This window comes from Meriones unguiculatus, chromosome 3, assembly GCF_030254825.1.
Source record: "Meriones unguiculatus strain TT.TT164.6M chromosome 3, Bangor_MerUng_6.1, whole genome shotgun sequence".
NCBI lineage: Eukaryota > Metazoa > Chordata > Mammalia > Rodentia > Muridae > Meriones > Meriones unguiculatus.
Genome location: NC_083351.1, coordinates 114,144,976 through 114,289,154, shown reverse-complemented (window position 1 = coordinate 114,289,154; position 144,179 = coordinate 114,144,976).

Below are 144,179 nucleotides of genomic sequence, written 5' to 3'. Positions count from 1 at the left end.
AGCTCACTTAAATTTCTTATTGGAAAGGCATATTGAAAATAAGATTTTCCATTAACTTCCTACCTTTGTGTATAGATTTAAAATTATATTTGTATATAATAGATTACATTTATAATATGTAAATTCACAGAACATACCAGGTAGATATTTATCAAATAGTACATAGGGTTTTCTGCATCTATGTCAATGAATAAGACGGGAACTCAATGGCAGGCTCTTTGACCTCCTCAGCCCCTAGCAGTCCTGCTAGGCCACAGAGGAGGACTTTGCAGCCAGTCCTGAAGATACCTGATAAAACAGGGTCAGATGAAAGGGGAGGAGGTCCTCCCCAATCAATGGACTTGGAAAGGGGCAGAGGGGAGATGAGAGAGGGAGGGAGGTTTTGGGAAGGAATGAGGGAGCGGGATGCAGAGTTAATAAAATGTAATTAATAATAAAAACATTTAAAAATTATGGAAATGAAAAAAGATAACTCTCCTTTTAGAACCCAGTATTATTTTTCTCTTGAGCCATCAAATCTGCTGAAAAATACAGCTACAGTAATATACTCACCACATAATACAGCTGTCGTAGGACTTGCACATTGCCCAACAAGTATACACATAAAAACAAACAGAATACACAGCATCTGTTAGAGTACTATGCCCTTTTCTCCTCTTTAATATTTTCATAGTGCTTGGCTTTTGATTACAAGGACTTTTATCATGCATACGTTATGATTTAATATATGTAATGTTGCATATGTGACTACCTTTTATGCAGATGTTTAAAAAGTCATAGATCTCCACCTATAAAAACTACTTCTGAACTACCTTATTCTTTCAAATAGGTTTCACTGCCTTCCAAAGTATGATTACTAGAGCTCAAATTATCATGAAAGTTTTCAAGCTCTCCTCCTGACTCTTTACAGAATAATTCTTGTCTGTTACATGATCTCATTTCTTCTCAGATGCCTTGCTTCTAGTTAGTATAGAGCCTGTTCTAGGAGGTGAAAGGGGCCAGTGGACAGCAATCACAACACCAAGGATGTTTCCACACCATTCTCTTCAGATTTTCAATTGATCTGTCAATCTCCACTTACAAAACTGCCAACCATACTGGTAGTCATGCAAGCGTCCTAGGTCCAAGTCGGGCCTGACAGATGCAAAGGTCACATTCTGTTTCTGTCCGCATGCTCAATTTCCTCTGAGGTCTTCTCTTTCACCAAACTGACAAACAAATAAAAAGCTGCCCTCAGATCAAACAGCTCCCAGTGCTGTAATCCTACTCAGTAGCCTTGCTATCTGGGAACCACATTGCCTTTGACTGATGCTTTGGACCTCATCCAAGAATCTTCTGATGTTTCTGCCTCAAGGGAGCAACTACCACTTGTAATGAAGCAGCCTTGCTTCACCCTGTCCTGCTCATGTGTGCTTTTTAATTAGCCCTGGTTCGCACACTTTGTTAGATAACACAGTGTGTTCCTCACATTATGTGTGTAAAGCCCCAAATTGCCGAATAAGGGAACTAATGATCTTTGAACTAAACAGGCTGGAATTTTTGTTTTGAGAGAGCTCTACCAGTAACCATCTGGGGTTATTTTAAAGCCATCATCTGTCTTCCGCGCAGCTTTAATTTAACAATATTAATGCTAGCTGGTCCTAACTTTAGTTTCTTTTCTATCAAAAACCAAGAGCAAAGGTTAATTTCTTTTTTGGCCTTTATGCTTCAGAAAGTGAATGCGCTGAATATTAAATGAATAAAAATGACTAATCATTGCTTTTCTTTATATATTTAGAGAAAGTTACCATGAGAACAAATATTATAACCCTTCTTTTCTGTTCTTATAATAGAACCATTAATAAGACTAGGTAGAAAGAAAGTATACAACAATGTAATGTTTTGCTTCATGCTAATTATGTTGTCAGCTTCTTGTCTGAGGACTTAATTGTATCTGGCAGCAACCCATAGTGTAACGTGTAAATGGTATGTATTCAGGTTTTATTTCTGGTATCAAAAAAAGAAAATATGCACTTGGTAACTGGATTCACTATTTACAGAATTTGGTGTAAAAAAAGTATCAATTGAGAATTTTATAGTATTGACTAACTTCAAAGAGAACAAATATTATTGATTCAAGGCTACAGGGAGAGTGTATACATCAAAGACAAGGATTCTTTTATTGACCTTGTTCTATATATTTTTATATTTTTAATTTTACTTTTTTCACATTTTTTTCACAATATATCTGATTGAAGCCCCCTCCCTCAAATCCCCTACTCTCATCCTCCCACTTTCTTCTCCCCATCCTTTTCCCCTAGTCCACTGAAAGTGGAAGTTCTCCAACATTGTCATCTTCCCATAGCTTGTTAAGTCTCATCAGGACTGTCTGGATCCTCTTCCTTTATGGCCTGTCAAGGCTGCATCATCAGGGCGAGTGATCAAAGAGCAGTCAACTGAGTTCATGATAGAGGCAGCCCCTGCTCCCCTAGCTCAGAAATCCACACAGATACTGAGCTGCCAATTGGCCACATCTGAGCAGGGGGTCTAAGTCTTCTCCATGCATGGTCCTCAGTTGTTGCATCAGTCTCTGCAATCAGTCTCTGCAGGACCTCCTGAACTCATTCTAAAAAAAGGGTTGAAGAATTAATACATACGTGAGACCAATGCTGGGAGACACTGCAGTAAATATCTAGGGTGTGTCCATATTTGGACACACATTGGTATTTCAAGCAAGCAGGGAACTTCAGTTTTTAACAGTACTTCATTCAACATGCACAATGAATACGTCTTTAGTTAATGCATCTCATGTGTTTGCATGTGCATTTGTGTGGGACTGCATAATTCAGAGTGTTAGAGTGATAGATCCTTTGTGTGATTCTCCCAGATAATGGCAAAGGTACACAGACACTCACAAGCATGCACAGGTATACACAGAGATACACAGGCACACACAAACTTGCAAGTCACACACAATCAGACACAGGCACACACAAGCATGCACAGGCACTCACTCATAATGGTCACTTCTTATTTTTGAGGAATCATTTAGAAATATGTGTTTGTTTAGTATGACTAAACTTTAATTTAATTTATTTTTTTTTGTGTGTATTTGAAAGTGTCTGAGTGTAGGCAGTTTGTAGAGTGTAATGTTTGTAAGAGCCAGAAGTGGGTACTGAAATTCTAACCAGGATCACCAGCAAGAGAGGCACTCATTCATACCTTTCCATCTCCCAGAAACTAAACACATTTCAGCCTGTTGTTTTCATTATACATGAGAAATTATTCTTTAAATTAAGCTTTAGACTTTTCTATTCTCCTTAAATTTCAGTCCAAAGAACAATGACTGAGAGTGAATTTGAATTCTTTTGGGTTTTAGATTAATTTTCAAGATCATATATGTGTGGTACATATATATATATGTATGTATATATGCATTTCTTTTTACTGTAATTTTTAATGTACAAATTATGAAAATATCTAGGTAGATATTCTGCTATCAGACATTAATACTTTGTTACTTTTCTGTATTATAATATGTATACCACATTATAGTTGATTATATACATATAAAGAACAACTATGTGAGTTCAAGATAATATTTTTTATTATTACTTAACATACAGAGAATCTATTTTTAAAAGATTTATTTTCTAGCATACTTTAAAACTTGGTATTTAAAAATCAATATTTAAATACGTTTATGAAATATTTTAAAACAAGTTTTATGAAATTAATCATTTGACAATTTTTTATGTGCATAATGCATTCTGATTACTGTCACCCTATCCTTCTGCAGGATGCCATGGAATTGGATTGTCCTAGCTGCCTTGAGAGGCATGTGTCAGAGGTGTTTCCGGTTAGAACCCCATGGTTCCTGGGGCACACTGTGCCTTCCTCTTTCTGAGGGACTAATGCACCACTTCAGGCTGAAAAAGTTCAAGTCACTTTGTGTTTCTCTGTATGTTCCCTTAATAGTCACAGAAGCATGGGAACTTGACAGGACTATTGGTCTCAGACATTAATCTTGTGTACTCTGTACAGCTTGCAAATGTTACTGTCTCCTGGCAACTACAACTGTATTGATCCTGGCAATTTCTGTTATATTCTATTTCTTAGAAAGGTATAAAAAGTCTCATTATGCTTAATAAAATTGTCACAGCTTCAGTTATGGTGGGGCCCTTCCAACCACTTAATCCAGGATGTACCTTAAGACCTCTACCCAACTTCTTGTCTTATAACTTCTTCTTTTTTTTTTTTTTTTTGTCTTATAACTTCTATAACAAAGTTAGGCTTAATTCTAAACTTGGATTCTTCTTGCTATATTTCAAATAAAATTATATGAAGCCACATAGAAAAAAATGTACTAGGAAGATGTGTTAAGATTGTACAACAGAGTTACATGGCGGGTTCACAAATCATGCCACACGACTGGTTCCACATGGGAGGTTTATTAAGGGAAGGGGGAGAGAGAAGGGAGAAGGGAAGCGGAAAAGGGGGAAATAGGTCAGGGCAGGAGAGAAAAAGCTTGAAGAGGAGCTTCCATTTCTCTTATAAGGTGACCCAGAGCATGCGCAGGTGGTTCCAGGTGGTCCATAGGTGGCTTCACAGATGCCTGATATCTGGTTTGTCAGGTCCTTTGGGGCTGGCCATAGAGATGCCTGCTTATGGATCCCAACAATATGGAAATTTAAAGTGTCCACATTGTTTCCACTATTTAATTTGCTTGACTGAAAATTTAATATATTCATAACATTTTTACAATTAATCTTGAAAATTCCATTAGGAATAATGTGTGTGTGAGTGTGTACTTGAGAATTACTTTAGGAAATATTTATATACAAATATAATATACATATGGGTGTGCATACATATATATTTATTTACAGATAAAAAGAGACACACAAATATATTCACACAAGTATCCTCCACAACTTTCTTTTCTTTCTTTTGTTCATTCAGTCATGGATCTCTAGGTTGTAAAACAGTGCTGATCTCAAGGGGGATCTTCTCACCATAGTCAAATGTCTTTGAAAATAGCTTCACAGACTTTGACTAGTTTGACTTCAAAATATTTTTAAAACTTTTGTCTGTAGGATGACTTTAAATACTATTAATTTGGCAATGAGCTTTAACCTAAGTATGGATATACTAATCACATTTATTCTCATAATAATTTCATTATCTATCTCTCTATCTACATATCATCTATAAAGATAGTATATTTCTACAATTTTCATGATTTCTTTGTTTTTAATTGCTTAGTATTCCATTGTGTAAATGTACCACAATTTCTGTATCTGTTCCTCAGTTGAGGGGCATCTGGGTTTTTTCCAGCTTCTGTCTATTACAAATAAAGCTGCTATGAACACGATTGAGCAAATGTCCTTTTTGTGTACTTGAGCCTCTTTTGGATATATGCCTAGGAGTGGTATGGCTGGATCTTGAGGTAGCACTATTACTAGTTGTCTGAGAAAGCGCCAGATTGATTTCCAGAGTGGTTGTACAAGTTTACATTCCCACCAGCAGTGGAGGAGGGTTCCCCTTTCTCCACATTCTCTCCAGCATGTGTTGTCACTTGAGTTTTTTATCTTAACCATTCTGATGAGTGTAAGGTGAAATCTCAGGGTCATTTTGATTTGCATTCCCCTGATGACTAAAGATGTTGAGCATTTCTTTAAGTGTTTTTTTGCCTTTCGATGTTCCTCTATGGAGAATTCTGTTTTACTCTGTACCCCATTTTTTCATTTGGTTATTTGATTTGTTGCTGTTTAACTTCTTCAGTTCTTTATATATTCTGGGAGATAACCTAAAACTCCTGAACAGGTGGAGCCCATGACAGCTCAGTCTCCAAATGGGTTCCCTAGAAAGGGGAACAGGGACTGTCTCTGACCATGAACTGAGTAGCTGGCTCTTTGATCACCTGCCCCTGCGGAGGGAGCAGCCTTATCAATCCACAAAGGAAAACAAAGAAGCCAGTCTTGATGAGATCTGTTAGCCTAGGGTCAGATGGAAGAGGAGGAGGACCTCCCTATCATTGGACTAGGGGAGGGACATAAAAGAAGATGAGGGAGGGAGGGTGGGATTGGATGAGGATGGGGGAGGGGGCTACAGCTGGCATATAAAATGAACAAACTGTAACTAATAAAAAAATGCAGCCAGTCCTGATGAGACCTGATAGACTAGGGTCTAGGGAAGGGGAGGAGGACCTCCCCTATCAGTGGACTTGGGGAGGTGTATGGGAGGAGATGGGGACAGAGGGAGCTAAACCTGGTATACAAAATGAATAAAGTATAATTAATAAAAAATGGAAAAAAAGAAGGTGATGACAAAATAAATTTATTTTAACATAATAAAAAAAATGAAAAAAGAATATTCCATAATTTAAACATGTAACTGCCATTTATTTCTCAGTGATGCTGAAAGAAAATAATTCAACAGTGTAAAACTTATGTCATAAATGAAAAATAGTGTAGTATAAAAAATATATGAGAATTTTTTCAGGTATTTTATTTATTTTTGAGAATATGCTGCATGTATGTAATGTGTTATGATAATACTGCCATCACAACATGCCTTCATTCAGTTTCATCTCTTCTGCCCCCTCCTCATCCTTCCTCTTTAATTCTTGATACACCTCCTTCCTTTACTAGATGTCATTTCAATGAATTAGTGTTTCCCACACTCCCACAGGAGTGTGCTATCACTGGAGAATGAGCCACACACCACTACCCATTTTCTTCAATATATTAATGCTTGCTTGACCTTAAGCATGAAAGCATCATGAATTTTCACTCTATGACTTTATTGTCTTCCTATTGCTGTTTGATTAAGTGGTGGTATATAATATTAAGGAATGATTTTATTTTTTTCTTTCCAATCATTTGTAATTTTATTATGGTGAAAGGTTCCCTCTAAGAAGGAAAGGTGAGAGGAAAATTACAAATAATTGAACCACAGGAGCCACAGAAGGAACAATTTTGAGAAGTGAAGACTCAGCACTATTATGTTGTAAAGAAAGGTCACACATGAAAAAGACTAATGCTACATGTCTTTGAAAACTCCACATCTCCAGGCAGGTTTCTGATGTTCTCTTTCCATGGGATGGCTCTCCCAGGATCTGGTGTTCTATTCCTGAACTCTAGCACAGTAGTTATCATAATGTTATCTGCTGGCAAGTCATGCCTTGACCTAAACTCAGCCATGTTCTCTTAAATGAGAATTTACACTCACACATTTATAACAAAATCCAATATATCCATGTTTTTATTTCCAGAATGATGACAAACATATTTACTCAGACAAGAAATATGTAAATAAGAAGAGTTATAACTAATAATATGTACACATTAATGGGAGTGGTATGAAAAAATAAACTTAGCTATAACAGATGCTATAAGGAATGTAGGAGATATCATTCAATAGTTGTCCAGAGAATAGCTACCTTTGCTTATAAAATTTAAACACAAAAAGTCGATGAAATCAGGGAGAGGAGGAAAAATATTAAGTTAAAATAAGTAAAAATAAAACCATAGTAACAAATATGAAGTTTTATAAAATATTTTGCATATGTTTTTCTTTAAGTAAAATTTTTAGGTATGAAATTTTTGCCAATTACTTTTTTGCTTTGCTTTGAGTGTCAGAAAACAACTGTTCTACAAATGTACCTAAAAATTAAGACAGTAATTTTTAGTACTCATTAATAGTTAAATATAAACTCCTTTGAAGCATCTGACAGGTGTAGTAAAGCTGTGTATCTATGCCAGACAATTAGCAAAACAGATTTAAAAGCAAACCCTTTTTCACAATGTAGTTGTATTGCTTCCTTCTTAACAAAAATAATTCATTAAAATCGTGCAGTAAAGCCTAAAATTTACTACAAAATTTAGGTAAAATTATTGGTAATGACTCTGGAAGCTTTATTTCATTGATGTATTGCACTTTCTGAATTTCAACAAAATAAAATCTGTGCGTTTGTGTGTGTGTGTGTGTGTGTGTGTGTAAGTACAAAGCCATATGGAATTTATATCAGTTCATTCAGAATATAAGAATACATATATTAATATTATCTTTCAATAAGTATGCTGAAATCAGAAATAAAAGCTATTACTTGTCTTTCAGACACTTATATTTTGCCAAATAACATGTTACAGTAATATAAACACAAAATATTTTCAGTACACAGTTTACATTTGTGACTCGTAGTATTCATTTTAGAAACTAGTACACCTTAACAAAGATATAGAACTAAATGATGGTATCTTTTCGTTATATAGTATAAAGTATTAACTTTCTTTTCATTTAGATCATCATATATGTATTTCATATTTTATAGTAGACATCATTACTAAATACAAATTAGTATATATCAATAAATCACCAAGCTAACATCTTTTAAAGCACAATTGTATTGAAAATCTAAGAATGCTTTTAACTTCTCACAGTTTGCCTTTCAAATAATTGTAAATTTAATCAGAAACAATTTGTTACAGCAGCTTATCTGAGATACATTCCATTTCATTTGACATTTTAGTTAGCAATATAATGGTAATGAAACATAAGGTATGATTTGGAGTATGAAGATAATGTTGAAAATTTCTACTACAGTGTATTTATACGCTTTTACTCAAATTTTAAATATGATATTGGAAATCTTCCAGGTAGAAGTTAAAATTACATTTGTTGTTTAATTACATATAATTTAAGGTAAAATGAGATAAATTAAAAAATTGACTGTTTATACATATAAAGAGTGCTCAGATAATTGTTCTTCATGTTTTTAATGTCTTCACACTCTAACTGTATTTTATTTACGTTGGGTTTGCAGCTTTACCATTTTTTACCTACTTCTCATCAGAGACATTGAGTCATTCTGTAATAGTTAGTGAACTCTGACCATGAATTCTAGAATGCATAGTACTTGCTGCAGGACTGGGAGGGCAGCTCCTGCAGTAAGTTACTTACCAAGCAAGCATTAGGCAGGGATTGGATTCAGTTACCCAGCACCCACATTAATAACTGGGTGCAGTAGCCTGTGTCTGCAATGCAAGAACTGGGGAAAGATGGACATAGGTGGATACCTGAGCTCACTGCTAACCCAGCCTATCCTGTCAATGAGCCTCAAACAGAGAGAAAGAACTTGGTTTATGTATTAAGAAGTTTGAGATAGAAACCTAATAGCCATGTCTGGGATTAACACTCATCTATATATGTACACACACACAAACACACAAATCCACCACCACCACCTCCAACAACAACAACAAGATGTGTAAGTTATGTAGGCATTCATATGTGTACAAAAACTTCCATGGCTGCAACCTCTTTTCCAGGTCTAAAGACTAACGCCAACAAATTGTCAGAAATAGTTTTAGCATAAAACTCTCTATTCCTTTCTCCATTTATCGGAGAAACAGTGTGAATTGTTTCAGAACTCTGAACTTGATCAGTTTCAGTGACAGTTAAAAGCAGTATCTCATTGTTCTAACTGTCTGTACTGAAGACAGGTTTTGTATCAAAACCAATTCTGGGGAAGTATGGTAGCATGTCTGTTGAGAGACAGAAAAAGGAGAATAAAAATTTGAAAGTGATCATCAGACACTTAGCTACATTGTGATTTCAAGAACAGCTTTTGCTTTATGAGATTCTGTCATACAAAAAAAGAAAAGAAATATAAAAGAAAACAACAGTTGTAAATGGAATATTTAAATCATTTAGGATAAATTTCTTTTCATTTCAAGTGAAAGTTTTCCACATGATATAAAACACTACCGGAACAAAATAACGAGGAAGGTATTTCTTGCTATTAGAGGTTCTTAGTGGTATGTGAGCATGTCCATTTCTTTTTTTATTGTTTAATTTTTATTTTTATATTAATTAGAGTTTATTCACTTTGTATCCGAGCTGTAGCTCCTGCCCTTATTCCCTTCTAATCCTACCTTCCCTCCCTCATCTCCTTCCATGCCCCTCTCTAAGTCCACTGATGGGGAGGTCCTCCTCCCTATCCATATGACCCTAGGCTATCAGGTCTCATCAGGACTGATTGCATTGTCCTCCTCTGTGGCCTGGAAAGGCTGCTCCCCCCTTAGGGTTAGGTTCTCAAAGAGCAGTCCAATCAGTTCAGGTCAGAGACAGTCCTTATTCCCCTTACTAGGGTACCCACTTGGAGACTGAGATGCTAAGGGTTACATCTGAGCAGGGGTTCTAGGTTATATCCATGAATGGTCCTTGGTTAGAGTATCAGTCTCAGAAAACACCCCTGTGCCCAGATTTTTTGGTTCTGTTGTTGTCCTCGTGGAGCTCCTGTCCCTTCCAGTTCTTACTATCTCCTCCTTCTTTCATAAGATTTCCTGCATGCTCAAGCACACAAAGACATTTTTCCAACCATGTTCATAGCAGCTTTATTCATATTAGCCAGAACCTGGAAACAACCCAGATGTCCCTCAACTAAGGAATGGATAAAGAAATTTTGTTATATTTACACAATAGAATACTACTCAGCAATTATAAACAAGGAAAACATGAAATTTGCAGGCAAATGGTGGGATCTAGAAAAGATCATTCTGCGTGAGAAATCCCAGAAGCCGAAAGATGCATATGGTATATACTCACTTATAAGTAGATATTAGACATATAAAATAGGATAAACATACTAAAATCTGTACATCTAAAGAAACTAAACAAGAAGGATGACCGAGTAAGATGATCAATCCTCACTCAGAAAGACAAAAAGGATGGACATTGCAAGAAGGAGAAAAGAGAAACAAGACAGGAGCTTACCACAGAGGGCTTCTGAAAGACTCTACCCAGCAGGGTATCAAAACAGATGCTGAGACTCATAAGCATGTCTATTTCTTTAGTTGTGTCTTTAAGATAGTGTCTGTAAAAAACCAATAGTACAATTTATGCAAATGTCTTCATATTAGTCTTCCACCTTAATAATAATACAAAAGTACAACAAGAGTGTTTATAACTAGTAATTAAAATTGAAGTTTTGTTTTTGTTTTTTTTTTTTTTTTCCCCTAGGCATGCCATGATACGTTTAAATACCTGCTTTAGATCTCAAGGGCAGGCTCTTTAACCCCCTCCCCCCCCGGGGAAGGAGCAGTCCTTTTAGGCCACAGAGGAGGACTTTGCAGCTAGTCCTGAAGACACCTGATAAAACAGGATGAGATGAATGGGGAGGAGGTCCTCCTCTATCAGTGGACTTGGAAAGGGGCAGGGTGGAGACCAGGGAGGGAATGTGGGGTTGGGGAGGGAATGAGTGTGCGGGATACAGCTGGGACACAGACTTAACAAAATGTAACTAATAAGAAAAATAAAATAATAAATACCTGCTTTAGAATCTTCTAGATACAATCATTTAAAGACCCATGTTACCATAAACTGTTGTTGCAAGTAACAAACCAGGAAGAGAATAAGCATGAAACATGGAAGACAAAACAAAACAAACAAACAAAAAAACATGCCCACGTTTCTGTAAGTGAAAAATCTGTGTTCTCCAATGTACCACTCATGAACATAAGCTCTCTTTAAATCGGAGTAGATTTTAATTCTAATTCAAGTGACAATTTAGCCTTTTTGCAGGGTGACATCTTTTTATGCAAGCAAGTTATGGTAGTATAAAAACGGCTCTGTAGTTACTGCAGACACTTAAATGGGTGCTTGGGTTGCACAAGTCTCACTACAATATTTCACAAAGAAGTGTAACTCACATGTTAATGAAAACATATTAAATTCAATTTTAAATGAAAATACAGTCACTAGATATGTTAAATAATTTTCAATAAACCATAATCTACAACCCAAAATATAATAACATGTGAGATTATTACATTACTAAGTGTAATGAGGGCCACAATTCAAGTAATTCAATAAACAGTCCACATAGTCACTGATGGATAAAGGTTGTAATTCACTAAGGAAATGAACTGTGAATAGTGGGATTACAGGCAACAGTATTACTATATTAGCTATTGAACCCTGGGATAGCACTAAACTTACAGGGATGGGGTCAAGATATTCAATGTAATGATAGGAGTGGATTGAGAATTTTGTAGCAGTAAGCATTGATGTAAAAGAAGAAAGAATTTCAATATTTTCAGAACCAGCATGGCTAAGCTCCAGCTTGTTGGCAGAATATCAGCACTGTACAAAGGATTTTACAAAAATAATATATCACAGTGTTCCATGAAGATCTGAAATTGAATCTTAGCTGACTGAATGTATTTGGTTGCTTCTTGCTGTCAGAAGCATTTTGAATCCCTAGAAAAGATCTATTTTAGAATACCATTAAACAAACTCAGGAAGTGTCTAGCTTCTTGGCTGAATGATGCAGCCAGAGCCAATACTACAGATTTCAAGAGGGAGACAAAGCCCCAGCAGCTTACCCTCACATGCCCATTCTTCTCCACTATTTGTGCTGCTTTTCATCACATGCTCTGTTAAGATTTACATTGTCCATAGGACTGTTAAAATAGAATAACCAAGAAATCTCTAGTATGGTTGGCTATGCTAATGTCTGTTTTTTCAGTTAATACTAAACAGCAAATGGTAAAATAGGCTTCTTTCTCCCCAAAGAGAAAAATGTTATTGAAATTGGTAAACTTTGCATTTATGAATTACCTCTGCAGTGAATGATTAATACTGTTTCTTCTGATTAGCGCTTCCAATTTAAGTGTTGGCACTGTTTAAATAAACACTAGAAATTCATAAAAATTCATTAGTCTGCCACACTTATGTAGTTTTTTCATCAAATTGATAGACGTATGCTTACACTTTTAAGGAAAACTATTCCATTAAGTCTATACCGTGATTCTTTGTTATCATTTAAGAGAGTTAAACAATAAATTAAATAGTACTTAGTAGTTTTTTTCTACTGAAACTTAAATAAAATAACATTATTCCAGAAAACCTCAATGATGTAAATAATAAAAATAATTTGTAAGATTTTAATGTATTAGAATGTATATTTTAAAGCAAATTTTTAAATTTATGAATTTATGTGTATTTATGTATGTAACTATATTTCTATAAGATATTATGTTAGAGTAATTGATTACATGTATAATATTAAATGAATTATCATGAATAATATATTTTAATTTAAGATAAGCTATATTTAATGACTGTCTACAACATTTTAGTTGAAAGTATGAAGAACTTATAAATGATTCATTATGTCAAACATTGCATTCTTTAAATATTTTATAACTGGAATTGTTCCTTTGCTTATATAATTTAACTCTTAGAACTTATGATTCCCTTCATAATAGATAATTAGACATAAAATTACTGGGCTTGAGGCCATTTTGTAACTTGTATATCCTGAGAAAATTCTTCAAGCTTATTTTAATGAATCATCTTTGCTGGGATTGTAATTGAACTTACGGCCTCCTGAATGCTAAGCAAGCACTTTACCAAAGAGCTGTAGCCTTTGCCCTGAACATTCATTTCAGAAATAAAAAGTCTGCCGCCTGCAGATGCTCTTTGCAAACAATTCAAATGTTCTCAATGGAGTCATTTTTAAAAGAAAGAAACCACATCCTTCATCATTCTGCAGACTTAGCCACATAAACTCAGAGAATATAGATTCTTTGAAAGTGCAGTATTTCTTTATACCAGTAATATATAGACAAATAATGTGTGTTAGAGACACATGGTTTTATATAGGTAGGCCTTATATTAAATATATTATATTTGGAATGATTTCACACACACAAACACAAGGTATTATTTTGCAATATATATAAGTAATTATATATAAGTAATATATATGAATATTATATAATAATATATATTAATACAAATATGTAGTAATATGTGTATATATGTTTCATATGAATAAAAACCAATTAATTCATTAGGAAAGAAATAAACATTCTAAGAATTAGCAAAAAATGAATATAAATTATTAAAAATTAAGCACAAATCCTTTAAGGCAGAATCATGTCAGATAAGAATATGTACCTGAAAACTGGAGGCGTTCATTTTAATTTCATCCCACAAATGGAAATAAGCTAGGGTGCTTGATGTGAGAGAATTATATGAAACCAGAGAAGTCTTAGATTTCTGGGAACCAGGAAGAGCTGCTACTTGATAAAAAGCATTATTTAAATGAATGAAACCTTTCATCTCTTACAGGTTCACTAATTTCTTTCAAATATGTCTCTGTAGAAGTCTCTGTGCCCTGATATCATGTGACGCAATGCATCAGTAGATGACTGTTTTGGGCATTCATTAACTAAAATGAGCTCATCAGAGAGCAATATAATTTAGTAGGATTGGTCTCATAAATGAAAATCATGGACATAAGTAAAAACCTGTCATTTGAACATGAAAATTTTTATCAAAGAGAGAGGCTTTGGAGCAAATTATCAACATCCATACCTCAACTGAAACTTCTATCTTCTAGAACTGTCAGAATGCACATTTTGTTATTCAGGCTACTCTTTATGTATGATTTAGATATAATATCCTCAGACAATTAATGCTCCATCTTTAATGAGGAGAGACTTTCTTTAGTGAAAGAAATCTCCAATAGCAAAGAAAACTTCAGATTATTTTTTTTTTATAAAACAAAGAGTATGAATTCAAGTCAAAATCTCAGAAACCCAAGAAACCAGGAGTCTGGCCATGTAAGGAAATTTGGATTCCTAGTGGAAATATATTCTCTCTCTTCTCTCACTAAGAAATATTCAACATTAGTCATTGAAAATTGAGACCATTTCCTTACTTAATAATAAATCAAGTCGAGTTCTGTAGAATTGTATCTCCAGATTTTATTATATTTTTGTAGTTCTCCTAATAGTATGGAGAGAAGACAGAGTTCTAACACATGCAGGTCACCTGTTCCTGCATTTGTATACGTTGGTTTTGTAAATACTTACAAATTAATTATTGAAAGAAGAATGAGAAATTAAAAAATGATTTAAGGTACAGATTCTGAATTAGTTCACATTTGTCTACACATTTTGATGATTCACTCAGTCTTTCTACTTGAGTTTAAATTATGTGTGTGGCTGCATACAAAGATCTGAAAAACCTCTGCCCAAATGTTGAACACCTACATCCCTTCCACCACTCGAGTCACAATAAACAAAACAGAACAAATGAAGCTTATCAACTATTTCTCTGCTCAAAGATACTTACTTTGTAATATAATGTCAAAAATCAAGGAAATGGTGACTTTTCTATGGAATGAGTGTTTGTTTGTTTTTTTTCTTACCTGATTTTGTATTTGTTCACTAGTGAATAACTTTTTTAATACTCACATATGAATGGGTGAAAATATTCAGGTTCCTTTATGACCATAGATTTTTTGAATATACATTTATGATTAGATAATATAATTCATAAAATTCATTGTATGTAAAAAAAAACTCCGTAATGAACAGTCACATTATAGTTTATGAATCCACTTAGGATTAAATCTATCATAAATGAAAGTCAATCTCTACAACTTAAATAAAAATCAAAATATATGATTCTAACTGTATATGAAGTAGTTTATGAGCCATGCCAAATCAGACTATATTTCAAGTTTTTTTTTTATTCCTGTGTTTCATAGTTTAGTACTAGATAACTGCATTTTATACTCAAAAGGACATGTGAATCTAGTACATTTTATTCTGTAATCATTTTGCTCAAAATAGCACTGTTGTTACTTGGAAAGTAGACACGTTTCCTTATGTATACAGGCATATACACAGGAGAGGTAAGTATTTATATTTTGAGATTTTAGAAGGTAAGGATATAGAAATCCAAGCTTTAAATACAACTTTTTAACATTGTTAAGTATGAATTAAAATATCAACATGAATCCATGAATTCTTAAATACCTTCATACATCCCTACAGTAAAAATGAAACTTCTGAAGCAACAGAATAAGAAAGTTTGAACACAGGGAACTTCCCAGAGACTCATACTCCAACCAAGGACTATTCATAGAGATAACCCAGAACCCCTGCACAGATGTAGCCCATGGCAGTTCAGTGTCCAAGTGGGTTACATAGTAATGGGAAGAGGGACTGCCTCTGACATAATCTGATTGGCCTGCTCTTTGATCACCTCCCCCTGAGGGGGGAGCAGCCTTACCAGGCCACAGAAGATGACACTGCAGCCACTTCTGATGAGAACTGATAGTCTAAGAAAGAAGGAGAGGAGGACCTCCCCTATCAGTGGACTTGGAGAGGTGCATGCATACAGAAAGGGGAGGAATGGTGGGATCGGGAGGGGAGGAGGGAGGGGCTTATGGGGGGATACAAAATGAATAAAGTGTAATTAATAATAACAATAATAAAAAAAGAAATAAAAAAAGAAATCATAATTTCCAGGTTATATCTGACCACACAGACAGAAGTAGAAGTTTCAAGACTCCGGTAAGGTGTCTGTGGAAGCACACCTTCATCTGCTGTGATTTCCCCTCACATGGCGCCTTCTGTATCATTTCTAGGATGGAATTTTGTTAGCCATCGTCACAAAGCGTCAGCTGAACCTGTTATCTTTATTTTATTATTTTATTTTATTTTATTGTATGAAAAAATTTCAAGTCTCTGAAGAAAGAACTAGAAGAAGATATGAGAAGATGGAAAGATCTCCCATGCTCATGGCTTGGCAGGATTAACATAGTAAAAATGGCCATCTTACCAAAAGCAATCTACAGATTCAATGCAATGCCCATCAAATTACCAACACAATTCTTTACAGACCTGGAAAGAAAAATTCTCAACTTCATATGGAATAACAAGAAACCCAGAATTGCTAAAACAATCCTCTACAATAAAAGATCTTCCGGAGGTATCTCCATCCCTGATCTTAAGTTGTACTATAGAGTAACAGTTTTAAAAACTGCATGGTACTGGCATTGAACCTGTTATCTTATTCTTGCTCTCCCGGTACAGGAACAACTGCATCCTCCAGGACAGGGAATGCTCATTCTGATATATATATATTGTGACGTGCCATCACCCAGCCTTACATCTACCTTCCTTCTTGGTACCAAGTGTGCAGAAGAACCATCTTAGCATCTCTAACGATTCCATTGATCGTAATACAGTGACTAATAGCCACATAAATCTCTGTTTTTATTTCCCTTCCTTATATAATATACTCTTTTTTTGAAGACCCCTCTTCTTTAACTTTCTTCTTTACTTTTCTACCAGGTACTAGGGCGATGACAACATTTTATTTTTTAAATTTAATTATTGTTATTTTTATTAACTATAATTTATTCACTTGGTATCCCCCCTGTACATCCCTCCCTCCTCCCCTCCCAATCCCACCCTCCCTCTTCCCCGCAAGTGTCCCTCCACCAGTCCACTGAAAAGGAGGTCCTCCTCCCCTTCCCTCTGATCCTAGTCTATCAGATCTCATCAGGACTGGATGCATTGTCTTCTTCTGCAGCTTGATAAGGGTGCTCCCTCTCAGGGGGAGGTGACCAAAAAGCAGGTCAATCAGTTCCTGTCAGAGACAGTCCCTGTCCCCGTTACTATGGAGGCCACTTTGATACTGAACTGCCATAGGCTACCTCTGTTCAGGGGTTCCATGCTATCTCTATGAGTCATCTTTGGCCAGAGGATCAGTTTTAGAAAAGCCCTCTGTGCCCAGACTTTTTGGATTATTTTTCTTGCTATGGCTGTTCCAGGTTGCACAAGTTCACTCCAATAGGAATGTTTCTCAATTCCTTGAAATATCCAGTTGATATTCAATCCTGTGACCTAGGAAAAGGTTTTCAGTTAAGCCAATAAATTCTTTATTTTTGTCATGTATTTGCTCTTTGTGAAGCTCCCTCAAGCTTCAATCCACTAATAATACTACAGCTAACCCAATATACACTTGCATATTTTTTATATCTTTCACCTATTATGTGGATTGTCTCTTTTCTTAGATTACACTTAGCTCACTCAAATCCTGTGTTTTCTAAGATCTATACCAATTATCTTGGCGTTCAAAAGGGAAAGCTGCTGATATAGTCTATGGAAATTTCTTGCCTTTTAAAACAAAATCAGCTAGTATAACACAGTACTAGATAGTTATGGGAAAATGGAAGGAAATGGAGGCGCCTACACTGACTAGCCCAGAGCATCCAGTAGATGCTGCATCAAGCACAATGTAGTACTGCTTTACACTGCTGATTTTAACATGACTTGGGGGCTTAGGTTTTTGTTTTGCTTGTTGTTTAACTTGCTTTGTTTTAATGACCTTCATATAATGACAGGATTGTAAAGGAAAAACATGTCTGTCTTTCAAAATTTTCAAACACAGGAATCAAGGTTTGCTTGCCACTTGTTGTTCACCTTCAGCTTTTGTTTTAAATTCGAGATATAAAGCAGCTTGCATAGAGACACTCCTCTTATCAACAACCTTTAGTGGCTTGTTGGAGGACTAAAGTTTCTTAATGTCTCCCTGATGGTTTCAGCATAACTTAGAAGTAACCTGCCTCTTCTGCTCTTTTTATAGTTCCCACTACCTTAATTCTCATTTTTGTGAATGTCTTATCATCACATCTGCTACAGCAGTCTGCTCCACTGGAAAGTTTCCAAGGTAATTTCAAGTGTAATATTTAACAGTTGATGTGCTGTCATATACCAGGCAATTCGCCCCTCACCAACTGAATGTACCTCAATTCAAATGTATGATACATGAGCTATTCCATTCCTTAATATTTGTAAGCTGATACAATATGACTGTCATTTGTGTTCATCTTTAATAATCTAAAAGATATCCACATTGAAATGATTATTTGTGCCATTTATTCAGGTTAATAGCTATCAAATGAAAATAAGGAAGAGAAAGGCAAAAAAATGGAAGAACCAAATATACACAGTGTAATTCTGACTCCAGGTGGGTCAGAGAAGGAAAAAGAAAGAACAAGTGAAAGCAATCCAAGTGCAAAATAGTTCTAAAGAAATAGTAAGACCATTCTTTTCTTTCTTCCTTCCTTTCCTTATTCCTTCTTTCTTTCGTTCTTTCTTTCCTTCTTTCTTTCTTTCTGACTTTCTTGCTTTCTGTCTTTCTGTCTGTCTTCTTTTTTTCTTTTTTCTTTTTTTTTAGGTTAGCTTGAAGGTCTCCTTATTTTTTATCTTTTATTTATTAACCTTTTTAAAAAAAATTAAATTAATTCATTTTACAGCCAGACCATAGCCTCATCCCTCATCTCCTCAAGATCTAGCTCTACCTCCCTTTTTGTCCCTACTTCTGTCCCCTGGTCCTCAGAAAAGGTTATTTATCCTATCTTACCAAATGACCCCAGACTATCAAGTCTTTCTGGGCAGACTGCATTCTCTTCTGATGTGGCCTGGCAAGGCTACTTCACCTGAATGGGAGTGATCCAAGTGCAAGCAACAGAGTTCTTGTCAGGGACAGGTCCTGGTCTGCTTAATAGGTGAACTACATGGAGACTGAGCTCTCTATTAGCTACATCTGAGCAGGGTAACTGGGTCCTTTCCAGGCATGGTCCTTGGTGGGTGTATCAGTCTCTTCAAGCCCATCTGGGCCCAGATTTGTTGGCTCTTCTTGTGATGCTCCAGTCCTCTCGGGGTCCTTCTATCCACCTATTCAATTAAACTTCAACAAAATATCTAAACCAATTAAAAATAAGGTATAGACCTAAACAGAGAATTCTAAACAGAGGAATATTGAATAGCTGAGAAGCACTTAAAGAAATGTTCAGTGTCAATACTCATCAGGGAAATGCAAGTCAAAAAGACTCCAAGATCCCATCTTCCACCTGTAAGGATATTTAAGATCAAAAACTCAAGTGACAGCACATGCTGGAAAGGTCGTGGAGAAAGGAGAGCATTCCTTCATTGCTCTGAGAGTCCAAACTTGTATAATCACTTTGGAAATCAATCTGGTGCTTTCTCAGAAAATCGGGAATAACTGTACCTCAAGACCCAGCTATACCTACTCCTTGGCATCCACCATCCAACATTGACATTTGCTAACTGTGTTCATAGTATCCAGAAACTGGATATAACCCAGATGTTCCTTAGCTGAAGAGTGGATAAAGAAAATGTGGTACATCTACACAATGGAGTACTAGTCAGCTATTAAAAACAAAGATACCATGAAATTTGCAGGCAAATGGATGAATGTGGAAAAGGCCATGCTGAGTGAGGTAACCCAGGCATAGAAAGACACTCATGGTATATACTTACTTATAAGCAGATATTAGCTATACAATGCAGGATAACCCTACTACAATCCACAGACCTAAAGAATCTAAGTAACAAGGAGGACCCTAGGGAGAATGCTTAATTTTCATTCAGAAGGGCAAATATAATTGACACTGGAAGTGGTTGAAGAGAGGCAACAGGGCAAGAGCTTTCCATAGACATCCTCTGAAAAACTCCACCAAACAGGGGATCTAATCAGATGCTGAAAATTACAGCCAAACTTTGGGCAGAGCTCAGTAAGCCATTCTTTTTTTCTTTTTCTTTTCGTTTCCTTTTTCTAAATTTAATTAATTAATTAATTAATTAATTAAGTTAATTAATTAACTTATTTATTCACTTAGTATCTCCTCTGCAGCCCCCTCCCTTATCTACTCCCAGTCTTACCCACCTTCCTTCTCCCCATATGCCCTTTTCCTAGTCCCCTGATAGGAGGACCTCCTCCTCTTCTGTGGAGAACTACTTGTTTTCACTCTGGCCTTCACCTGGAGACAGGGATAGGCAGGATGTTTTGCCGAGTTCGTTTCCTTCTGTTTGTGTGAGAATCACGCAGAGAAGTGGTCAAGGTAAACAAGTTTGACTTTTCGAACTTTTTATTATATCAACCCGTTTATTAAATCTGACTATAAAAAGGAATTGTGGATGAACCAGGTATGATAGTTTCTACTTGTAGCCTTCTCGAACAGATAAAATGTGTAGTGTTTTTTGTTTTGTTTTGTTTTAGTTTTTGTTCTTTTCTTTCTTTTTTTTAATTTTCTTTCAATCATCACTTCCCACTCAAGAACTGTTGGATTCTGCCTAGCTTATCAGGTCTCATCAAGGCTGGCTGCATCATCTTCCTCTGTGGCCTGGCAAGACTGCATCTCCCAGGGGGAGGTGATCAAAGAACCATCTACTGAGTTCATGTCAGAGACAGCCCCTGTACCCCTTACTAGGGTACACACTTGGAAACTAAGCAGCCTATGGGCTTCCATTGAAAAGGGGGTCTAGTCCTCTACATGTACAACTTTGGAAATCAATCTGGAGCTTTCTCAGAAAATTAGTAATAGTGCTACCTCAAGATTCAGCTATACCACTATTAGGCATATACCCAAAAGATGCTCCACCATTCAATAAAGACATATGCTCAACTATGTTCATAGCAGGTTTATTTGTAACAGCCAGAATATGGAAACAACCTCTATGTCCCTCAACAGAGTAATGGATACAGAAAGTGTGGTACATTTACACAATGGAATACTACTCAGCAATTAAAAACAAGGTAGATCCATTCTTAAAATGAAGTTACTTCTGAGGTAAACGTTGTTTCTCCCATATGCAGAACTAAACATCCATGATATGCTGAGAGTTCATCTAAAGTTTTGTGGGAAATGTGATTGCTTTATGAAAATCATGGTAACTTACATAGGATAACAGGTGGAACATTTAGTCAAATAATTTCCTAGTAATCATAGTAAGAATCACCAATCATACATGCAAATAATTTTAAGTAAATGTACATATACATATGTAACTTTGAAACATTTAGTGTATGTATATGTATTTTTAATAGTAAATGATCTTGGAATATTATAAGTTACATTGTACATAAATTTAAGCAAAATCTTTAGTGAGACCAGGGTATGCATTTACATATACATAGTAATTCATTATGAGATTCATTGGAGCATAATAGGTAATCATTGGAGAACATAATTAGGTACAAATGGAAGGTCATAAGAGTATTCTGAGAGTAAGCTAGTAATTAAGGGAAATGGGTGTTTTGAGCTTAATATGAGTAAGCTATAGTTATGGTAGAACATTTTCAATATGAGTATTTTTCTGAAAAAAAAAAAAAAGCATTTCTAGTGATGTAAAATGCACAATAAGGGGATTGTCCTCATACTGACCAAGGAACAAGAGAAATTATGAATGAGAAGAATCTGGAAGTAAAAGTAGACAATTTATGAAGAGAGCTTTTAAATGTCTTATTGCAGATGATAGATTTTGGAGCCATAAAAAGGAGTAAACAATTTATTTTATTGGCAAAGACCCCATATATAAGGATTTCAATCATGGTATTTCTATGAATAACAATATATCAACTCATTTGGTGACTATTTGGTAGTCTTTTTTTTTTCTTCTTTTATTTTTTATTAATTACATTTTATTTAATTTGTATCCCTCCTCTAGTTCCCTCCCTGCTCCCCTCCCAAACCCTCCCTTCCTCTCCCTTCTCCATGCATGCCCCTCCCCAAGTCCACCTGTTAGAGAGGGTTTCTTTTGCTTCCTTCTGACCTAGTTTGCTAGGTCTCATCAGGAGTGGCTGAATTGTCTTCCTCTGTGGCCTGGTAAGGCTGCTTCCCCTTCAGGGGGAGATGATCAAAGAGCAGGCCAATCAGGTCATGTCAGAGACAGTCCCTGTTTCCATTACTATGGAACCCACTTGGACACTGAACTGTCATGGGCTACATCTGTGCAGGGATTCTGGGTTATCTCCATGCATGCTACTTGGTTGGAGTATCAGCCTCAGGGAAGAGCCCTGTGCTCAGATTTTTTGGTTCTGTTGCTCTTTTGTGGAGCTCCTGTCCTCTCCAGATCTTACAATTCCCCACTTCTTTCATAAGATTTCCTGCTTTCTGCCCAAAGTTTGGCCATAAGTCTCAACATCTGCTTTGACAGTCTGCAGGATAGAGCCTTTCAAAGGCCCTCTGTGGCAGGCTCCTAACTTGTTCCCTGTTTTCTCCTTCTGATGTTCATCCTCTTTGTCTCTCTGGATGGGGATTGAGAATTTTAGCCAGACTCCTCCCTCTTGATTAGTTTCTTTAGGTATACAGATTTTAGTAGGTTTATCCTAAATTATATATCTATATGAGTGAGTATATGCCGTAGTGTCTTTCTGCTTCTGGGACAGCTCGTTCAGGATCATTTTTTCCAGTTCCCACCATTTACCTGCAAATTTTATGATTTCCTTATTTTTTATTGCTGAGTAGTATTCCATTGTGTAAATGTACCATACTTTCTGTATCCGTTCCTCAGTTGAGGGGCATCTTGGTTGTTTCCAGGCTTCTGGCTATTACAAATAAACCTGCTACAAACATGGTTGAGAAAATATTCTTAGTGTACTTGAGCCTCTTTTAGATATTTGCTGAGGATACCTGGATCTTGAGGAAGTGCTCTTCCTAATTGTCTGAGAAAGCACCAGATTGATTTCCAGAGTGGTTGTAGAAGTTTACATTCCCACCAGCAGTGGAGGAGGGTTCCCTTTTTTCCACAACCTCTCCAGCATGTGCTGTCACTTGAGTTTTTTTTTTTTTTTTTTTTTTTTTTTTCAATGCAGTTTATTCAGGAACATTGAACAATCCTCGGACCCCGGGGAAAGCCAGCCCATAGCTTAAATAGCCTCTGGGTAGCCAACCCAGGCGTGCCACGGGGGCAATGCAGATAGGTCCACATACATGGAAGCAAGCCAGATCCTCAGCCTTAGCCAAATGTGGAATTGTTCATGACAGAGAGCACTCACCATCGGGAAGGTGGAAGGCGGAAGGCGGAAACCAGCTCCATCTTTAAGGCATAGCATTCCGCAGCTCTCTACAGTTCCCCCTTTTTGTTTTAGACGCTTCAGGCAAGAGTAGAGGTCTGATCTCTGATATTAGAAATAAATTGGGACTTTGTACAGATGTTCATTTAGGTGTCATCCACCCAAAGAGCATCAGACCGTCCGATACCTTTTTCTCAGAGGCGGGACCTGGGGCATCAACCCGCATGCAATCAGACATGCTCTTCTCTGGGTCCAAAGCGGCTGACCCTGAGTGCAGTGCTTAGCCTCGCATCCTGAGCGTATCATTTTAGCTTTTTATGGTATCCAACCATGCTTGGGGAGAATGTCCTGCTTCAATGGCTGTAAAGGCCTGAATGATCATGGCTGCATCACACTGTTGTGAGACTCTAATCTTGCATATATACCACAGGCAAACCAAGGAGACCAACACCAGAAGGCCTGCTAACACTCCCATGCCCGCCCATTCCTTCAGATGATTCATGGCTGCAGCAATCCATGTTGATAATCCTGTGGCTAGTCCTGCGTCCACTCCGGTAGAATTTACTGTGACAATGGCCACTCTCAGCTGCTCCATCGTAGTATCGAATCTTAGCGCTGCTGATGGGTGTAAGGTGAAATCTCAGGGTTGTTTTGATTTGAAATTCCCTGATGACTAATGACATTGAGCATTTATTTTAAGTGTTTCTCTGCCCTTCAATATGCCTGTATCGAGAATTCTCTATTTCTTTTTCCCATTTTTTAATTGGATTACTTAATTTGTTGCTTTTTACTTCTTTAGTTCTTTATATATAGTTCATGCTATTGGCATAGAAATAGACTGGTGTTTCAATTGAATCAACAAAAGACCCAGAATGAAACCCACACCGTTATTGACACTTGATTTTTCACAAAGAAGTTAAAACAATACAATAGAAAAATGAAAACATTTTCAACAAAAGGTGCTGGTCTAACTAGATGTAGAAAAAGTAGAAAAATGCAAATAGATTCATATCTATATGTATATATGCCCATATCCTGCACAAAAGTCAAGTTCAAGTAGATCAAAGACTTCAACATAAAACCACATACACTTAATCCTACTATGAGAGAGTGGGGAAGAGTCTTGAACTCTTTGGCATGGGAGAAAACTTCCTGAACAGAACACCAACACCTCAGGCTCTAAGATCAACAAGTAGTAAATGGAACCTCTTGAAACTGAAAAGCTTCTGTAAGGCAAAGGACAGTTCAATAGAATGAAACAGTAGTCCGCAGATTGGGAAAAGAACTTAAGTAGTCCCACATCTGACAAGGGCTAATATCCGAAATATATAAAGAACTCAAGAAACTGAACACCAACAAATCAAACAATCCAATTAAAAAATGAGATAAAGAGCTAAACAAGTAATTCTCAACAGAAGCATCTCAAATGGCAGTGAAGCAGTTAAAGAGGAGGGAACATAGGGGTAGAGGGAGAGACTGCATATGTCATTATTTTTGTTCATATGCATGAATGTATGTGTGTGTTTGCACATGCATGCACATATCTGCTAAGGCTAGAACTGGATATTGGATCCAGTTACTGGAATGGAGTTACAAGTGGTTGTGATCTACCTGATGTGGGTTTTAGGAACTAAATTTGAATCGTCCACAAGAGTAGTAAGTACTGCTTAACCACTGAGTCATCACCACAAACACCTTTTTGATAGAAAATAAAAAATAAAAAAAACAAAAAAAAAGAAAAGAAAAAGAAAAATCAACTCTGATGTTTTAGTGAAAGCATTCTGTTAATCAAGGATTCAGTGCCATTTAGGAGTCATTGATGTTCTAATAACTGTACCTGAATTAGGAAGAGAGATTTGTAATATGAATATAAACTTTGTGTATGGGGGGGTGTTTGCATATGTGTGTGAGAGAATGAGAGAGAAAAAAAGACAGAAAAGCTATGTAAAAAATTCAGAATAGAAATGTATAAAACAGCAATATTTAGGGGAAATATCACAAGGGAGGGATCACTGGAGAATTCATCCAGAATAGAACATTTAGTTTGTATTTCGTTTGTTTCTCTATGCATGTCTTTGTGTACGCACATGGAGGTCACATGCTGATATCAGTAGCTCCTTTTTTTTTTTTTTTTTTTCTGAGCCAGGAGTTTGGAGGTGCAGCCAGACTGGCAGACCAGCAAAAAGGAGGGAAGCCTCTTGTCTGTCTCCCCAACACTGGAATTAAAGATATGCACCATTAACACCTAACTCATAAGAAAATTATCCAAAACTCAGAAGTGACAGTGACAACAGAAGGGTCATAATGATAGGGGAAAAAGATTTTTCCATGAAGATTCTATATCCCTTTTTCTCAAACGTAAGCAGGCAACAGGCAAAAGTGTTTTCCTTGTACTTTTCAGTCAGTGGGAGCATGGATCATGGACTTACACATGATTTCTGACAACCACTTGTAACTCCATTCCAGAGGATCCAACATCCAATTATAGCCTTAGCAGATACCTGCAGATGACACAAACATCCGCATAGTCAACGTGTGCCTCCAGGGACAGCACAGGTATTTTCAGGTGGTCCAAACCAGAAAATGAACCATTCTTGGATGTAGACATCCTGTCGTTTCTCAGAGCCAGGGCAGTCATAATGCTGGGCAACATGTTTCGGGGCTGAGTCAGAGTGCAAGCTCCAGGCTGCTCCACAGCTCCCTGTTGGCCCTACTCTACAATGACACCCCACTGACCCCAAGAGTATCTGTCACACCTCTTACCTCCAGGGCATCTCTAGTTCTACCCCTCGCCACTCTCCCACCTCATCACTTCATGTTCAGTCGGCAGAGGGTGTTCTGGAATTGTAATGTGTCACACAGTGTATTTTGTGTGTCCAAACAGGTTTATGGGCAAATATTCATTGTAGTGAGCCATTGGTCTTGTTCAAGGTTTCTGGTTTCTGACACACAACGAACACGGGGCCATTGCTGGTCTCATCTTGGACTTCTTCTGTTGTCCAGAATCTGGGTGATCTTGTGGCTAGGAAGGGCATGTGGGAGGAGGTTCTGTGAGATCTCCAGGCTGCAGCAAACCTCCTTATTGTCAATGTCAGCTGCCTAGATGCTTGACGTTTGTGCTTGTGGGCTGTAGGCAGCACCGTTGCACCATGCTCTGTCTTCCAACAGGACGAGCAGTTGGATGGCAGTCACTGTGGCAGTATTTAGTAATGACAATCTGCAGGACCAGTTCCACCACTGACTCCAGAAGCTTGTAGATGGAGTAGATGATGGCAGACTGACTCAGAGTGCTGGATCTGGGCCCAGAGTGCAGCTGAATTGGTCAGTGCAGGTGTGGCTGTCTTCCTGATGCTTCTGACTCCTCTGCCTCATGCCCAGGATATTATTTCTTATTGATCTATCTGTTAATACTAGCATAGGAACCTCACCTTAATGATCTCTTGAAACTTTTATCACTATGAAAAGACTTCACTCCCAGATATCTTTACTCTGTGGACTTGGCCATTAATACTGTGACAAATGGGTTTTTATAGAACATTGGAAAACCATAAAAGTTAGCTAATACAAAGGAAGGTAAAAAAAAAAAAAATGACTTCTGTGACCAATTTAAATACATAATTGGAGGAATGCAAGAACATAGTCTAATGTCTTTGTTTCCAGACAGTTTATGATTTACACAATTTAAAATGACAAAAAGTGGCAATAACCAAATAAAAGCATTTCTTATAGAGTAAGAACCAAAGTACATGACCTACTAAATGATGAAGGATATTTCACTTCAGTTGTGGGATATTGAAGAAGATACTAACACATTAGAGCACATTTTTCTTTCTGTCTTATAATCAAGTGGATAAAACTCAAGTATTTCTTATTATTCAGCCACCTCTGGATACTTCTAATTGTAAAAGCATAATGAACACACCTCTGTGTACCAGAAATGAAGTAGCCAAAAATGATCATCTAAAGAGTTACCACAGGAAAAAAAAAATTTAAATGTTTTTGCTTTAAATTCAAATATTCATTTGAATGAGAGACTATGTCTTATTTAATCTTATATTCTGTTATATTGCTGTAAAAATGCACCAAGAGCAAGACAACTCTTATGTGGAAAAAACAAAACAAAACAAAACAAAACATTTAACTGGAGGGTTGCTTATAGTTTCAGAGGATTAATCCACTATTTTCATGGTGGAAAGCAGACAGTGATGTTATTTGAATGGTAGCTAAGAGCTTTACATACTGATACACATAAGGCAAGCAGAGAGAGCATGAGAGAGAAGCAGAGAGTGAGAAAGAGAGAGACAGAGACACAGAGAGTGACAGAAAAAGAGACAGAGACAGAGACACACACAGAGTGATACTGGTATATGTGCTACTGAAACTTCAAAGTACCCTTTTCCCCAGTGACATTCCTTTTCCAACAAATCAAATCCACTCTTACAATGTCACTACTCTATACAGACCTTTGTGTTGGAAATTACCAGAGTTTTGAACATCTGTACAAAATACATTTGTCAGAAGAGCTACAATTTCAGCAATGCTAAGTCATCCTTTCAAAAGTGACTGACATTATATTGCAACCATTGATGAGAAATTAAAACTTAGACATTTTCCCAAAATGGAGATGATTCTATGCTTTTCTTATGTCAGTATTTTATTTCAGTCTTATGTTTAATTCAAGGCATTTGTAAAATTATACAGGACTAGTGTGTATCATTATCTATGCTTTGAATAAAAGGTACAAAAATTAGACAATATAAATGAACCAACTAATGAAGCTATCAAAGGATTTGAGTCAGACTTGCACTAATTTAGTGTTAAATTTTCCTGTGAAATAAATAAATTTACTCAATTCCTCAAAAATATCAAAAGTGATTTTGTTTTATTTACTGCTTTAATGATTCATTCAAATAAAAATAAGGGAATAGATTTGGAAGATATTTAGGGACTGTTGTTATATTCCACAGAAAATAAAAGTGAAGCATAGTTAAGTTCCTTAAATTTTGGGTTGGACCTGGAGAGGTGGATCAGCGTGTTTTCTTTGAGATCTGTTGTCGACAGCGCACAATACTGATCAACAAAGCATTTCAGTCATTTAAGTTTACTGACGTGCATGGAGCACTTGAAAAAGTTTTCATGTGGCATGATGGCATCGTCTTTTCTGTTCTTGTTCATCCATGGGATGTAATGAGCCTTCTTTTTTAATTAAATAAATCAATATGTTAAATTAAATTACTGTAAAATCGTTACTTACATTAACAGTAATATTACGGTAGCACTCCCAAGATGTCAATGAATATGTACAAAGAATTTATGTTTAATATCCATGTTCTCTACTGTATCAGCATGCTGTGTCTTACGCTATAACATCGGTGTGGAGATATTCTAAATAATCACTATATTCATAATGTTTCAGTAGACATTAATGAATGAGCTCCTTATTTACAGGGTGATGATGACGTATCTTCATTTTCTATGAAGGACCTAATGTTAGTCATGAAGAAAGCATGTGCACACATCCAAAAATACAGCATGAAGTTATTGGTCATCTACAAATAAAACTGGTGCTAAGAATTCCAGGCATTCTCTTTCCCTGAAGTAATTTCCCATAACTATCCTTTTGTTTTCATCCAACCCAATAAACCTGTAAAATATCAAATCAAATAGACACGTATTTATTGATTTTTTTCTGTAGTTTGCTTTTGGATATTATTCATTTTCTTCATTCTTTGGCAACAATTAATGCATATCTCAAGGGGAAAATAGAAACATATACTTACGATTGTTAACTGATCAATATAAACAGAGATAGGTACACACACGGGCATAGACACATGAATATATCACTTAAAAATCTTTATTCTCATGAGTGGAAGCATTTCCTCATGGGCAATTTCTCTCATGGTATAGGAACAACCATTTAAAATTCTATTTTATGTAATGAATGACAACATTTCCTAACAAATATGTATACTATGCCATAATAATGCCAAAAAATGTTATTCCCTATATCCCATTCATCAAAAAATCTTGTATATTCAGGATATTAATTCTCAAATTGTTTTACAGAGAAAAGACTTTCATGATTTGAAATTTATAATTTATATAAAACTGAGTTTTTGTCATTAGTTCTGTGATTTTTTTCCTGAAATCCTGATAAATGTGAATGCCACATATTTTCTGAAAAAACTATGTGCCATAGAAGAAAAAATGGGTTAGTTATCCCTAACATTTTATGCAGTTATGTGAATATTGAGGAATGACTATAAGCTATAAAAAAACGCAACTATGATTCACAGCTCTGGGAAACACACATTAGAAAATCATATAGACCTATAAGATATGATAAACATAATGAAATCTATACATCTAAAAAAGATAATCAATTGAGCGGACATGGGGTAAGATGATCAATCCTCGTTTAGAAAGACAGATGGGATGTGCATTGAACGTATGACAGGAGTCTACTGAGCGCATCTGAAAGACTCTAACTATCAGTGTTTTCAAAGCAAAGACTCATGACCAAACCTTTGGCAGAGTACAGGGAATCATAAGAAAGAAGGGGAGTTAGTCTGATGGGGAAAGGATAGGAGCTCCACAAGGACCAAATATATCTGGGCACAGGGTCTTTTCTGAGACTGACATTCAACCAAGGACCATGTATGGATATAACCTAGAACCTCCACTCAGATGTAGCCTGTGGTAGCTCAGTAACCAATTGGTTTCCCAAAGTGAGGGGAACAAGGACTATTTCTAACAGGAACTCAATGACTGGCTCTTTGGTCTCCCCACCCCCGAAGGGAGGAGCAGTCCTGTTAGGCCACAGAGGAGGGCTTTGCAGCCAGTCCTGAAGATACCTGATAAAACAGGATCAGATGAATGGGGAGGAGGTCCCCTCTATCAGTGGACTTGGAAAGGGGTACGGTGGAGATGAGGAAGGGAGGGAGGGACTGGGAGGGAATGAGGGATCGGGACACGGCTGGGATACAGAGTTAATAAAATGTAACTGATAAAAAATAAAATAAAATAAAATGCAAAAAAAAAAAAAAAGAAAATCAAGTCTGTGTTGTACATTGGTAAGAGAATTGGATGTATTGGTAAGTAAGGTTGGAGAATGAATAGTTTTGATAAGAGACAATCTTCTCCAAGTGTAACTTTGGAGAGATCAACCTTATATGCTGAGATACAAGAACAAGTATCCTGGTCTTCAGACAATATAAGGAGCCAGGTAGAACAGAAGTATTAATAATGCCTGCTTCTATATGGCATGAAAAGTCTACCTCATTTCCAATTTTTTTACAAACAACTCAGCAATTGTGAGTTTTTTGAGCATTTTTAAAAATGAATCAATAACTGGGTGTTTTTCTAAATAAGAAATAGAAGGATATGGAGGGGACAGGAGCTCCAAAATGAGACCAACAGAGCCAAAAAATAAACTGGACCCTGGGGGCCCTGTAGAGACTGATACCCCAACCAAGGACCATGCATGGAGAGGGCCTTAAAACCCTACTCAAATGTAGCCCATAGACTCAGTCTCCAAGTTGGTTCCCTAATAAGGGAGTAGGAGTAGGCGCTGTTTCTGGCATGAACTCAGTGGCAGGCTCTCTGATCACTTCCCCTTGGGTGGGGATGTGTGTGCAGGCTTGCCAGGCCACAGAGGAAGACAATGCAGCCAATTCTGATGCGATCTGATAGGCTATCATCAAATAGAAGGGGAAGAGGACTTCTATCAGTGGACTAGGGGAGAGGCATAGGAAAAGAGGAAGGGAGGAAGGGATTGGGAGGAGAGAAGGGAGGGGGCCACAGCTGAGATAAAAAGTGAATAAATTGTAATAAATATTTTTTAAAAATTAAAAAATAGAATGTCTGCATTTAAAATGAGTACTACTTTTGAACCAAGTTAATAACAGTAAAAATAATAAGATTGAATATTTAATGCCAAAAATTCACCATACATTGTCCCAGGTAATGTGATGATAGCAGAACACATTCAAAACTATCATAAAGTTTCATACTTCTACTGAGAAAGAAAGAAAAACATTAGAATCAACTTTGATTTATGTGAATTTATTTGTCACGATCTTTCAATAGCACACTCTGTTTAAGAACTATTATTAACATCCCCAATCTGCTGTTCCAAATAAAGTAGACAACAACATGCAATTATTTCCACCATAGGTTGCCTTTATAATGCACTTATTTTTAGCATTTAACAATGCATATCAAAAGTCTTAAAAATGATGGTGGAGTAATAATCTAGAGATTTATCTTAAGAAAGTAAGAATAAATAAAGCATTTATCTCCTATCCATAAAAACATTTTAAAAATCTAAAACACCATAAATTTAATATAAATATTACCATATAAGTTCACTTTGCATAAAGCAGTAGGATAGCATGTGAATAAACAAATTATATTTTATATAAATGTTATATGCTGAAAGCATTAAAATGTATTACAAAGGAATAACAAGTTTAACCTTAAGTAACAGAATATGTATCTCCACAATGGAGGTACTTTTGTTTCTTTTTATTTGGTCATATATGCATTTAATTGTTTGATATTTAATAGTTCATTTTATAATAGCTTACAGTTTTCTTTAGCATGTATAAAAAAATGAAAGATGTGTACATGATGACCAAATTAATGCTTGATGAATTCTAATATTTTTAGGAATTATATATAAGATACTTACATCCTGGTACTAAAGTCAGGAATAATCATTGCAGAGGTGTTTTAGAAACAAAGACTAATGTCAATGAAGAGAAGAAACATATGTTTCATAATAGAGTTCTTAAGTCAGTGTTCAAGCTTTGCACAAGTAATCTACACACTTCGATGTGCATAATTACATTTCAACAGCTGTTCTCGTTGAAATAATGTGAATAATTACATACCCACCCACAAATTATTTTATATATCTTCAACAGTGTAATTTTTAAGATACAAATATCTTAAAAATAAAACAGACTTTAAATCTAATATTTAAAATTCTGTAATGAGATGTCAGTGAAAACAGTCATTAAATTTGATGATGAAAGTAATTCAACATGGACTATAGGTTTTCTAACAGAAAACACAGAAAGACTAATTTGATCCATGCTTTCCTCAACTGTCACCAGAGAAGCTTCCTTCTACAGTATATGATACAAATACAGAAAAACACAGCCAAGCAATATGCAGAACGTGGGAGACATTGAGACCCTCAGCCCTAAAAGGAAAGTCTCCATCAAATCCTTCCCTTTAGAGTTCAGGGAGTCCCCCAACCCTCAAATACACTGCAGAAGAGGATGCAAAAAAAGGGTCTAAGAGCCAGAGCCGGTTGAGGACACACAGACACACACACACACACACACACACACAAAAAAAACACCAAAGCCATGTAAATCAGTACGAGCAAAGCTCCTAGAACCAGTAACCACAGGGATTGCATGGGTCTGCAACAGGTTCTCTGCTACGTATTATGGATTCAAGTTCAGCAATTTTTATAGTTTTCTTGCGTGTACAAATAAATAGGTCTCTGATTACTGAGCCTTCTCTTGAGCTGTTTTCCTTCTGTTCTTGTCCAACTCCATTGTAATAGTATTTGCTCTGTTTCAATATATTTTATTTTATTATTCTCCACCAGAAGCCTGATATTTATTTCTTTATTTACTTATTTTTTACTTAATCTCTTTACAATCTGATCACAAGCTGATCCCCTCTCTCCTCCCAGTTCCACCCTCATGCTCCCTCCTCTCACACCTCTCTGCTTCTTCTTAGAGAAGGACAGGACCCCAAAACTTTTTATTTTATTTATTTTTTAATTTAATTTAATTTTTTATTATTAGTTACATTTTATTAGCTTTGTATCCCACTCCCTTATTCCCTCCCAATCCCACTCTGCCTCCCTCAGCTCCTCCCTGCCCCTTTCCAAGTCCACTAATTGGGGAGGACCTCTTTCCCTTTCATCTGACCCTGTCATATCAGGTATTTTCAGGACTGGTTGCAAAGTCCTCCTCTATGGCCCAGCAGGACTGCTCCTCCCTTGGGTGGTGGGGAGGTCAAAGAGCCTGCCATTGAGTTCCTGTCAGAAATAGTCTCTGTTCCCTTTACTATGGGAAACCAATTGATTACTGAGCTGCCACGGGCTTCATCCAAGCAAAGATTCTAGGTTGTATCCATACATGGTCTTTGGTGGAGTGTCAGTCTCAGAAAAGACCCCTGTGCCCAGATATATTTGGTCCTTGGGTAGCTCCTATCCTTTCACCATCATACTAACTCCCCTTCTTTCATATGATTCCCTGTACTCTGCTGAAGGTTTAGTTATGAGTCTTAGTATCTGTTTTGAAACACTGATAGGTAGAGTCTTTCAGATGCCTTCTGCGGTAGACTCCTGTCATACATCCAATGGAGGTTCCATTTTTCTTTCTAAGTGAGGATTGATCATCTTACCCCATGTCTGCTTTCTTGTTTATCTTCTTTAGGTGTATAGATTTCATTGTATTTATCATATCTTGTAAGTCGATATAAGTGAGTATATACAATGTTTGTCTTTCTCCTTCTGGGATACTTGACTCAGAGTGATCTTTCCTAGATTCCACAATTTGCCTGCAAATTTCATAACTTCCTCATTTTGATTGCTGAATAGTATTCCAATGTGTAAAAATACCACAATTTCTGTATCCATTCCTCCGATGTTGGACATCTGGGTTGTTGCCAGGTTCTGGCTATTACAAATAAAGCTGCTACAAATATGGTTGAGCAAATTTCCTTGTTGTGTACCTGAGCAAATTTTGGGTATATACCTAGCCGTGGTATAGCTGGGTCTTGAGGAAACCCTATTCTTAATATTCCCAGAAAGCACCAGATTGACTTCCAAACTGGGTGTACCAGTTTACATTACCACCAACAATGGAGGAGGGTTCCCCTTTTTCCACAACCTCTCCAGCATGTGTAGTCAGTTGAGTTTTTCATCTTGGCCATCTGATGGGTGTAAGGTTAAATCTCAGGGTCATTTTGATTTGCATTTCCCTGATGACTAATGACATTTAGCATTTCTTTAATTGTTTCTCTGCCACTCTATATTCCTCTGTTGAGAATTCTCTGTTTAGCTCTGTTCCCCATTTTATTTTTAAATTGGATTACTTGGTTTGTTGCTTTTCAGTTTCTTTAGTTCTTTATATATAATGGATATTAGCCCTCTGTCAGATAAAGGGTTGGTGTAGATTCTTTCCCAATCTGTAGGCAGTCGTTTTATTTTGATGATGGTGTCCTTTGCTTTACAGAAACTTTTCAGTTGCTCTTAGAGCCTGTGCTGTTACTGTTCTGTTCAGAATGTTGTCTCTGGTGCCAATGAGTTCTAGGCTGTTCCTCAATTTTTCTTCTAACCGATTTAGAGTATCAGTTTTTATATTGAGGTCTTTGATCCACTTGGACTTTAGTTTTGTGCAGGGTGATAAATATAGATCTATTTTCATTTTTCTACATGTAGACATCCAGTTGGACCAACACCATTTGTTGAAGATGCTGTCTTTTTTCCATTGAATGGTTTTGGCTTCTTGTCAAAAATCAAGTATTCATACATATGTGGGTTTATTACTCGGTCTTCTATTCGGTTCCATTGACCCTCCTTTGTGTTTCTATGCCAATACCATGCAGTTTTTATTACTATTGCTCTGTAGTACAGCTTGAGATTGGGGATGGAGATACCTCCAGATGATCTGTTGTTGTACAGGATTTTTTTAGAGATTCTGGGTTATTTTTCTATATGAAGCTGAGAATCTTTTTTTAAAGGTCTGTAAACTCTATCAAGGAACTCCGACAGCTGATTAACACCTTCAGCAAAGTGGCTGGACACAAAATTAACTCAAAAAAATCAGTAGCCTTCCTGTATCCAAGGGACAAAAGGGCCAAGAAAAAAAATTAAGGAAACAACACCTTTCACAATAGTCACAAAGGACCTAAAGTACTTTGATGTGAACCTATCCAAGCAAGTCAAAGACTTGTATGAAAAAAAAAATTCCATCTCTGCAGAAAGAATTAGAAGAAGATATCAGAAGATGGAAAGATCTCCCATGCTCATGGCATGGCAGGATTAACATAGTAAAAATGGCCATCTTACCAAAAGCAATCTACAGATTCAATGTAATTCCCATCAAATTACCAACACAATTCTTTACAGACCTGGAAAGAAAAACTCTCACCTTCATATGGAATAACAAGAAACCCAGAATTGCTAAAACAATTTTCTACAGTAAAAGATCTTCAGGAAGTATCACTATCCCTGATCTCAAGCTGTACTATAGAGCAACAATATAAATAATGCATGGTACTGGCATAGAAACAGACTGGTGGATCAATGGAATCGAATAGAAGACACTGACATAAATCCACACAATTATGGACATCTGATTTTTGACAAAGATGCCAAATCCATTCAATGGAAAAAAGACAGCATCTTCAACAAATGGTGCTGGTCTAACTGTAAGTCTACATGTATAAAAATGCAAATAGATCCATACTTATCACTTACACAAAACTAAAGTCCAAGGGGATCAAAGACCTCAACAAAAAACAAAACAAAACAAAACAAAACAAAAAACACACACACACACAAACTAAACCGCTTAGAAGAAAAAGTGGGGAATACCATTGAACTTATGGCAAAGGAGACAACTTCCTGAACAGAAGACCAACAGCACAGGCTCGAAGAGCAACAATCAATAACTGGGACCTCATGAAACTGAAAAGCTTCTGTAAAGCAAAGGACACTGTCCTCAGAACAAAACGACAGCCTACATATTGGGAAAAGATCTTCACCAAACCTATATCTGACAGAGGGCTAATATCCAGTGTATATTAAGAACTAAAGAAGCTGAAAAGCAACAAACCAAGTAATCCAATTAAAAAATGGGGTACAGAGCTAAACAGAGAATTCTCTGCAGAGGAATATCGAATGACAGAGAAACACTTAAAGAAATGTTCAACCTCATTAGCCATCAGGGAAATGCAAATCAAAAGGACCCTAAGATTTCACCTTACACCCATCAGAATGACTAATATCAAAAACTCAAGAGACAACATATGCTGGAGAGGTTGTCGAGAAAATGGAACCCTCCTCCACTGCTGGTGGGAATGTAAACTTGTACAACCACTCTGGAAATCAATCTGGCACTTTCTCAGACAACTAGGAATAGCACTTCCCCAAGATCCAGCCATACCACTCCTAGGCATATATCTAAAAGAGGCTCAAGTACACAATAAGGACATTTGCTCAACTATGTTTGTAGCAGCCTTATTTGTAATAACCAGAACCTGGAAAACTCCCAGGTGCCCCTCAGTGCAGGAATGGATGCACAAATTGTGGTATATCTACACAATATTACTCAGCAATAAAAAACAAGGAAATCATGAAATTTGGAGGTAAATGGTGGGATCTGGAAAAGATCATCCTGAGTGAGCTATCCCAGCAGCAGAGGGATGCACACGGTATATACTCACTCATATAGACATATAATATAGGATAAACCTACTAAAATCTACACCTAAAGAAACTAATCAAGAGGGAGGACTCTTGCTAAAATGCTCAATTCCTATCCAGAAAGGCAAAGAAGATGGACATCAGAAGAAGGAGAAAAGAGGGAACAAGTCAGGAGCCTGACACAGTGGACCTCTGAAAAGCTCTTCCCTGCAGACTATCGATGTAGTTGCTGACACTTATGGGCAACCTTTGGGCAGAGTGCAGGGAACCTTAGGAAAGAAGTGGGAAACAGTAAGATCTGGAGAGGACAGGAACTCTACAAGGAGAGCAACAGATCCAAAAAATCTGAGCACAGGGGTCTTTCCTGAGACTGTTATTTCAACCAAAGACAAATGCATGGAGATAACCTAAGACCCCTGCACAGATGTAGCCCATGGCAGTTCAGTATCCAAGTGGGTTCCTTTGTAATAGGAACAGCGACTGTCTCTGACATGAACTGATTTGCCTGCTCTTTAATTATCTCCTCCCTGTGGGGAAGCAGCATTACCAGGTCACAGAAGAAGGAAACACAGCTACTCCTGATGAGACCTAATTGACTAGGATCAGAAGGAAGGAAAAGAAGTCCTCCCCTATCAGTGGACTTGGGGAGGGGCATGCATGCAGAGGGTGGAGGAAGGGATGGATTGGGACAGGAGGAGGGAGGGAACCATGGGGGGGATACAAAGTGAATAAAGTGTAATTAAAAAAAAAGAAAAAATAATTAAGTTGGTATTTTGATGCGAATTACGTTGAATCTGTAGATTGTGTTTGGCAGGATGGCCATTTTCACAATGTTAATCCTACCGATCCTTGAGCACGGGAGATCTGGCCATCTTCTGATATCTTCTTCAATTTCTTTCTTCAGAGACTTGAAGTTTTTCTCCAACACTTTTCACTTGCTTGGTTAGTGTCACCCCAAGGTACTTTATATTATTAGTGGCTATTGTGAAGGGTGTTGATTCCCTTATTTCTTTTTAGGCCCTTTTGTCTTTGCTATATAGGGCTTCTGATTTTTTTTTAGCTGAATTTGTATCCTGCCACTTTGCTGAAAGTGTTTATCAGCTGAAGGAGGTCTCTGATTGAATTTTTGGGGTCACTCATGTATACTATCATATCATCTGCAAATAGTGACACTTTGACCTCTTCCTTTCCGGTTTGTATCCCTTTGATCCCCTTTAGTTGTCTTATTGCTCTGGCTAGAACTTCAAGTACTATGTTGAAGAGATATGGAGAGAGTGGGCAGCCTTGTCTTGTCCCACATTTCAGTGAGATTGATTTAAGTTTCTCTCCATTGAGTATGATGTTGGCTTTAGGCTTGCTGTATATCACCTTTACTATGTTTAGGTATGTGCCTTGTATCCCTAATCTCTCCAAGACTTTAAACATGAATGGGTGTTGGACTTTGTCAGATTCTTTTTTGGGATTTTAGGAGATGATCATGTGGTTTTTCTCCTTCAGTTTGTTTATGTGGTGGATTCCATTGATGGATTTCCGTATGTTGAACAACCCTTGCATGCCTGAGATGAAATGTACTTGGTCATGGTGGATGATATCTTTGATGTGTTCTTGGATTTGGTTTGCAAGTATTTTATTGAGTATTTTTGCATCAATGTTCATAAGAGAGATAGGGCTGAAGTTCTCTTTTTTTGTTGGGTCTTTGTGTGGTTTAGGTATCAAGATGACTGTGGCTTCATAGAAAGAGTTTGGTAGTGTTCTTTCTGTTTCTATTTTGTGGAATAGTTTGGAGAGAATTAGACTTAGCACATCTTTGAAGGTCTGGTTTAATTCTCCACTGAATCCATCTGGCCCAGGGCTTTTTTTGGAAGGGAAACTGTTGATTAATGCTTCTATTTCCTTGGGGGATATAGGACTATTCAATCTTCCTACCTGATTTTGACTTAATTTTGGTAAATGGAATCTATCATGAAAATTGTCCATTTCTTTTAGATTTTCGAATTTTATGGCATATAGGCTTTTGTAGTATGACCTAATGATTGTTTGGATTTCCTCAGTGTCTGGAGTTATGTCCCCTTTTCATTTCTGATTTTGCTGATTTGGATAATTTCTCTCTTCCTCTTAGTAAGTTTGGCTAAAGGTTTGTCTGTCTTGTTGATTTTCTCAAAAAAACAGTTCTTGGTTCTTTGAATACTTTTATTTGTTTCTATTTAATTGATTTCAGCCATGAGTTTGATTATTTCCAGCCATCTGCTGCTCTTGGGTGTATTTGCTTCTTTTTTCTCTTGGGCTTTCAGTTTGGCTATCAAGTTGCTTGTATGAGATGTCACAAATTTCTTCTTGAAGGCACTAAATGATATGAATTTTCCTCTGAGCACTGCTTTCATTGTGTCTCATAAATTAGGGTATGTTGTGCCTACATTTTCATTCAATTCTAGGAAGTCTTTAATTTCTTTCTTTATTTCTTCCTTAACCCAGGTATCACTGAGCAGCAAGTTGTTCAGATCCCAAGTGCTTATAAGCTTTTTTCTAATTCCATTTTTGTTGAGGTCCAGCTTTAGTCCATGTTAGTCAGAAAGAATACAGGGGATTATCTCAATCTTCTTGTATCTGTTGAGTCTTGCTTTGTGACCAACTATATGCTGTATTTTGGAGAAGGTTCCATGAGTTGCTGAAAAGAAGGTATACTCTTTTGAGTTTGGGAAAGTTCTGTAGACATCTATAAGGTCCATTTTATTTAGAACCTCTGTAAGTGTCTTTATTTACTCATTATGCTTCAGTCTAGATGATCTGTCCCTTGGTGAAAATGGGGTGTTGAAGTCCCCCACTATCAAGGTGTTGCTATCGATGTGTGATTTAAGTTTTAGTAATGTTTTGTCTATGAATGTAGGCACTCTTTTATTTGGGGCATAAATGTTCAGAATAGTGATGTTCTCTTGGTGGATTTTTCCTTTGATGAGAATATAGTGTCCCTCCTCATCTTTTTTGATTAATTTTTGTTGAAAGTCTATTTTATAAGGATATTGAAATATTAGAAATTAGGAGAGCTACCTCAGCTTGTTTTCTGGGTCTGTTTGCTTGAAAGATATTTTTCAAGCCCTTTCCTCTGAGGTAGTGTTTATCTTTGTTGCAGAGGTATGTTTCTTGGACGCAGCAGAATGTTGAATCCTATTTCCGCACCCATTCTGTTAGTCTGTGTCTTATTATTAGAGAGTTGAGTCCATTGATGCTGATACATAACAGTGACCAATGAATGTTAGTTCCTTTTATATTGGCGTCGGTGGTCTTACTGTGTTTCATTGTTTGTTTTCTTTTAATTTTCGTTGGCGTATTTACTGTATGCTATGTTTTCTTGGGTGAAGTTCTTTTCATTGGATTGGAGTTTTTCTTCTAGTATCTTCTGTTGGGTTGGTTTGCTGTGTAGATATTGCATAAATTTAGTTTTGTCATGGAATATCTTGTTTTCTCCATCTATGTTGATTGAAAGCTATGCAGGATATTGTGGTCTGGGTTGACATTTGTGGTCTCTTAGATACTGCATGACACCTGCCCAGGCACTTCTGGCTTTCCTAAGTTCTGATGAGAAGTCCGGTGTGATTCTGATAGGTCTACCTTCATATGTTACTTGGCCTTTTTCCCTTGTTGCGTTTAATACCTTTTCTTTTTTTCTGTAGATTTAGTGTTTTGACTATGATGTGATGTGTTTCTTTTCTGGTCTAGTCTATTTGGTGTTCTGTAGGTCTCTTGTATATTTATGGACATCTCTTTCATTAAGTTGGGAAAATTTTCTTCTATGATTTTCTTGAAAATATTTTCTGGACCATGGAGCCTGGAGTCTTCTTATTCATCAATTCCTATTATTTTTAGAAATATGTCTTTTCATGGTGTCCTTGATTTCTTGGATATTTTGTGTTTGGACTTTTCTGATTTTACTTTTTCTCTGAGAGAAGTATCAATTTCTGCGAGTTTATCTTCATCTCCAGAGATTCTCTTTTCCATCTCTTGTATTCTGTTGGTGATGCTTACCTTTGTGTTTCCTGATCTTTTCTCCAATTTCTCCAACTCCAGTGTTTTCTCAGTTTGTGCTTTCTTTATTGATTCTAATTCTGTTTTCATGCCTTGCACCGTTTCCTTCATCTGTTTGAATGTGGATTCCTGTCTCTCTACGATGGTCTCTATTATTTTGTTCATTTCCTCTCTATATGCCACTAATATTATCTCTATTTGTGCCTCTATTTGTTTGGCTATGTTTGCCTGTGTTTCTTTAAGAATTTTGTCCATTTCCTCTTTCTTTACCTCCAATTGACTGACCAAATCTTTGATAGATTTGTTCCCTTCCCTTCCTTTAACTGTCTGAATATGCATGGTTATGGCTCTGAGAGAATTGTTTGTTTCGTCTTTATGAACCTCAAATAATTGGGTAAGCATCGCTTTAAAGTCATTTTCCTGTGCTTCTGATGAACTGGAGTGTCCATCAATTTTGGGGGTTGCTGGTGAAATCATGATATCCTGATTTATGTTGGATGTGTTCTTTTACCTACCCCTGGCCATTGGCTTATTTGAAACCTTCCCTGTTTGTTTTTGGATTCTGCAGTTCAGACTGCTACTGTCTCTCTCTGGCATCTGGAGACTTCTTCAGGAAGTTGAGAGAGGTCCCGTGGCCTCAGTGTTTGCTTTGTTGGTCTGTCTGTACTCTCAAGCAGGTCACTTCTGCAGGGATAGGGGTATCTGGGCTCTCTGCTCTCTGGTTTGGCCCTTGTTGGTCTTATGCTGGAGGACTGATGTGCTCTGCCAGCTCAGTGCTGCTGCCACCGCCAGGTTAGGAAGTCCTGCTGTAGCTCATGTGATGTTCCCTGTCATTTAGAAAGCCTGACCGTTGTTTTCCTGGCTTCAGAGGTCCTTCCACTCACCAACTCAGGCATTCAGCTCCTCCACAGATCAGAAACTGTGCATGCTAGTCGCCATATTGGCTCTGTCCCCAGGATCCCAAAACTTATTAACCCACTCTGGCATCTTAAGTCACAAGACTAAACCTATCCTCTGCTGCTGAGGCTTGACAAGGGAACCCAGTTGGAAGAAAAGGATCCAAAGACACACAAAAGTCACAGACAGTCCCTACACCCATTGTTAGGGGACCCACATGTTGACCAAGCTGCAGATCTGTTACATATGTATAGGAGTCCAACACATGAATGCTATTTGTTTGGTGATTCAGTCTGTGTGAGTTCCACTGGTCCAACATTAATTTACTCTGTAGGTCTTCTTGTACTGTCCTTGACCACCCTAAATACCGCATCCTTTCTCCCACACTTCCTACCAAATCACCCCAAGTTAGGCCTAATTTTTTCCTGAGAGTCTCTGTATCTTTTTCCATTAGTTGCTGGAACGACCGTCTCTGAAGACAGATATGCCAGGATATTGCATGCAAGCATAGCAGAACCCTGCACAGACGTACCCAATGGCAGTTCAGTGTCCAAGTGGCTTCCATAGTAATGGGAACAGGCACTGTCTCTGACATGAACTGATTGGCCTGCTCTTTGATCACCTCCCCCTGACAGATGGGGGGGGGCAAACTTACCAGGCCACAGAGGAAGACAATGCAGCCACTCTTGATGAGACCTGATAGACTGGGAGGAAGGAGAGGAAGACCTCCCCTATCAGTGGACTTGGGGAGGGGCATGCGTGGAGAAGGGGGAGGGAGGGTGGGATGGGAAGGGGAAGAGGGAGGGACCCACGGGGGGATACAAAGTGAATAAGTGTAATTAATACAAATGAAAATTTAAAAAAAATGGAAAAAAAATAGTGACACTGGTTGGCGCTCTCCCATGGGGTGGTTTTCAAGTTGGGCTAGTCATTGGTTTGCCATTTCCTCATTCTCTGTTCCACCTTTACCCCTGCACTTGTACACATTTTGGGTTGAACGTTTTATGGGTGGGTCTGTGTCCCCATCTCTCCACTGGAAGTCCCACCTCGCTACAGAAGGTCACAACTTCAGGCTCCTAAACCCTCCATGCTAGGAGTCTAGGCTAGGGTCACTCCACTAGTGTCCTGGGAAACTATCCAGAGATGCCCCCTCACCGATTTCCATTTTCTCTCCTAGTCCTCCCCAACACCGTACTCTCCCAATACCTGATACCTACACCTGTTACACTCCCCACACCCCTCCTACCCAGCTCCCTCCCTCGAGCTACTTCAGGTGTCTATTTTGTTTTTTCTTCTTAGTGAGATTCAAGCATCCTACCTTGGTCCTCCTTGGCTTCTTTGGGTCTGTGAACTGTAGCGTGGTTATGCTGTAGTTTAGGGGTAATATTCATTTAAAAATGAGTACATACATGAGTGTCTCTAGGGCCCTGGGTTAACTCCCTCAGGATGATCTTTGCTAGGTCCATCCATCTGCCTGCAAATTCCATGAATTCCTTGTTTTTAATTGCTGAGTAGTAGTCCATTATGCAAATGTATCACATTTTTAAAAATTCATTCTTCAGTTAAAGGACATCTAGGTTGTTTCCAGTTTCTGACAGGGTGCCTGTGTTTTCTTAATGAGAAACAGAGAGGGAGAGAAAGCAATAAGCAAGATATATTATATGAGAAAATAATTTATTTTAAATAAAAAGAAAAAAATAATGAAAGCAAACAAAAATGTAAAAATGCATAAAAAATAAAATCAAGTTAGACTAAACAAATGCCAACAGAAAATACAACGTTGTTTAAAAAATCATAGAGAAGAAGTTTACAGCTGAAGTTAGAAGGTTAATCTAATGATGAAGACAATAAGCATGTTTATTTAATAAAAGGAAAATGTATATGTAATTATAAAAACGAGGTCTTTATACAATAGTGTTAACATAATTGATCATGGATATAGTATAACTTGGGGAAGAAATGACAAAAGGAAATAATTTGATGGCAATGGGAAATTAATGACTATTCCTGTGTGTTCAATTAAAAATACTCAAGTAGAATTAAAAGGTCAATTTCCAGTTCCATAGTTGTTAAAATTGACAAATAGAAATCATGTGGAAACACCAAAGAAGTTAAATACTACCTGTAAGAATTAGACTTCTGTTGTAATTGTACTATGAACTAAAGATATATGTCCTGTTTTATGTGACTGGATGGAACAGAAATTGCTACAATAATTTTAGTGTTAGAGTATTTAAGTTCTTTTAAAACAAGAGAGAGCAAACAATAAAATTTATATATAAGTCTATTCTAAGGATTTTATCCCATAAGTACAAGAGCAACAGAAGTAAAGTTCTTTACAGAACCTGTAGTTTTAGTGACACCTGATGTGGCTAAATTTCTACAGAAATATAAAGTCACAAACTTGCAAGTGGCAATATGATAAAGGATTAATAGTCAGTACAACAATTTACCATAGATATTATGAAACATCAAAATAAAGCAATTAAAACCCTGAGGCATATTTGTTGCAGGCAATAAAATAAAATACATATTTAAAATTGTAAAGCATATCACATTTAAACAATGTAAATATTTTATTGAGGTGCAATTTTCATGTGGCCTTTAGTTTAGTGCATTCTAGCTTAGAAAATAAGAAGAATATTCATTACAATGTCTGGCAGTGTTATCCAATAGAAAACATATTTTCCAGTAAATAAAACAATCTATGTCTCCCCTGTTAAAATCATAAACATGAGTCACATGAACTTTTTTTTTAGAGTTAAATCATTTACATTTTATTTTTTTTAATTTTATTTTTTTCTTATCAATAACATTTTATTAACTCTGTATCCCAACTGTATCCCACTCCCTCATTCCCTCCCAATCCCATCTTCCCTCCCTCATACCCACCCTGCTCCTTTCCAAGTCCACTGATGGGGGGGACCTCCTCCCCATTCATCTGATCCTCTTTTGTCAGATATCTTCAGGACTGGCTGCAAAGCCCTCCTCTGTGGCCTAACAGGACTGCTCCTCTCTTGGGGAGTGGGGAGGTCAAAGAGCCAGCCATTGAGTTCCTGTTAGAAATAGTCCTTGTTCCCCTTACTATAGGAAACCAATTGGTTACTGAGCTACCACGGGCTACATCCGAGCAGAGGTTCTAGGTTATATTCATACATGGTCCTTGGTTGAATGTCAGTCTCAGAAAAGACCCTGTGCCCAGATATATTTGGTCCTTGTGGAGCTCCTATCCTTTCCCCATCAGACTAACTCCCCTTCTTTCTTATGATTCCCTGTACTCTGCCAAAGGTTTGGTCATGAGTCTTTGCTTTGAAAACACTGCTAGTTAGAGTCTTTCAGATGTGCTCAGTAGAGTCCTGTCATACATTCAATGCACATCCCATCTGTCTTTCTAAAGGAGGATTGGTCATCTTACCCCATGTCTACTCTCTTGATTATCTTTTTTAGGTGTATAGATTTCATTATGTTTATCATATCTTATAGGTCTATATAAGTGAGTATATACTGTGTTTATCTTTCTCCTTCTGGGATATTTCACTCAGAATGATCTTTTCTAGAACATACCATTTGCCTGCAAATTTCATGATTTCCTCCTTTTTGATTGCTGAGTGGTATTCCTTTGTGTAAAAATACCACAATTTCTGTATCCATTCCTCCCTTGATGGACATCTTGGTTGTTTCCAGGTTCTGGCTATTACAAATAAAGCTGCTAAAACATGGTTGAGCAAATATCCCTTTTGTGTATTTGAGCAAAGATTGGGTATATACCTAGCAGTGGTATAGCTGGGTCTTGAACTTTTTAAAAGACAGTTAAAATATAGTTTCATAGATGAAATCACGTCTTTTTGTTTAATATAGTTTTAAATTTAATGAAATTTTAAATCCTTACTTTTCATCATACCATACATACACTTTCTATGTAAATGAAAATATTCATATAAAATTAAATGTCAGAGGAAAACAGTTCTACTACTGGCTTCCTTTATAAATGTGCAAGTTAAAAAAAAAACACTTTTTGTGATAGTCTGGTCACTTTGTATCATGAAGAAAATATCACATCAATAATGCAACCCATCTGTTCGGGCTTTACCAGAGACCAAGTGAGAGCCATTTGTTCTTTTGTTTCATTTTCTAAAGTCGAGAAGAGTGATATTCTTTTGTGTCTAATAGGGGTCTTCTCTATCTCAGAAATATTCATCTAGGGCAAAGAAAATCACTTGTTATGGGAAATATCCTGCATAACATGGAATTTTTAGCAGCTCCTGAGACCATTCTAGTCATGGAAACAAGAAAGTTCCTATGTGATACTTATAGTACCGTTCTCCATTTCAACCATTTCTTTATCATTTATAGGATTGTTTTTCTTTGATCTGTAGGAAGTTAATCTCATCTTACACAATTTCAAAATTTCAAATACAAAATTTTTATTATGAATAGTTTTAGTCTGTATTTTGGTTTTTCCTCTTTTAATATTTTTTTAAATTGTGAATTTAGTTCTTGCTTGCATTTTTTTGATCTCTAAAATTCAATATCAATTTTTTATTCGCTCTTTTTTTATTTGTTCTTTGTATTATTATTTTTATACAGTTAGTATTATATTGTTATCATCATTATTTGTATCAGTAAAAACTTTATATATTAAAATTTGAACCAGAAATGCATCTTACAGGATTGTGAGCTGTAAATTTTTTATTTTATTTCATACAATATATATTATTTCCTTCTTGAAATTCTTCTTAGATCTCCAAAATCTATCTTATATTCTCCCTCTCTCTCTCAAAAAAACAAACAACCTAAACAAAAAGCACATACAAAACAGAAAAAAAAACACACAACAAACCAACAAAAACCCATGCATTCTTCCACTTAAACTATTTTTTCTGCATCTTAGAAGTTTTGTATGCTGTCTTTCCATCATCAAACCTTTTTTAAACTTTAATTTAAAAAAAAACTTAGTTTTATTTTTCAGTTATGGGTCTGTCTGTCTGCATTAATTTAGTTTTCAGTTATGTGTATGTACGCTGACTGTGTGAGTTAGGTGCACGCAGGTGGATACAGAGCCTCAGGATGTCAGAGTCCCTGGGAACACTGCTTCAGCACTGTGAGCCACCTGATGTGGATCCTGGGAACCAAACCAAGGTCCTCTGCAAGTGCGCGAAGTGCTCCTAAACACCTTGCAGCCTTTCCAGACCCCGTTATCATTTCATCCAATATAATTTTTACTTCTTCAGAAACCTGTTGCTCACTCCAAAGCACTATATTTTATCTGCATGTGCCAGTGACCAGCGCTAAAGCCAAGTTTTGGAACTGAGTCAAGAAAGTGGCCCCAAATAGCTTGAGCCTTCTTTATTTACACAATCACGTTAGAAGAAATCATAACCTCAGCATTACAAAAGCCTCATCATTGCAAGCTGATTCCCAACAGTTTCCCTTCCTTTCCCCCCCTTTTGCTGGGTTAATCACACCCAACTGTATTTTGCGCTACAGAGCACAATTTCAGCAAGCCAAAAATCAATGTCTAGTAAGGTTTGTCCTGTGGCCATGATGAGCACATGCCTAGCTGGCAGCTATGGTGACACATTTGTACAAGGTGGGGGACAGATTAACCGTTTGTGGGTATAAATCCACTCATCAAATAGCACTCCATCGAATAATATTTTTCTAATTACAGACAGAGATGTGCTCATTGTATCAAGCAACCTTTCTGATATGTACCCATTAGTTCCTGATATCATCTTTCCAAGAACCATTTTTAAGTTTCTGTTGATCAGATGCAGCTTCTCCAGAACATTAATGAAAGCAGAAGCCACCGCTCTCCAGACTTTCTCAGGCTTACTCAGTGTGCCTGTTTCTCCAGGGATATAGTTACCTGTCCCAAAATACCCAGGATTAATAGTCACATCTGGATGATCAAAAAAGGTAGAAGGAGAAGAGGAGGGCTTTACCCCCTAGAAAGAGTTTTAGAAAAACATGGACTGGGATTTCAGCCTGTGTGGTCCTGGCCTTGTCAGTAACCCACTCACTGAAGGTACATATCACTATGTGTATAAACAGCAAACTGAAAGCAAGGAGAGCTTGTAGCACATGAAATCTAGATGATAAGCATAGAGACCACCAAAATTCACCAGAGATCCTTGACAAGTTGGAAGGGGTTTCCCTGGTCCTTGCCATGTGGAGTAACACCAGCGAAGTCACTGCCATGCATGCGTTCAACAACTTCCAAAGCATTCAAATTTGTTTGTTTGTTTGTGTGTTTTCAATGATTCTGTGTACAGAAAGTTGTAGACATACTCAAATGGCTATCATAATTCAGTAAATTTGCATTATGCAAATCACCCTATATAATATGTAACATTTCATATAATAATAATTAAGTGACTACAACAAATGGCGCCCAACTAATCTAAGTATCCACACCCTTTAAATCATACTTTATCATATTTTGGTGGGGGGAATAAGCTCCCAGTGATAAAACCCAAACTTAAAAAATAAAAACTGCCAGTTACTGTCTCTTTAAGAGAGGCTCTTAAACCAGGCCAGGAGCAAAAGACTGCCTCCTGCCTCCTGTGGGCAGACCCAGACTTCCATAACAAAACTGGATGCTGCCAGTTTAACTGAGGGGTAAACATGCATGGCTCTTTTATACTGTGGCTGGCTCAATTGGCTCCGCTCCACAGCCATGGCAGGAAAGAAAGGAACTGGAGGCAGACAAACCTCTAGACAGAGTTTGGCCTAAAGTGCATCTAAAATAAAAAAATTGCCATGGCAGAGGGTGTTTTAATCCCTTTTGGCTTCATTTTGACTGTCATAGTAGTGGATCTGGATGCAATATGTTTAATAGTGTTGGTTCTTCTCCATGCCTTCTCCAAGAAAGTTCAAGGAGAAAATGGGGAACAAAACCAAGGATTGGGGTACTAAGTTATACACAAGAAAAAGGAGAGGTTGGAAACAGAGATGGACGAGAGATCTTGGAGGACATGGAGTATAAACCAGACCTAAGATTTCATAAAAAATGCAAGTATAATGTGGGAAATCTAAATGTTAGGAAAACTATTAGGGCTTGGAGATTTAGGATGGAGTAACTATTGCCCAGCACTGTGTTCTAGGTTAACTAAATAAACCCAGTCTCTGTGTGGTGATTTAGGTATACAGCTGTTTAGGATTAACAGCAGCATTATGAAAAGTAAATTATTAGTGAATATTAATCACCTATTTACAACATTGCTGTAAAATACATTCGCAGTAGTTGTGAAATAATGTTTAGCAGTAAATTTTACTGAGAATCTGAAATATCTCTTTAATGATAGAAAACTGTTGAAAGTAGTTGAGAATGTCAAAAAATAAAATAAAATAAAAGAAGGAAAACCCTCCCTGATTTTCAGATTAATACAAACACCATTCAAATACTACAAAAATAGAATAATTGGGGCTAGAAATAGGGTTCAGTGGTTAAGAGCACTCATTGCTCTTACAGACAACTTAGGTTCATTTCCAGGCACTCATATGGTGGCTCACAACCATTGGTGACCCCAGTTACTGAGGATCTGATTCCCTCTTCTGGCTTCTTTAGTCACTGAAAATGTTTTGCACTTGCATAAATACAGGCAAAACATTCATACCTATAAAATAAGAATATTTCATTAAAAATATGAAAAAATGCCCTAAATCACACATGGATACCTCATCAGTCTGGTATTTTCTAGAATGACTGACTAACTAACGGGGATAGACCGTCAGGGATAGACCTTCCCTCATAGGAGGGTACCTTCTCATAACCGCAAAGACGCACAAAGGAATTAGGGGAAAGCCATTTTGTTTTTGTTTTATTTTGGTTTTGTTGTTTCCTTTTATTCGCTACCTGTTCATCTTCCTATATTGATTAACATGTACTTCCATGTACAGACAACAATTACTGGACTCAATATTGTGTATATCTTGAACCAATATACTAACCTCCCTTTGTGATATCAGTGTGTTCTATTTATTATTTTCCTGTAGATGACACTAATAACACAAACCAAACTTTTTAATTTCTTGGTGCCCTCTCTATCTAATGTGATATATGCTTCATTACATCTCTACAACAAACATCTTGTATTAATATTTCTACTTATTTAAGAAACATGCTTTTAATAGTCTAACCATCTAATTTGTCTTTAAGCCGCTATAATTTGTTAGTCTTAGTAAAGTGGACAGAGGATCAATTAGTATGGATGTACCTATGCAGAGCATAGGTTTGAGGAAGATTCTACAAGAAGTGAAGACCGAGGTTCTTAGAGAAGTACCTGGCTAGAGGGCTTGTGCAAAAAGCATAGAAGATATTTCCAGAGCCCTGGGAAATGACAGAAAGCAAGACAGCCCTGGGAAGCCAACAAACAAGCCAAAAAGAAAAAAAAAAAAAATAGGATGTCCAACAGAAAGCAATTTCAAGAAAGAAACTTAAACAGCTTAAGGAAGGAAAGTCTGAATACTTGCTTACCGTCAAAAGTATAAAAATATTAAACTGTTCCCATAGAATAATTGGAAAAATAAGTGAAAGAGTGTAAATGATTGATCTCTGTGAATAGCTCAAGAATTTATATAGCTATTTTTAACCTCATGGGGCAGAAGGTATAACTTCTCAGTCATTATGTGCTGAATACACATAGCCTTGTGGTTGTTCCTTGACTGGATTGAGAAGTGCCTGAAGAATCAGGGAAGCAGCACAGAGTATTTGTGAGGGCTTTTCTTCATTGTACGGAGTGTAAGGAACACCTGACCCCATAGGGACCACTATTTTACTGACTAGGACCTCTGGTGGAATATAAAAGGTGAAAAGAGAAAGCCACTAACACTGTACCGCAACCTTTCAGCCACGGGCTCACAAGGGTCAATACAGAACATTGTATGTCAAGTATTTCCAATATGATGAAATAAACCCTGTGGAGCTGTGAGCACCAATAATTCCTTCTCCCTTAAAGTTTATTTGTTCAGATTTTTGTGACAGGAATAACAAGTGTAGAAAGAATAATTTACATGGCTTTACACAGAGGAAGATCTTTCTAACACTATGATGTGAGAAAAATATATCATTTACCTTTGCCATGTCCTTCTCCAATGTCCACAACCTTAGACAATCATAATAAGACCATCAGATAAACCTTTGATTGAAGACTCTAGAAGTATCTGGTCACTATGTCTCAAACTTATCAAAGCCAGAAAGAAAAAAAAAATAATCTGATAAACCTTTGGAATAGAGATGTAAATATTCATGAAAATTAACTACAATGTGATGCTCCGGGTGGGATCCTGAAACCGGAGGACTTTGCCACAAAACTAAAGACATAAAAAGTACTAATAATAATTCAATAATTATAGCATAATTTGAGTTGATCAAGATAGATTTAGAATATCAATTTAAGATAATGATAATAAAGGATATAGGTGTGGATATAATAGAAATAGTGAGAAATATTTATAATCAAAATGAAGCTTTTGTGAAACTAATAAATATTATTATTAGGGGCATTTCTCCAAACATACATTTCTTAAAATGCTAGATCATTATATGATTATTTTAAGGAATCTGTTAGTAGATTTGAACTTGAACGTGACATGTATATTACACATGTAAGTCATATATATATAAATTTGTAAAAGAGGAAACATAAGGAATTTGACACATCCCAAATTCATTTTATCACATTTATGTATTTGTTTATTGTGAATGTGCTCTTGTGTGTGTGCCTGTTTGCACACATATGTGTCGTATGTGTGTTTATGTGCGCTTGTACTAGTGTGTGTGCACATATATGTTGGCATTTGTGCGCATGTACAAAAAGATTTTTCAAAATTCCTTGTTTTACCCTGTAAGTGTAAGAAACTAACTCAGACCATCAGACTTAGCATCCAGTATTTTAACCCACTGTCATTCATATATCTTCTTGACGTAATTCCTTTTTATGTTTTCATCCATTTATTTGTTTATTTTGTGTATACAACTGCTTGACATACGCTCAAATATGTGCATCAAGAGAGTGTCTGTTACAGCATCCAGAAGACATCAGATACCCTGGAACTGGATAGCATATGACTGTGAGTAATCTTATGAGTGCTGCCAAATAAACCTGCATCCTCCACAATGGCAAGTGCTCCAAATCACTGAGCCATGTCACCAGCACTAGGACTTATTTTTATTAATGTCTATGAGTGTTTGTGTTGCGTGTGTGTATGCGTGTGTGTTTGCAACAGGTGTGCAGATAAATGTAGAGGCTAGAACAAAGCATGCCTATCATAGATACATGGGACTATACTCATGTCATCTAAAAGATGAGCAATAATTCTTAATTGCTGACTTTTTTGTAGCAATCACTTTATTGAGCTAAGCCATCTTGCCAAGACATCAAAATCCATTTCTCTACCATTATTATGGTTGAAAGTCACAGTTATTTTTCTTCTGACAGATTTGCATTCAGTCTTCCAGTTAAGAATTAGCTAATGTTCCTTAAGTGTTGCCTGAAACAAATCTGTAGAAAAGTTAATGGATTTCTATCACTTCTGGCATTTTACATCCATACTAAGCTGAAATCCAGGGTGACAAATTTTCATACAAAATACTTTTATGATTTAAGTATTTTTTCTTTGAAGGAATGGATGCAAATTTTGAGAATACAGTTGAAGAGTTAATAGAATCATTTTACATTTTTTTCATATTGAAATAACATGATTTGTTATTTCCAATTCAAAATTTTAGTAGAAATAAGACAACAATAATTAAGATCATTTAAATTAGTCATCTCAAATACAAATAGTAATGTGTGCAATAAAATTAACAACAATGTTAAAATGAGCCCATTAGTACAAGTATGAAGATATTTCATGTTATATAGTCATGATTACAGTCCTTGGACATTTAACAATATCTATAATGTGGTAAACACTTTCTTCATTATCAGTCATCAATGACAATATCTTCTTTGGTATATATCCAAGACATTAAACCTCAAATAGAATATTAATGTTTAAATAGAGCACTTAGAATTTAACCTTTATTAAAATTAAGCCATTAATGTTAGGACTCGTGCAATGCAGTGATGATGACCTTTAAGATATTCTAATTCAATATTCTCATTGTCTCTCCTCATACTTTAGTTCTCTACAAATTTAAGATTGTTTGAATACCTTCTGCATACAAGTGTACAAAATCGTAAAAGGTATAAAAATATAAAGTGGAAATTTAATGCTACGGTTTTGCTTTGGTTTTTTGTTTTCTCATTCACATGTACATATCCTTGAATTTGGATGCTTTAATTGGTTTTTCTACAATCTTCCAGGCATGTGTTCTGGAAGTATGTGAATTCACACAGAATATATACATATTCAAGGACCTTATTTTTACAAATTCATATTTTTAAAACTCAGTTGGGCAATCACAACATCTCTTTAGTCAATTTGCTATTTTATTTGTTTTTTAATATTATTTCCCTTTGGTCAACTACAAAGCTCTTCTAACTTGCTCAGAAGGAGCATGGCCTTAAGTCAGGAAAGAAAAAATTGGGCTTCTGCTATACTCTGATAGCTATGCTTTTAAATTATGCTAGGGCAAAGATATGTAAATGATGTGTTGTTTCACAGTGACTGTAAAACGTTTAGGACCAAGATAACCTGGAAGCTGAAGGTTAGCTATGAGATTGAAATGAAAAAGCCCAGTTGAGACCGAAACGCTGAGAAAAGTAATACAGAGCCACAATTGTGTGGATCTCAGCAATGTAGGCAGCCTGCAGTCTTGCCTCTATTAATACATGAACGGCCAGTTCAATGGTAAAGATACAATAACTAATTAGCAATGAGCAATTGCGTAAAGTCATCTTCCAAATCATAAAGTTAGAAATACATATTTTAGACTTTCACTAAATTGCTTGTTATTTCCTGTGCTAGTGTGTAGAGAAGATGACAAAAGGCCTATGCTATTTTTGGAAGAAAAAATAATTGTGTATATATAATTACATATGTTGCTTTGATGGAGTCATTTTAGATGCCTGAGGTATATATGCATATACATTCAAATGTTAGAGTTTTCTAAGGTAATAGAATTGATTATATATATATATTAATATGTATTCTTATAAATATAAATCTCATATATGTTTATATATAAAACAAATCTTATGTACATGAGATTTATTAGACTGGTTTACAGGCTATCAAACTGTGTTTACATGTTAATCTAACACTGACTGTCTCTTAAACGAAAGGCAAACAATCTCGCATGTTCGTTCCAGGAGAGAGGATTTCTTAACAGTCCTAATCTGATGCTGGAATGCCTGGGAATAGCTGGAGAGCTGCTGGTTTTCTCTCTACACTGGAATCCCAAAGAAATAGTTTCTAATAACAGCAGATAAAATATCATAAAAATCAGGTAAGGTGAGTTTGCCGGCCGAAATGAAGATAAGCAGGCAGAAAGCAAGTTTCCCTTTTCCGTGTCTTTTTATGTGGGCTGCTACTGGAATTGGTGTCCCAGATTTAGAACGTATCTTTCTACCTCAAATGACCCAGTCAAAAATGTCTCTCACAGATATGACCACTGCTTGAGATTTTGTTGATTATCAAAATCCCCTTTCTCATTGACTTAACACATAATCATTTCAATCAGATCGGTAAGTTCTGTACAGGAGAAACTGGGTTGAGACTTCATATTTTTTTAACTGTGAGAGCTTCCATATAAAATATAGAATCTTCATTCAGAGGACCCATATTGATAAACTCAGCCTGATCCAATTTTCTGTTCTTTCCATCATTACTCCACACTTAAAGATCAGTAAGATTTTCAGTGGTATAGCACTTCACCACAGAGACCACACTATCTACCCTCTGGGAGATTGAGAACATTAAGTCTGATTACAGATGTAAAGGCAATCATTGTTGGCCATTTAGTTACATCAGTGCTGCATGACATCTCTTGAGGGAACGTCATTGCTTGTTTGCCAGTCGAAGATTAATCCCTTCAAGCAAAGGCGCATTGGACAATATTGCAGGGGTTGAAGGTTTTTCTAAGTCCATATTTACATGTCCATATTTGCATGTCTATCATTGTTGTCTTCTTCTGCTCCTACGTGGACAGTCATGAGGTTAAGAGCTTATGGTTTGGCTACTGCCATTACTAGGAGATAAAGTCACACAGCAAAAAACTTTATGATCTTCTGGATCTTAAAATTTTTCTGTCACTGCTGTTAAAATATTTCCTGAGCCTTTGTTGAAGAAGTGTTTTGTAGATGTTTTGAATAGAATTGAGCTTCACAGATGTTTATTTTGATTGGTTGTGGTTTTCTGTAGTGGTCTTCAGTTGCAAAGATAAGTTCCTTAAAGGGGCAGGTGAGAACTACATGGATCTGTTGCTATAAGAATATTATTTAAACTTTATTTTTTTCAGAGATTATGCTTCACTAATATTGATTGTATGTTCTCCTCCAACATCAATAATTTAATTCTGAGTACTAAACTAGGATTCCAGCACCAAGCATTGTAACTGTTGAGCAGGTATTACACTCAATTAGAGAGATGTTAGTAAACTCCAAAGTACCAGTGCCACTATTGCTCCATTTTATCACTGTATTCTTTTTTTAATAAAAATTTTAATATTAGTTACAGTTTATTAACTTTGTATCCCATTTGTAGCCCCCTTCTTCATTCCCTCCAAATCCCACCCTCCCTCCCTAATCTCCTCCCTGCCCCTTTCCAAGTCCACTGATAGGGGAGGTCCTCCTCCTGTTCCATATGACCCTAGCTTATCAGGTCTCATCAGGACTGGCTGCAATGTCCTCCTCTGTGGCCAAGAAAGGCTGCTCTTCCCTCGGGGTGGGGGAGGTCAAAGAGCCAGCCATTGAATTCCTGTCAGAAACAGTCCCTGTTCCCCATACTAGTGTACCCACTTGTACTCTGAGCTACCATGGGCTACATCCGAGCAGGGGTTCTACTTTATATGCATACATGGTCCTTGGTTAGAGAAACAGTTTCATAAAAGACCCCTGTGCCCAGATATATTTGGTCTTTGTGGAGCTCCTGTCCTCTCCAGGTCATACTAACTCCTCCTTCTTCCATATGATTCCCTGAACTCTGTTGAAGGTTTGGTTATGAGTATCATCATCTGCTTTGATACAATACTAGTAGAGTCAGGAGCTGAAAGACAGGAAATTAAGGGTCAATTTGATTAAAGCAGATTTTATTCATAAATGAAAGTCTTAAACTTTAAGTTAAAAATAAAAATAAGGTTAATTATATGTTTTCAGATAGAAATATGTAGTCCAACAATTTCATATTTTTACTCTTATTCACTCATTGGACCTCAGGAAGACAATTCATGTTTTAATATATTAATGCTCGGATCTGGTTGAAATTTTTTAAAAGGAAAAATACATCAGGTATTACTTTTAGCATTTTTATTAGTAGTATTTTATTTTATTTTTATTTCAGTTTATTTTACACCCTAAAAGTACCCCTTCTCCCCTTCTTCCCATTTACCTTCTTCTTCTTCCCCCTTGCCCTCTCTCTTGTCTGCTTTCCCCTTCTCTATATTTCCCCTTAGAAAAGGGGAGCTCCCCCTCTCACCCCATATCAACCCTCCCCAGGATATCCATTCACATAAGGACTGAGCATATCCTCATTCCCTGAGGCCAAGGTAGCCCTGTCAGGCAACAGAGGCCATATTAGAAAGAGTACCCCTCTCCACTCACCAGGTGACCCACACAAAGAACAAGATGCCCATTGGCCACATATGTGGATAGGGCCTAGGTCCAGATGATGCATATTCCTTAGCTGATGTCTTAGTCTCTGTAAGCCACCATGGGACTGGGTTAGTTGTCTCTGTTGGTCTTCTTGTCTCCTGCCCACTCCTCCCCCCTTGTTAGGAGTCTCCGTTAGAATCACACTAATATCCTCCCAAAAGCCTACCTTGTAGCAGGCCTCCAGCTTAACAAAAAGATGCCTGCCCCCTCAGTTTCCCTTTTTGTTCCCAACCCTCTCACCTCCTCTCCCTGTTCTCTCCACATCTGATCTCCCCATTCCATCTCCAGTCCAGTTCCCTCTGTTCATGCATTTCTGGTATCTATTCTATTTCTCCTTGTGAGTGACATTCTGGCACCCTCCCTTGGACCCTCCTTGTTACTTAGCTTCTTGCTTCTGTGGATTGTAGTATGGTCAACCTATACTATAAGTGTGTATATACCATATGTGTCTTTCTGGGTCTGGTTAAACTCTCTTGGGATAATCTTTTCTAATCCCACCATTTGCCTGCAAATTTCATGATATCTTTGCTTTTAAATAGCTGAGTAGTATTCCATTATGTAAATGTACCACAATTTCTGCTTCCATTCTTCAGTTGAGGAACATCTAGGTAATTTCCAGATTCTGGCTATTGTGAATTAAGCTGCTATGAACATAGTGCATGTTGTATGATGGAGCACCTTTTGAGTTTATGCCCAGAAAGAGTGTAGCTGGGTCTTGATATAAACCTATTCCCAATTTAATGAGAAAGCACCATATTGATTTCTAGAGAGGTTGTATAAGTGTCCAGTCCCACCAGCAATGGAGGAAGTTTCCCCTTGCTCCACATCCTTTCCAGCATGTGTTGTCAATTGAGTTTTTAATCTTAGTTATTATGACCCGTGTAAGATGAAATCTTTCAGTCATTTTGATTTGCATTTTTCTGATGGCTGAGAACATTGATCATTTCCCTAAGTGTTTCTCAACCATTTGAGATATCTCTGTTGTGAATTCTCAGTTTAGCTCTGTCACCAATTTTTTAAATTTGATTATTTGATTTGCTAAGGTTTAATTTCTTAAGTTCTTTCTACATTTTATGTATTAACCACCTCTCTGATGTAGTTTTGATGAAGATCATTTCCCAACCTGTAGACTGCCATTTTGTTTAATTTACAGTGTCCTTTGATTTACAGAAACTTGTCCGTTTCATGAGATCTCATTTATTAATTGTTGGTTAGCCTGTGCTAACCATTATTAATGACTTTCTCTTTTTTTCTCATTAGTGTGAAATGTTATTTTTTATCTACATATTTATGTTTAAGAAAGTAGCTATCTTTTTTGGTTTCATAGCATTAAAATCCTTGAAGTTTTTTTAGTGAAGAATGTCTTTCCTTGAAAACCCTAAAAAAACCAGTATTTAGATGTGCAAAAACTATACTGACCAATTGCTTTCCCAAAGTGAGGGGAACAGGGACTATTTCTAACAGGAACTCAATGACTGGCTCTTTGGTCTCCCCACCCCCGAAGGGAGGAGCAGTCCTGTTAGGCCACAGAGGAGGGCTTTGCAGCCAGTCCTGAAGATACCTGATAAAACAGGATCAGATGAATGGGGATGAGGTCCCCCCATCAGTGGACTTGGAAAGGGGCACGGTGGAGATGAGGGAGGGAGGGAGGGACTGGGAGGGAATGAGGGATCGGGACACGGCTGGGATACAGAGTTAATAAAATGTAACTGATAAAAAAATAATATATATATATATATATAAAAATAAAAAATTAAAAAGGAAAAAAAACTATACTGAAAGACTCTTAATATTAAAAGAGAATATTGTCACTTTTATATTTTATTATAAAATCTTTATCCATTTCTCTAAATACAATTTTGATACATAATTTTTAAAAATATATAAAATAATATGCAATCCATACATTGCACCATTTGGGGGGTTCCTAGATATATAAAATAATATACAATCCATACATTGCACCATTTTGGGGATTCCTAGATGTTGTTATATCATAGACTAGAGCAGAGAATTTATTACTAGTGTTCTGCTGAATAGACATTGCATTTTACCAACTCTATAAGGTATCCTTATTACTATAAACTATTGCATGTCTCAGTCCTCATTAGAGAAGCTCCTTTATTCAATGATAGTTATTGAATAAGAATAGCCCTCATATTTTCCAATACTTGAAGGCTTAGTTTTCAGAGAGTGGAAACACTCTACATGAATTAGGAGTGTACCCATGTTGGAATAGTTATGACCTTTTGGACATAGTGTGTGGCGGGCAGTGGGCAGTGGGGTTTTAAAAGCCCAAACCAGGCCCAGCATCTCCTTCTCTTCATGATGCCTGTGAATCAGGATGTAGAACTCTAAGCTGCTTCTCCAGCACTATGTCTGCCTGCATGCTGCCACTGTTCCCACCATGATGATAATGAACTAAAACTCTGAAACAGAATAAGCAAGCCCGATTAAATGTTTTCTTTCATAAGGGTTGCCATGGTCATGGTGTCATTTCACAGCAATAGTAAATACTAAGACAGTGATTAACAAAGAGACCCAACTAGGACAATACACAAAGAATAAAAGACAGTAGGATTCTTCTATATGAGACATCTATATAACACAATTTCCTTCCAAGACTCAAAGAATTTTGCCAAAGAATTGGTGAATATATCTTAAGGGCCAGAGAGAGTGGATTATTTTGAGAAGAACATCTTTTCTGGACATACTGTGGCATCTGCACACATGAACGCACAATGGTGGTGAGGACATGCACGAGATCTGCACAGACTCAAGCCTGACAGAATGCCATCATTACTCTCCAAATGAGGCTTCCAAACAAGAATGGAATCAAAGGTCCCTGAGCCCAGGAACCAATAGAGTGCTTTAGGGAAAGCCTATGTGCTAGAGCAGGGTACAGAAGGAGTTTTTCACAGTGTTACAGTTTAGCTCTTTTAAATGAGATTGCCAGTATCAGAAGCAGTGGAAAATTGCAAGTTCCAGAATCCTGTGGTATACCAAAGTGTTACAATGCTTGGGTGAGCAGCTGTGCTAAGCAGGGCAGAGGATGAGGGCAAAATCCCATGCCTTGTTGCCTTGCAACTGACAGGCCCAGAGGGCTAAAAGTCAGGTCCGGTGACACACAGTCCCATAAGGCCTAGTGGGGGTTTCCCTGGTGGTGCTGCCAAGAGTTCAGTGGCAAATCTCTGGGGAGGCGGGGAGCCCTACCTCTAATAGTGGCAGCCACGGCAGAAGGCTGATGGTAACACAGCACACGCCCTGTGGATTATATTTGAAATCAGGGATTTATAAACCTGTGGGCAGTGAGAGTGAATGTGTTTGATTCGATAGGGTCAAGGGTGCCAGGGATGTATGATTAACACATAGTGGTACAGTGCTTCATTCTACATACAGGAGCATGGTCCTATCACAAGAAGGAGAACATAATACTTAATTATCCTAGGGCAAGGGAAAACCTCCAGGTAGAGTCAAAGATCATGTGCAAAGGCAAGACACCAGGCATCTTATTGGCATAGGGTATGTATCTCCAGGAATCTCCAGGTGCATGCCTACCAGGAAGGAGATTGTGATCTTCCCTGAGAGCTATGTGAAGATCCTTATCATATCTGGATTACCCAGGTCAGGTGAAGAGAGAACTCCCTGAGAAAAGGGATCCCATCATCTTAGATGGAGCACAGAGAGAAATGTCAGACCTCAACCTTAAAAGCAGATTTCCACACATTATGAAGGGAGGAAGTGAGAAAAATGTCCTATCTTTACCTCAAGACCTACTGGGAATTAATAACTGATGGGATATGGAAAGCCATTTTTTTTCAAGGCTGTGACTTAGATCACTCAAGTTCCAGCTAAAGGGCCTACAACAAAAGCATATGTACAGCAGAAATTGGACTTGAGGTATTAAAAAGGAAAAAAAAAGAACAGGAAATTAGGTGAGTAATGACATAGGTATGAGTCTTGGTATGAGGTAGTGTATAATGTTGAGTAATGGAGGTGAACTTAAACAAAATACATGGTATGAAATTCTCAACTAATTACGTAAAATGTTACTAAGAAGACTCAAATGAACTAAGGACCATGTATGGATATAACCTAGAACCCCTGCTCAGATATAGCACATGGTAGCTCAGTACCCAAGTGGATACCTTAGTAAGGGACTATTTCTGACAAGAACTCAATAGCTGGCTCTTTAACCGCCCCTCCCACAAGGAAGAGCAGTCTTGCTAGGCCACAGAGGAGGACATTGGAAGGAGAGGAAGACCTCCCTATCAGTGGACTTGGAAAGGGGCTGGGAAGAGATGAGGGAGGGAGGGTGGGATCGGGAGGGAATGAGGGACTTGGCTACAGCTGGGATACAAAGTAAATAACCTGTGATTAATATAAAAATATTAAAAATAAGCCTCAAATGAAATTATTTTAGAACATATATATTTAATCATATATAATATATTACATATATTAATTATATATTTAATTATATATAATAATATATATTTAATTAGAAAAGATAAAAAATAATAAGTAATAGGAAAACAAATTGTTTTCTAAAAACATATAGTTAAAAACTTTTCAAAAACTAAATAAGTGTTAGTATATTAATAGCATAAGTTATTTAACTAGCTAGAATTAATATCTACTTTTATGTGTTCTATTTTATTAATAGTCTTTTTGTTTGGTGGCATTTACTGCATAATTTTCATAACAGTTTAAAATGTGTTTTGAATTAAATGTTAAAATGAGGAGAAATAAAATGAGTACCACAATACATCATATTTCCTTTCTTTAGGCTACTTATTTAAGATTTTAGTCATGTAAACCTATCCTTAAAATATCTTATATGGGCTGCAGAGATGGCTCAGCAGCTCAGTACTCATATATACTCAGAGAGGACCCAAGTTCAGATCCTATCATCCACATAAATTGTTCACAACCTCTTATAACTCTATCTTCATCGGAGGACCAACTCATTTTGCCTCTGAGGCACATATGTACATATGTATACACTGATTCCCATACATACACATTATTTAAAAAGTAATGAAAAGAAATACTGAAGTATATAGATGTTTTCTGGCACTCAGCATTATGTAGATTGTAGTTTCTCAAAATATTACTTAAAATTGTTGTTGGTTTTTTTGGGTTTTTTTTTGTTTTTTTTTACTTTAATTCTGAGGTTATAATGTAATGAAATTTCTCTCTTTTCTTTTGCTGCTTCACATCCTCCCATGTACTCATCTTTGCTCTCTTTCAAATTCACGGTCATTTTCAGTAATTGTTACTACAAAATGTGTACACATTTGTATATACTAACATTTCACCTGCTAAATCTATGTCACTTGTATTTATGTTTTCAGGGCTGCGATCTTGAAAATACAATTGGTGTGCTCTTTCCTAAGGAAGACTGATTCACCTGTTACCAGCAAACCTTAGTTTCATGGAATTCTTTCTGTAGGCTTGAACCCTTACGAGATTTTTCACTTCCACTTTGGCATTTTTTTTTATTTCTGTTCTCCTTCTTCAGCTCATGTTTAGGCATCTTGTTGTTTGGACGTTATTATAATGAACTTATTTTTCCAGTTTTTTATTCTGTTTTTTTAAATGTTACAGCATTTTAATAAAATAGAATCACAACATGTTCTCCTACTTTCTCCTTTTTAAGCCCTCCCAGGTGCCCTCCCTCTGAGCCTCCTCATTTCCCCAATTATTCCTTCTCAAATTTATGGCATATTTAAATTTGATTATTATTGTTCAGTATTTGCATAAACATGTAAAACACAACTTGCTGAATGTGTTTAGTGCTGTTTGGGTGTATATCATTTCAGGAACAACAACTTGTTATTGGACAACCAATTAGGGAGTCATCTCTGTACAAGAATAATTCTCCCTCTCTCAGGAGTCATTAGTCACCAACAGTTCTTTGTTTAAGACCAGAGCTCTGCTGATTTTCCCTCAATATTAGTTTGTATGTTGGTATTGTTATATTGAGGTCTTCTGTATGCAGTCATAACAAATTTTAAGTTAACATTGACTTCATTAAGAAAATAGAAATACTTTCCTGCAATATAATGTAGCATACATATAAATAGGATCAAATTTGACAGTACGGCCTCCCCCGAGCACATGGTCTGGGAATACAAGTTAAACTGATAAAATCCCCATAATTTAAAAAGTTAAATGCCTCAGAGGCCCTACATTTCATATTAAAAGAAAGCAAAATACAAAAACAGTTGTTACTGTGGTTTGGGTGCTGTAACATCTAAAAGGGGCACTTTTTGGCTGGGAGCTTTACAAAGTATTTTATTGAAATAAGAATGTAGGCTCTAGGTAAAGAAATAATTTTTATATCTCACAGATAATGATACATAGCTATTATCCATTGTTTTTAATATACACATATCCCATTTGACAATATTGTTGCATTGAATTAACTAATCACCTTTCTGGATGTGAACTTCATGCTTGAAACAGAAGTTAGCTAAAGATTAACGTTCATAGTATAGGTCACCTTTTTCATTATTGTATTCACTATTCAAATGAAAGAACACTGCAGAGAATTATGAATATTTTAAAGGTTTGGTTTGCTTTTTTGTTATCCATGTATCTAAAACTGTATAGTTTCTTCCATTTTCATCACTACCATCCATAATTAAATATAATCAGAATTATTTTATGGTCTTCTTTAGGTATTATAAGAATTTAGTAATTTTACAAATGACTGAATGTATAAGATGTTTGTTTTCAAAGTGAATATTGAAACACAAAACTCATTTATCAAGACATTGTTTTGCTTACAATTAACTTGAATTATTAATGTCTATTTTCCTTGTTAATACATTATAACAAGAATAAGAATTGTCTCAGAAAATAGAGATTTTCAAGCTATAAATATATAAATATAGTAGCATAAAATAGCAACAAGGTATTTATTAAACTTATGTTTTCAAAATAATGTGGCATTTGGGTATATTTCGGTCATTTGTTATGTTGACATATATCTGCATTGTAAAGTGACTAGCATAATCTAACAAATCTTTCACTTCATATTGCTATAATTATTTTTTACCTAGGTTGAGAACTCTTCTCTAAGCAAATTTTAAGTGTGTAATATGTTATTTTTTTCCAGCTTAAGCATGCCATGCACCTGTATATCTGGCATGTGACAGGTATGTCACGAGTGTTATAGCTTGTGAATGATATTGGCATGTCTTAGCCAACAGTGTAAGACCGTCCTTTTGTACTCCCCCATTCACACTAGTCTATGCTACTATCCACTTTTTTTTTCTTTTCTGTTTCTCACATGTGAGATCTTGCAGTGCCTACCTATTTCTGGTAATTTTAACTTCCTGGCAAGTATCGTTCTCATTGCCCACTTGTGTTCCAAATGGCAATGTTTCCTTCTTTTATGATTCACATATATCACAGTGATATACAAATAACCTTAGGAAAGAGCCTATTGGCACAGTGTGTTTTAAATTTGGGCTATTAATGACAATATTCTATGAATATGCAAGTGTAAGTAGTTTGACAAGAGAGAAGTTATTTTTCTTGTCATGGAAACAGAAGTCAGTTTTCCGGGACATATTTGAACTTCCTTTTATGTCCTAAAGAACTACCACACGACATAATAGTCAGTGTGTAGTCTGGTCTATCAGTACAGAATGCATTTCTTCTTTGTATATGAAGTAACACTGTCATCCAACTCTCTGACAAGAGCCACACTAAAAGTTATGAGGTGATATTTTGCTATGGGTTGTTGTTCATTTTCCTAATGACAAGTAAAGCTCAATGTTTCTTACATATTTTCCTCTCTATATCTTTCATTAAAAATATTTGTGTGTTTGTGTATGTATATTCATATCTTAGTTTTTATGCACATTGATTAACTGAGCTACTATTACTGTGTGATGAAGTCTCCAAAAGTATTTAAATATTGTGAATATTAATGGATCATGAGATATGCAGTGTGTTACATTTTTGTTTATTTTATATGTTCTTAATTTTGAGCATAATTTTTTTTCTCTACAGAATTTTTGTAGTTCATGGCTATCTATTTAATTGAACTTTGCCTTTTTTTTCTGTGCTTTTGGATCAAACTCAAAGATCACTTTTGAGATCGATGTTGAATATATATTTCTATTTTCCTTTGGGATATATATTTGTTGGAACTCAATATTTAATCCCTTAATCAATTTTGAATTGACTATTGTGTGAGTTATAATATAATGCTACAAATTTCATTTCATGTGTTTTCTTTTGAGAAAAAGAATCTTAGAAAATGTAGAATGTGCAATTATATATATGATATGTGTTAGATAGATAGATAGAAGACAGAGTGTTACAGAATATGTTAGAGTTATAAAGTTCTGAATTCTATTCTGTTCCATTATTCTGATGTTTACTGTATATATATAAAACTGCAAAAAATCTAAACTTATAACACAAATAACTAGAAAAGAATACTCACAATGAAATTTGCAGGTAAATAGTGGGATCTGGAAAAGATCTTCCTGAGTGAGCTATCCCAGAAGCAGAAAGATGCACACGGTGTACACTCACTCATATAGACACATTATAAAGGATAAACCTACTAAAATCTGTACACCTAAAGAAACTAATCATGAGGGAGGACGCTGACTAAAATGCTCAATCCCCATCCTGAAAGGCAAAGAGGATGGACATCAGAAGAAGGAGAAAAGAAGGAACAAGTCAGGAACCTGACACAGAGGACATCTGAAAGGCTCTGCCCTGCAGACTGTCAATGCAGATGCTGAGACTTATGGGCAACCTTTGGGCAGCGTGCTGGGAATCTGAGGAAAGAAGTGGGAAACAGTAAGATCTGGACAGGACAGGAGGACCACAAAGTGAGCAAGGGAACCAAAAAATCTGAGCACAGGGGTTTCCTGAGACTGATACTCCAACCAAGGACCATGAATGGAGATAACCTAAGACCCCTGCACAGATGTAGCCCATGGCAGTTCAATATCCAAGTGGGTTTCATTGTAATAGGAACAGGGACTGTCTCTTACATGAACTGATTAGCCTGCTCTTTAATTACCTCCCCCTGAGGGGGAAGCAACATTACCTGGCTACAGAAGAAGACAATCCACCCACTACTGATGAGACCTAATTGACTAAGATCAGATGGAAGGAAAAGAAGACCTCTCCTATCTGTGGACTTGGGGAGGGGCATGCATGCAGAGGGTGGAGAAGGGAGGGATTGTGATGGGAGGAGGGTGGGAACCAAGGGGATACAAAGTGAATAAAGTGTAATTAAAAAAGGAAAAAAAGAGAGAAAAAGTTTCTTTTTTGAAAGAAAGTGTGATAGAAAGACCTGGAGGGGACAGGGGTTCCACAAACAGACCAACAGAGAGAGAAAAAAAAATCTTTGTCCTGGGTGTCCTGCAGAGGCTGATACACCAATTAAGGACCATGCCTGGTCCTCAGATGTAGCCAATAGATTCAGTCTCCAAGTGGAGTCCCTAGTTAGGGGAGCAGGGACTGTCTCTGGCATGAACTCAGTGGCTGGCTCTCTGATCACAGCTCCCAGGGGTGGAGGGGGAGGTACAGCCTTACCAAGCCACAGAGGAGACAAGCAACCAGTCCTAATGAGCCCTGATAGACTAGGGTCAGATGAAAGGGGAGGAGGACCTCCCCTATGAGTGGACTAGGGGAGGGTCTTTGGGAAGAAGAGGGAAAGGAGGGTGGGATTGGGAGGAAATGAGGGAGGAGGCCACAACTGGGATACAAAGTGAATAAATTGTAATAAATAATAATAATTAAAAATAAAAAATAAGAATTTCTTTTTTTTAACTTTTAACTTATTTATTTAGTTGTTCACTTTACATCTCCACCATAGTCCCTATTCTTCTCTCCTCCTGGTCTCACCCTCCCTGTACCCTTCCCTAACCCTCAGGAAATTCCTGTCCTCCACTAACCCACCACAGCACTTCAAGTCACAGGACAGAGCACATCCTCTTTCAAGGTGTCCTGGCAAGGCAGCCCCACCAGAGGGAAATGATCTAAAAGCATGCAACAGAGTTCATGTCAGAAACAGCCTCCACTCCCCTTACTAGCTCGGTTCCCATTTACAAGCATAGCCTAGTGTTAGTGTCAGGTGTTGGCTCTCTCCCATGGGGTGGGTCTCAGGTTGCGACAGAGATTTGTTGGACATTCCTTCCATTTTTGTACAATATTTATCCCTGCACATCTTATAGGCAGGAAAAAATGTTCCATAGATTTTGTGGGTGTGTTGGTGTTCCACCTCTCTCCACGAGGATTCCTTTCTAGTTAGAGGATGGCCTTCTCAGTCTCCATGACCCAGCTACTAGAGTTCTCAGCTAGAGTCACCCCTATTTCCTCCTTAGAGCTTACCCTGCTGTAGGTCTCCAGCTTGTTTCAGAGATTCTCCACCCTCTATTTCTCTTCTCTCTGCAAGCCATCTATATTCCTGCACTTCCCATCCCCACATCTGTTCCCCACCTTTCTTTCCCCACCCTTGTTTCCCTCTTTACTCTCTCTCCTATCCTGCTTGTCTCTTCAACCCCTTCTGCTGTCTATTCTACTTCTTCTTCTGAGTGAAATTCAAGCATCCTCCCCTGGGCACTTCTTGATTCTTAGCTTCTTTGGGTCTGTGAACTGTAGTACGGTTACCCTGTACTATATGGCAAACATCTGTTTACAAGCAAGTATATGCTGTGTGTGTCTTTATGTGTCTGGGTTACCTCACTTAGGTTGGTCTGTTCCAGTTTCATTTTTGCTTGCATATTTCATAATTTCATTGTCTTTAAAAGCTGACTAGTATTCTATTGTGTAAATGTACTACAGTTTTTTCATCCAGTCTTCTGTTGAGGGACATCTGGGTTGTTTTAATTTTCTGGTGACTACAAATAAGGCTGCTATAAATGTAGTTGAGCAAATGTCCTTGTTGTGTAGTGGGGAAATCTCTTGGGTATATGCCCAGAAGTGGTATAGCTGGGACATAAGGTACATCTATTGCCAACATTTTGAGAAAGCCATATTGATTTCCACAGTGGTCGTACAAGTTTACACTCCTACCAGCCATAGAGGACTGTTACCCTTGTTCCACATCCTTGCCAACATGTGCTGTCACTTACTTTATGATCTTACCCATCTTAGGCTTTATCTTTCTGATATAAGTGTAAAATGGATCTCAGAGTGGTTTCAAATTGCATTTCCCTGAAGACTAATGACATTGAACATTTCTTTAAGTGTTTCTCAGCCAATCAAGGTTCCTCTGTTGAAAATTCTGTTTTGCCTTAAAGATGGAGCTGGTCTCCGCCTTCCACCTTCCCGATGGTGAGTGCTCTCTGTCACGAACAATTCCACATTTGGCTAAGGCTGAGGATCTGGCTTGCTTCCATGTATGTGGACCTATCTGCATTGCCCACGTGGCATGCCTGGGTTGGCTACCCAGAGGCTATTTAAGCTGTGGGCTGGCTTTCCCCAGGGTCCGAGGATTGTTCAAGGTTCCTGAATAAACTGCATTGAAAAAAAAATTCTGTTTTGCTCTGTACCCCATTTTTAAATTGGATTATTTGTTTTGTTACTATTAAATCGTTTTTATTTAATTTGGAAATTAAGTCTTTGTCAGATATAGTGTTGGTGAAGATCTTTTCCCAATCTATAGGATGCCATTTTGTTCTCTTGACAGTGTCCTTTGCCTTACAGAAGTTTTTAAGCTTCATGAGGTCAATTTTGGAAAAGGTTCTGTGAGGTATTGATAAAAATGTAGATTCTTTTGTGTTTGGGTAAAATGTTCTGTAGACATCTGTTAGGACCATTTGATTCCTGATGCCAGGTATTTTCATTATTTATCCATTTAGTTTCTGTCTTGATGATCTCTCCATTGGTGAGAGTGGGGTGTTGAAATCTCACACTATATTGTGTGGGGTTTGATGTGTGATTTAAGCTTTCATAATGTTTATTTTGCCAATATGGGTGACTTTGTGTTTGGGGCATAGATGTTCAGAATTGAGATGTCATCTTGTCGTATTTTTCCTTTGATGAGTATGAAATATCCTTCCTCATTCTTTTGATTAACTTTGGTTAAAAGTCTATTTTATTAGCTACTAGAATGGCTACTCCAGCTTGCTTCTTGGGCCTATTTGCTTTGAAAACCTTTTCCAGCCCTGTACTCTGAGGTAATCTATCTTTATTGCTGAGGTGTGTTTCTACACCAGTAATATGCAGGTTTTATTACTATTGCTCTGTAATACAGCCTAAAGTCAGGAATGGAGATACTTCCAGATGTTCTTCTATTGCATGAGATTGTTTTCGCTACAGAACATTTCGCCCAAACACAAAAGAATATACCTTCTTTTCATTACACATGGATCCTTTCTCCAAAATTCACCATATACAAAGTAAGCCCCAAACGATACAATAAGACTGAAATAACCCTGAAAAGGCAGAGAATAAAATATCCAAATTAACAAAATCAGAAAAAAAAAGAGGGACATAATAACAGACACTGAGGAAACCCAAAGAATCATTTGGTTGTACTTCAAAAGCTTGTAAGCACAAAACTGGAAAATCTAAATGAAATGGATGGTTTTCTTGATAGAGCCTTTTACCAAAGTTGAATCAGTATCTAAATAAATATTGTCAGCAATCTAAATAATCCTATAATTCCTAAGGCAATAGAAGCATTCATTTAAATTCTCCCAACCAAAGAAAAACAACACAATCAACACAATCACAAACAAAAAACCCAGAACCAGAATTCAACCAGATAATATGGACATGATAAGCTCAGGGCTAGTAATAATAAACATTAAATAGCTCAACTGCCATTTTTATTTTTTTTTAATTACCTTCTAGGTCTTTGTGATCTAGCGGGAATGCGAACATGCCTTTAATCCTGGAGATAGAGGCAAGCAGATAAGAGTTCAAGACCAGACTGGTATCTATCAAGTTTCTGGTAAAGAAAAGCTTAGATGCGGGAATGGTGCTACAAGCCTTTCATCCCAAACTATTAAGGTAAAAATAGTTTGTAGAAGGAAGCACTCTTGTTTTAGAGTGATGTCTAATTGAGTGGTAGAAAAAGTGACAAATCAGAGATTTGACAGAATAGCATATGCCCAATTCTAATGAGAAGAGAGAATAAAGGTAAGCTATTTATGGGTCAAAGCAGAGAATGAGAGACACAGGAGTTAGTTTTACCAAGACAGTAATAGAGAGGCTGGTTGCAGAGGCAGAACACAGGTGAAAACTAAAAGGGCCAGAGAATTAAAAGAAGCCCGGAGATTAGAGCAGATTGTTTGAGTTAGTTTGAAGTCAAACAGAGCAATTCAGGGCCAGAGATAAAAGTCAGATTGAATAAGTTAGGTGGGATAGGAGTTTGTGTTAGAACAGCTGAATTGAACCAGCTAGCTCAGAGCTCCATAAGAATAAGAAAGAGTGACCTTATTAAGAGTAATTTTCAGAGGTTGAGAACATTCTAGGCCTAAGTTAGATTGTACAGAGGTTAGAAGCTTCCAGAACTAGGCCTAGGTTAGCAGAAGAAGGCAGTAATTACCTGAGACAACAATTGAATCAAGGGAATAAAAGCTACTTTTAAGTATGACAAAGCAACAGTAATAAAAATTGCATGGTGTTGACATAAAAACAGATAGGTTGATCAATGGAATCAAATTGAAAAGCCAGAAATAATCTCACACATTTATGGACACTTGATTTTTTACAAAGAAGTCAAAACCACACAATAGAAAAAAGATAGTATCTTCAACAAATGGTACAGATCTAACTGGATGGCTGCATGTAGAAGAATGCAAATAGATACATATTGATAACGTTGTAAAAAAACTCAAGTCCATATGGATCAAGGACCTCAACATAAAATTGGATAATAAATATATTAGAAAAAAAAAATGGGGAATAGCTTTGAATTCATTTGCACAGGAGACAACTTCCTGTACAGAACACCAACAGCTCAGGCTCGATGATCAGGACTTAACAAACTGAACATTGTGCAAGGTAAAGGACACTGACAAAGGGACAACATGGCAGCCTTCAGAATGGCAAAAGATCTTCACCAACCCTACATCTGACAAAGGGCTAATATCCAAAATATTTAAAAAACTCAAAACATTAAACAACAAACAATAACCTAATTAAAAATGGTGTAAGGAGCTAAACAATAATCTAAACAGATGAATCTTTAACAGCTGAGAAGCATTTAACGAAATGCTCAAAGTCCTTAGTCATAAGGGAAATGCAAATAAAAAGGACTCCGATTCTATCTTATACTGGAAACCGGAAAAAAACACAGATGTTCCTCAACCAATGAATGGATGAAGAAAATGTGGGACAAGACAAGGCTGCCCACTCTCTCCATATCTCTTCAACATAGTTCTAGATGTCCTGGCTAGAGCAATAAGACAGTTGAAGGAGATCAAGGGGATACAAATTGGAAAAGAAGAAGTCAAAATATCACTATTTGCAGATGATATGATAGTATACATGAGTGACCCTCAAAACTCTACCAGGGAACTCCTACAGCTGATAAACACCTTCAGCAAAGTGGCTGGATACAAAATTAACACAAAAAAATCAGTAGCCCTCCTGTATACAAAAGACAAAAGGGATGAGAAAGAAATTAGGGAAACAACACCCTTCACAATAGCCACAAATGACCTTGGTAAATAAGGTACCTTGGTGTAACCCTAACCAAGGAAGTCAAAGATTTGTATGAAAAAATTTTCAAGTCTCTGGAGAAAGAATTAGAAGATGTCAGAAGATGGAAAGATCTCCCATGGTAATGGCTTGGCAGGATTAACATAGTAAAAATGGCCATCTTACCAAAAGCAATCTACAGATTCAATGCAATGCCCATCAAATTACAGACCTGGAAAGAAAAAAATTCAACTTCATATGGAATAACAAGAAACCCAGAATTGCTAAAACAATCCTCTACAATAAAAGATCTTCTGGAGGTATCTCCATCCCTGATCTTAAGTTGTACTATAGAGCAAAAGTTTTAAAAACTGCATGATACTGGCATAGAAACAGAATGGTGGATCAATGGAACCCAACAGAGTACCCAGAAATATACCCACACACTTATGGACACCTGATCTTTGACAAAGACGTCAAAACCATACAATGGAAAAAAGATAGCATCTTCAACAAATGGTGCTGGTCCAACTGGATGTCTACATGTAGAAAAATGAAAATAGATCCATACTTATCACCCTGCACAAAACTGAAGTCCAAGTGGATCAAAGACCTCAACATAAAACCAGACATATTAAATTGGCTAGAAAAAAAAGTGGGGAATACCCTAGAGATCATTGGTACAGGAGAGAACTTCCTGAACAGAACACCAACAGCACAGGCTCTAAGAGTAACAATCAATAAATGGGACCTCATGAAACTGAAAAGCATCTGCAAAGCAAAGGACACTGTCATCAAAACAAAGCAACTGCCTACAGATTGGGAAAGAATCTTCACCAACCCTTTATCTGACAGGGGACTCATATCCAGTATATATAAAGAACTAAAGAAGCTGAAAAGCAGCAAACCAAGTAATCCAGTTAAAAAATGGGGAACAGAGCTAAACAGACAATTCTCTGGAGAGGAATATCGAATGGCAGAGAAGCACTTAAAGAAATGGACAACCTCATTAGCCATTAGGGAAATGCAAATCAAAACAACCCTGAGATTTCACCTTACACCCATGAGAATGGCCAAGATCAAAAACTCAACTGACAACACATGCTGGAGAGGTTGTGGAGAAAGGGGAGCTCTTCTCCACTGCTGCTGGGAATGTAAACTGGTACAACCACTCTGGAAATCAATCTGGCGCTTTCTCAGACAACTAGGAATAGCGCTTCCTCAAGATCCAGCCATACCACTCCTGGGCATATATCCAAAAGAGGCTCAAGTACACAAAAAGGACATTTGCTCAACCATGTTTGTAGCAGCTTTATTTGTAATAGCCAGAAGCTGGAAACAACCCAGATGCCTTTCAACTGAAGAATGGATGCAGAAATTGTGGTACATTTATACAATGGAATATTATTCAGTAATGAAAAATAAGGAAATCATGAAATTTTCAGGTAAATGGTGGGACCTGGAAAGGATCATCCTGAGTGAGTTGTCCCAGAAGCAAAAAGACACACACGGTATATACTCACTCATATAAACATACAACATAGGACAAACCCACTAAAATCTGTACATCTAAAGAAACTAAGCAAGAGAGAGGACCCTAACTAAAATGGTCAATCCCCATCCTGAAAGGCAAAGAGGATGGACATCAGAAGAAGAAGAAAACAGGAAACAACCTAGGAACCTTCTACAGAGGGCTTCTGAAAGCCAGAAGAAGAAAACAGGAAACAAACTAGGAACCTACCACAGAGGGCCTCTGAAAGCCTCTGCCCTGCCGACTATCAAAGCAGATGCTGAGCCTGATGGCCAACTGTTGGGCAGAGTGAATGGAATTTTATGTAAGAAGTGGGAAATAGTAAGAGCTGGAGAGGACAGGGTCTCCACAAGGAGAGCAACAAAACAATAAAATTTGAACACAGGGAACTTCCCAGAGACTGATACTCCAACCAAGGACTATTTATGGAGATAACCTAGAACCCCTGCACATATGTAGCCCATGGCAGTTCAGTGTCCAAGTGGGTTCCATAGTAATGGGAAGAGGGACTGCCTCTGACATAATCTGATTGGCCTGCTCTTTGATCACCTCCCCCTGAGGGGGGAGCAGCCTTACCAGGCACAGAAGAGGACAATGCAGCCACTTTTGATGAGAACTGATAGACTAAGATCAGAAAGGAGAGGAGAAACTCCCCTATCAGTGGACTTGGGGAGGGGCATGCATGCAGAAAGGGGAGGAAGGGTGGGATCGGCAGGGGAGGAGGGAGGGGCTTATGGGGGGATACAAAATGAATAAAGTGTAATTAATAAAAAATTATAAAAATCAAGGAAATCAAGAAATTTACAGCAAATGTATGAATCTAGAAAAGATCATCATAAGTGAGATAGCCTAGATACAGAAACACATACATGGTATATACTCACTTATAATTTGATATTAGCCATATAGTACAGGATAACCCAATACAATTCACAGACCCAAGAAAGCTAAGTAACAAGAAGGGCCTGAGAGGGAATATGTGATTTTCTCTGAGAAAAGAGAATGAATGAATGAATAAATAAACAAATAAATAAATAGAAATGACAAGGGGATAAAGAGAGAGAACTGGGTGGAAGAGGAAGTGGAGAGTGGATCAAACTTGGAGATCAGGTTTGGTGAAATTAGAAGCTTTGGAGAGAAAAAGGAAACACATGGGCTGGCATCTCTGGAAAAACCTGGAGGCCTACAGTGACTAAAGCTGCCACCTCCTATAGCTAGGCAGAGCTCACAGTGGAAAGACAAGGACACCAACTCACCCTCAATAACTTTGTCCTAAATCTTGCCCTGCTTACAAGATGTGCAGGGACAAAGATGGAGCAAAATTTGAGGGAATGGCCAAACAATGACTGTCTCAACTTGAGACCTACAACATGGAAGAGGGCTAACCCCTGACACTATTAATGATACCCTGCTATGCTTGCAACAAGAGCCAAATTTGACTGCCCACTGAGGGGCTCCATCCAGAATTGGATAGGATTGAAAACAGCTGAGACTCACAATCAAACATTAGGTATACCATGGGAGTCTTCTGAACAATAGAGAAACAAGAAAGACATAAAGACTAAAAAACAAAAGAGAGAAAAAGTGAATCTATGTATAAATAAAAGATACAAAAAATACAGAAGGAAGAAATTTATTTTAGAAAAATTAAAAAAAAGACAAATCTTTAGCTAATATCAAAGAAAGGAGAAAACTCAAGCAAAACAGGGAATGAAAGGATATTCCACAACTAGTATCAAATACACAAGTATTTTAAAGAATACCGCTTTAACCTAGACAGTCTCCACAAAATGAATAATTTTCTAGACTCTTAGAATGTACTATAATGTAGGGTTTTGTTCTCAGATGCAGTATAATTTCAAGAAGAAGCACATAAAGTTGCGGAAGACTTATTTTCTTACCAGCAAAGGTATGAAGCAGCAAGAACATGAGAAAACTGGTTACCTCCATAAAATTAGAAAAAAGAAAACTAGCCTGGGCTATCACACATAATGTCTGTCCAGCAAATAGCAATTTCATCCCATGTAGCCTCATCCTACAATGTATATAATCTCCAAAACAGCAGCTCGGGCCAGGTGTGGAAACGTGTTAGTCTATGGGGGAAACTTAACATTGATCCATACCATTTAAATTAAACATAGGAAGAGAGAGAGAATATGAAGAAATTGACATTTTGAATAAAGAATTCATAAGTGATTTAAAATAATCTCCTGTTAAAACAACGCCAAAGGTGAGATATCTGGTGGGCTGAATTCTGCTAAAGGTATAAGTAAATACTCAATTTGAACTCCTCCTAGAATCCTCCAATGATTTAAATGAAAGTATGCATGTCTAGAGTTAAATTAGAGCTTTGGTTTTCCTCATGCAAAGCCTACTACTATCTGCATGAGAAAAAAATATATTTGTACATCACTATTTCTGATGAACATGAATGTAAACCTCCATAGTAACATACTAGGAAACCAAATGTCTTGCAACATGAAAGAGTAGTACCTTCATCAAGTGGGACATATCTCTGAAGTGTAAGAATATTTAAATTTGTCCACATCAGCAAATGTAACACATTGTGTATGGAGATACTACACGAGGATCTTAACTTTTATTCAGGAAAAGGACTTTCAATATTTGCTAGAGTATATTAAAGTATATACTTCAAAACAATTAAAGCCACAACTAGCTGCAAGCCATAAGTTACCATGTTCAACAGTAATAATCATACTGATATCAAATATTATAAAGATGTTGTTTATTATCAAATTTCAATAATCTTATCCTGAAATGTCAAGCTAGAACAACTGGAAGAGAAAATAAAAAGAAAATAATTTAATTAGGAATGAAAGATATTAAACTGCCTCAAGCTTGTGACACATTAAATGGACAAAAATAAAGTCATCTTGTCATTGAAATTTGATAGTAAAACTAAACATAACCATCCCAATTGAGTCAGAGGCAGCCCTTGTACTCCTTATTAAGAACGCCACTTGGGAACTGAGCAGTTAATGGGCTTCCTTTGAACAGGGGTTCTTGGTTGTCTCCATGCATGGTCCTTGGTTAGAGTATCCATCTCTGCAGGCCTGCTGGGCCCAGATTTGGGTCTGTTGGTCTCCTCGTAGAGATCCTTTCCCCTTCAGGTCTTCCTGTTTCCCTCTTCTTCCATAAGGTTTCCTGTACTCTGCCCAAAGTTTGGCTATGAGTCTCAGTATCTCAGTGGCCAGATTTTTTTTATGTTTCTTTTTATTTTCTTTATTAATTGCACTTTATTCATTTTGTATCCCCCCTGTGGTTCTCTCCCTCCTCCCATCCCAATCCCTCCCTTCTTCCACTCTCTGCATGCATGCCCCTCCCCAAGTCCACTGATAGGGGAGGACTTCTTTTCCTTCCTTCTGATCCTAGTCAATTAGGTTTCATCAGGAGTGGCTGCCTTGTCTTCTTCTGTGGCCTGGTAATGCTGCTTCCCCCTCAGGGGTAGGTAATTAAAGAGCAGGACAATCAGTTCATGTCAGAGACAGTCCCTGTTCCTATCACAATGGAACCCACTTGGATACTGAACTGCCATGGGCTACATCTGTGCAGGGGTCTTAGGTTATCTCTATGCATAGTCCTTGGTTGGAGTATCAGTCTCAGGGAAGACTTTCATAGTTGTTTGAACAAACATGGCTCCCATAGAGTCATATATTTGAGGATTAGGATGGGTGGCCTTGTTGGAGGATGTATGTGGTTGGGGGTGAGTTTGAGGTTTCATAAGCCATTGTTAGGCCTAGTTTCTCTTTGTCTCTTTCTGTCTTCTTTTTTCTCCTCTCTCCCTTCCTCCCTCCCTCCTCCCCCCCCCCTTTCTCTATTTTTCTGCTGCATATGGATCAGGTTGTAGAACTCTAAGATGCTTCTCCAGCACTGTGACTGCCCTTGTACTGTTATCCTCCTCAGCCTCAGGATAATGAACTAAACCTATGAAACTGTTAGCAAGCGCCAGATAAATGTATTCTTTTATAATAGCTGTTGCACTCTGGTGTCACTTCATTTCAATAGTACACTGCCTATGGGGGAAGTTGGTATGAAGAATATAGTGTTCATGTGACAGGCCTGACTGTACATGCTCTTTATTGGAGGACTATACAAGACTTTGGGGCTTCTGAAGCAGAGAAACAGCTGAGAGCTTTATGCAGGGAGTAATGGACCTTCTTAGTAAGAGCATGGAAGACAATGCTGAGGGTGATTTGAACTGTAAAGGCCCAGCTCAGTCAGTTTCAGGGGAAAATTAGCAAGTGGCCTAATTACAATTCTTGTGATATTTTGGCAAAATAAATAAATAAATAAATAAATAAATAAATAAATAAATAAAAAGTGTGGCTGCTTTTGCCCTTGTCCTAAATATCTTCCTGAGGCTAACTTGAGAAGTTTGGGATTAATGGAATTGTTATTCATTCTCACTTTTATTTATCTCTACAATGAAAAGAAGCAAGGTGAACAAGGAAAAATTCAAAATCTACAGTTTGAGGAGGAAAAAAGCATGAGAAGAAAAGGAGTTTTATGCAAGTTAAAACCAGCTAAAATCCTTTATCATTGTTGGACCCCTTGTGGAACTCCTGTCCTCTCTACATCTCCACCCCTCTCTTTTTTATTTTTAATTATACTTTATTTACTTTGTATCCCCCCTCTATTTCCCTCCCTTCTTCCTTCCCAAACTCTCCCTTCCTCCCCCTTCTCCACACATGCCCCTACCAAGACCACTGGTAGGGGAGGGGTTCTTTTTCTTCCTTCTGATCCTAGTCTGTTAGGTCTCATGAGGAGTGGCTGCATTGTCTTCCTCTGTGACCTGGTAAGGCTACTCCCCCCTCAGGGGGAGATGATCAAAGAGCAGGCCTATCAGTTCATGTCAGAAGAAGTCCTTGTTCCCATTACTATGGAACCCACTTGGACACTGAACTGCCATGGGCTACGTCTGTGCAGGGGTTCTAGGTTATCTCCATGCCTGGTACTTGGATGGAGTATGAGTCTCAGGAAAGACCCCTGTGCTCAGATTTTTGGTTCTGTTGTTCTCCTTGTGGACCTTCTGTCCTCTCTAACCATTATTTCCCACAATTCTCTGCATTCTGCCCAAAGTTTGGCCAAAAGTCTCAACATCTGCTTTGATAGTCTACAGGGCAGAGTCTTTCAGAGGCCCTCTGTGGGAGGCTCCTAAATTGTTTCCTGTTTTCTTTTTCTTCTGATGTCCATCGTCTTTGCCTTTCAGAGTGGGGATTGAACATTGTAGCCAGAGTCCTCCCTCTTGATTAGTTCTTTAGGTATACAGATTTTAGTAGGTTTATCCTAAATTGTATATCTATATGAATGAGTATATACCCTGTATGTCTTTCTGCTTCTGGGATAGCTCACTCAGGATGATCCTTTCCAGGTCCCACCATTTACCTGCAAATTTCATGATTTCCTTATTTTTCATTGCTGAGTAATATTCCATTGTGTAGATGTACCACAATTTCTGTATCCATTCTTCAATTGAGGGACCTCTGGTTGTTTCCAGATAGCTTCTGGCTATTACAAATAAAGCTGCTACAAACATGGTTGAGCAAATGTCCTTTTTCTGTACTTGAGCCTTTTTTGGATATATGCCTAGGAGTGGTATAGCTGGATCTTGAGGAAGCTCTATTCCTTGTTGTCTGAGAAAGCACCAGATTGATTTCCAGAGTGGTTGTAACTCTATCTGACAAAAGGCTATTATCCAGTATATATAAAGAACTAAAGAAGTTGAAAAGTAACAAATCAAGTAATCCAATTAGAAAATGGGGAACAGAGCTAAACAGAGAATTCTCTGTAGAGGAATATAAAATGGCAGAGAAAACACTTAAAGAAATGCTCAGCGTCATTAGCCATCAGAGAAATGCAAATTAAAATGACCCTGAGATTTCACCCTACACCCATCAGAATGGCCAAGATCAAAACTTTCAAGTGACAACACATGCTAGAGAAAGGGGAACCCTCCTCCACTGGTGGTGGGAATGTAAACTGGTACAACCCACCCCTCTCTTATTCAATAAGACTCCCTGTGCTCTGCCCAAAGTTCGGCCATGAGTCTCAGCATCTGTTTCAATCCTGTTGAGTTCTGTAGAGACTGATGCACCAATGGAAACCATACATGGAGAGGACCAAAGCAAGAGTGACAAGTTGGGCAACTCCAAACTCTGACATCTTCTTGTCTGATGTCAAAATGTCCTTCATATTTCCAAATTCTTTCATTGTTGACTGTAACATACTTGTTTCTCTCTGCTCAGATATGCCCCATTGGCAGCTCTGTCTCCATGTTGATCTTTATTTATTTATTTATTTTACTTTTTTATTTTTTTTATTATTAATTACACTTTATTCACTTTGTATCCCCCCATAAGCCCCTCCCTCCTCCCCTCCCAAACTCATGAAACTGAAAAGCTTCTGTAAATCAAAGGGCATTGTCATCAAAACAAAATGACTGCCTACAGATTGAGAAAGAATCTTCACCAACCCTTTATCTGACACAGGACTAATATCCAGTATATATAAAGAACTAAAGAAGCTGAAAAACAGCAAACCAAGTAATTCAATTAAAAACAAGGAGAGCCAAAGAACAAGAAAATTTGAACACAGGGAACTTCCCAGAGACTCATACTCCAACCAAGGACTATTCATGGAGATAACCTAGAACCCTGACAATGCAGCCACTTCTGATGAAAACTGATAGACTAAGATCAGAAAAAAGGAGAGGAGGACCTCCTCTATCAGTGGATTTGGGGAGGGAAATGCATGCAGAAAGGGGGGGAGGGGGGACCAGGAGGGAAGGAGGGAGGGGCTTATGGGGGGATACAAAATGAATAAAGTGTAATTAATAAAAGTTAATTAAAAAAAAAAAAAGAAAAAAAATGGGGAACAGAGCTAAACAGAGAATTTTCTGCAGAGGAATATGGAATGGCAGAGAAACACTTAAAGAAATGCTCAGCTTCATTAGCCATTAGGGAAATGCAAATCAAAATGACCCTGAGACTTCACCTTACACACATCAGGATGGCCAAGATGTAAAACTCAAGTGAGAACACGTGCTGGAGAGGTTGTGGAGAAAGGAAAACCCTCTTCCACTACTGGTGGGAATGTAAACTTGTACAAAGCCTCTGGAAATCAATCTGGCACTTTCTCAGACAACAAGGAATAGCGCTTCCTCAAGATCCAGCCATACCACTCCTAGGCATATATCCAAAAGAGGCTCAAGTACACAATAAGGACATTTGCTCAAACATATTTGTAGCAGCTTCATTTGCAATACCTAGAAGCTAGAAACAACCCAGATACCCCTCAACTGAAGAATAGATGTAGAAATTGTGGTACATCTACACAATGGAGTATTACTCAGCAATGAAAAATAAGATCTTTATTTTTTTAATTTCTTATTTATTTTTCTATTATTAGATATATTTTATTAACTCTGTATCCCAGCTGTATCCTGCTTCCTCATTCCCTCCCAATCCCACCCTTTCTCCCTCATCTTCTTCCTGCCCCTTTCCAAGTCCACTGATTGGGGAGGTCCTCCTCCCCTTTCATGTTGATCTTTAAATGAGAGCAGCAGGGGCTGTCTCTGATATTAACTCTCTTGCCTGCTCTTTGATCACTAGCCCCTGGTGGCCCTTACCAGGCCACAGAGGAAGTAGATCCAGGCAGTTGTAATGAGATTTAACAAGCTATGGACAGATGATAATGGTGAAAAACTCCCCCTTTCAGGGGACTAGGGGAAGGGGATGGGGGAAGAGCAAGAAAGGGTAAGACTGGGGGGAGTTGAGGGAGGGAGCTTCAATGGGGATATTTAATGAATAAACTGTAAGAAAAAATAAATAAAAATTTAAAAAACAAATAAACAGCTAAATCACCTGAAAGGAGGAAATTTCATTTAAGGAAATTCCTCCATAATATCTGGCTATAGGCAAGCCTGTAGAGCATAGTCTTATTAGTGATTTATGGCAAATGGTCCAGCCCATTTTGGGTAGTGCCACCCCTTGGCTGATGATCCTGTGAGGATGAAGCATGAAGTTTGCTGGAGACAGAAAGATGTTGGAAATGCCAGAACCATGAGTTACTTGCCAAGGAGAGCTGTAGTGTTGCAATCAACATAGTTGAAAGAAGTTGGAGATTTGAACAGTGTTACCTGATTCATACTGTGTGTGGTGGTTTGAATAGGAATGCCCCCTATAGACTCATGTGTTTGAATGCTTGGGTTACATGGAGTGGCATTTTTAAAACTTACACAAGATTCTCTTTAAAATGGATTAAGAGCCTGTTCTTGGGATATTGTGGAGACTAATGTGTCTGCTTTTTGCCCTTCTCTGGAGTGTCTGACTGAGGCTAAACTGAAGTTTTGGGTTAATTGCTTTGGTAGAGGAAATCTGACTCTGCTATGTACTTATTAGTGTTCACTCTTATGATGATCTATAATGAAAAGGAGCACTCTGAACAATAAAAATATACAAAATATGCAATTAGAGGAGAAAGAAGTATTGGACACTGGAATTGGACCTCAGTCCTGTGTTCATGGAAATAAACAGATCTAAAACAAAAGAACAAAAACAAAAGCCTGGTATTAAATGGAATAAAGGGGATAGTGATCTTAGGGCAAGACCCTATCCAGATAAACCTCCAAATTGTGAAAAGGAATTAAAGAAAAGTGTAGGGCAGGTTTTGGTGGAACACACCAGTAGAATTTGCAGAAGGGATTTGAGGAAGATCTTGGTGTTTAAAAACAGCTTGGTCTACAGATCAAGTTCCAGGGAAGTCAAGCTTGTGAAGGTAAGCATTGAAAACAGAAAGCTGGTCAAGATGTAATTGAAGGAGAGGATCATGTTCTAGCCCTAGCAAGCAGCAGAACTTGACATTTTCAGCCATGTGGTCCTGCCTTTAGAGTAAAGGATACACGAAATGGAATACATGGATTCTCCCACTGTGACTAAGGAAAGCCGCTGAGGCAGATGTATGGCAGGGGTGCCCCTGCAGAGGCCTGCAAAGGCTATTGTGTGGCACTGTGGAAGTGAACCTGAATTGCCTTGGAGACCTCAAGATGTTGAAGATGCCAGAGACATGGGACACTTGCCACGGGAAGGTGCTCACCGAAAGTGGAAAAAGCCCAAGAGAAAGAAGTATGTTGCAGTCAACAATAGAAATTGGAGATCTGAAGAGCATTTTGGCATTAGATAAGGAGATACAGAGTTTGGAGTTTACCCAACTGGTCAATCTTGCTTTGATCCAGCACTTCCTTACTATGTTCTCTTTCTGGAATGGTAATGTATATCCTGTTCCACTGTATGTTAGAAGTATGTGATCTGCTTTTTCAGTTCCAGTTAAGGGATTGCATGAGCCATAGAAGAAACTTTGGTCTTTGGACTTTAAAACAATGTTGAGGCAGGTATAGATAATGGGGAATATTAAAGTTATGCTGAATGAAGTCTAACATTATGATGATGTTGAGATTGATATAGACTATGGGGACTTTGGAAGTTGGACTCAATGCAGTACTTTATTATGATAAGGACTCAAGCTTATGGTGGCCAGGGAGTGGAATGTGGTAATTTAAGTAATAATAGCCCCAATAGACTCATGTATTTGAACACTTGGCCCATAGGGATTGGCACTATTTGGAGATGTGGCCTTGTTGGAGGAAGTGTGTCATTGTAGGGGTGGGCTTTGTGGTCTCATATGCTCAAGTGAGGCCTGGTATGGCATTAATTTTGCTTCCTATGGGCCAAGGTGTAGAATGTTCAGCTACCACTTCCCCAACACAGTAGATCAGAGAGGAGAGTCCAAGCAGACACATGACAGGGTTTCTATTGGAATTTCCAGCTTACCAGTTACACTACTGGGAATGAAAGTGTAACATTCAGTAATGGCAAGCTTGTTACAAAGTGATTGGCTAACTAACATAACTAACATTAAGTGAACTCTTTTTTTTTTTTTTCAATGCAGTTTATTCAGGAACCTTGAACAATCCTCGGACCCTGGGGAAAGCCAGCCCACAGCTTAAATAGACTCTGGGTAGCCAACCCCAACGTGCCATGTGGGCAATGCAGATAGGTCCACATACATGGAAGCAAGCCAGATCCTCAGCCTTAGCCAAATGTGGAATTCTTCGTGACAGAGAGCACTCACCATCGGGAAGGTGGAAGGCAGAAACCAGCTCCATCTTTAAGGCATAGCATTCCGCAGCTCTCTACAGTTCCCCCTTTTTGTTTTAGACGCATCAGGCAAGAGTAGAGGTCTAATCTCTGATATTAGAAATAAATTGGGAATTTGTACTGATGTTCATTTAGGTGTCATCCACCCAAAGAGCATCAGACCTGTCTGATACCTTTTTCTCAGAGGCGGGACCTGGGGCATCAACCCGCATGCAACCAGACATGCTCTTCTCTGGGTCCAAAGTGGCTGACCCTGAGTGCAGTGCTTAGCCTCGCATCCTGAGCATATCATTTTAGCTTTTTATGGTATCCAACCATGCTTGGGGAGAATGTCCTGCTTCAATGGCTGTAAAGGCCTGAATGATCATGGCTGCATCACACTGTTGTGAGACTCTAATCTTGCATATATACCACAGGCAAACCAAGGAGACCAACACCAGAAGGCCTGCTAACGCTCCCATGCCCGCCCATTCCTTCAGATGATTCATGGCTGCAGCAATCCATGTTGATAATCCTGTGGCTAGTCCTGCGTCCACTCTGGTAGAATTAACTGTGACAATGGCCACTCTCAGCTGCTCCATCGTAGTATCGAATTCTCCAGTCCAATTACCTAAAATATAGCTCGACAATTGTTTAGACAGATTTGCAGCACAGGAAAAATTCTCATGTTATATGCTAGTGACTCAGAGTCCAGCATATTTTCATTGACAGCCAAGTTGAGCGATTTGCCATAGGGTATCAATTTTCTCCTGCACGGGGTCAATCCTCTGATTGAACACCATCAAGCTTCCTTTTAGTTGAGCATTAATTCCTTTATGTACAACTAAGGCATGAGCTACATTGGCTAAATGATTATTCAGGGTCTGAGCAGTCTGCCCAGTATGACTCATGGCTAATGCCCCGGTGGTAGCTCCAACAGCCCCCAATGAGATGGTAGTAACAATGGTGGCAGTAGTTCCAAGATCCCTTTTCTGTCTGAAGAGAGTCATAGCGTGAGGGGCATCAACGGGCACAGGCACCCAGTGAGGCATGCGAGTAACCAGGGCATACCTAAATTTACTAGCATTCCAGCATTGGGCAAAAAAGCAAGTATCATTACCACAATTACTTGGCTCTATCTGGCTAATAATGAATAAAAATGGGGGATATAGACAAACAGGTGTGGGCTTATAGGAAATGTTATGAGAAGCCTTAACCCCTCGTTGGAACATCCTGCATCAGTTCTAGAACTAGCAGTGGTGGTGTCCGAGGTCTGAGTAGGTTCAGGAGACCATTGCCCCCAGGGGCGAGACGTGCTCCATGCCAATTGACTAACTCCATGTTTTCCTCCACTTTTGAAAGTCATTTAAGGTTCTTAAATTATTTTTCCCTTTTTTTTAAATTTTTCATCAATTACACTTTATTCATTCTGCATCCCCCCATAAGCCCGTCCCTCCTCCCTTCCCAATCCCACCCTCCCTCCTCCCTCTGCTTGCATGCCACTCCCCAAGTCCACTAATAGGGGAGGTTCTCCTCTCCTTTCTGATTAAGTGAACTCTTTATAGACCTCAGGAATGTCAGGTTGGTGGGCTGCCTAGCACAGATACTCCACCCTGAAATGAGCTACCTTCTGATGCTTGTGGTTGCCTCTTGGCTATTCCTCGGTAGGGAATTTTATGGTTTTCTTATTCCTGGAACTGGTGACCTATGGCCTAGTTCCTGGAACTAATGAGTTTTGTGGGAAGGGTCAGGCCTGGTCCTCTCACTATAAACTGTTAACTCTTCTGTCTTGTTTATTTGATCCTAGAATATCTACAGTCTTATTTTGGTTATCTGCATTTTATCAATTTTTTGTGTGTTCTATAATTATTATTATTTTGTTCTTGTTCAAAACATTACCTCCAATTTATATTAAAATATTTTTTTCACAATTTATTTTAAATATTTATTAATATTTTATATTTAATTAACTATATTATTATTATCTAATTTTAAGACATATATAATTGAGGGACATTCCACATTTTAAACAAGTAGTCCCAACACAAAATTTATATAATTTCCCTATAATTTAACTTAAATCTAACTTGCTTTTAGGTGTCAATTTAATGTTTCAAATAGAGAATGATTATTGATTGCATTTTAAAGAACGGTTCACCATTGCAATTAGAAAGACCAAAAATGTGATGCTTAAGAGCCTACTCCAACAAGCTTTTAAATGAATCAATATAACCTCAGTTTAGACAAATATTATGTAGAATAAATTAATATGCATAAGTCTTGAATCAGTGAAAAAAGAAATATGTCTTAGCAAAGTAATTGGAATTGAGCTGACCAAATACATGGGATTAATGGAAAACATCAATCAGCTCATTAACTTTACTTCAACATATGTAGCAGGTTTGTAAGAGATTAAATATACATATGTATGGAAATCAAATCATCAAGTATAAGTGGAAAGTGAATTATTAATGATGTACATGCAAGGAAATGTATATAATAAATATTCAACATCCAGTAATACTAATGAAGATGAAGTTGATTATATTAAACACTGTAGCTCAAACAGACCATATGGTAATCACAAATGCACATGAAACCCTGTTGAACAAAATTATACATTATTTAAAAGTAGGAAATTTTCAAATTTATAAATATCTTATAAAATTGATCTGGAAAATAATGCAAAAATAAAAGAAGACAAATGAGCAAGTGATATGAACATGAAATGTCAAACATACATATAAAAATAAGAAAAATTTATATACATATATTAATGTAGAATTTTGGCATAAGTAATGAAGTGATATAATACATTTATTATATGAAAGTTATAAAAAATTTAGAAGTTTTATAATGTACTCTTGTCAAGTATAAAAACAAGTGATTCATGGGCATATTTAAACATTGTTAAACCTCATGCTACTCTGCAAATTATACAAGACTGATAATCAAAAATTCACATTTATTTTCTTTTGAAGTAGCAATGTTATTTTTTTCAAAATTTGAAGTCACTTACAAACAAGATCATTCATCGTAGTATTATTTAAAATAGCAAATCATCACAAACAACTGATATGCCATTAAGTGACTTTTGGATAAATTACCTTTCTTAAACAGATGCATGTGCAAAGTATGAAAAATCATCCATATGTGTGTTATGTTACTGGAAAATGAAATAAACTGAACACTCGTCTAAGTAGCTAACTCTAAAAAACAACGTGAAATAAAGAATTTGACTTGGATAAAGAACATACAGGCTTCTGTCTTTTGTATACCAATGAAGAAAAATACAAATAACATTCAAATATGTATTTATATTCTATAAAAGTAATGAAAAAACAATATATTCATGAAACAATCACTTGTCAGAACATGTGGAAATATACAATAAAATAATAACATAAGCAACAAGGCTAACTAGCAACAAGGCTAACTAAAGTATCTAAACCTCCTATCATCCACGAAAGAAAAACCCCAGCAAAACAACAGAACAACTATACATCAATTAAATTCACAGAGACTACCATAGTATAGGCCAGAAATAATTCTATTTCGGATATATCCTATTAAACATAGAGATAAAAATGGCTGAAACAAAAAGGAAAATATATATATTTATTTTCTACTGCTCGAACATTCATGTTGGAAGATGGTCTTGTGCTTTCAGATGCTGATTTCAGTGCCCAGAGATTTGGTTAACACACTGCCATGAACATTGTTATGACTGTTTAACCATCTCCTATATCCACAGGATGTTAGAAATATTCCTCAATTATTCCAGATTGTCTAAAAAAGACCCTGAAACATACACATAACTGGGCAGAAGAGAGGTAGGCAGGGTTTAGGTTCCTGAGCTTGGGGTCTCAGGTACCACAAAGAGTGGTGGTCAAGAAGAAGGAAGGAGCTCAGTGGCTAGACAGATAGCTGAGAAGTATAATTTCAAGGAAAGTGCTTCATTAAGGCAGAGTGATGGAGCAGAAGCTGATCAAGAGTCATCAGATTGGCAAATATTGGCCTTTATGTAGGTTTTAAGAGTAGTAAGATTAGGAGAGTTCAGAATCTGTCCAACACAGTGCCTACAACTTATTAATTAATAGTCTGTCTGTGGGCTGGGGAGATGGCTCAGTGGTTAAGAGCACTGCCTGTTCTTCCAGAGGTCCTGAGTTCAGTTCCCAGCAACCACATGGTGTCTCACAACCACCTACACTGAGAACTCATGCCCTCTTCTGCAGTTGTACATGCAGAGAGCACACTCATATACATAAATAAAATAATAAAAAAATTGTCTGTCTGTATCAATAACTGGGAAACTAGCTGGTTAAATAAAATGACTGCTGTGTTAGTTTCCTGCATTTAATTAATATATATAATATTTAACTTATTATACACATTCATTTCTGTAGTCGTACCTAAAAAAAAAAAAAAAAAACTCTTTTATTTACGTTTCTTATCTTTTTTGCTCTATTCCACCCCAATCCCTTCTAAAACCCCAAAACCAGGTAGGAAAGAGAAAGGGTTAGTGGGAGAGAGGGCATAGTTCTCTTAGCTGCTTCCTGCTGGTTAGGATTGTTTAGTTCCTCAGAGCCAGTCCAATCATTATTTCAGGAGATCTCCAACTTCCTCTCACAAAAAGAACTGGGAGCAGCAAGGTGGAAACAGGAGCAGCATTGTACTTTCTCCTAGCTTCTACACACTTTGGGCTCTGGCATTTATTTTCTCTCCAGCGTGCTCAGATTTAAACTATCTCAAAGCCCACATGAGACAAATAATCTGTTTATATCCACAACATATAACCATTTTGCATTTGAAGGGATGGAGGAAAAGTGGGGAAGAGATGTACCTCTGCAGCTCCCACCAAATTCATGGACACCTGATGCCTTTTCCACTGTCTACATTAATGGACATAACAAGGCCTGAGACATGCCTTAAGTCCATGTACCTGTGTTTTGCCTATCTTCCATGGTCTTATAGCCTAAGCTGCTATGAACTCTACCATTTGAAATCTGAGCCACAGGCATAAGTTCTCCAGACCTAGGAATGACCAGACTAAGGGTATTCCCACTTCGACTAACTTGGTAACACAAAATTCCAATTATTCTAACATCTTTAAAAGTAGTGTTAAAATTGACTTGTTTTCTTAGGAATGATAATAGTGGCTAAACATAATAGGTATAAAAGGTGGGGCCAAGATGACATGAAAATCCACTTCCTTGTATATACTGGATATTAGTCCTCTGTCAGATAAAGGGTTAGTGAAGATACTTTCCCAATCTGTAGGCAGTTGTTTTGCTGAGAAGCAGCAAACCAAGTAATCCAATTAAAAAATGGGGAACAGAGCTAAACAGAGAATTTTAGACAGAGGAATATCGAATGGCAGAGAAACACTTAAAGAAATGTTCAACCTCATTAGCCATCAGGGAAATGCAAATCAAAACAACCCTCAGATTTCACCTTACACCCATCAGAATGGCCAAGATGAAAAACTCAAGCGACAACACATGCTGGAGAGGTTGTGGAGAAAGGGGAACCCTCCTCCACTGCTGGTGGGAATGTAAACTGGTACAACCACTCTGGAAAGCTATCTGGTGCTTTCTAAGACAATTAGGAATAGTGCTTCCTCAAGACCCAGCTATACCACTGCTAAGTATATACCCAAAGTTTGCTCAAGTACACAAAAGGGATACTTGCTCAACCATGTTTATAGCAGCTTTATTTGTAATAGCCAGAACCTGGAAACAACCCAGATGTCCATCAATGGAGGAATGGGTACAGAAATTGTGGTATTTTTACACAATGGAATACTACTCAGCAATCAAAAAGAAGGAAATCATGAAATTTGCAGGCAAATGGTGGGATCTAGAAAAGATCATTCTGAGTGAAATATCCCAGAAGGAGAAAGATGAACACGGTATATACTCACTTATATAGACCTATAAGATATGATAAACATAATGAAATCTATACACCTAAAAAAGATAATCAATTGAGCGGACATGGGGTAAGATGATTAATCCTCGTTTAGAAAGACAGATGGGATGTGCATTGAATGTATGACAGGAGTCTACTGAGCACATCTGAAAGTCTCTAACTAGCAGTGTTTTCAAAGCAGATACAAAGACTCATGATCAAACCTTCAGCAGAGTATAGGGAATCATATGAAAGGGGAGTTAGTATGATAGGGAAGGAATAGGAGCTCCACAAGGACCAAATATATCTGGGCACAGGGTCTTTTCTGAGACTGACATTTAACCAAGGACCATGTATGGATATAACCTAGAACCTCTGCTCAGATGTAGCCTGTGGTAGCTCAGTAACCACTTGGTTTCCCATAGTGAGGAGAACAAGTACTATTTCTAACAGGAAGTCAATGACTGGGTCTTTGACCTCCCCACCCCCCCAAGAGAGGAGCAGTCCTGTTAGGCCACAGAGGAGGGCTTTGCAGCCAGTCTTGAAGATACCTGATAAAACAGGATCGGATGAATGGGGAGGAGGTCCCCCCCATCAGTGGACTTGGAAAAGAGCACGGTGGAGATGAGGGAGGGAGGGTGGGATTGGGAGGGAATGAGGGAGCGGGACATGGCTGGGATACAGAGTTAATAAAATGTAACTGATAAGAAAAAAATAAATTAAAAACCACTTTCTACAGCTTTTCATTCTCAAGTTCTTGTCTGAGAGTTTATTTGCTGCCTATCTCCTTGGATCAAAGCTTTTGCTACTCTATTCAGGAATGCCTTTTGTGGTGAAGCTGAAATGATCTCTTCCTCCCAGGTAAAAGAACTATGTTTGGGTTATCTAACCACACCAACAAGTACAAATAATTACTGCACTGTACCTCTTCAGATTTAGTCTTTGACCATGTATTTGGTCACCTTGTTCATGGTAGCATGAGTCATAGCAAGCTCCCTATTCTTGGGATCTTCCTGTTACTCCACCTAGAACCCAAAGCTAGGATGCTGAAGAATTGCAAAACATCATTTTTAACAATGGTTACTTTGAATTTTGTGCATCATGACAGCCTGTGTGAACAAATATTTATTATATTCCACTTATAGAATCCAAGATTATTTTTTATCACAGCAATTCTCGTGATCTACCCTGCTACAGTTGTTTGGAGTCTTAGAACAAGCTAATTGGATAACATCCCAATGTTCCAGACCCAACTTTTGCTCACAATCTAAATTTCCTGTCAATAAATAAAAATCAAGGTTCCTGAACTCACAACAGTTTTAAGAGCTCCGGAGTCCAGGACTTATGATAGAAAGTTATTCTGGGTACCCGGAAACAGTGCTTGAAAGAGGACTCACACTTAGAAAAAAGTAACTTAAAATCACTTGCCAAAAAAATTCAAAATCCATATGATCTCTACAGACTCTCACAACCTACAAAACTGAGGCATCTGTAGTTTATACCCATAACGACTGAAGCTGATGCTTGTGCATGAAACTATCTACATGTGCTCTCCTAAACCAAACGCTTTGATAATATGCCGCTAGAACCTTCTGTTAACTCATTTGGGGGACAATCTCCTCTTCAAAAGCTAGTTCATAAGGTCTGAAGGTAACTTTTCATTAATTATGCAAATGTTAATCCAAGGAGATGGAGATTCTTATAAAAATGAGAAAATTCATCTTTTGATATTACCAAAAATGTGATAATCCATTCATACATAAACGTAATGGAAATTTGACAATTATGTAGTGTTTCAAATAAGTTTAAGTTCACACATCTATGAGTTCTTGAAGGGTAATACATTTTTATTTAGATTTACATTTTCAGCGATAATTTTGTTAATTATTTGAGATTTCATACAATGTGTTTTAACATACTCACCCTATCAATTCCTCCCCTGCCATCTCTTTAACCATTCCATCCCCTGAGAAATTGACTGTCTAGTTCTTGAGACTTTGAAATTAGTTGGAAGAAGAAATGAGGAAATGTTCACAGTGATGTGTGACAAAAGTCATAGAAAGCTATACATGGAATTTAATGGAACATTCTTATTTGAGTTTGGAAGTCCAGAATTCTGGAGGAAACATAGGCAGTAGAGGTCTGGACTGTAAGATTTTAAGAAAATATGGTTATTCCAGGAAATGATCTAGAGGCAAACCTTTTTATATATATTCTAGAATTCACTCTACCCGTGGCATGAGAACTTGAATGAGGATGAATTAAGAGGTAATGTCTAATGTGTTTGGTGTAGAAAATCAAGGATAGGTTAGCATCTAGAGAACGGTATGGTAAGTGTCTCACACTCTCATCTAGGTCTAAGATGATAGAGAATAAAAGAAGAAGCATAAGTTATAAAGAAATATTTCTAAACATTTTAAAAGACATAAAAAATATAAAGGAAAAATATTTGCAGTTTTAAGGCCACAGACAAAGCATGAACCAAAACAGCTGTAATTTTTAAAGATATTGGTGTCATTAAAAGTACACTTCATGTTCGGCACTGGTAAAATAGGAAAGGTGGCCAGGGGCCAAGTCTTCATCCAACGAAGATTCAATTTTATGAAAAGCTAAAAGGAGAAAACCTAAGCCTCAAAGTGCCACTGATAGGTCCTCTTGTTCAAACACAGCCACCTAGGGAAATGTTTCTCAAGGGTGTGAACAAAAAGACCATGCATTATATTTTAAATGGGTGGCAGGCTCCATTCCTTGGAAATAAAGGATGACCTTAGTACTTATAAAGAAATAGAGGCACAAGGTGAAAATAGTTCAGAAAGATGATTTCTTTTATGAAATGGATACCAAGCTAGCTGTCGAGCATACCTGCACAGAAAGTTCACTTAGTTTTAAAAGTAACGTAGGTGATTGTGACTTTTCCACATTAGCTTGGAGTTAACTTCATGGTCTTTTATGACTGACTATTATAAATGACAGTTTCACAATAAATAAAGGCAAAAGTTGATGTGTCAGGGTATTTTAGTCATTTAAATTCTCAGGATGCTACAGGACTTAGTGTAGAGAAAGGTTGTTGAGTGTGGAGATGTTAAAATATTGCATAATAATTTTATAAGTTGGTAATGATGAGGAGTTTTTAATTCCTTCACTATAGACAAGTTTTACGGTGTTTGAAACATCACTAATATTTAATGGTTTGTGGCAGAAGTGCCTTCATGGTATTATTTTTGCACATAAAAGATACATGGTTAAAGAGGTCATATAATCTTGGAGTATTTTTCAAAGGTACTGATGCAAGACAATGTGTGACAGTGTATGAGCAATGTCAAGGAGGCTTGGAGAAGCCACCACAATAAGGGGAGAAGGTAAGGATTAGCTGAAAAACAAACCCCAGCATGAGGGGATGCCAAAACTACAGAGCATTCACTGAGAAAAGATACAAAGTTCTGTACTAAAACAGAGGAGGAATAGCTGAAGGGTCAGGGCTAGTCTAGTTAATGGGAGCATAGATGATTCTATCAAGAGCCTGCTCTACCATATGGCATGGAACTTCGGGTTTCTGTGCTTCCCTCACAGGTTTTTTACTTTTGCTGTGGTCTGATTTCTTGCTACTCTTTTCTTCCATTTTGGAGTGGGAAACTATTTTGAAACAAGACATTGGTCTGTGGTCTTAAGACTTTTATAATTGTTCAGACTGTGAAATACCTTGTGGATTTCTGAAGTTCAAGTACATGTATTTCTGCATTAAGGGGTATCCATGAGCCAGTCATGAAAAAAAATGTAAAGTTGTAACTTGAGGTGTGAATTGTGTGTTAAGGTGACAAGGACCAGATTTGTGATGATTTATCAAGTTCTTTTGCTTGACAGGATTGGTAATAATTTAGCAAGCAAACATATGAACATGCCTCCGTGGGGTTTTCTAGAATAGTAAACTGACATGGAATTTCCACAATAACTGTTATTGGTACCATTCCATTGATTTGAGTCCCCAACTAAAGAATGGAAGAAATGAAGTGGAACAACAGTGTGTCTTTCTCTGCTGTCTTTCTACGGATGAAATGTAGTTAGTTGCCTCAAACCCCTGCTGTCATGACTCCATACTGGGCAGTATCTTTCCTTCATCAAGATGCTATGTCAGCTATTTTGTCACATCACTGAGAAATATACCTAATACAAAGACAAATAAGTTTTCCAAATAAAATGTAAAGGATGTTTGTAATTACATATGCATTCTCATTATTTTTACAGAAATGAAAACAATAATCTAATAATCTAAAATATTAATCTAATAATCTAACCTTGCAATACTATCAAAACACAGAATATCCTATCTGCTGATGAAGATATGTGTCAAACAAAATCAAATGTACTCTTTGAAAAAATTTAAGATAACACAATCATAAAAAGCAAGATGGAGTTTCTTCAAACAATCAAAAGTGGATCTTGTATATGACTCAGTAACCCCAGTTTTCTAAAATGGCAGAATGAAATGAAGTCAATATGTAAAGAAGAGATTTCAATTTCCATGACCACTGAAATATGAGTAAAGTTTAGGTAAAAAATTGAGAACTCTTTAGTCTTTTAAAAGAAAAGATAATCATATGTCTTCAGACAAAATAAAGCTGTTAAGTCAAATAACTATATACATAAGACAAATGTTGTATTATTTTCCTTATATATATATTCTGATGTCCAGAAGCAAAGATCAGGGTCATGATATACTGAAAAACATGCTCCCAATGGTTTGTTTTCTTCAATAAGTCCCTAAATCCCGTTAGTCTAATCAGAATGCATTAATCTACATTAGTAACATCTTGCTTTAATTGCCTCTCAGTAGTACTAGAAAACCTTCAACAGATGAGCCCCTTGGAAGACATTCATGTCTAAGTCATGAAAGTAGATTATAATTACTCTTTCATTATACAAATATTTATTAAGACATCACAGTGTTTCATTTATTACATTGCAAACAATCCCGCTCACAATCATGTATTTTGACATCACAAAGGTATATTCATTTGATGAATTCAAACCACTATTTTCAAAATAATAATTTCACAGCAACTAAAAAAATATTATTAATTACAGAGTCCTCATTTGGAAATATTTTGATAGGCAGCTTTAGACTGTAAACACCGTTAATTCTAGAATAGGGTTAAAAATAGGAATAACTTTTTTAAAAATGAGAATTTCATGAGTTTTGGACATTAATGACTATTCTACTTTTGGTATTCAATTATATAATATAATTTATTTATTGAAGAAATTTCTTATTGTAGTACATAATGGCAGTTCTGCTATCCAGATTGTGATTTGTTCTGATTTTATGACAAGAAACATAATTGGCAATTCATCTGTTCCCACTCCAAGAAGAAGTATAGTTGACTGTATATCATAAAATAGTTTCTCATAAAAACTTATTTATTTCATTACATTTAATAAAATTGAAAACATCAACATATAGTCTGATAAATATTAACAACAAGCCTGAGATATTTGAAAACATTGTGGTTTAATTGTTACATAGTGTATATTTTTTCCACAATTCTTCCAACTGTAAACTCTGGTCTAATTATGACTATTTCTCTTTATGATACATTAAATATCCTCATTTTATGAAATATTTGGATCCATGTATTTCAATTTTATATTTAAGCATGCACAGTAAACTTTTTCCTGTAAGCCATCTTGTTGGCCCAGTATTTATTTATTATTAATATACAGAAGAATTGGTTTTACTTGGGGAGTATTTGTGACATTTCTAACATTTAATGAAGTTTTCCAGTATTGTGACAAAATTATATGTATTCTTATAATTAATGAATTAATATAAATGATACCTATGTTATTGAGATTTGTAATCACCTTTTTTAAAATATACACATTAACAGTCTTCTCTGGTTTTACTCTATTTTGCCTGTTATAAAGTTAGAAGCAAGTCAACTTTTCTGAGTTTTATTTTTTATTTGTATCATCATTTCCCACTGTGTTTGTTATAAATATTTTGATTTTACATTATTTGGTGTGAAAACACTCATAACCACTAGGCAATAATATTTATCATGCCCTTCTTTTATTTCACTGATACAAAACACAATATGTAATGTGTTTTGACACCAATTCTACTATGACTTTTAGAACTCTCTTTGGCTCTTTGTACACTGACTTTATTCTGACCTTTGCCCATCTTGCTATGTTTAAACTTCCTAGGTTATATAGTCTCCACTAACTGCAACATTTTATAAAATGATTAAAAATTCATTTTATAGACATATTTATTTCTTTTAGTATGCTTCTGAAATAAATTGTAAAAATATTCTTTTTTGGTGATAACAAATTATTTGTTTAATCATTCTTTGTTGATTTTTCATCTTGTATTATCTTCTTTGTGTGAAGAACATAATCATTCAGTTTTATTTTATGTCTAGCATATTCACTAATGACATTCATGTTACTCCACACAGTAGTTCATTTCTCTCCTTCATACCATTGATATTAATATGTTCAGATTATCTTGATAATATGTTACTTTTTCTTAGTACATATAAATTTTGTATTTCCTTCCCTAATTGTATTCTGTGTAGTATTTTATAGAGACTTTGGGGTTGTCAAATACTTTTTCATTTTTCTTTTTTCGTCAGATAAAGGCTTTATGATGGAAACCTGTGGCTATCATCCAATATTCATTGGGTATAATAACCATTATCGGCCTTTTGAAAAATACATTTATGATTCTTAGTCTACTGTAACGTTTGTGCATTAGTATCATGCTGCTGTTTCTTAGCTTCTTCATATGTATGAGAATGACTATTCAGCCCTCTTTGTTTAAGAATTTGAAGGGCAGATTCATACATATTCAGCCTCTTATATCTTGTTTTATGTGTATATTCTATGAGGAGATTCAATATCAGTGTTTGTGCAAACACATATATGACCCCATATTTGGTCAATCATTGAAATGAGAATTGCAGAATACAGGGGGTGAGGTATTTAAATGTGTTCATTCTTCCTATTTCTTGTTACCCAGAATTTGATAAGTTATATATACAGAAAGATGTTTTATAGCTCTCCTTGTACATAGTATTTCATGGGTTTTGATGTAGCTTAGTTGGCACAAATTTACCTAGAGTTAGTGAGGCCTTGGGTTGAAACAGCAGTGCCAGTAAGTAAGTAAACAAACAAACAAACAAATAATAAAGTTCCCTGTCATGCTGTGCAGTCATTCTGTTTTGTTGGCTAGTTGTTTACTTTTTACAGTTATGACAGTTGTATCTATAATTTTCAATGAAATATCGTCTCTTTCTGAAAATATTACACTCCTGAATTGTAGGCGATAAACTTTTTGTCCTTGATATCTTTTCTCTCTCTTACAAAGAAAATGAAAATGAAGGTACTTTATGTTGCATAAACTTAATTTATTTTATTTTATTTTGGCATTTGATACTTTCTATAGATTCTGAGGGTGCAGAAAAAGCAAAGATAGAAAAGTTACTCATCAATTTCATTGCTTCAATGTAAAGTCTACGGTAATCTCCTTTGAAGCATCTAGAATAATTCATTTCTCTAAGTAATGTAATAAAAGTGTGTATTTCAATAATAGGGTCTTAGCATCCATTTCTGCTAGACACCCAAGAGTACTAGTAATAAACTCTCTTTTGGGGTAATGTCTCTGGGGCCCACATTACATACAGCTTGAAGGACTATTTCACTATGAATTTGCCATTTGTTTATTTTTTTTATTTTTTTTTTAATTTGACTGTTTATAATTACTATAGAGAACATTATTCTCCGTGTGGTAATTTGATATTTGTATGTATGTGTATGGTGTGTGTGTATGTATGTATACATATGATGTACATATTATATAGAACTTTGTACCTTTAGAGAAATTTATTAAATTATAGTTTTTTATGTGGCTTTTCCAAACATAATTGTCTGTAATTTATAAGCCTTGTCTTGTGCTATATTTTCTCATGGACTTTAATTTAAGTTTCCCTCATGCCAGTGTTTCTACTCCATAAATTCTGTATTTTATTAAACTTAAAACAATTCTCTTTTGAAACATTTTAGGCTTAATTCATTTTAGTCATTACTAAACAACAACAATAGCAGCAGGAAGTAGAGATTGCAAATCCTGTTTTCATTAATGTTCATGATAAAAAGAAATGCACTATCAGATAACTTCCAAATGAGCCCATCTTTCAAAAATGATCCTTCATCTAAAATTCATGTTTTCTGATGAACATAAACAAGACAAAAGGATCATTTAATGGAGATACTCTGACAAATTATTAAACACATATTTTGAGTACATTTTTTTTTGGTAATCTTATTTTTTAATTTTTAAAAATTTTTAAGTTTGTTTTTTTTTTTTTTTTTTTTTTCAATGCAGTTTATTCAGGAACCTTGAACAATCCTTGGACCCTGGGGAAAGCCAGCCCACAGCTTAAATAGCCTCTGGGTAGCCAACCCAGGCGTGCCACGTGGGCAATGCAGATAGGTCCACATACATGGAAGCAAGCCAGATCCTCAGCCTTAGCCAAATGTGGAATTGTTCGTGACAGAGAGCACTCACCATCGGGAAGGTGGAAGGCGGAAACCAGCTCCATCTTTAAGGCATAGCATTCCGCAGCTCTCTACAGTTCCCCCTTTTTGTTTTAGACGCATCAGGCAAGAGTAGAGGTCTGATCTCTGATATTAGAAATAAATTGGGACTTTGTACCGATGTTCGTTTAGGTGTCATCCACCCAAAGAGCATCAGACCCGTCTGATACCTTTTTCTCAGAGGCGGGACCTGGGGCATCAACCCGCATGCAACCAGACATGCTCTTCTCTGGGTCCAAAGTGGCTGACCCTGAGTGCGGTGCTTAGCCTCGCATCCTGAGTGTAACATTTTAGCTTTTTATGGTATCCAACCATGCTTGGGGAGAATGTCCTGCTTCAATGGCTGTAAAGGCCTGAATGATCATGGCTGCATCACACTGTTGTGAGACTCTAATCTTGCATATATACCACAGGCAAACCAAGGAGACCAACACCAGAAGGCCTGCTAACGCTCCCATGCCCGCCCATTCCTTCAGATGATTCATGGCTGCAGCAATCCATGATGATAATCCTGTGGCTAGTCCTGCGTCCACTCTAGTAGAATTTACTGTGACAATGGCCACTCTCAGCTGCTCCATTGTAGTATCGAATTCTCCAGTCCAATTACCTAAAATATAGCTCGACAATTGTTTAGACAGATTTGCAGCACAGGAAAAATTCTCATGTTGTATGCTAGTGACTCAAAGTCCAGCATATTTTCATTGACAGCCAAGTTGAGCTATTTGCCATAGGGTATCAAGTTTTTATATTAATTACAGTTTATTTACTTTGTATTCCAGCTGTAGCCACCTCTTTATTCCCTCCCAATTCCACACTCCCTACCTCATCTCCTCCCAAGTCCCTCTCCAAATCCACAGATAGGGGAGGTCCTACTCCCCTTCCATCTAACCCTAGCCTATCAGGTCTCATCAAGACTGGCTGCTTTGTCTTCCTCTGTGGTCAGGCAAGGTTGCTCCTGCCTCCGGGGGGTGGGCAAAGTGGCAGCCACTAAGTTCATGTCAGAGATAGTCCCTGTTCCCCTTACTAGGGTACCCACTTGGACTCTGAGGTGTCATGGGCTACATCTGAACAGGAGTTCTAGGTTATATCCATGAATGGTCCGTTGGAGTATCAGTCTCAGAAAATACCCCTGTCCAGAGATATTTTGGTTCTATTGCTCTCCTTGTGGAGCTCCTGTTCTCTCCAGTTCTTACTATTTCCCACTTCTTTCATAAGATTCCCAGCACTCTGCCCAAAGTTTGGTTATGAATCTCAGCATCTGCTTTTATATACTGCTGGGTAGAGTCTTTCAGAGACCCTTTGTGGTAAGCTTCTTTCCTGTTTCCTGTTTTCTCCTTCTTCCTATGTCCGTTCTGTTTGTCTTGCTGGGTGAAGATAGATCATCTTACACAGGATCCTCCAGGAGCAGAAGGACACACATGGTATATACTCACTTATAAGTGGATGCTAGACATATAATATAGGCTAAACATACTAAAATCTCTACACCTAAAGAAGTTAAGTAAGAAGGAGTAAAATTCTTGTAAACTTATTAAACACAAAAAGTTGCATTAAAGTGTACTTCTTATTTTATTATTAATAGTATAAAATGTTTGCTATATTGGAAATAATTGTCCAAAGAAAATATATTATATTACATAAGTTAACTTAAAAATTACTACTATTATTGCACAAGGTATATTAAAATTTTTGAAATGTTAACATTTGAAAGATGGTGAAGGAAGAGGAGGGTAAAAGAGAAAATATGGGTAGAGACAGGTAGAACTAATGACCATTTGAGGGGTCATTCGAAAACATAATATAGTATAAGCTTCTTAAATACATGTACATATAAAAGAAAGAAAGCTATTATGAAATCACCAAATAACAGAGGGCATAAAGCCCCAATTAGATATATTTTGCCATAAAATGAAGCTTCCATTGTCTGAAATGAGTTAGTTACATCTAACAGAGCTGTTGGCCAAAGGAACCCCATCAGAATCATCCCCCCCCAAAAAAAAAAAATAAAAACAGGGTATTGGGATGATTTCACTTCACAATTGATAGTAATACCCTATTGCTGAAGACGACCTCTACGTGGTTCACTAAGCATTGCCAAGCCAAGTTGATGCTAAGTTCCTCCACCTGCTGACTAGTGTTTATGGTGCAGGAAGGAAAACAAATCCTGTGTTATACAAGAGTGAACTTCTTACGAGTTACACTGCTGCAATAGACCAGGAATCTTGTAAGAATAATTGACCATTACCGGATCAGAATTAATTCTAACACGATGAAATGGAACTCTAACAGGACGCTGCCTTGGTAGGCAGGTACCTGGGGCTAGATAAGATAAGCATAGTAAAATCCACAAACCTAAAGAAGCGAAACAACAAGGAGGACCCTAGGGAAAATGCTTAATTCATTCAGAAGGGAAAACAGGATAGTCAGCAGAAGCCTTAAAAAAAGCAGAGAACAGGGCTAGAGCCTACCACAGAACTCCTAGGAACCTGCCACAGAAACAACCTAGGAACCTGCCACAGAGGGCCTCTGAAAGCCTCTGCCCTGCAGACTATCAAAGCAGATGCTGAGCCTGATGGCCAATGACTCCAACCAGCAGGGGAACCAAAGTAAATGCAGACTCACAACCAAACTTTGGACAGAAGGGGAAGATAGAAAGACCCAGAGGGGAACAGGAGCCACACAAGCAGACTAACAAAGCCAAAAAGGTGGGCCAAGGGTGACTACAGAGACTGTTGCCTCAACCTAGTACCAAGCTTAGGCCCCCTGTCCATATGTAGGCCACAGACAAATCAGTCTCCATGTGTGTTCCCCAGTAAGGGGAGAATAGACAGTCTCTGACAGGAGCTCAGTTGCCTGTTCTTTGATCACTTCTCCTTGATTTGGTGACCTAGCCAGCCCACATAGGTTGAGAGTACAAACAATCCTGATGGGACCTGATAGGTTAGGGTCAGACTCTAGGGGAGGAGGACTTCCCCTAGCAGTGGACTGTGGGAGAGGTATAGGGGAGAAAAGGGGAGGGAGGGTGGGCCTGGGATGAGATGAGGGAGGAGCTACAACTGGGATACAAATTAACTATACTGTAAATAATAATAATAACAACAAAAACAAAAATACTTTGAGAAATGGACATTGCTGATGGGTTTCATATAGACAAGTGCTGGTTTTCCAAATACTTTAAGCCGTTTGCTAAATTGACAAATGATTGTAGAGGATCATGATAAGAAGCAGTTCAAATTAATTGTATTAAAAAAACATATAACTTAAAACTAAATCATTTGTGGTTAAAATGTAATGTACTTTCCCTTTTATGGAAAGTAAGTAAGGAGGAGTAGATGGGGGAAACTGTATGTTGGAGGAAGGTTCAACAGTTTTCTTTTTTTTAATTTTTTATTTAACTTTTATTAATTATACTTTATTCATTTTCTATCACCCATAAGCCCCTCCCTCTTCCCCTCCCGATCCCACCCTCCCTTCCCTTTCTGCATGCATGCCCCTCCCTAAGTCCACTGATAGGGGAGGTCCTCCTCTCCTTCTTTCTGATCTTAGTCTATCAGTTCTCATCAGAAGTGGTTGCATTGTCATCTTCTGTGCCTGGTAAGGCTGCTCCCCCCTCAGAGGGAGGTGATCAAAGAGCAGGCCAATCAGATTATGTCAGAGGAAGTCCCTCTTCCCATTATTATGTAACTCACTCAGACACTGAACTGCCATGGGCTACATCTGTGCAGGGGTTCTAGGTTATCTCCATGAATAGTCCTTGGTTGGATTATGAGTCTTTGGGAAGTTCCCTGTGTTCAAATTTTCTGTTTTTTTTAAAAAAAAAAATTACTTAACTTTTATTAATTACACTTTATTCATTTTGTATCCCCCCATAAGCCCCTCCCTCCTCCCTTCCCGGTCCCCCCCCTTTTCTGCATGCATGCCCCTCCCCAAGTCCACTGATAGGGGAGGTCCTCCTCTCCTTCTTTCTTATCTTAGTATATCAGTTCTCATCAGAAGTGGCTGTATTGTCAGGGTTCTAGGTTATCTCCATGAATAGTCCTTGGGTGGAGTATGAGTCTCTGGGAAGTTCCCTGTGTTCAAATTTTATTGTTTTGTTGCTCTCCTTGTGGAGTTCCTGTCCTCTCCAGCTCTTACTATTTCCCACTTCTTACATAAAATTCCATTCACTCTGCCAGACAGTTGGCCATCAGGCTCAGCATCTGCTTTGATAGTCTGCAGGGCAGAGGCTTTCAGAGGCCCTCTGTGGCAGGTTCCTAGGTTGTTTCCTGTTTTCTTCTTCTTCTGTTGTCCATCCTCTTTGCCTTTCAGGATGGGGATTGACCGTTTTAGTTAGGGTCCTCTCTTTTGCTTAGTTTGTTTAGATGTACAGATTTTAGTGGGCTTATCCTATGTTGTATGTCTATATGAGTGAGTATATACTGTGTGTGTCTTTTTGCTTCTGGGACAACTCACTAAGGATGATCCTTTCCAGGTCCCAACATTTACCTGCAAATTTCATGATTTCCTTATTTTTCATTGCTGAGTAATACTCCATTGTATAGATGTACCACAATTTCTGCATCCATTCTTTTTTCAAATGTTAATTTCAATGGCTTGAGATCTGGTTACCACACTGCCACCGGCATTGATAACAATGCTGAACTTTCTCCTGTAACCATGTGATGAGAACGAATGTTGTCCGTTATCCCTGATAGGTTGATTAAAAGTCCTATACCTGGGCAGGGCAGAAGAAGGTAGGCATGGAAAAGATTCCTGGGTTTGGAAGACAGGAGGATCAAGGAAAGGAGAGAGAGACAGGGACAGAGGGAGCAAGAAATGGTCTTGGCGTACAATGGTGAGAATCACATAACTAGCATGGATGAACAAAGAGTCTCAAATGAACAATAAGCAATTAATTATGGAATTAATGGGTGGGAGGTAACCTGGGATGGGGCTGGGAGGTACAGGTAGATTGAAGGGTTAGTATCTGCCCATTCCCAGCTGATATAAGCTGGTTCTAAAATCTACCAGGTGCCTGTATCCTTATTGATTATAAAAGCAGGCTAGAGAATACCACTATGAGAATTATAGAGCTAATAATAAACATTATTATTCCAGTACCTTTTCATTTCAGCAACAGAGGGGCAAGAACTGGGAAGAAAGGAAAGCGATGAAACTGTTGTTGGGATATAAAGTAATTAAATAAACTATTTAACTAAAAAAGAAAATCTTTAAGATACAGCAGAACAGGCACATATATGAAATGACAGAGACTGTGGCCGCATACAAAAAGCCAGTACAGGCCTACAGCAAATGAGATCCCAGTCTAAATAAGGAAATTAAACATATGCCCTCCATCTCTAACCAGAAGCTATCTTCAGCCCATAAATTCATGCAAATATATTATCTTTTTCTCTAATGGAGTCTCACTGGTTATACAAGCCACACTAAAGGGCAGTCCCCATGTCCAGCAGTAGAAGGTCAACACAAACCTACCTCAGTGGTATTCCTGAGGGGTTTGTTGTTGTTGTTTTATCTCATAGTGCTGTGTCTTGGGTGTCTTTTTTTTAAACTTACAAACTGTCTGCTTACACATAAAGGTTTTCATTTTTATTTTGATGAATTTTATGTGTTCAGGAATGTGAGTCACAGTATCCGAATGTATCTCTTGTGCTTTTCCTTTGGCTTTTTTTTTTTGTCTGCTTTGTTTTGCCCCTAGTTTTTTTTTTTTTTTTTATCTTATTTTTCTAGATGCATTTTTGTATTCTAATGAGAGAGGGGAAAAAAATATGGATGTGGGTAGGTGAAAAAGTGGAAAGAATCTGATAGAAGGTGGGGGATAGGAAACCATAATAAAAATGTGTTTATGAAATTATTGATTTTCCATAAAATGTCACTTACATTTAATCAAATGATATAAATATTAAGGATAAGCATAGAGCATTGAGTCTTCATTCCCCAATAACATTAAAGTAGTTCAGTGGAATTTCTTGCCTGGGATCCAACTGAGACACAATCAGCAGAGAAAAGATATAGGGTATCCCCTGAGTTCCAGCCTCAGGCCCATGGCTCTACCTGTCTTACTGGGGAGGGCTGAAGAACCTCAGGAATATCCAGCCTTGGACCCATAGCTCTACTTGCCTATGTAAGGGAGTATTGTGGGCTTCAGAAATACCCAGCCAACACCAAGAGGAACCATATGGCTAAAGGTCAGTGTAAGAACACAGCCAACAAGAGCCAGGGCAATTAGACACAACCACACCCAGCTACCCTACTATAACAATTGCTGCATATATCCTAATATAGATGACACATAAGAAAATGACTTTAAATCCATTCTTATGAAGATGATAGTGGCCTTTAAAGAGGAAAAAAATACAAATCCCTCAAAGAAATACAGGAAAATGCAATCAAACAGGTGAAGGAAATGAATAAAATGTCTTATGACCTGAAAAAGAAGAAAGAATAAACATAGAAAACACAATCTGAAGGTATCTTGGAGATGGAAAGCTTAGAGAAGAGGAAAATAAGTACAGACAAAGGTATCACTAACAGAATACAGGAGATGGAAGATAGAATCTGAGGCATAGAAGATACAACTGAGGAAAGAAACACATCAGCCAAAGAAAATGTTAAATCTAAAAAAGTTTCTGACACAAAGCATCCAAGAAATCTAGGACACTATGAAAACACTAAACTTCTTGAGTTCTTTATATATACTGAATATTAGCCCTCTGTCAGATGTAGGGTTGGTGAAGATCTTTGCCCAGTCTGTAGGCTGTCATTTTGTTTTGATGACAGTGTCTTTTTCTTTACAGAAGCTTTTCAGTTTCATGAGGGCCCATTTATTGATTGTTGCTCTTAGAGCCTGTGCTGTTGGTGTTCTGTTAAGGAAATTGTCTCCTGTGCCAATGAGTTCTAGGGTCTTCCCTACTTTTTCTTTTAACCAATTTAGAGTATCTGGTTTTATGGTGAGGTCTTTGATCCATTTGGACTTTAGTTTTGTGCAAGGTGATAAATATGCATTAGTTTCATTTTCATGCATATAGACATCCAGTTTGACCAGCAACATTTGTTGAAGATGCTGTCTATTTTCCATTGAATGGTTTTGGCTTCTTTGTCAAAAATCAAGTATTGATAGATGTGTGGGTTTATTTCTGGGTCTTCTATGTGGTTCCATTGATCCTCCTTTCTGTTTCTATTCCAATACCATGCAGTTTTTATTACTATTGCTCTGTAGTACAGCTTGAGATCAGGAATGGAAATACCTCCAGATGATCTGTTGTTGTACAGGATCGTTTTGGAGATTCTGGGTTTTTTGTTTCTCTATATGAAAGTGAGAATTTTTCTTTCAATGTCTGTAAAGAATTGTGTTGGTGTTTTCATGAGAATTGCATTGAATGTATAGATTGCTTTTTGCAGAATGGCCATTTTCACTATGTTAATCCTGCCAATCCATGAGCACAAGAGATCTTTCCATAATGCACACTTGTACAACCACTTTGGAAAGCAATCTGGAGATTTCTCAGACAATTAGGCATAGTGAGTCCTCAAGATCCAGCTCTACCACTCCTAGGCATGTATCCAAAATATGCTCAAGTACACAACAACCACATTTGCTTAACCCTGTTTATAGCAGCTTTATTCATAATAGCCAGAACTGGGAAACAACTGGAAGGGGGGAGGTCCTCCCCTATTAGTGGACTTGGAACAGGGCAGGGAGAGGATGAGGGAAGGAGGGTGGGATGGACGGAATAAGGGAGGGGGCTATGGCTGGGATACAAAGTAAATAACCTGTGATTAATATAAAAAATACATAAATATATATTAAAAAATTCAATGAAAATGAAGACAAAACATACCCAAACTATAAGACACAAAAAAGCAGTGCTAAGCGGAAGGTTCATAGCACCAAGTGCCTTCATAAAGAAATTAAAGAGTCCTAATACCAGCAACTTAGTAGCACACCTGACAGCTCTAGAACAAAAAGAAACACACTGGAGGGGAGTGGATGGTTGGAAATAATCAAACTCAGACAAAAAATCAGTAAATTAAAAACAAAGAGAACAATACAAAGAATCCACAAAACCAAGATTTGGTTCTTTGAGAAAACCAACAAGATAAATAAACACTTTACCAAACTAATTGAAAGGCATAAAGACAATATTTAAGTATATAAAAAAATCAGATTTGAAAAGGAGAATATTACAACAGATTCTGAGGAAATCCACAGAGAGACACAGTCGGTCTTACTTCAAAAGCATGTATTCCACAAAATTGAAATATCTAAATTAAATGAATTATTTTCTTGACAGATTCCACTTACCAATGGTAAATCAAGATCAGGAAAGCAATTTAAGTAGCCTTCTATCCCCTAAGGAAATAGAAGTAGTTATCAAAAGCCTCCCAAACAAAATAGGCCCAGGACCAGATGGTTTTGACTACAGAATTCTACCAATCCTTTACTGAAGAGCTAATACCAATACTGCTCAAATTATTCCACACAATAAGAAAAGAAGAAACATTGCCAAATTCATTTTATGAAGCCAAAGTCACCCTGATAATTAGACCACACAAAGATCCAACAAAGAAAGAGAATTTCAGATCAATCTGCCTTATGAACTTTGATGCAAAAATACTGAAATAATACTTGCAAACTGAATCCAAGAACACATCCAAATTATAGTCCACCATGATCAAGTAGGCTTCATCTGAGGTGGGCAGGGGTGGTCCAATATATGAAAATCCATCAATGTAATCAACCATATAAGCAAACATAAAGAAACAAAAACATGATCTTCTCATTAGTTGTGGAAAAGCCTTTGACAAAAACCCAGCACCCTTTATGTTATTGTCTTGAAGAGAACAGGGATACAAGGAACGTACCTAAACACAATAAAGACAATATACAGCAAGACTATAGCCAACGTTAACTTTAATGGAAAGAACCTTAAAGCAGTTTGATTAGGAACAAGACAAGCCTGCCCACTCTCTCTGTATCTCCTCATTATAATACCTGAAGTTGTAGCTACAGCAATAAGACAATTACCATAGATCAAGAATATATAAATTGGGAAGGAAGTGTTGCTATTTTTTTTTGAGAATTTGATTATTATTTTATTTTTGTTGTTTTTTTTAATTCTTTATTAATTACACTTTATTCACTTTGTATCTCCCCTGTAGTTCCCTCCCTTCTCCAGTCCTAATTCCTCCCTTCCTCCACCCTCTGCATGAATGCCCCTCCCCAAGTCCACTGATAGGGGAGGTCTTCTTTTCCTTCCTTCTGATCCTAGTAAATTAGGTGTCATCAGGAGTGGCTGCATTGTCTTCTTCTGTGGCCTGGTAATGCTGCTTTCCCCTCAGGGGGAGGTAATTAAAGAATAGGCCAATCAGTTCATGTCAGCGACAGTGCTTGTTACTATTACAATGGAACACATTGGATACTGAACTGCCATGGGCTACATCTGTGCAGGGGTCTTAGGTTATCTCCATGCATGGTCCTTGGTTGGAGTATCAGTCACAGGAAAGATCCCTGTGCTCAGATTTTTTGGTTCTGTTGTTCTCCTTGTGGAGTTCCTGTCCTCTCCAGATCTTAGTGTTGCCCACTTCTTTCCTAAGATTCCCTGCACTCTGCCCAAAGGTTGCCCATAAGTCTCAGCATCTGCATTGATAGTCTGCAGGACAGGGCCTTTCAGAAGTCCTCTGTGTAAGGCTCCTGACTTGTTCCCTCTTTTCACCTTCTTCTGATGTCTATCCTTTTTGCCTTTCTGGATAGGAACTGAATATTTTAGCCAGAGTCTTCCTTCTTGATTAGTTTCTTTAGATGTACAGATTTTAGTAGGTTTATCCTCTATTATATGTCTATATGAGTGAGTATATACTGTGTGTGTCTTTCTGTTTCTGGGATAGCTCACTCAGGATGATCTTTTCCAGATTCACCATTTACCTGCAAATTTCGTGATTTCCTTGTTTTTTATTGCTGAGTAATATTCCATTGTGTAGATGTACCACAATTTCTGTATTCCTCCACTGAGGGGCATCTGGGCTGTTTCCAGATTCTGGCTATTACAAATAAGACTGCTACAAACATGGTTGAGAAAATGTCCTTATTGTATACTTGAGCCTCTTTTGGGTATATGCCTAGGAGTGGTATGGCTGGATCTGGAGGAAGCACTATTCCTAGTTGTCTGAGGAAGCAACAGATTGCTGTCCAAATATTGTACAAGTTTACATTCCCACCAGCAATGGAGGAGGGCTTCCCTTTCTCCACAACCTCTCCAGCATGTGTTGTCACTTGAGTATTTGATCTTATCCATTCTGATGGGTGTAAAGTGAAATCTTAGGGTCCTTTTGATTTCCATTTCCCTTATGACTAAGGACGTGGAACATTTCTTTAAGTGTTTCTCTGCCATTCAATATTCCTCTATTGAGACATTTCTGTTTAGCTCTGTACTCCATTTTTTAATTGGATTACTTGATTTGTTGTTGTTTAACTTCTTCAGTTCTTTATATATACTGGATATTAGTCCTCTGTCAGATACAGTTTTGGTGAAGATCCTTTCGGCGCTGGAATGAATCTCGTTCTGACCAGCAGCAGAGCAGGATCGGCAGGGGAAGTGTTGCTATTAACAGATAATATGTTATTTTACATAAGTGACCCCCAAAAATTCTCCCAGAGAACTCCTACAGCTGATAAATACCTTTCAGCAAAGTGGCTGGATAGGAACTTAACATTCAAAAAGATGGAGAAAACAGGGCACAGGACAGGAACTGACAAAGAAGGACTCTGAAAGACTCTACCCAAGAGAGTATGGAACGAGATGCTGAGACTCATAACCAAACTTTGGGCAGATTGCAGGGAATCTTATGAAAGAAGGAGACACAGAAAGACCTGGAGGAGAAAGGAACTCCACAAGGAGACAAACTGAACTAAAATTCTGGGCCCATTTGTCTTTTCTGAGACTGATACTCCATGCGAGGACCATGCATGGAGATAACCTTCCTTGCTTAGATGTATCTCATGGTAGCTCAGCCTCCAAGTGGGTTTCTTAATAAGGAGAACAGGGGCTGTCTCTGACATGAACTCATTGACTGGCTCTTTGATCAGCTCCCCCCTGAGGGCAAGACAGCTGTACCAGGACACTGAGGCAGAAAATGTAGCTAGTCCTGAAGAGACTTTATAGGCTAGGGTCAGATGAAAGGGGAAGAGATCCTCCCCTATCAGTGGACTGAGGGAGAGGCATGGGAAGAGATGGGAGGGAGAGGTGGGATTGGGAGGGAAGGATGGAAGGGGCTACAGCAGGGATACAAAGTGAACATATTGTAATAATACAAACAAATAAATAAGAAGAAAGTAAAAATAAATTCAGAAGCACTCCTGAATATAAACATTGAACAGGCTAAAAACAAATTACAAAAACAACATCCTTCACAGTAGCCATAAATAATATAAAAAGTCTTGTTTAACTCCAACCAAACAAGTGAAAGAACTTCATGGCATGAATATCACATCTCTGAAGAAAAAAAATTAAAGAAGATATCAGAAGATGGAAAGATATTATGTGTTCACAGATCGGTAGGATTAAATAGTAAAAATAGTCATCCTACCAAAAGCAATCTATAAATTCCATGCAATTTCCATCAGAATATCAACAGAATTCTTTACAAACATTAAAAGGGCAATTCTCAACTTCATATCTAAAAACAAACAAACAAACCAGAAGAGTTAAAAATAATCCTGTACAATAAAAGAACTTCTGGAAGTATCACCATCTCTGATTTCAAGCTGTACTACAGGGGATTAGTAATAAAAAACTGTGTAGTGTTGGCATAAATACAAGCAGGTTGATCAACTGAATAAAGTCCCAGAAATAAAGCCACATACCCAGACACATGTTTTTTGACAAAGCCAAAAGTGTACAATGAAAAGAGAAAGCATCTTTAACAAATAATGATGGTCTAACTGGAGGTTTGAATGTTTTTTTTTTCTTTTTTTTTTTCTTTTTTATTTTATTTTTTTTAACAGTTACATTTTATTAACTCTGTATCCCAGCCGTGTCCCGATCCCTCATTCCCTCCCAGACCCTCCCTCCCTCCCTCCCTCATCTCCACCGTGCCCCTTTCCAAGTCCACTGATGGGGGGGACCTCCTCCCCATTCATCTGATCCTGTTTTATCAGGTATCTTCAGGACTGGCTGCAAAGCCCTCCTCTGTGGCCTAACAGGACTGCTCCTCCCTTCGGGGGTGGGGAGACCAAAGAGCCAGTCATCGAGTTCCTGTTAGAAATAGTCCCTGTTCCCCTCACTTTGGGAAACCAATTGGTTACTGAGCTACCACAGGCTACATCTGAGTGGAGGTTCTAGGTTATGTCCATACATGGTCCTTGGTTGAATGTCAGTCTCAGAAAAGACCCTGTGCCCAGATATATTTGGTCCTTGTGGAGCTCCTATCCTTTCCCCATCAGACTAACTCCCCTTCTTTCTTATGATTCCCTGTACTCTGCCAAAGGTTTGGTCATGAGTCTTTGCTTTGAAAACACTGCTAGTTAGAGTCTTTCAGATGCGCTCAGTAGACTCCTGTCATATGTTCAATGCACATCCCATCTGTCTTTCTAAATGAGGATTGATCATCTTACCCCATGTCCGCTCAATTGATTATCTTTTTTAGGTGTATAGATTTCATTATGTTTATCATATCTTATAGGTCTATATAAGTGAGTATATCCCATGTTTGTCTTTCTCCTTCTGGGATATTTCACTCAGAATGATCTTTTCTAGATCCCACCATTTGCCTGCAAATTTCATGATTTCCTCCTTTTTGATTGCTGAGTAGTATTCCATTGTATAAAAATACCACAATTTCTGTACCCATTTCACCGTTGATGGACATCTGGGTTGTTTCCAGGTTCTGGCTATTACAAATAGAGCTGCTATAAACATGGTTGAGCAAGTGTCCTTTTTGTGTACTTGAACAAACTTTGGGTATATACCTAGCAGTGGTATAGCTGGGTCTGTAGGAAGCACTATTCCTATTTGTCTTAGAAAGCGCCAGATAGCTTTCCAGAGTGGTTGTACCAGTTTACATTCCCACCAGCAGTGGAGCAGGGTTCCCCTTTCTCCACAACCTCTCCAGCATGTGTTATCACTTGAGTTTTTCATCTTGGCCATTCTAATGGGTGTAAGGTGATATCTCAGGGTCATTTTGATTTACATTTCCCTGATGGCTAATGAGGATGAGCATTTTTTAAGTGTTTTTCTGCCATTCGATATTCCTCTGTCGAGAATTCTCTGTTTAGCTCTGTTCCCCATTTTTTAATTGGATTACTTGGATTGCTGCTTTTCAGCTTCTTTAGTTCTTTGTATATACTGGATATTAGTCCTCTGTCAGATAAAGGGTTAGTGAAGATTCTTTCCCAATCTGTAGGCAGTCGTTTTGTTTTGATGACGGTATCCTTTGCTTTACAGAAACTTTTCAGTTTCATGAGGTCCCATTTATTGATTGTTGCTCTTAGAGCCTGTGCTGTTGGTGTTCTGTTCAGGAAGTTGTCTCCTGTGCCAATGAGTTCTAGGCTGTTCCCCACTTTTTTTTCCAATTGATTTAGGGTATCTGGTTTTATGTTGAGGTCCTTGATGCACTTTGACTTTAGTTTTGTGCAGGGTGATAAATATGGATCTATTTTCATTTTTCTGCATGTAGACATCCAGTTGGTCCAGCACCATTTGTTGAAGATGCTGTCTTTTTTCCATTGAATGGAATTGGCTTCTTTGTCGAATATCGAGTATTCATAGGTGTGTGGATTTATTTCTGGGTCTTCTATGCGGTTCCATTGATCCTCCTTTCTGTTTCTATGCCAGTACCATGCAGTTTTTATTACTGTTGCCCTGTAGTACAGCTTGAGATCAGGAATGGAGATACCTCCAGATGATCTGTTGTTGTCCAGGATCGTTTTGGAGATTCTGGGTTTTTTGTTTCTCCATATGAAGCTGAGAATCTTTTTTTCAAGGTCTGTAAAGAATTGAGATGGTATTTTGATGGGAATTGCATTGAATCTGTAGATTGCTTTTGGCAGTATGGCCATTTTCACAATGTTAATCCTACCAATCCATGAGCACGGGAGATCTTTCCATCTTCTGATATCTTCTTCAATTTCTTTCTTCAGAGACTTGAAGTTTTTCTCAAACAGGTCTTTCACTTGCTTGGTTAGGGTCACACCAAGGTACTTTATGTTATTAGTGGCTATTGTGAAGGGTGTTGTTTCCCTAATTTCTTTCTCAGCCTTTTTGTCTTTGGTATATAAAAGGGCTTCAGATTTTTTTGAGTTGATTTTGTATCCTGCCACTTTGCTGAAGGTGTTTATCAGCTGAAGGAGTTCTCTGGTTGAATTTTTGGGGTCGCTCATGTATACTATCATATCATCTGCAAATAGTGACACTTTGACCTCTTCCTTTCCGATTTGTATCCCCTTGATCTCCTTTAGTTGTCTTATTGCTCTGGCTAGGACTTCAAGTACTATGTTGAAGAGATATGGGGACAATGGACAGCCTTGTCTTGTCCCTGATTTCAGTGGGATTGATTTAAGTTTCTCTCCATTGAGTTTGATGTTAGCTATAGGCTTGCTATATATTGCCTTTACTATGTTTAGGTATGTGCCTTGTATCCCTGATCTCTCCAAGACTTTAAACATGAATGGGTGTTGGACTTTGTCAAATGCTTTTTCGGCATCTAAGGAGATGATCATGTGGTTTTTCTCCTTCAGTTTGTTTATGTAGTGGATTACATTGATGGATTTCCGTATGTTGAACCACCCTTGCATGCCTGGGATGAAGCCTACTTGGTCATGGTGGATGATATCTTTGATGTGTTCTTGGATTCGGTTTGCAAGTATTTTATTGAGTATTTTTTGCGTCAATGTTCATAAGAGAGATAGGCCTAAAGTTCTCTTTTTTTGTTGGGTCTTTGTGTGATTTAGGTATTAAGGTGACTGTGGCTTCATAGAATGAGTTTGGTAGTGTTCCTTCTGTTTCTATTTTGTGGAATAGCTTGAGGAGAATTGGAGTTAGCACTTCTTTGAAGGTCTTGTAGAATTCTGCACTGAAGCCATCTGGTCCAGGGCTTTTTTTGGAGGGGAGACTGTTAATGACTGCTTCGATTTCCTTGGGAGATATAGGGCTATTCAGTCTTTCTACCTGATCTTGACTTAGTTTTGGTAGATGGAATCTTTCAAGAAAATTATCCATTTCATTTAGATTCTCAAATTTTGTGGCATATAGGCTTTTGTAGTATGACCTAATAATTGTTTGGATTTCCTCAATGTCTGTGGTTATGTCCCCATTTTCATTTCTGATTTTGCTGATCTGGATAGTTTCTCTCTGCTTTTTAGTTAGTTTGGCTAAGGGTTTGTCTATCTTGTTGATTTTCTCAAAGAACCAGCTTTTTGTTTCTTTGATTCTTTGGATAGTTTTATTTGTTTCTAGTTGATTGATTTCAGCCCTTAGTTTGATTATTTCCAGCCGTCTGCTCCTTTTGGGTGTATCTGCTTCTTTTTGTTCTAGGGTTTTCAGTTGGGCCATTAAGTTGTTTGTATGTGATGTTACGAATTTCTTCTTGCAGGCACTTAGTGCTATAAATTTTCCTCTGAGCACTGCTTTCAGTTTGTCCCATAAATTTGGGTATGTTGTGCCTTCCTTTTCATTGAATTCTAGGAAGTCTTTAATTTCTTTCTTTATTTCTTCCTTAACCCAGCTGTCATTGAGTAGTAAGTTGTTTAGTTTCCATGTGCGTGTCGGCTTTTTGTTGTTTCTGTTGTTGTTGAGGTCGAGCTTTAGTCCATGGTGGTCAGATAGTATACAAGGGATTATTTCAATCCTTTTGTATCTGTTGAGGCTTGCTTTGTGGCCCACTATATGGTCTATTTTGGAAAAGGTTCCATGGGGTGCTGAAAAGAAGGTGTACTCTTTTGAGTTTGGGTGAAATGATCTGTAGACGTCTATTAGGTCCATTTGATTTAGGGATTCTGTGAGTGCTTTTATTTCCCTATTTGGTGTCTGTCTAGTTGATCTGTCCCTTGGTGAGAGTGGAGTGTTGAAGTCTCCCACTATTAAGGTATTAGGATCAATGTATGATTTAAGCTTTAATAATGTTTCATTTACGAATGTTGGTGCTCTTGTATTTGGGGCATAGATATTCAAGATTGTGATGTCCTCTTGGTGGATTTTTTCTTTGATGAGAATATAGTGGCCCTCCTTATCTTTTTTGATTAACTTGGGTTGAAAGTCTATTTTATTAGATATTAGGATGGCTACTCCAGCTTGTTTTCTGGAACCGTTTGCTTGAAAAACAGTTTTCCAGCCCTTTACTCTGAGGTAGTGTTTGTCTTTGTTGCATAGGTGTGTTTCTTGGATGCAACAGAATGTTGGATCCTGTTTCCTTAACCATTCTGTTAGCCTGTGTCTTTTTATTGGTGAGTTGAGTCCATTGATATTGATAGATAATAGTGACCAATGCATGTTAGTTCCTTTTGTAATGGAGTCGATGATCTAACCCTGATTCATTGCTTGTTTTCTTTTCATTTTTGTTGAGACATTATGCCCTGTTTTCTTGGGTGAATTTGTTTTCATTGGATTGGAGTTTTCCTTCTAGTATCTTCTGTAGGGATGGTTTGCTGTGTAGATATTGTATAAATTTAGTTTTGTCATGGAATATTTTGTTTTCTCCATCTATGTTGATTGAAAGCTTTGCAGGGTATAGTAGTCTGGGTTGACATTTGTGATCTCTTAGAGTCTCCATGATACTTGCCCAGGCCCTTCTGGCTTTCATAGTTTCTGATGAGAAGTCCGGCGTGATTCTGATAGGTCTACCTTCATATGTTACTTGGCCTTTTTCCCTTGCTGCTTTCAATATCTTTTCTTTGTTCTGTAGATTTAGTGTTTTGACTATGATGTGACGTGATGTGTTTCTTTTCTGGTCTAGTCTATTTGGAGTTCTGTAGGCCTCTTGTATATTTATGGACATCTCTTTCTTTAAGTTGGGAAAATTTTCTTCTATGATTTTCTTGAAAATATTTTCTGGACCTTGGAGTCTGGAGTCTTCTTTTTCGTGAATTCCTATTATTCTTAGATTTTGTCTTTTCATAGCATCCTTGATTTCTTGGATATTTTGTGATTGGAACTTTTCTGATTTTACTTTTTCTTTGAGAGAAGTATCCATTTCTGCAAGTGTGTCTTCAGCTCCAGAGATTCTCTCTTCCATCTCTTGTATTCTGTTGGTGATGCTTACTTTTGTGGTTCCTGATCTTTTCTCCAAGTTCTCCAGCTCAAGGGTTTTCTCATTTTGTGTTTTCTTTATTGATTCTAATTCTGTTTTCATGCCTTGCACCATTTCTTTCATGTGTTTGAATTTGGATTCCTGTCTCTCTACGATGGCCTCTATTTCTTTTTTCATTTCCTTCTTATATGCCATTAATTTTTCCTCTACTTGTGTATCTATTTGTTTGGCTATGTTTGCCTGTGTTTCTTTAAGGATATTGTCTATTTCTTCTTTCTTTGCCTCCAATTGACTGGCCATCTCTTTGAAAGACTTGTTCATTTCCTCCTTATGAGCCTCAAATAATTGGGCAAGCATGGCTTTAAAATCATTTTCCTGTGCTTCTGCTGAATTGGTGTACCCATCGATTTTGGGGTTTGCTGGTGAAGTCATGATGTCCTGATTTATGTTGGAAGTGTTCTTTCGCCTACCTCTGGCCATTGGCTTATCTGAAACCTTCCCTGTTTGTTTTTGGATTCTGCAGATCAGACTGGTGCTGTCTCTCTCTGGTGTCTGGAGAGTTCTTCAGGAAGCTGAGCACTCTCAGCGTGTGCTGAGGACTAGCTGTACCTGTGGGAGGAAAGTACGCAGGCGCAAACGGGGCAAATGCAAGCGTGTGTGTGTGCGCGCGCGTGTGTGTCTGTGTGTGTAAGTGTGCATGGATGAGTTTCTCGAGGGACAGAGTGATGGCTAATGTTCAACCCTTGAGTGTGTGGGAGGGGCTCTGTACTGTATATGTCGCAGGCGCTAATGATGATCGCAGCGCAATTTCTGGTATTAACTGTCTTAGCTCCTCAATCAGGCCCACAGGGCAGGAATTTCAATGTCCCTAGTGCCCCTCTGTTTCCCAAAGTGGGTATGTGGGTGGGAGGGGGGTTCGATGCCTGGCTTCTGATTTAGAAGGACCCAGGATCTGGGGAACTGCAGATTCTCAAGGGTGCACTCACTTACAGGCAGGTCTCTTGGCGGAGATAGTGGTATCCGGGGCTCTCTGCTCTCTGGTTTGGCCCTGCTTCTTTGATGTGCTCTGCCAGTTCTGTGCTGCTGTCACTGCCAGGTTCTGAGGTCTTGCTGCAGCTGGAGATTTCAGGGTGGTCACTTCAGCAGGGATGGGGTAATCAGGCTCTCTGTTCTCTGGTTTGGCCCTGGTTAGTCTTAAACTGGAGGGCTGTGGTGCCCCGCCAGTTCAGTACTGCTCCACTGCCAAGTCCTGCTGTAACTGGAGACTGGCTTGCTAGTCCCAATGCTTTCTGGGAAGTCCTGGGATCTCTTCGTTGTGCTCTCCAAGCTTGGGAGGCCCAGTGCCTGGTGTGTCCAGGTTGTATGACGTTCTGCCTGGTTTCGGTGAGTATATAGCGTATTCTCTGTCACTGTGGGATTGGGCAGGTCGTACCGTCAGTGATGGCGATCCTGCGGAGCTAGTATGGTGTCTAGCAGATTCGCGCCCTGGGAGGATGGTGCAGCCGCTGCGCGAATCTGGGACTCCGGGGTACGTACTGCTGGCTTTTGTCTGCCGCTAAAGTGGTTGGGGCTCCGTCTCAGTGGTTGTATACCCCAGGCAGTTAGGTCTGCGCTGAGAAAGATGAGTCCCCTGTGCTGCTGTGCCGAGGAGGAAGGAGGTCTGGGGGAAGGGAGTGCAGCAAGAACAAAGGATCTTTTCTCTCCCTCCCCAAGCAAGTCTCCGGGTGACCAGAGGCCAAAGTTTTCACCTCCTGCGATGTTCTCTGGTGTTCAGAAAGCCTCGCTGTGGTTTTCCTGGGTTGGGGGTCCTTCCATTCTCCAACTCAGAAGATCAGGTATCCCACTGCTCAGAAACTGTGTGTGCTAGTCGCCATCTTGGCTCCGCCCCCCCAGGTTTGAATGTTGAAGAATGTGAATATACCCATATTTACCACACTGAAAAAAATTCAAGTCCAAGTGGATCAAAGACCTCGGCATAAAACCAGATACACTTGATCTAATAGAAGAGAAATTGGGAAAGAGCCTTCAACTCATTGGCACAGGAGACAACTTCCTGAACAGAACACTAACAGACATAAAGATCTACAATTAATAAATGGGACCTCCCATTGCCATCAGGGAGATACAAATCAAAATGACCCTGGGATTTCACCTTATACCCATCAGAATGGCCAATAACAAAAACACAAGTGGCAACAAATGCTGGAGAGGTTGTGGAAAAAGCAGAACCCTCCTCTACTGCTGGTGGGAATGTAAACCTGTACAACCACTTTGGGAATCAACCTGGCACTTTCTCAGACAATTAGGAATAGTGCTTCCTCAAGATCCAGCTATACCACTTCTAGGCATATATCCAAAAGTTCCTCAAGTACACAACAGGGACATTTGTACAACCATGTTCATAGCAGCTTTATTTGTAATAGCCAGAACCTGGAAACAACCCAGATGTCCCTCAAAGGAGGAATGGATGCAGAAACTCTGGTGCATTTACACAATGGAAAAATACTCAGCAATTAAAAACAAGGAAATTATGAAATTTGCAGGCAAATGGTGGGACCTAGAAAAGACCATCCTTAGTGAGGTATTCCAGAAGCAGAAAGACACACACGGTACATACTCACTAAAGTTACAGAATAGAATAAACATACTAAAATCTGTACAACTAAGGAGGATAAACAAGAAGGAGGACCTGGAGTAAGATTATCAATCCTCACTTAGAAATATAAATTGGATGGACATTGGATGTAGGAGAAAACAAGAAACAGGACAGGAGCCTACCATAGAGGACCTCTGAAAGACTGTACGTAGCAGTGTTATCAAAGCAGATGCTGAGATTCATAACCAAACTTTTGGCAGAGTGCAGGGAATCATATGAAAGAAGAGGGAGTTAGTAAGACATGGAGAGGACAGAAGCTCCATGAGGACCAAATATCTGGTCACAGGGGTCTTTTCTGGGACTGATTCTCCAACCAAGGACCATGTATGGATATAACCTAGAACCCCTGCTCAGACTTAGCTCATTGCATCTCAGTATCCAAGTGGGTACCCTAGTAAGGGGAAAAGGGACTGTCTCTCACATTAAATCAGTGGCTAGCACTTTGACCTCCCCACCCCCTGTGGGAGGAACAACCTAGCTAGGACTCAGAGGAGGACATTGCAGCCAGTCATGGTGAGACCTGATAAACTAGGGTTAGATGGAAGGAGAGGAGGACCTTCACTATCAGTGGACTTAGAGAGGGGGAGGGAGGAGATGAGAGAGGAAGGGTGGGATTGGGAGGGAATGAGGGAGGAGGTTACAGATGGGATACAAAGTAAATGAACTATAATTAATATAAAAAATAAAATAAAGCTGCTACAAACATGGTTGAGCAAATGTCCTTTTTGTGTACTTGAGCCTCTTTTGGATATATGCCCAGTAGTGGTATGGCTGGATCTTGAGGAAGCGCTATTCCTAGTTGTCTGAGAAAGCGCCAGATTGATTTCCAGAGTGGTTGTACAAGTTTACATTCCCACCAGCAGTGGAGAAGGGTTCCCCTTTCTCCACAACCAACCAGGAGTTCTTAAATTGGGAACCAAACTCAGGTTTTCTGAAAAAGCAGCAAATGTTCTTAACCAATGAGTCATTTCTCCAGTCTCATGTATCCAGTCTCCTTTGTACATGTTAAATAAAAATATGTTCTAAAAGAAAAAATAAATAAATAAATAAAATAATTTTAAAAAGATTGATTAAACATAAGGAAATTGATAAATAAATAAATAAATAAATAAATAATTGGGACCTCATGAAACGGAAAAGCTTATGTAAAGAGAAAGACACTCTCAATATAACAAAATGATAACTTATGGATTGGGAAATTATCTTCTCCAATTCTACATCTGATAGAGGGCTAAGATCCAAAATATATAAAGAGCTCAGGAAACTAAACACTAACAAACCAAATAATCCAAATAAAAATGGGTTTAGAGCAAAACAGTGAGAATTCTCAACAGAGGAATCTTGAAAGGTGCAGAAATACTTAAAGAAATGTTTGACATTCTTAATCATCAGGAAACGCAAATCAAACTGATTCTGAGATTCCATCTTACAAGGCCAGAATGGCTAAGATCAAATTCACAAGTGACAGCAAATGCTGCAAGGGTGTGGAGCAAGAGCAACACTCCTCATTGCTGGTGGGAATGCAAATTTGTACAACCACTTTGGAAATCAGTCTAGCACTTTTTCAAAAAATTGAGAATAGTTCTATCTCAAGACCCAGTTATGCCACTCCTGGACATATACACAAATGATGTTCAACCATACAACAAGGAGACTTGCTCACCTATGTTCATAACAACTTTATTCATAATAGCCAGAAACTGCAAACAACCTAGATGTTCCTCAACTGAAAAATGGATAAAGAAACTGTGGTACATTTACACAATGGAATACTTCTAAGCTATTTAAAGCAAAGACATCTTGAAATTTGCAAGAAAATGGATGCAACTAGAAAAAAATCATCCCAAGTGAGGTAACCCATACCCAAAAGACATCCATGGTGTGTATTCACTTATAAGTGGAAATTAGCCATAAAGTACAGGATAGCCATGTGACAAAAATTCCACAGACCCAAAGAAGCAAAGTAAAAAGAATAGCTCATGGGAGGATGCATGAATCTCACACAGAAAGGAAAATAAAATCAGCATTGAAGGTGGTTAGAGGAAGGCAGATGGGTTGAAGAGGGCATTGACAGGATAGCAAGGGTGGAATTTAGGAGGAGGGAGGACTGGATGAGATAATGGAAATCAGAGGTGGGGGCATCTCTGGTATTTGTCAGAGACCTGGGATAGGAATGGCCTCAGGATATCTATGCATTTGCCCTAGATGAGACTTCTAGCAGCTTAGGATCTCAAGGCTGAAGTGGCCACTTCTTCAGCTAGGCAGGACTTCCAGTGGTGAAATACAGACACCAAACTACACACAAAATCTTCGACCCAAAATTCACCCTGCCTACATGATGGGCAGGGACAATGATTGAACATGGTCCATCAAAGATTTGCCCTACTTATGATCCACCCATAGGAGAGAACGAATTCCCAAAACTATGACTGTTCCTGTATACTATGCTTATAGATAAGAGCCTAGCATAACTCTTCTGAGAGGCCTCACCAAGCAGCTGATGGAAATGGATGCAGAGACCTGTAACCAAATATTTGACAGAGCAGGAGAAGTCCTATGAAAATGTTGGGGAAACAATTGAGAGAGTTGGGGGGGGGGCAAGAACTCCTAAAGAACACCTAGAATTAATTGGCCTTGGCCCATGGGGGCTCAAAGAGACTGAATGAACAATCAGAGTCTACATGGACTGGTCTTAGGTTCCCTGCACATATGTAGCAAATGTGCAGCTTGGTCTTCATGTAGATCTCCTAACCCCTGGAGCCGAGGCCCTCTCAGATGCCTCCCTTTGAATCCCATTCCACTAAGTGGGCTGCCTTGTCTGGCCTCACTGGGAGAGGATGTGCCAGGGCAGGTTGGTCCCATGGGCGACCTCCCCCTTCTGTGAAGTGAAGAAAAAAGAATGGGAGAACAGTTGTGTAATGGAGGTGACTGGGAGGACAGGAAGCAGGCTGCAATCAGGATGTAAGACGAATAAATACATTTTTAAAAAGAAAGATGTGCCTATTATTAATACAATAAAAATAACCCAATGTTAGTAAAAATTTCAAAGTTAGAATATTGTCTTTAATAATATTGACTGCTAATGCCATATCCTGTATTCTGTTGAAAATTTTTATTCTCTTCTCATTTAGGGATCTAGTAAAAGTTATAATAATAAAATTTGAAATATTTTAATCACAACTGGGAATGAACATTAAGTAGATAAATTGGTGTGGAGGCAGTATGGGAATAAAGAAACATTTCTGTCCTAGAAGAATTGTCCTGGATTTATGTCTCCCAAGTGGTAAGGTTTAATAGCTCTTTCCTCTGAAAATACTCTATTGTAACCAATTCCTTAAAACTCATTAATACAGTAGGGGAAATGAATGAACTAAGGAAGAGAATAAATCAAGCATTCTGATAACCAAGTGGGAAAAAGAAAAAAACACATTAAATTAATATTCTAACAATGTATAATTCCATTTGTATTAGTTGGAAAAGATTATTAAACTACATAAATATTTTATTATTATAATAAGCATAGAGGGATCAGAAAAAATTAATTAGGGATGAAAATGTATAGAACTTTCGCTTTCTGGTTTACAATCATGTACAAGAGCTAGCTATGAATTTTCTCTATAGTTTGACCAAAGAAAGTTAAGGTGACTGACATACTTTCAAGAATTATTTTGTCTTTTTTTTCTAAACAAGTTAATTTTTAATCTATAGCAAGTAAAATGGAAAATTCCTGTACAAAATACATATGTGGTAATTATTTGGATATTTTTCTAATGAGTAATTTGCTCCCTATTGAGAAAATGAGACATCCTACTCATTTGAGTAACTTTGTGTTTCATATTCCAATTCAATCAGTTGTAATTAAATTGAGACTAATTAAAATGGTAAATCAAAAATAAATGAATTGACAAAGTAAATCATTCCCATAAGATTTGGAAGTAAATGGTTTAAACATGCTCTTCTCAGACAAGGAGAAAATCATCATCATTATAGATCACTTACCTAAGGAATTTAGACTGGAGTAGTTTTATGGTATGAAAGAGTACACATGCATACAGCTTTTTCAAAAACAGAACGAAAATTAAATGGTTAGCCAAAATTTAAGCTAAAGATTTTTAATTAGTCTGATTATGAGTATGCTACATATTTATTAGCCAATGATCTCCCTAGAACTGTGGTGTAAATCATCTGAAAATGTGGCAGAAATAAAGAGCTGATTCTCTCAGTCCTTAGATATTATGAAACTTAATCTTCGTTTCTTGAGTAGAGAGAGAGAGAGAGAGAGAGAGAGAGAGAGTGTGTGTGTATGTGTGTAAGATTTAGGTAAACATGAATATTCAAAATATTTTAAAGGGGGACCGAAAGGAAACACACTGTGTCTTGATATTTGTCTCTTACTATGTTAAGAACAATGCACTATTTTAAAATCGAAGATTAGCTGGATCCATAGGAACTGCCTTCCTTCAAATGCTTAAATTGATCTAAAATTGACAGTTTCATTTCATTTGTATTTAAGTTTCAACTCTCTTATCCACTTGCAATTATAAGAGAAATTCAAAGATGATGTGATTGCTTTTTTTTTTCCTGCAGTTGACAATAATTCAAAAGCAACAAATTTTTCTTATCAGACAAATTGTAGGTAAAACATCAACAGAATCATATTATGTCATGAACAAACATGTATTTTTAAACATAAAATATATCATGGAGATTTTCAAATAACTAGTCTTTCTTCTACACAATAATTTTGTTAGAAATAAGCATGCTGGTGCAAGTGGAGAAACCAGACTATTGTTAGCAGAAGTAAAGAAAACTGAACTCCAGAAGTCCATTGTCTTGTTCCTACTTCTCATAGTCCCAGCCAAGTTACTCTGTCTTTTCCCAGGCTTGATACAAGTACTTGAAACTTTATAAAGCTAACTTTCTCAGGTCTCTTTGAAGCTTAAAACAACTCATTGAATGTTTTGGATCATCGTTCCCCTTCACAGAACATATTATTTGTAGAGATTCATCTACTCATTATTGTTAAAATTACTTAAATCTCGTTACTTTGGCTTACAAATGCTCAATGTAATTGGAACCAGCTAATACACAGTGCTCCCAACTACACTTCCAGATACATTCTGCTGCCAATAGTAACATGTTCAGATGTTCCAAATATGTGGTCATGTGTGTTTTGAGAAGGCGTTTTGTGTCTCACCACTAGCTGTCAACACTGTGACACTTTCACAGCACCACTTAAACCGCAGGTGCTAAATATCTCACCACGCCCTGAAAATCTAATTCACGAGGATCAGTCTATATCTTTCATTTTGGTGTTTGTTCTTAACATAAGTTGTCTTGCATAAAATAAATTCAAATAAAATAATTACAATGTGATTGAAATTAAAATCTTCAGTTTACTATGGGTATTTCAGAAAGATGATCAAAGTTTGGAATTACGACAAAGAGACATACCAAATTACTTCTGTGAACAGTTTTTAGAGTCTGGATTATGATCGGCTCAGTTTCATTACTGGCTTCTTTAATCTGTATAAGGGATTATGCATTTATTATTATTGTGCTTCATATTAGACTTTTTAAATAGAACTTACATTTTTTTTAAATTAGTTTTCCTTTTTTTATATCTGAGTCTCAGGCTTCTTTCAATTTCTGATTCCCTTCATATGTAGACTTTTAATCAAGAATTGAGAGTTAATGTTTATGAGAAAATAAGTTATAAAATACATGGGAAGGAAAAACACTGTGAGTAGGACATTTTTACTATTCTATGTTTAGTTTTATGAGGTATTTTTCTTAATATTTTTAACTGCTTTCTAGTTAGCTACAGCTTTTATACTGTTTATCACAGTTCTAAATATAGGAAATTGCATGAAACCTAATTTTGCATTTGTTCTGTGTGTTTTGTTAATGTATGTAAAAGCCAGTAGAATTTACTTTAAACTAAGGAAAAAATTTACAAAACAAAAATTTACTATAAACAGTATGAAAATATTAATGAAAGAATATGATGAAATTTGCAGGCAAAAGGAGGACCTTCCCTATCCATGGACTTGGAGAGGGGCATAGGAGGAGATGAGAGAGGGAATGTGGGATTGGGAGGAGAGGAGAGGGGGGGCTACAGCTGGGATACAAAGTGAATAAACTGTAATTAATATAAAAATAAAATTTAATAAAAGAAAAAATTTAAAAAAAGAAGTCTATATCCCCTATCCTTATTAACCTTCTATTTTTCCTACCTAGGATGAGGGGCTTGAAGGGAAGCGAGGAGGGAGGGGGTTACAGCTGGTCTACAAAGTAAATGAACTGTAATTAATATAAAAAATAAAAATAATAATAATTAAAATAGACTTCCATACTGATTATACTAATTTTTTTCTTGTTCCTTAATTTAAATTCTATTGACTTTTATGTTATTACATACATCAGCAAAACATGTCATATTCCTACACAGAACAAATGTGAAATTTAGTTTCATGCAGTTTCTATATAATCTAACCAGAATTATGTCCGCTGTTTTACCAAGAGCAAGGCAGGTATGATCACTTCTTTGTATTACTTTATATCAGCATCCTCTTACATAGTATATTAAGTGTTGGTTTCACTGCAAACAACAGCATTAGTTGAAATACATTGTATGATATATTATAAATTCTCATGATTTTAATATCCATATGTTCTAAAAAGTATTCTAATATTCGTTCTTTATTTCTACCAAAGCTGTTGTGGCTACAGCAATGTTAATGAAGAAATATGATACTTTTACTTATTTTTTTAGTTATATGTTTTTAATCATCTTAGAAGTTACAATTATATTACTGTGTATGGCAAATATGCACATATTATTATTTTTTTCACAAATTATTTATTATATATCCCGATTGAAGCCCCTTCTCTCAACTCCTCCCAGTCCCGTCCTCTCTCTCTTTCTTCCTATCCCCTTCCCTTATTCCACTGAAAGGGGAAGTTCTCCTCCTTTGCCATCTTCCCAAAGATTGTCAGGTTTCATCAGAACTGGAATGGATAACAGAAATTGTGGTACTATTAAAAATAAGAAAATCATGAAAATTTCAGGTAAATGGATGGAACTCGAAAAGATCATCCTGAGTGAGGTAATCCAGAAGCAGAAAGACACATATCGTATATACTCACTTATAAGCGGATATTAGCAATATAAGATAGGATAAATCTACTAAAATCTACAGACCTAAAGCAGATAAACAAGGAAGACCCTCGGGAAGAAGCTTAAATCTCATTCAGAATAGCAAACAGGATAGACACCAGAAGCTGTCAAAGAGAGGAGACAGAATGGGAGCCTACTTAGAGGGTTCTCTGAACGGCTCCGTTCAACAGGAGATAGAAGATGATATTCAGACTCACAGCCAAACTTTAGGCAGAGTGCAAGGAGTCTCATGGAAGAAGAAGGGGTGGGGATAGAAAGACATAGATAGGACAGGAGCCTCACAAGGAGATCAACAAAATAAAAAAATCTGAGCCCAGGAGGTCCTGCAGAGACTGATTCTTTTACTTATAATGTATGAATTGCAGAGCTTCAACTTTAGAACTATTTCAATTTAAATATACAGGTAAGTATCATATAGATCAAATCAATGAATAGCTTTTTCTAAAACTAGAAATACATGCAACAAATCATTTGAAGTTCCAGAGATAGCATTTGATGACACTGAACTTAGTGGATTTTTTTTTTTTTTTTTTTTGCTATCTTGTTTTTTAACTAATGTTTTAATGTTCTTCAATCTCATAAAAATATTATCAGGAGGAGAGGAGGACCTCACCTATCAGTGAGCTGAGGGAGGGGCATGGGTGGAGAAGACGGATGGAGGGTAGGATTAGGAGGGGGCAAGGGAGGGGGCTACCGGTGAGATACAAAGTGAATAAACTGTAATTAATAAAAATATATATTTAAAAAAAGAATTTGTAATAGCCAGAAGCTGGAACAGATGCTCCTCAACTGAAGAATGGATACAGAAATTGTGATATATCTACACAATGGAATATTACTCAGCAATGAATAACAAGGAAATCATGAAATTTGTAGGTAAATGGTGGGAACTGGAAAGGATCATCCTGAGTGAGCTATCCCAGAAGCAGAAAGACACACATGGAATATACTCACTCATATAGACATATTATATAGGATAAACCCACTAAAATCTGTACACCTAAAAAAACAAATTTAGGGGGAGGACTCTGGCTAAAATGCTCAATCCCCATCCTGAAAGGCAAAGACAATAGACAACAGAAGAAGAAGAAAACAGTAAACAAGTTAGGAGCCTCCCACAGAGGGCCTCTGAAAGGCTCTGCCCTGCAGACTGTCAAAGCAGATGATGAGACTAATGGCGAAACTTTGGGCAGAATGCAGAGAATCTTATGAAAGAAGCGGGAAATAGTAAGATCTGGAGAGGACAGGAGGTCCACAAGGAGAACAACAGAACAAAAAATTTTGAGCACAGGGGTGTTTCCAGAGACTCATACTCTAAACAAGAACCAAGCATAACCAAGCAGATGCTGCATTCAAGATTAGGACCTACGAATATGATATTCCATCAACTCAGTTACAACTAGAAAACAATAGCATGTGACATATGATGACTATCTTAGAATTGAGACATTTAAATTTTTCCAGGATTCACTGGTCTAAAATTTAGCCTTTATCTTTGATTATTTTAATTTTCCTTTACAATTTTGCATAGGTATTTCAATTTGCATCCTGTACTCTAATTCCTAATTCTCTAATGCCCAGTCCTCTTCTCTCCTCTGCATAAATCTCTCCTTTGTTCATGCCATTTGTTCAGGCGTATTTGTTTTTGTGTATGTGTGTGACCAATGCAAATTAACCAGGGACATCCTGTAACCATGGGTTCGGAGCCACGTGTTAAAAGGCTCAACAGGGTGATAAGTATGGATCTATCAGTGGACCAAGGGAGGGGCATGAATAGAGATGCTAGAGGAAAGGTCAGATTAAGGAGGGATGAGGGAGGGGGCTATAGTTGGAATACAAAGTGAGTAAAATGTAATTAATAAAAAAATAAATTAATTAAAAAACAAAAGAAACCTCAGGATCAAACCTCAAAAAGGAAAAAAGAAATAGAAAAGAAAAAAAAAAGCTTAACAGATTGAGAGATTGAGCCAATGTATTTCAATCACAAACTAGAGTGGTTCCCCTCTTTGAACATATCAAAAGCCAGTATCTCATAGGTGAAGGATAAATTCCCATAAACTCCTCCACCTTCATTCACTGATTGATGATAGGGGTATTCTTGTGTGTATTCAATGCAGTTGTCGTAAGTTAATGATTGCTTTAATTTTATGGAATCTATGGAATGGGATTTTATAGCCCTTTATTCTATCTCTGGCTTTACTTACTTCCAGACTCCTATTCCATAATGCCTCTTGAGATTTAGAAGATGTAATATAAAAGATTTGTTTGAGGCTTGGCCCACAGCTGTGGCTTAATTTTTGCATCTTAAGTAGACATGAATTTCTGCATTTACTGCTCTTGTAAAGAGAGACATCGTTGATTAAGGCTAGGGGCGGCATTTGTCTGTGGATACAAACAGATATTTCAGAGGCAGTGTTCTACTATGTCAATATATCAGCCATCATATATATACATACATATGTACATATATCATATATATACACATATAAAATCATATATATATATATATATAATCTTCCAAAAGATTAGTGTCACTCCATGTTAAACAGGAAGGAATTGATGCTCACAGCCTCTATGAAATTGGTCTTGAGCCTATTCAAGACTCATAAAACTCAACTTTTAATGTTTCAATTAAAAAATAACTGACCTTTAGGCTTGTTATAATTCATCAGCAATGTGAAAATTCCTCCTTCACTTTTGAAAAGAAGGTCTTTACTGGATAATATATATGCTTGTGCATTAAAGTGATTCAGACTAGGAGAGAAGAGTTTCTGTACAGACTTGTTATCCAGCATCTTTCATCTTCTTTTTCCTACGATTATTTTTTGTTAAAAGAATTTATTCTCTGATCTCATGAGGTGACCAAATGGGAGTGACTCCAGTTCCCTCCTGCTAAAGAAATGAATGTAATGTCTTCTACTTATGGGTAAATTAATGCACTTAAATAATAGCGGTGAAGGTACAGTTAGTTGAGGATGGACATAGAAGGACCGTTTATGGAGAAAGAATCATTTGCAAAAAAAATTATATAATTTGAAAGAAGATATTTTTCTGTTTTTGCTCTGTGTTTTTAGGTTTGCTGAGTGTATTGCAGCATTATGTAGATAAGTCCCAAGACAACACCACATCAAAAAGGAGTAGAGGAGAAACAAATACCAATTGAATCTCTGGTCCAAGGTATTTTTAAAAAATACAACATAACCTCAATTTTACATTTTATGGCAATAATTTGCTTTGGTTCCTTAGACTCTGATTTTCTTTGTCACAAACTTCTCTTTCATATATATATAATACAGAGTTGTCATCTTAATCACACAAACATTTGAAACAAGGCATGAGTTGTGTGACTGTATCGAACAGAAATGGAAAAGTTACAATTTATTCTTCTAGTTTGGAAAATCAGTTTCAACATGTGGCTGCCAATCCTGGCAACATTAGGGTGGCGACTGTGTTCCAAGGCTTCCTATAGTCCCCTCATGAAATATGCACTTTTGTAAACATACTCTACTTGTAAAGAAATGATTCTCCAGAAGAACATTACAACACTTCGCTATGCTCTTTATTCACACATTATGCACCTGTTCACTTTGCTTTGAGAAAATGCTAGCAACTACTTTCTCTTATCCTTCCAGATTTTGGGACACAAGGAAATGCTGGGTTAGTATCTGAGAAAAAGCATTAGGCAGTTCTGTCCAAATTAGCAACTGAAATTATACTGAATCAGAAATCAGGGTTTTGAATCATTCATATCACAGCGAAGACACCATCACTTCTGCAATATCAGCTTAGTGTTACCCTTGCAAATGAATAGATTTCAATTCTGTGTTCATGCTGAGGATCTTGACATGGAAGAGGAAATTTCATTCAATTTTCAGTAACTCATGAGTGATTACAGTTGAAAAGACTTTATATAACTCAATTGGAACATCTCAGTTTACAGAAGGATGTTTGCTGAAATGCAATCCATTACCTTGGTTAAGTGCATAGAACTACTTGCAATTTTTTCTCTAAAGGAACTTTGAAGGACCTGTTCAAGTAATCCCTTTGCCACTTTTACCCAACATGTCAGAACACAAGCCTCAAATTAATAATATCGGAAGTATACTCTGACAAATGTAGAAAAAATGCATTTTTTAAATAAAAATTTCAGCATTCACTAGGGTGAACACTACATCATTTGTTAAATCTGCACTGTTTCCAAGATTCTTTATAGAAACCATAAAATCAAATTGCTTCATGAAATGGTAAATATTCACACCAGAGAAACAGCTAGCTCAGTTTGTGCAGGAACTATGGTCGTTTCCCTCGGAAAGAGGATGTTATACTTACCAGATGGTCACATTGTATCATGATAAACACCAGGGGCATGCTCACTGGTAACCAACTGGCAAGATTACTAATTTCAAAAAGAGACATTTAATATTATTAATATTTCTAATATTTAATATTGTTTATTATTTTAAAATTCATTGCTTATTATTAATCATATTAATATTAAATTCTATTTTTAATATTAATAGTAAGTATAACATTAAGTTACATGGATAAGTTGCCATTCATTCTCTCTTTCTTTGGAAGCCAGGTTGTAATTCTCTGTGTTACTGCATGCATTAGGCCTTTGTCAGAATATCCTAAATGTCTCAATCTGTTACTCTATCTACAGCAAAGTCCTTTTGTTATTGTACATGTTTTGGCTATTCTTGGTTGCCAACTTGACTACCTTTAGAATTAACTACACATTTGAGGTATATTCTTAATTAAATCACTTGACATGGGAGGACCCACCTTTAATCCAAATCCTTGAGGTAGAAAGATACACCTTAAATTTAGACCACACCTTCTGGTGAGAGTCCATGTAAAGGACAAGGATAAAGAAGCTATTGCTCTTCTCCTTGTTTTCTTCAATCTTGCTGGTGAGGTCATTCCTTTACTGGCATTTAAATACTAATTAGCATCTTTAAATACTAATTAATTTGGGAAGGTACTGAGCATCATTCGAGACATCCAGATTGATGAACTGAATAACTACTTGGTTATTGACTTTCTGTTTGTAGATAGCCATTGTTGGACTAGTTAGACCACAGAATGTAAGCCACTCCAGGAAACTCATTTTATATAAATCCGAAATAAATATACTATGTATAGCATATGTATCCATAATAGATATACTATCTATCTATAGAGGATATATATATATTATTCATATATATTTTATCAGTTCTGTTCATGTAGAGAACCCTGAGTAATACATTACCTCTCTTTCATTCAATTAGATTTTATTTCTGGTTCCCACATAAAGAAATATTTCATCTAAATTTTCTAGTTTTTATCATCAGCTGAAATGCTGTGAATAGTGTACATTTAGCTTTTATTTGTTTTACTTACAGCACCACTTACAACTAGGTTAAACTCAGAAATTCATCTTCCTTCAACCACATTTGGTTCTTCTTGGATATATCTCAATAAACATCTATAGACTAAGTAATAGAACAGTTTAGATTTCTGGATGCTTTCAATTCATTCAACTTTAATTGGATTGTTTAAAACATAATTTTTAAGGGTTCAACACTTTTTTTTTCATTTTCTTATTGTCGTTCAAAAAGATACTCCTATAAACCAATATGCAAACTTACATTGAAGAGACCATAGACAAGTAAATGGTAATGATTAAACATCAGTAGTGACCTGGGTTATGAGTAAAATTTATCAAACATTATCTTTTCTTTGAATACAAATTAAAATTGTTAAATTTAATTATCTAGCAATCCAAGCACTTGTTATTATGTAGTAATCATAATCAGATGATTAGTTAGATGACTACTATGCAATTCATTCAGAAGACTTGCAGGAGAATCATCTGTTATCATATGCAGTACTAGAAAAGAGTAAGAGAGTTGGTAGTGGTATGGAACCTTTAATTATATCACTAAAGAGGCAGAAGCAGGTGGATCTCTGTGAGGTCAAGAACAACCTCATCTACAGATCTAGTTCCAGGACAGCCAGGGCTACACAAAGAAACCTTGTTTTGAAACAAAAGTAACAACAACAACACAAGAAAGAAAGAAAGAAAGAAAGAAAGAAAGAAAGAAAGAAAGAAAGAAAGAAAGAAAGAAGCAAAGGAAGGGAGGAAAGAAGGAAGGAAGGAAGGAAGGAAGGAAGGAAGGAAGGAAGGAAGGAAGGAAGGAAGGAAGGAAGGAAGGAAACTAAACTAATGCAACTGAGGACTAAGAACACATCTCATTACATTACTCACTTGTCTGTATAGTGCTTCCAAACTTTTATAATTACTATCTGTGCCTTCATATGAAACTTTGGTGCATCACTGTAAAATTCAATTCTTTCTTAAATGACTGAATAAATTACCTTTCAATTTTTTTCCAGAGCTAGACCTTCATCTATCAATAAACATACATAACCAGTTAAAAAGAAACTGTGTCTACATTTGAATTACATAGTTCTTAGCATTAAACCTTGGTAGCCCTTTTCATGTTTTTTTTATATTTATATAAATCAAGGTTATAAATCATTTTGTACATAATAATGTCTTATAATATTTTAAAACTCAACTTGTACTCAGATTTAGTGGTGCATGATTTTATTTATTTTTATGAACACTCTATTGTGTGTTTATTCAATTTCCTTTTTTCTCTTTCTTTCTTTTTTTTTTTCTTATCAGTTACATTTTATTAACTCTGTATCCCAGCTGTGTCCCCATCCCTCATTCCCTCCCAGTCCCTCCCTCCCTCCCTCATCTCCACCATGCCCCTTTCCAAGTCCACTGATGGGGGGGACCTCCTCCCATTCATCTGATCCTGTTTTATCAGGTATCTTCAGGACTGGCTGCAAAGCCCTCCTCTGTGGCCTAACAGGACTGCTCCTCCCTTCGGGGGTGGGGAGGTCAAAGAGCCAGTCATTGAGTTCCTCTTAGAAATAGTACTTGTTCTCCTCACTATGGGAAACCAAGTGGTTACTGAGCTACCACAGGCTACAGCTGAGCAGAGGTTCTAGGTTATATCCATACATGGTCCTTGGTTAAATGTCAGTCTCAGAAAAGACCCTGTGCCCAGATATATTTGGTCCTTGTGAAGCTCCTATCCTTTCCGTATCAGACTAACTCCCCTTCTTTCTTATGATTCCCTGTACTCTGCCAAAGGTTTAGTCATGAGTCCTTCCTTTGAAAACACTGCTAGTTAGAGTTTTTCAGATGCGCTCAGTAGACTCCTGTCATACATTCAATGCACATCCCATCTGTCTTTCTAAACGAGGATTGATCATGTTACCCCATGTCCGCTCTCTTGATTATCTTTTTTAGGTGTATAGATTTAATTATGTTTATCATATCGTATAGGTCTGTATAAGTGAGTATATACCGTGTTTGTCTTTCTCTTTCTGGGATATTTCACTCAGAATGATCTTTTCTAGATACCACCATTTGCCTGCAAATTTCATTATTTCCTCCTTTTTGATTGCTGAGTAGTATTCCATTGTGTAGAAATACCACAATTTCTGTACCCATTCTTTCGTTGATGGACATCTGGGTTGTTTCCAGGTTCTGGCTATTACAAATAGAGCTGCTATAAACATGGTTGAGCAAGTATCCCTTTTGTGGTGTTGCATGATTTTAATCCCTACAATCCGGAGGCAGAGGCAAGCAGAACTCTGAAGTGAGTTTAAGGACAGTCCAGGCCACACAGAGAAATCTTGTCACAAACAAATAAACAAAAACAAAAAGTAAAACTCAGTATTCTTTAAAAGATATCAGATACAATATCGGTTGTTTTGAACAATTTATGCTTTTTTCCTTAAATACAGAAAGGTATAATATACTTATTTTTTTTCTAGTAATGATAAATATAGTAGCTAAGAAGATAAAACTCTTATACCCTCTATACATAATAGTTGGGAAATAGAATTAGCTAAGATAAATATCAGCTGACAATGGATAATGAAAATATAGTACAAACGTACAGTGGGATTTTATTCAGGTATTTAAAAAAGAAGTTATGACAACTTTCAAGTAAATTAGTAGAAATGCAATTAACTTATATGAAGGGAAAGTGGAGAAAATGTGGTAGGAAGTTTTAAGTTGAGAGAGATGAGAGGGCAGAATAGAAGAAGCAGTGCTGGGAGGGATAAATAAAATTAAAGAACTTGAGAGAGACTGAAAGGAAACCTACTGTTTTACAATCTTCCTAAATATTTGTATATATTTATAGATCATGGAGAAATCAAGCTGAAAATTTCATCTTTAATACCTAGCCATCAAAAAGCCACAGTATCTTTTGCAGGGTTCAAAGGGAGAAAATTAAACAAAAGTTTTAGCCAGTGGTGAATCCTGTGAGGTACAATAATGAGCAGCCGGTCAAGATAAGCCCATTGGTCAATAATGCCATGAATGCTACAGGAGTAACAACCCTGTAGCATTTTTTCTAGTTTAATTTAAGGCCTCTTGCACAAGAAGGAACTCAGGGCTAGTACTCTGATCTGGACAAGTCTGTGACTGGATTGTACAGAGGTAGTAGAGTAGAACTAACTATCAGTTCCCAGAAAGTACATGGTATTAAACCTTATTCTAAATACCTAACTTTATGCAAATAGACTAGTGGACCTCATAAACCCCATTAGAAAAAAATTAATATTGCAGTAATAATTGCGACTAATATAGAGACTCAAAAATGGTCAAATTGCAGAGAATAAGAGACTATAGAGTGCTCAGACCAAAATAACATATTTATATCACACCTTTTCCCTTAAGGCTCAGGCATCATCATGGTAATGAGTGCAGAGATTGTGAAAAGCCAGAAATTGCAGAGGGGAAAGGTTATGTGTAGCATACGATGTATGGTGACTGCTGTCTTGTATGGTAACTCCATTTATATAGGTACCTTATAATAGGAAACTTCTACAGTAGTGGGTTTCCATGTTGCATTGTCTCAGGCTCTTAGTGTTATTTACCCCTCCAATAGCCCTTCACCTATCCTACTGATGCAACAGTGGCTCAAGTGTTAGTGTACTAACCAAACACTTGTATTAAAAATTGGCTATAAAGTCCACTCCAGAAGTTGGAACCTTATATCTGATACTGTCCTTGAATTTAGAAAACCCTGACCAGATAGGCCATAAATGTTACTTAAAACCTGCTAATGCTATCTTACTAAATCAACAAAACACAAAAGTTAGCTCCAAATAATTTATTGTTATATACGTAGATCAGTATACCACTCAGCCTTCACCAGAGAATCATTTTCTCTCAAAATATGGTGATTAACACAGAGACCCACAACTTGTAACCATGCAAAAAATAAGACACTTTTGAACGTTCTGCCCTAAACGTGGTATTTATATAAAGCCCTTTCTGAGCGAACTCAGGGTTCTATCCAGAATGCGGAACGGAAAGATTGTAAGAGACATAGGTGGTGGATGACTTCCAGGAAACAGTGTTTTACAGACTGCTGAGAAGTACACAACAAAATCATAAAAACTGTGACAGCATCTCAAATACCTGGGAAAGTGAAAGCCAGACATAATTCCAACAAGGAGTAGAAGGAAAGCACATAACTACCTCTAACCAAGAAACTATTTGCAAATGATACCTACCAAGAAAGAGACAATCAGTTCTGTTAATGGAATAATACTACATATATTAACCACACTCTGGGGCAGGCCACAAGCCTAGGGAAAATCAGTCAATACAAATCAGACTCCATGTTTTGTTTCATTAAAAACAGAAAAATAAAGAACACAAATTTGTGTGGGTAGGGATGAGGAAGAGGACCTGGATACATGTTGTGTAAAATACTCAAGTAATATATAAAGTTATTATTCAACAAATAAAGTAGAGATGGAATATCAACAAATACTTGAAGATTAATGATTTCCTTTAACCATTTATGATGTGTTTTTTCAAGTGTAAAATTTATATATCACTATTATGATCAACAAATGACCAATGTGTGAAATATTATGATGTAATTTGATATTTTGAGCAGCCCTTTCAACACAGAGAATCCAGTTTTAAAAACAGTAACATAAAGGAGAAGAGGCTATGTTTGTAATTAAATGCTAGAAATTCATGAGACTGTTGAATGCAAATGTGATGTTAAATCAAAAACTAAACATCAAATTTATTGCAGTCTGATTTCCAGTTAATCTTTTCCTTAGACTTTGGAATTTAACATTTTGGTTCTTCTCCACAGTAGGAAGAAATGAGCAAATGAAACCTCTGGGGAACCCCTCTTTGATTCTTTGCCTTAGATCTTGCCTCAGTGTTTGGGATCTATATTGCATATTCTTACTTTGATCTATGCTGGAGGAGACCATTGACAACAGACATAAACTTTGGTATAAAAAGAACCAGATAGACACATTCCAAAGTTAAAATTTAGTGTAGAGTTTTACAGGTATTTTACAATCATAATCCAGTTAATATATCTTTCAATGACTAAGAATTCAAAGAATGAAAAGAGATAAACTTGTGGATTCATTTTGTCTCTCCTATTAGACACCAGTGCACTGGCTTATTTGTACTATGCAGCAATATTTCTCAAAGCAGCAATCAACAGTAAATACAAAGAACATGTACTGTAGGATTCTAGACACCCCTCTGTTAAAGCAGCCTTCAAAAGTGTGACAGCATGCTCCAGACATGGTTCGGGTAGGAAAGTAGTAAGCGTATGCTCTTGCTACTTAAATGTGAGGACCAGAGCTCAGACATAGAGAACCCTTCTAACAGCTGGTTGTGCCAAGTGATAAAATGCAATCCTACTGCAGAGGAATTGTAGACAGCAAATGTCTAAAATAAGCTGGAATACCAGACTTTTCAAAACTCCAAACTTCAAGTTGTTTAGTGATTGTGGAAGAGATCTGATGTCAGTTTTGAGCCCTTGCCTCACACACGCACACACACGCACACACACACACACACACACACACACACACACAAACACATACATGTATGCTGTCACATTCTCACATACATGTAAACTGTATAATCTCATAAATTTGTGTCACACACACATACACATGAAAAAAGAGATGACAAAACAGTTTTAAAGAGTCCTGATGAGACTTGATTAGCTAGGGTCAGATGGAAGGGCTACAAAGTAATAAATTGTAATTAATATAAAAATAAAATTTAGTAAAAAATATAACAAAATCTGAGGGGGTCCCCTGCAGGTATCCAGGCAAGAAAGCAAACCTGCAAGGAGATAAGAATGACATGAATTCCGTAGCTGGCTCTTTGATCACCTCCTCCTAAGTGGAGAGCAGCCTCACCAGGCCTCAGAGGAATACAATGCAGTCAATCCTGATGAGACCTGATAGGCTAGGGTCAGATGGGAGGGTAGGAGGATCTCACCTATCAGTGGACTTGGGGAGGGGCATGGGAGGAGATGAGGGAGGGAAGGTTGGATTGGGAGGGGATGAGAGAGGGGGTTACAGCTGGTATACAAAGTGAATAAACTGTAATTAATAAACAACAAATAAGTTAAAAATAATAAAATAGCACTTAAAAAGAAAAAGAAAAAAAAAAGAAAACCCATTGTAGATTGACTTCATCAACCTGGATTAGTTTTGTGAGAGTCTAATGTCAGATTGTTCAATGTCAGCATATTTAAACATTGTACAATTTGAGAAAAGATTTTCAGGCAGCAATCAGTCCAATTCCAGGTACATAGTAAAGCTTAAGATGTTACTACATAACAGCTCTTTTACAAAGTGCATGTTACTATGAGGATGAGTTCTATAGCTAAAAGACCTAAAATCTAGTGTGGTCTCTGACTGACAGCCTAGAAGTTAGTAGGCCATTTGGTCCATGTGACATTTCTCCTAATGATGACTAACAGTCTGTGGAGGAAAAAATCTTGGGAGTTTGGTTAAGGTCTGACTCTATGGAAAAAGGTGGAAGAGATCTGCCTCTACAGAAAGTAAAAATATTTCCAGGTTGTTAACAAAATCTCTTCTCAGCTTTCTGGGTGGAATGTAGATATCTGAATTTTTTTAATCTCTCCATTGAGGAGACATCCCTATGTGGTCACCATTCCTGGTTCTCTGGGAGTACATAAACATTTCTGACCCCAAGAAAAATTAAAAAGAAAAATTTACTAGATAAAATCTCAACAAATGGATATTCTCAAGACATTAGGTGTTGTCCCTTGTATAAAAGAGCCAACCAATATAACCTATTTATAAATAAAAGAAGTGGGATTGTTAATAGAGAATGGTAAATTTGGCATCTAGGTTAGAACTGAGAGGCTGGAGTTTGTACATTTGTTTCCTATGACTTATCTCTATATATTCCTAGTGTATATGAAAAACAATATCATGCTACAGAATTACTTCACATGGGTTGGAATAAATGTTGTTTCAAGTAAGATGATTTTTGTTTTTCTTTTCTGTTTTGGGGATAGAGTGCATGTAACCTTGAGGAAGTTTAAATAAATACTGATTGGCAGAATTTGGTTCCCTGGATTTGTCCCCACAGATGGAAGTTCTACCCTTTCATAGCATGGTTTTTGCTTCAGGAAGTATATACATGTTTACTAGCAATGTTAAGTGCTTTGTTTTGATAACACTAAATATAGCAGAAATAGAAGAGAGTTTATAAAATCTAATACAAGGAACCTAGAAATAACTCACTGAATATCAGGACTGCCACTGAAAAATGGAGGATTTTCCTCATGTGTAAAAAAGTAAAAATTTTGCTTGCCATTTCTGTACAGAATTTCACTCTGTTATTGGCCTGGGATTAAATATCAGGAATGAATATATGACATATACAGTTTAAAAATGAATTAGACAAATCTTTACTATTTGTAAATGGTATGATTTTTAAGAGAAAACAAGATCAAACATTAAAAAAATGTGAGGTTTTGAAACTACTTAACAGGGTTTCTGAGATTATAAACTATAAAGTCAGTATACAAACTTAATTTCATTCCCATAAACTAGTGTGGAATGCACTAGTTAATTAAAGGTTAACCTCATTACCAAAATATTGAAAAATGATTCTCTTACCTGTATAAGAATAAAATACATGTAATTACTTTTAATTGAGATATGTGAAACTTAAAAACCTTGAGTTTTTGAGAAATAATAAATATTTATACAATTTGAAAAATATCACTCAATGATAGCTAAGAAGATGAAACTTTCTTAGACAATAATAATTCTCAAGTTGATCTAAAATCAAAAATCACCACTAACAAAAATCACTATTTTTATAGTAATTGACATGATGATATTAACATCCATATTGATAGTCAGTGGATCAATTGTAAGCAATCTTAAAAGTGGTGAAAGATGGACAAACTCCCATGCCTTCATGGTAAAACTAGTGTAAGCCACCTGATATTTTATCTGCTTAAAGTTAATACATACAGAAATAGAACACTGTTTGTGACAAGTGTATTTGTTGTGACCATGCCAAGAGAACACAAAAAACAAAATAATTTTTTTCAAAAATTAGTTTTTGAAAATTTCAAACATATGTACCTCACATTGTATAAAAATAATTCAAAATGAATTTTAGCTAAATATAAATACTATGTAAATCTTTCATGAAAACAATATAATAATTTCAAATATTTCAGTTGGATAAAAATCTTTATAGATTTAAATCAAACTCAGGCTAGACTTCTGGAAATTGAAAATGTTTGTGTTTTAAAGTACAATATCAAGAACAAAAATTACCTCTTAACTTAAACAGGTGTTCTCAATCATATATCTAAAAAAGGACATATACAAAATATTAAATAGCCTACATAAAATAAATATATTTAAAGTATGATGAAAAATTTTAGAATATGCATTATTCCTAGTAGATGAGCAGACATTAAAGAAGAACATTACATTTGTCAATAGGCTATAGGAATTTTACTCACAGAACTTTAATACCTGTAGCAGGATACTTGTGACTACAAGACCAGACCAGCCTGTTTGACATAGGATGTTTGTGGTCAGCTTAGTGGCTATAAAACAGAATAAGATCAAATTTTAATAATGGCAACAATACCAAAAACAAACAACAAACAAAAACAAATAAACAGCAGTAACAACAAAGTAACAAGAATCACAGTCAATCAATGCATTGATTGAGGCCTATAAATAAAGATCACAATAAGCAATTATGTTTTATAGTATTAGGATGCTATATTACTTTTCTCATGGCTGTGTCAAAATAATAGAAAAAGTTTAGAATGTATTTTGTCTTACAATTTAAGGGTGTATAATCCATCATGATGGAGAAAGCATATCAGTATGCCTTTCTTGCTCTAATTGCATGTAAAGTCGGAAAACAGACAAAGATGAGCACTGTTGCTTGCTTTGATTTCTCTAATTTAAACTTGTATTCAGATTGACCCTCAACACATGGAATAGTATCAACCATATTCACAGCAACTTACACTCACCTACATCCTCACATACATAACTGGTGCTTTGTCTCCTAAGAAATTCCAACCTCAGGGAAATTAGCAATAAAAATTAGCCATCTCAGAAAATATGTATTAAAATGTCAAGTAATAACAAATTCAATTGTTGATAAACACATGAGAAAACATGAGTTTTCTTTCTTTGCTATTACAATTAAAGAGTGACAGAGATACTTGATCCTTGGGAGTTATCTCCGTTTTACATCAAAAAGTAAATGATACTGCTAACACATTACTAAGTAATATTATTATTGTGTACACTTAAGAGAAACAAAAGCAAATACCCAAATTCATGTATACATTTATAGACAAATGTCTTTTTTAGAAGAATAACCAATTATTTAATAGAAACAAACTAATTAAAATCACAGAATCACCAAAATATCTGATATTGATATAAAGGGCTATGTGTTAATTATCTTGATTTAACCATTTCAATATAAACATTATTTTATCAAAATGACAGACTTGTAGGATGAATATGTGAAACTTACCAGTATTCACACCTTATTTAAAAAAAATTAATTACTGATACACTCTCAGCATTGCTGTATTTTGTATTAAGTTAAGAGAAACAATCCAGTCACAAAAAATCATAATGTGTGACTAATTTGTATAAAATGTCAATGTTACATAAATGGATAGACAATCAGGAGCAAGTCTTAGGGTGAAAAAAAGAAGTAGGGAATGAATTTTTAATTCACTTAAAAGGTAATGAAAATGAAGTGGAGTGAGATTTTTTGGGACTGATTATTCAATCAGAGACTACACACATAAACTGGATAAATGAATTAATTATATTTCAATAAAGTGATTTTAGAAGAATGTATTTGTATTTATAATATCTATTTAGAGATCTTAAGTGTTTTTAATATCTATTTTTATAGTCCCTTTGAAGTCTTCCAATTATAGGCAATAGTTTGTTTCTCTTGGTCACATTTTTTTTTTTTTTTTTTATTCCATAGAGCTTGTGGCTACATTAGTTCACATTTAAAAAAGTAATATAGTACAAAGTCCCAATTTATTTCTAATATCAGAGATCAGACCTCTACTCTTGCCTGATGCATCTAAAACAAAAAGGGGGAACTGCAGAGAGCTGCATAATGCCGAGCCTTAAAGATGGAGCTGGTTTCTGCCTTCCACCTTCCCGATGGTGAGTGCTCTCTGTCACGAACAACTCCACATTTGGCTAAGGCTGAGGATCTGGCTTGCTTCCATGTATGTGGACCTATCTGCATTGCCCACATGGCACGCTGGGGTTGGCTACCAAGAGGCTATTTAAGCTGTGGGCTGGCTTTCCCCAGGGTCAGAAGATTGTTCAAGGTTCTTGAATAAACTGCATTGAAAAAAAAAAAAGTAATATAACAGGTATGATTAATGTGAAAACTTAAGAAATGTTGACATTATCCCAGTGAATTCATCATAACCACATGAGTTCTTACAGTTAAGAACATTTGTTTTCAGGGTCAGAATAAGAAGAATCTGTGTTTACAAGAAAATGGTCAGAAAACTGTGAAAATTCAAAATCACTTCTGGAAGTCCTCTAAACTGACCATATTTGAAGGGGTTTTGTAGTGTAAGAGTGTCTCCGTTGAGTGGGGCCAAGGAATGCTGCAAAAATCACACCATGAAACAGACCTCACACAAGAGATTTATGGGTGGTGGGGGTATGTGTGAAAATGGCTGCCTCTGAGTCGGGGTGGAATCGACATCAGACGAGGTTGTGATGATGGGCTCCTTGTTGAGGTGGGGGTTGGCGCTTGTGCATAGGGAAGATACAGTGTTGGGTGGAAACGTGTTGCATTGGCAATTAGTGATAAAAGGCTGTTGGTGCTTGGTCATTGGAGGCTGGTTGGGGATGGGAAATCACCTTGTTCTGGAATGTGGGTAGTTCTTCACTGACTAACATTCATTTGAGCTATTTACCCCCAAGAGTGTTTACACAATAAAGACCACTTAGAATCACTCTTAGATAAGCTGAGCTGCATAAAAAAGGCTCAGACAGACCTATGGAGATGTGGGGAAGTAGCAGAGATCAGTCAAGCTGCCCAGAAAAGGGCCAAACTACATGCTTCTTGTAAGAGACATTCCAACTTGTTAACCTATTGGTAGGTTGTGCTGTACATTCCGGACAGATATATAGGTTTCATGACTTCCACCCAAGGTTGGGTGGGCCTTTTGACCTCTGTAAATAATCCTTTGTCTATAATCCTGTAACCAACCTGTACCAATAAAGTTCATTGAAACACTAAGCTGGGCCCTGGTAGTGTCTGTTATTACTGTTTATTATCAGATTTTTATCTGGGTGAGTAAAAATTTGTTCTTTTCTCCCAGGAATAGTGTTATACAATCACCGGTAATCATATACATGTCCAAACCTTGTCAATTAGAATAACAACAACAACAAAATGTTCTGAGCGTAAGAACCATGGAATGCTCATTTAAACTGGGTTGAATTGCTAAATAGAAGGCCATTGGAATACCAAATGAAACTAGAATCTTTAAAGATTAGGTGGCTGTCTCCAGAATTGTTTTTGATAATTGTGGTTGTACTGTTGTAGGTAATATACGAAAGCATGGCAGCATTATCAGATTCTTTTTTATAGAAAATAAAACTAGCAATTTGTAGAGGAAATCATCCTACTGCCATGCTACTTTTGAAGAGTTACTGGGAAAATATTGGAGAAATTCTGAGAAACTGGTTAACAGAGCTGTTTCCATTTTTGGAGAGGAAAAGTTTATAATACTTATTACATTGTTGGCCCAAGGGAGCTAATGGGATCACTACAGTATAGCATTAGCCAGAGCCTTTGTTGAGTGTCCTTTATTTGACAGTAGAGAGGAGGCAAGCAAGAAATTTGGAGAATTTATATATATATTTATATAAATTTAAATTTATAGATATATGAATTATATATTATATATAATATTATATATTATAATAATATATTATAATATATAATAAATTATATATATATCAGTTTATTCCCTTTGTATCCCAGCTGTAGCCCACTCTCTCCTCCCCTCCCAATCCCACTTTCCCTCTCTCATCTCCTCCTATGTCCCTCTCTAAGCCCACTGAAGGGAGAGGTCCTCCTCCCCTTTCATCTGACCCTAGCTTATCTAATCTTATCCAAACTGGCTGCATTGTCTTCCTCTGTGACCTGGCAAAGGCTGTGCCCCCATCCAGGGAAGGCAGTCAAAGAGCTAACCACCTGAGTTCATGTCAGAGACAGTCCCTGTTCCCCTTATTAGGATACCTACTTGGACACTGAGCAGCCTTGGGCTACATCTGAGCAGGGGTTCTAGGTTATATCCATGAATTGTCCTTGTTTGGAGAATTTCTACCACACAAAAGGTTCTTTATGTTTTTCTTACTTGATCAAGGTGAGAGCAGTCAGGCTTTCCTAGTCCAAGATCATCGTGTCAGTCTAGTATACAGGAGAATGTTGTCAAAATGTACTTTTCACCTTTTTTAACAAATTCTAAGTTACTGTTCAATTTGCCCTCTATGCCCATTTAAGTAAAAATGGCCCATAGAGAATGGCACTATTAGGAGGTCTAATAGAGGTCTGGCTTTGTGGGAGTAGGTGTGGCCTTCCTGGGGGAAGGGTGTCACTCTGTGGGCAGGCTTTGAGGTTTCAGAAGCTCAAGCCAAGTTTTTTTCCTACTGCCTGGAAATCTAAATGTAAAAATCTCATTTCCTACTCCAGCACCCTGTCTGTCTACCTAGTGCCATGTTTCCTGCAATGACAATAATGGACTAAACCTCTTAACTGTAGCCAGCATCAATTAAATATTTTCTTTTATAAGAGTTACCATGGACATGGTGTCTCTTTGAAGTAATAGAAAACCTAACTAATATCACTCTCCATCTGTCAGGAGTCTGGGTGGTCATTTACAATTGGTGGTTCCATCAGGGGGCCTTGGTGGTCCTCAAGATGCAGCTGTCTTTCCCCCACACTGCTAAGCACTAGTAAGGAAGTCCAGGTTTCTCAGGGGTGGGTTTTGGGGGTGGGGTGGGGATCAAATCTAGGCTGGGATGTGGAAAGAGTTTTCCACTTAGTGTTACAAGTAGCTCTTTTTTAAATGTCTTTATGTTTTTTATTAATTATAGGTTATTCACTTTGTATCACAGCTGTAGCCCCCTCCATCATACCATCCCAATCCCACTACCCCTCCTTCATTTCCTCCCATGTCTCTCCCCCAGTCTACTGATAAGGGAGTTCCTTCTCCCCTTCCCTCAGACTCTAGTCTATAAGGTCTCATCAGGATTGGCTGCATTGTCTTCCTCTGTGGCACTGTATGGTTACTCTCCTCTCAGGGGAAGGTGATCAAATAGCTAGCCACTGAGTTCATGTCAGAGACAGTCCCTATTCCCATTATTAGGGAACCTACTTGGACACTGATCTGCCATGGGCTACATCTGTGCAGGTTTCTAGATTATCTCCATGATTGGTCCTTGGTTAGCATATCAGTCTCAGAAAAGAACCCTGTGCCCAGACTTTTTGGATCTGTTGCTCTCTTTTGTGGAGCTTCTGTCCCTTCCAGGTCTTTCTATCTCCCCCTTCTTTCATAAGATTCCCTGAACTCTGCCCAAAGTTTGGCTGAGTCTCAGCCTCTGCTTTGTTACCCTATTGGGGACAGTCTTTCAGAGAAGCTCTCTGGTAATTCTTTTCCAGAATAAATGAATCTCAGAGGGTCTTAAAGTGAGTTAGGATTCCTGTGAAATCAAGCATTATACAAATCTTGAACAGTGGGATGGGTTCCAAGGGTGAGTGTGTTGGATTCATTGGGATCAGAGTTGCCAGAGATATTTAATTCACATGTAACAAAACAGTCCTATCATAGAGGGGTAAAACGGTACTTAATTATCCCATGGATGGGGGAGAATCTCCAGGTACTATTAAAGGTCATTGGTTGGAAACCAAGTCATCTTATTAGCATAGGGTGGATATCTCCAGGAATCCCCAGGTGCTTGCTGAACAGGTTTGTTTGTTTGGTTCTTTCTTCTCTTTCTTCTTTTTTTTTC